Consider the following 144179-nt stretch of genomic DNA (forward strand, 5'->3'; position numbering starts at 1 on the left):
TGACCTTTCAAAAAACTGCTAGTGTAGCTACTTCAGTTGCCATTAAGATTCACAAGACATCATGTAGCTGCTCATCCCAGAAACCAGCATGAAAAATGTATATATTGGAAAATGTTAAGGACTGAAATTGCATGGGAAAATCCCATTAATTTCTTCCAGTCTATGTAATGAAATATTTCATGGGGTATGAGCTTCAGACGCACATACCACCCCATGTTATCTAAATATGTGTAGCCTACCTCAGTTCTTTAGAATCAGGGTTTTTTCACTGCAGGATAATGGGACTTGCACTTGGACATGAATGAAGAAATGGTGACATCCTGTGAATATTCAGTTGCTCAGAGATGCCTAGGGATTTCTTTTGGAACCGTTCTTCTTTATAGCACTAAACTGTATTGTGCTTAGTTAACAGGTTTGATAGCTGACATCTCTAGTTTGCACACATCATTATTTTGTAACTTCCTAGTGCTGAGAACTGTAAATATGGGGCTAATTCTGGATGAAACTATCTGTTCCTTTTAATTACAGCCTATGTTAAAGGGGGGGAGGAAAGGGTTAGTTGGTTGTTTTCCTCCCAAATGACGGCAAGAAACGGGATAGCTCAAAGGACTGGCGATGGGAGGCAGAAACCTTCACTGCTGTTTCCTGAGTCTGATTCAGGTTGGTAGTGAGAGCAGCCATAGTTACTGTCCAGTAACCTGTGTGAAATGGCTGAAGGATATTAGCGCATTTATTAATGGATAATGTCCCCATCACCATCATCAGAACGGTTCCTTTGTTAATTTCAGAAGAGAGGCCATGTAGTGAATGGGTATTTAGGGTATGGATTATGAAGTACCTTTTCTCATGCCTAGAAATGGTCATTTCAGAACAAAGGCAACTCCTCAGGTGGTGCAAATCAGCTTAACCCTATAGCAGTCACTAGCCCTATGGGATTTACACCAGCTGAAGCTCTGGTCCACAGCAGTTAGGGTAGTTGTGGGGCGATGCAGAGACGTTTTAATGGCCTGTATCCAGGCTGGACCTCTTCAATGGATTTTATAGAGGAAATTAAGGTCAGACTTTCAAAGTTAAGTACACCTCTAGCTTGATATAACGCTGTCCTCGGGAGCCAAAAATTCTTACTGTGTTATAGGTGAAAGCATGTTATATTGAACTTGCTTTGATCCACCGGAGTGCACAGCCCCGCCCCGCCCGGAGTATTGCTTTACCGCGTTATATCCAAATTCGTGTTGTATCGGGTCGCGTTATATCGAGGTAGCGGTGTACATGCAATTGCACACATACAGTGTCACCCCCCCCCATGTATGTACCTGCATAGTATACAGAGATGAAGTATTCATGCATACATGTTGGGGAATAGGCACCTACCTGACCAGGTGTGCTCACAAGTACCTTATTTGCACATCAAGTATTTGGCAGAACACAAAGTATTGCACACAACTGTGAGTATCTAACTTTAAAAATCTGGAATTTTCTCTATAATGCTGTCCATCTGGCACCATGGCCCTAACTGGACTTAAAAAGAGACCCCAATAATCACCCCACAAAAGGTTAAAATGTAAGTGTATGTCTATTTTTGTTTGTTTGCTTGGTTGTTAATTGTCCTGCATAAAATTGCTTGTGAATTCAAGGCTCATGATATCATTGATTTGTTTTTCCCTTTAAATGTGTGTTTTTTTGGGGGGGAAAATAGGTAGGGAGCATTGCATTAATGTTTTATGTGAATCAATTAAAAAAGGTAAAATCTGGAGTTCTGCAATAATACCAGCGGCTCACCTCCTTATAACGTCATCACTGCAACATTCTTAGCACAGGTCATAGACAGCAGGATTGTATTAGAGAGGAACACAATTAGGATTCCACCATATAGCCAGTGGAGGATGCAATGGAGACAGGCCTCATGGGGCTATAACTACTTCCAATTATATGGTACAGAAAACAATACGCCAATCAAGAGAGAGCTACACTAACAAGACTATGTTTATTAGGGTCCTGAGCCAAAGCCCAGTGAGGTCAATGAGAATCTTTCACTGAGTGAGTGGGTTTTGGATGAGCTTCCGGTGCTCCAGTTCAGCAAGGTAATTGCAGGACCTGCTTGATTTCAGTGGGACTAACTCACACACTTGCAGTTAGGATAGGCTTACATACCTTGATGTATTTGATCCTAGCTAGATAAGGAAAAAGAAGGATGGGATACAGTGAGGTGTTGAATAGATACATGGAGGGAATTTACAGATGGACTTTCATTTCATGTAGCCCTTTCTCAAGCTAAACTCCCAGTGAGACAAACAATTCCTGTTGAAGTCAATAGGACCTTTGAATGGGTAATGTCTTACCTGGTATCCTTATATAACCTTCATCACTGGAGTATCTACATTCCTGTCTCAGGCCTGCAGGATGTGGCTCCAAATTTTTCATTCACTGTAGATCTTATTCTTCACATTCCGAGATAATTAACATGTTTGGACTATAGCAGAATCAGAATCAAGCTACCGTCCAGTTCTTCTGTCTCACCAGATAGAACAGTGCACAACCTGCACTTTAAAACACATTCAAGACTAGTAATGAATTTTTCCCCATTTCTCCCAATGAGTTCACTAGTTCAAGATCTGTATCCTGTTTAAGGGTATGAGAGAGATACTGATGGTTTTAGGGGTGATCAGCACTCACTTAAAAACAAACTTGAAAGATGATTCTTTAAATCCAACCAAATATACTTTCATTTTTCTTCTTCTTGAATATAGCATCTTTCTTAGCACACACTGTTTGCCTTACATAAGATGCAATTTTAGAATTTACAACCTACCCTTTAAGCATACCCGTTAAACATCTGCAATGGATTTCTGCTTCAAGCAGCATGTTTTGCATGATAACCCTTTCAGCAATTAATGTTAGCACCAGACGTTTTCTGGAAGGTTAAGAATGGTAAGTAAGTAAAACATATATGTGATATACAGAAAGCGGGGAAGAGGGGATTCTCCTTGAAACTGAGAGAAAAAGGAAGTGGCCAGTGAGGAAATAGTGCTAAGATGCAAGAAAATACAACATGATAGTGAAGGAAATGGAGTTGAGATGCCAAAAAAAAAAAAAAAGTGAGAGAGAGACTAGACACAGAGAGAAAGAGAAAATATAAAGAAGGGATTCCAGATACAAAACAAAGATTAAGAAGAAAGAATACTGCTTCAGTATAAAAAGATCAAATGAACCAGACAATTCCCAGTGGGAAAGCCAGGGGCCCGCAACACTTATGCACATCAAGCTAACACCTAGTCACAGAGGGAAGGGAAAGAAATGGTTATAAAACACTGTAGCCTTAAAAATAATTTCCTTTGTTACTAGTAACAGGATATTGCAGCTGTAAAGGGAATATTTATTACCAAACAAGTGCATTATTTTAAGAACGCAGCCTTAAACTTGTATAAAATGAGCTGATTCTTCTGTTACCTGCTAAAGAGAGTGGGCTAATTGTATTTCTTCAGGTGTCTGGGGATAGATTAGGAAGGATGTCATGGTGACTCGTATAAGAAAAGGAGGGAATTCTTAGCCCATCTATCTAGCTGGTTTAACAAAACAATAGTCAAGAAATGCGTATTTCAAACCGCATTGTCAAGTCATTTTAAAATAGTCTCTACCTGTTTTATTGCTTGTTGTATATACTTGAAAGTAAAATTTCTTTTTCTTCTGGCCACTGCATGTAGCTGCCAGCCTAGGATCTTTTCTCAGCCAGCTCTGCTACTGAAGAGAACTAAGAACTTCCTCAAGGCAGAATCTGCTGAGGTGGCAACATGGCCACTCCCCTGTAACGTCTCTCAAGCCCTGGCATCGTTTAGTCAAATTCAGTTCTTATATACCCCTGTGTCTGCCTGCTATAGCGTCACTCAAATCAGTGCAGTTGTGTAAATAAGAACCAAGTTTGTCCATATGGTCATTGGGGCTTATGCAGATGATGTGGAGAGAGGAAGGGCTTCTTTGCATCCAAGCAGGCTGTCTTGGGTTCATCCCTGACTGAGTGATCCCCAAGTGGAACTGGATTACACAGCATAGGTCAAATAGAGCTCCTGTCAGACAGCTCTGAAATGGAGCTGTCAGATAGTGGAGGCCAGGCCAGTAGGTCAAAGGTCCCCATCATGGTGTGGTGTGAAGAGGAGGGGAGAGAAAGACCCCCCCATCATCCTCCAAACTGAAGCCCTTTTCTTGGCTTCTCTGCACCCACTGGCAGGTGAACAGAGTTTGCTCCCATATAGAGAGAAGAGAGATTGGAAAATAGGGAGGGCATTTCGGGGACCAGAGAACTCCTTTCTTTCAACTACTGTCATCCAGCTGCTCTCCTTGCTGCTTCCTGTCCTTCACACTGCATCCATCATGCAGCTGCAGGCCCCCAAGCACAGTGGCAAGACCTTACCTGTGCTCCTTGCTGTACAAGACACACCAGTGGGTGAAAGTAGAGACTAGGAGATCCCCATTCCATTGTCCTCATTCCACAGCGGCACTGGAGCAGGCCAGGTGGATTGCGGGGAGCAGGCTGCACTGTCCAGAAGGGTTTTGGTTTGCATGGATATGTTGGTGGCTTTACATGATTCCATGGTGGGACCTGATCATTGCATCTGAATTATGCTTTGAGGCTTTGGGCTTGATTGAAACTTGGGGCAAAACTCCTGAATGTTGAAGTCAGGGCAGATGCTGATGGAGACTTATGACCTGAAGCTACTTGAAGCTGAAGTAAATGTTCACCTGAAGCACAGCAAATCAAAACAGACAAGTTTTGCAGTTTTCATGAATTAATTATTAATATTTTAAGTAAATCGTTCATCCATGCAGCTCAAAACATCTTAGATCAGATGTGCTGCTGCCTTGCCCCCTGTGATGTCATTTACACCACTGCAAAGTGAGTTGAAATCATTACCCTAACAACACTCGGACACTGATGATATCATAGAATCATACTGCAAGCAGTGGAAATTTCCACTGCTTGCATGCGAAGAAGTGGGTATTCACCCACGAAAGCTCATGCTGCAAAACATCTGTTAGTCTATAAGGTGCCACAGGATTCTTTGCTGCTTCTACAGAACCAGACTAACACGGCTACCCCTCTGATAATAGAATCATAGAATATCAGGGTGGGAAGGGACCTCAGGAGGTCATCTAGTCCAACCCCCTGCTCAAAGCAGGACAAATCCCCAACTAAATCATCCCAGTCAGGGCTTTGTCAAGCCAGGCATTTAAAAACCTCTAAGGACGGCGATTCCACCACCTCCCTAATCATCAAAGAATTATTTACAATAATTCTCTCCCTTGTGCTGATTGGTTGGTTGCTTAAACTCCATCCCACCCTCACTCTGTGTCTTCACCAATATGCCACTCACACACACTTCTTCCTTCCTTCCTTCCCTCTATCTTCTTACTTCTCGGTTCCCCTCACCCTTTCCCTTCCATTTAACTTATCCCCACCTAAATCAACCCACACTCCAAAAACTGTGGAACTATAACATTTGCTGTCAATACATTGTTCATACTACTTGTATCTTATACCTCTTCCCCGGGCTGTCTTGTCTAGTTACACTCTAAACGCCTCAGGGCAGGGACTGCCACGTGCTCTGAGTTTCTACAGTGCCTAACACAATGGAGGCTGGTTCTTAGTTGGTTACTAGCCAGTACTAAAATAAACATGATTCATAAGAAAATAATAATTTTACACCCACTTTGCACTAGTATAAGTGACTAAACAAAGTGCCTGGCACTTGAACAACATCATGCATCCACAACCCTAAACGTGCTGCCAGTGTATTCTGGCTTCACGCAGCACTCTACTGTAAGCCTAGAAGAGACTTGTCGTCTCTGACACTCATTCTCCAGAGAAAAGAACGAGAAACCATTAAGCAGAAATTCCACCTGACTGTATCTGGAGTTAGAACGATGAAAATGAGTGGAACGGTATAACTTAAAAGAAAGCATTATGCTACACTGGTATTGTCTACAGGGTTTCCATTGAGCCTCCTAATTAAGAACCTGTTGTAATACATCTTGTGAATAGGCTTCCGACAGGTTTTTCTATAGAGCTGCTGCTTTGTGGTGAAGAACATTCTATAGTGGAGCTGACAGCTCACAGTATAACAGGCATTCAGCTTGTCTTGCAATTACTTTTACCAAAATGAAGTCACATCATCATACATTTATATTAGACAAAGTTTTTTTTTTTTTAAACATACAATTTTTATCTTGGACCACCATTTAGCCCTGCTTTGATCAGTCAACTGAAATCTTAGGGCTGCAGTGAACCTGGGAAAATTTGCCTTTATTCAAAAGCCTGTGGAGTGATACTATTAATCCTATTTTCCACTGCCTGCATCCGATGAAGTGGGCTGTAGCCCACGAAAGCTTATGCTCAAATAAATTTGTTAGTCTCTAAGGTGCCACAAGAACTCCTGTTCTTTTTGCAGATACAGACTAACAGGGCTGCTACTCTGAAACCTATTAATCCTAAGTGGCCTGGGAGCTACCTACCTCAGAGACTGCCTCTTCCGCCCTAAGATACAGCCACAGTTGTGTTGGGGGAGGTAAACACCATTGGCATAATAGAAAGGGTGCTTCTGGCAGGAGGCTTTCCATTAGGACCCTGTACCTTAGGAACTTACTTCCCCTCTCCTCTCCCCTGGGCCTGCATGCTTCAAGTCATCTCTCTTCTTCCTGGCACGATGAGATGGCGGGAGACTCTGGTCAGGGGCGGCTCTAGAAATGAGGCTGCCCCAGGCAGCGCGGTGTGCTGCGCCGCCCTTACTGGGTCCCGCGGCGGGTCCCCTCTTCCCGCGGCTCCGGTTGAGCTCCCGCGGCAGGTCCACCGGAGCCCCGGGACGAGCGGACCTGCCGCAGGCATGACTGCGGGAGCTCCACCGGAGCCCCGGGATGAGCGGACCTGCCGCAGGCACGGCTGCGGACGGTTCGCTGGTCCGGCGGCTCCGCTTGAGCTGCCGCAGTCATGCCTGCGGGAGGTCCAGCCGAGCCGCGGGACGAGCGCCCCCTCCGCAGTCATGCCTGCGGCAGGTCCGGTCGTCCGCGGCTCCGGTGGACCTCCCGCAGGCATGACTGCGGCAGGTCCACCGGCCCAGCCTGCCGCCCCCTAGATTTGGCCGCCCTAGGCACCAGCTTGGTTTGCTGGTGCCTAGAGCCGCCCCTGACTCTGGTGCTGCTTTTGTTAGTAGGGACGACCATGTTTGTGTTTCTTTCCCTTGTTTCAGGGATAATGAGATTTGTGGGTAAACACTGGAGTGTGTGGGCCTGATTGTCATTTGGGGTCAGTCCGGTCTGGCAGTGTGCAAGGGGGTATTCTGTATGCATCCTTAGCCCACATTCATCACGTAGTATCTAAGCAGTTTCCAATAGACTCCCAGAGTTTGGGATGGATACTCTTTTATGTAGTAGATATTTGGAGCTGAATAAATAAATAGAGCAAATTGCGATGTCTGCAGCTATTACATTACAATACATAAACTTACAGGACTGCCATGGCATGGACAATTTTATTCCTCAGTTGAGATGTTTTCATAAATATTGCCAAAACCAGAACAGAGCTTTCTCCTTCACTTCATAAAATGACTGTTGGCCTTCAGCTTAAAAGATGATCTCTCCTAGCAATCGGCACATTTGTAAACAATCAGCAAAGCTTGTGTCAAGTTACTAATTTGGGGCAAGTTTGCTTTAAAAAAAAAAGTAGTTGCCTAAGTTGGTGTGTGTACTGATTCCTTTGAAATGTGAATCACTTATGCAAAGCCCTGTAGCTTGGCAACTAAATTCTGATTTTCTCCAACCCTTTGGTTCCAGAAAGTGTATTCAATGGTATTCTCCTCATTTACAAGTCTTTTAAAGATCAAATAATTATTTCTATCCTTGAGGTTTGTCACTTTCAAGCCTCCCATTCCCCATTAAAGAATTTTTTGTTGCAGTCTGATTTGATATCATGGTGTTCTAATAAGAGAAAGGCATAGTGTTGGAAGAGACAGAAAAATACACATTTTTTAACTCACAAGAAAAGGAAATATGCAAATCATAAGCAGTTATACTTTTCAGCTACCATGTAGTAAAGATGCAACAGTGTGATAAAAACAGACAGCTTTCAAAAGATCCTTGTTCGAATTCTAAAGGGAGAGTTCAAGGAATGTCCGTGGCTCTGATGAAGATACCCCTTTCTCTGGCTGCTGCTAAATCACCGCTCTCAAAGAGATGACTTATCGTTGTGACTCCTAGACAACAATTTTTTAAATTTTATTTTATTTTAATTTATTTTTGTCTTTGGAATATACCAGATTGCACCATGTATTTTAAAAACCAACCAAACAAAAAAACCCAGTCCTTGGAAAATATCACATGACAATGGTACAGAAGCACAGAATGAGTTGTTTGCATGTAATACTGAACAAGGAACATTATTAGAATAGCTGAATGGTTTGATCCCTAAAGTTGTTTGATCTCTTCTTGATTCACCATAGAATGTCCTGCCAAATATCTTTCCCAGTCCAATTCCTGACTGTTTTCCTGTTACCAATATAAAGATACAGTAAGCTTAGCTTTACGGTAAGCATTTTTGATTACATGGGAAAACAAATAAATAACACCCTCTGTGTCTCACCCCTCCTATTTGCAAGTACACCACCCCCTCGAATACTAAATTTATCACAGGTTAGGGTAGAAAATGTTGGGAATCATTGAGGGTCGAATTCTTCCTTTAATGACTTATCCCATTGGCATCAATGGAAGTTGCATGCATGTAAGTGAGGGCCCTTTGTTTGGAAAGGAGAAGAGTAGGAGGGACTATGATAGCTCTGTATCAACTGAAGAATGCTAAAGTGAAAGCCAGCCATGGCACTCCTATTACCCTGTCCCATAATGCAATTGCAAGAGAAAACTAGGTGTTAATAGTCATATTTATAAGAGATAGAAATGAGAAAAACAGAAGCCCTTTTAAATAGTGTCGAATCAAGCTGAGGAATTCAGTGATGCAAGACATTATTGGAAAAAATGATTTAGCAATATTCACAAAAGAGATAGCCGTTTATACAAATAAAAGAGCAGACTGAATTACACTAGCTAGGTGAACAAAGTGACGAGGCATATAAAGTCTTATGCTCCAGGATATACAACTAATCAGAGGGGTAGCCATGTTAGTCTGGATGTGTAAAAAGTAACAAAGAATCCTGTGGCACCTTATAGACTATGTCTGTTAGTCTATAAGGTACCACAGGACTCTCTGTTGCTTTTAACTAATCTGCAGTAGCTGTTAGGAAGGATCTGTCCTCACAGAAAAGCATGGCCAATTTGACTTCAATTAAATTACTCACATGAGTAACATTAAGCATGTGCATAAGTATTTGCAGAATCCTGAATGGAAATGGCATTGTTTTTCCCACAATCCTGCTAGGTTTTTAATATGTAATACTTTAACATAAGGTCTTTCAGTACTGATATAATGTGGGGGGGGGGTTCAACACCTAAGTGATTTAGGCACACAAGACCCCGATCCTCAAAATTATCTAGCTACCTAACTCCCATTGAATTCATTGATCTGGGTCTTCTGTGCCTATATCATTTAGGAGCTTTTGAAATTCCCATCCTATGACAGCGGTGCCCCTTGCTGATGTTATATTTCAGAATTAAGAATAGACCTTAAAAGCTATCTCCAAATTAGCATTACTTTACACATGATAAATATTAATTTTCTAGGCTGCCTGTGATATAGTCAGCAAATCTGGCTAGGATTAAAAATAAGCAATTTCCCACCTTTGATCCGCCTCAAACCTTTGTAGTTTCTTGCTTGTTTTGAAATTGTCATGGTCCTGTTGAGGGTAAATAGTAGGTAAAAGTGAAATTGCATTTTAAGTCTGTAACAAATATGAAACAGTTTTACATAAACACAATTCTTCATGCAATTATTAAAATATTGTATCTTTTTAAAAACAGCAGACAATTCAAAGAGAGCGAACTCCTGCTGACTTCATTCTCTTAGCTGGGGCATTCTCATTTGAAACTCACATAGCTCAGGCTAAAGTTTCTGCTGGGAGGAAAAGGAAAACAAACAAACCCACAAACAAGATTTTTGAACAAAGTTTTTCAAAAGGTGAAAGATGCACCAGCTGATTGGTGTTCTTCATTTTTGTTAGTTGGCTACATTTTTATACCCCATTCCTCTCAAATTCATTTGGCTTCTCTTTCATATTTATTTCTCTCTCTCTCTCTCTCTCTATATATATATATATCTTGGAAAAAAGAGTTTTTGTATATATGTATACCCATTTCTGCAAATAGTATAATCAGTAGAAGGGAAAGGGATGATTCAAGGAATTGGTAACGGGAATGTAACCTTATGAATAACAATTGCTGGGAAACCAGCCAAGAGCATTAGTTTTTAATGGCCAACTGTGAGAATTGCTATGGGGAATTTGTCCCTGCACCCACACTAAGGATTCACCCTTGGAGCAGGCTAGAAGGATGAAGTACATGAAAGGAAAGGCTTGAGACAATGTCATAGTGGTGTGGACTTGAGGCCCTGTGGTTAGGGGCCCTAGAGAGGACTTTAAGAGAAGTGAGGAGATTTAGTCCACTATATATACAAGGAGAAGACCAAGGCTGACCCTGGAAGTCAGGAAACTGAACCTTGAGAGGGCCTGTTTGTTTTGAGTGAATTCTTGTTTTCTCTGGAAGGAGAGAATTTTTGCTAGTCTGGAGAAAGCCATCTGTGAGGTGAAACAGAGGCCGAAGCTGCATCTCCACACTGCAGAGATAAGATGCCCATCACTTATCACTCCACTGAATCTGGCAAAGGCAGCAGTAGTGAGACAAAGACAGATGACCTGAAATCAAACCAACAGCATAAGGAAAAGAATAGTTTAACAGCTTTATGTTTCTGAATACAATTTGATTTTCAAGTGTTTCATCATTATACATATACTTTAGGTGAACATATCATTAGAGCCCAACCAGAGAGAGAGAAAGAGAGGGAGTGAGTGTGTGAAAAATGGTGTGAGAAACCAAATGAAAACTCCTAGTAGAAGGAAAAAAATCTATAAAGAAACAATTCTGAGGGGATATTATGGCATGTCTCAAAGATAACGACTGTATATCTTATCAGAGGTAGATTGCAATGTGCTGGATCATATTTTTATATTCAACACTTTGTATGATGTATGTTTAGAGAAGACTTTAAGGGCCAACACATTTATCCATTTAGCAAAGGTTTTGCACTTTGTCATCTCAGTTTCCGCAAAATGAGCCTTTTAGCCATAAGCAATGCAGTGCTTCTCATTATAGATAATGAGTTTTCTTCAGTCTCCCAGGCAGACATTAAAATAAAGGAGAATAATGTCTTAAAAGATTCTGTAGGTGTGAAAAACAGATCCTTTGAGAAAACAGTGAATTATTAAATAGGAAGTAAATAGGCAAATTGACATGATTCCTAGATGATCTCTGCAGCAGCCATTACCAGTGAGCTAGGAATGCTTCATCTTAGTCTAGGAAGTTTCTGTCTTGGCTGTAGTTTCTGTACATCTGCTTCTTTTAAGTGGCTGAATTATAGTATTTTATATTACAGTTGTTTCTCTGCTAGTGTATTCTGGCTAAACAATGGGCTGTCTGAGAAAAAGCAACATGACCTCCCAGCTGCATTTGAAATGAGGAAACATTGCCTTGGACTCACATAGTTCAACAAACATGACCTTGGAGGAGCTGCATACAAATAATGCAGCGGGTAGGTTTGGTTAAATATATAGGATGAAATCCTGACTGCACTGAACTCAATGAGAGTTTTGCCATTAATTCCAGTAGGGCCAGGATTTCACTGATTTCACCACTACCTTGCTCCTCTATTCATTTACGCCTGTGAAAAGTGGACATAAAATGCTACAAGATCTGAATGGGACACTAATTTGCACAAGTGTAAATGATTCCATCAGGGACAAGGCTGTGGAGAACAAGGCTCACATGCCCAAGATTTTAGATTTTTGCTAAAATGGGTGAGATTTCACAAGAACTTCAATGCTGGCCTATTTTTACATAATACTTAAGTGAAAATCAATATGAAAAAGAATTTTACCCCATTATTTCTTCTATCTCTGTGTGTGCATGGGCAGAAGGGAAAGGAACAGGATGCCTGAAATACTCCGTGTAGGAAGAACGAAAGCAAAAAGCCTCTATGGGAGTTGGAGACACTTTGATCCCTAACATTCTCTAATACTCCCTTAAAGAGGACTCAAATGTTGCCTAACTCCAGTAAGCATGCAGGTAATGTGGAATAATGGCCACGCTCAATTATCAGGCAGACTTTCCTTGGGTCGATTAATGCCTCTGGACACATCCGCCAGTGGAAAATCTAGTTCTCCAGGTTGAGCCTGGGCTAGATTCTGGCTGACTCTTGTGTGTTTGTATTGAATTTGAGATGGAGCATCTCGAACATGCCCCCCTCACAGAGGCCACTGGACTTTAGCCTCTCTTCACACAATGTACAGCCAACCCGTGGAACTCATTGCCATGGGATGTTGTGAAGGCCAAAAGTATAGCTGTGTTCAGAAAAAGAATTGGACCTATCCTCCATGAATTTACCTATCAATGGCTATTAGCCAAGATGATCAGGGATGCAACCCCATGCTCTGGATTTCCCTGAGCCTCTAACTGCCAGACGCCAGGACTGAACGACAGGGAATGGATAACTGGATAATTTCTCAGTCCTGTTCATTCCCTTTGAAGCATCTGACACTGGCCACTAACAGAAGACAGGATTACTGGGCTAGATGGACAATTGGTCCATCTAGGATTACTGGGCTAGATGGACTCTAGGTCCATTAGGAGGGAGGGATAGCTCAGTGGTTTGAGCATTGGCCTGCTAAACCTAGGGTTGTGAGTTCAATCCTTGAGGAGGCTGCTTAGGGATCTGGGGCAAAAAATTGGTCCTGCTAGTGAAGGCAGGGGCTGGACTTGATGACCTTTCAAGGTCCCTTCCAGTTCTAGGAGATTGGTATTATTACCTTTATGGTCTGACCCAGTATGGCCATTTTCTTATGTTTTTATGTGTATCCAGAATAAGTGAAACCAGATTTTGTTTAGTTTTCTTTTGAAGACCGTGGATCAGCTCCTCAGTTGATGTAAACTGATATATTTCTATTGAAATCAAAGGATCTGGCAATTTACACCATCTGAGGAGCTGGTCTGGATATAATTTGCCAAAGGTTTTGTGATAGATATTGCAATCCCATGCAGTGTCTTTGGGAACCACTGTATTAACTGTTTGAATGGTTTAGGTATGATTGTGTTCTACTCCATCAGGGAGGCTTACCACAGCTCCTCCGGGAACTAAAAACAGTAGGGGGTGATTACACCTGGGATTGTAAACAAGTCCAGAGACATTCCACTCCCTAGGGTGACTTACATATGCTGGTTCACACTCGGTTTTCCAGAGACAAAGGTATAAAAGCCTGAGTTTAAACAGACATCCCCAACCCTTGCTGAGAGGTAAGAAAGATTTTGATCTACTAGGCCCTATAAAACTGATGGGCGATTCCTGGTATGTTTAGTATGTGTTTAAATCAGTTTATTGGTTTTTATGTGTTTTCTCTATAATGCTTTTGCCTTATGAATAAATGTGCTTGCTTAGAAAGAGCTGTTTGGATCACTGGCACATCACGCCTGTGTCATAGCCTTTAGGGAGAAAGCAAAGCCCATGTGCTGGCCTTTAGCTGGACTGGCTTGTTGGGGATTCCACAGGGGTCTGTACAGTTTAAAACCCCTGGTGAGGAGGGAAAGATGTAGATCTCCACCCAAGAGAGGTGGTGACTGGGAGCCTGAAACCTTTAGTGGTGCCATTGAGGGACAATGGACGGAGGTACACAGGTGCAGTTACTCTGAAACTGGGACAGGTTTGACCTCAGATTCTTAAGAAAATATTTCTGAAAACTGACAGACAGAGCTATGGTACTTTTGTATTTTATAACAGAGATGAGTAAATCAGTTTAGGCAAGATCAGTACTAATCTAAAACTTTGCTCCAAACTGGAACCAAAATAAAATCAATCATTTTTTGGGGGAGGTTTGAAAAATGTGGATTAAAATATTAATGGCAAACAAAGCTTGAGCCCTCAACCTTCATTCTGCATTCTACAGAAAAATAAAGGGAATTCTGTGACTCTAAAACCAACCAAACAATAACTCTCTGCATTTCCTGGCTTTTGTGCCAAATATCTGAAATTTAAGATTGCATCCATGCTTCTGTACATAATATGAAATCCTGCCCCACTGAATCCAAGTTCAAAACACCCATGGGCTTCAATAGGAACAGGATTTCATCCAGAGAGCATACAGTAAAATAAAACCATATTCAATGCTGCATTTGGAGAGTGCTCAGATTTTTGCAGGGGTGCATAATCTGAAGCTGGGTCCAGATTTGAATTCCACAGCTTGTATCTCTATCATTAGCCAAATAAAAATATTGGATCCAAACCAACTGGGTATGTAGCTAGATTTAAAAAAAAAAATTCAAATATGCATTTGAATTTTGCATGTTGATCTCATCTGTAGTCAATCCCTCCCACTGTAAACTGCCTACAATTGTCCAAGGCAAGTTCTGCTCTCAGCTGTAACAGTGTAAATCAGGAGCAACTGAATATCAAAGACACTGTACTCAGTTTAGGAGCATAAATCCTTCTGAAAACCAATGGGACCTGTGCTTCTAATGGTCTTACGAGTTTTCGAAAGCCCCATCCCATATGAATATATGACGTAATCACTAAGAGTAAAAAGTATATGTGAAAACCTGTCTCTCTCTCTCCTTTGTCAAATGCTTTGAGATTTGTGGATGAAGAACACTATATAAGAGCTAAGCAACATCATTACAGTTGTTGTTTACTATTATGTTTTCTGCTGTATCTGCTGATATTTGGCTCCTGTAATGAGATGAACATATGGTGAAACAGATGTGTTGAGTCTATGGACACCAAGCACTTTTGGCTGCCTATCTTTGGGAATGAAAAAGTCCCCCTGAAAAGATTATTCTCATTGAGCAAGAGTAATGCTCAACATGCTTTTGCTTTCCATAGCAGATTATCAATTTACATAAACTGATGAAAGCAGAGTGTTTAAACTAGACCTGAATTTTGATGGAGCCCAGCTAGTGGGTGGGATAGACATCTTCAAGTAAGATCAGGATGATCCTATTGTTTTAGTCCGTAATCCTGTATTCTCCCATCGACAAGGCATGGGATACAAAGAATCTCATTTTGATCCAACAATCAGGAATAGCTATAGCTGGAGGATATCAGAGTTGTAAAACAGCCAATTACAGCTGGCTACAGGACAAAATAGTCTAGCCATGTTAGCAAACCTGCTCCAATGTGTATTATACTGTTACAAAACAAAACAAATATCCAGAAGTTTCATCTTATACTCCTCTGATCTATCTTTCCTTCTTGGACTAGCATATTTATTAAAAGCCCTAAGATCTGTAACACTTGCTAAGAATTAAAATACAAAATTGATATTATAAAAGGATTTACATCTAATGCAACTATAGCTACTTTTTTTATTAATCTAGTCATCACTATACATTTTGGTAAAAGATTGGTTTATTAGCTAGCCACAGCAATCAAATTAAATTCAGTTACTGGATTTATTATTGGCTGATGGTTAATATGTTGTTGTCTTGTATATATGATTTAACTACATTCTTCATTATTTCAGCCAAGAAAATCTTTTACTGCTTCCTGTATGGATTGCATTGTGCCTGAGGGAGAAAATTTAATAAACAAAATTACATAGACATTCAGTTAAGATTTTGAAAGCCAAAGATTTCAAACTAGGGTGCTGAGAGTTAACCACCTATGTCCATATCTAGGCACTTAAATAAATGGCTTGATTATCAGGGCAATGCAGTCCCAAATGTTGGACAATGGTAGTTATGGATGTTCAGCACTTTGCAAAATAAGGCCAATTGTCTGCCAAAATATGGATGTAAATCCCTACTTTTAAGCACCCTAGTTTAAAACTTATCTGCGGCTTACTGACCTTCAGCTACATTTTTCCAAGGTGCCATATGCAAGATGCTTTCACATTTTGGGGCTAGAAGATGCTACCATCACTAATATCTCCTTGACTTGTTACTAAGAGTTCATGTGAGTTCTGAAAGCTCAATGAATTCATACTGGAAGTGCACTGCTCATTATTTGCTGTTCATTATTCACTGTCTGCTCTTCTCCTGTGAAAGTTGCAGTCACCCAATCAAAGACAAGAAAAAATACCATGTGACCAATGACTAGAGATTAATAAATAGCCAACATGAACAGTTCTCAATGAGTACCGAGCGGCTCCGATTCTAAAAATGAGCTTGGTGTAAACTTGAGAGCTTGTCTCTTTCATCAACGGAAGTTAGTCCAATAAAAGATTTAACCTCACCCACGTCATGTCTCTAATATCCTGGGACCAACACAGCTATAACACTGCAAAAATATGATTAAGGTGCAGCTTTCTGAGAAATAGCTTTTCTTTGATTTGACTTAATGATAAAATCTCTCAGAAATGTAACACGTACTCCCTGATTCCAACCCAAGTCTTAAACTGCAGAAAGAATGGGGATCAACACTCTCCCTATTAATGTATAGAGGACTTTAAAAAAAAATGCTGAAAGCTTTGTGGCTCAATCTGTAAGTGGCTCATTATTTAAAGTGGTGCATAGAACGCCTGCTCACAAATATCGGATTTTAACGTGGTATGGCTGGAGTTTACTCACTCCGGTGAGATTAAATGAAAATTACCAGAACCTCTGTCCCTTTGGCCTGACATTTACTGTAAGTGGAGGCTGACATTCTATGATAAGTTGACATAATGGGGGAAAGCAAAGGGCACTTTTTGCCAGCTGCTCCAAATCCATCTTACCTTGTCAGGGTGGAGTAAAGCTGCCAGCAAAATAAGCGGGATTAATACACAGATATAGGGGCAGCACTAGGGGGGGAAATTCCAGGGCTTCTGTTTTATAAGTGCTTTTAATTTCCTTGAGTAAACAACAGAAAATACCCCTTTCCACCTTATCTTTTTCTCTTGCTAAAGTGTGTCATTTTAGAGCAGTTAGTCGAGTGTTCCTTATCAACAGCTTCCTTTTGCTTTTCTAATGAGCAGCTGCTTTCATTATGGCCTTTTTCAATCTTTATTGCACTCTTTTTTTCTGACATAGGGTACTTGATTTAGGTCCCTTGCACCTAATCTTTTTTTTTTTTGGTTAATTATTCCTGAACTTTATATTAGAGCGCTTTGGAAGCCCTGTGCAGTGCATTCATTTGAAAACTACACTGACTCATTAAATGCAATTCTATAAGGACTCTCACAGGCCCCAGTTCGGCAAAGCTGTTAAGCACACGCTCAAGTGCTGAGCTGAATAGGGATGGAGTAGGTGAATCAAAGGCAGAACTATTTAAAGTAAATGAAACTTAGTCACTCATTTATCGTGAAATAAAAATCTAGTATCTTGATTTCTCTACCTGCAATACCACCAAAGCTATGTAATCTCTTTTCCCACTTAAAAAACCACTACATTTGAGACACCATCTCAGTATCTGCTACCACAGGTCGGCTGACATCACTCTCTCAGCTAGATTAATGGATAAGACCATGTTACCATCAGCTAGTCTGACCTCCAGTATAACACAGGCCATAGGGCTTCTCTGCCTTATGTTCTAGTTCAAACAGAAATGATCTTTTAGAAAAAACATCCAACCTTAATTGTAAAATTATCAGTGGTGGAGAATCTACCACCACAACACATCATAAATTGTTCCAATTATTAATTATCCACACTGTTACATTGGCTCTTATTATACGTTTGTCTGCTAGACAGAAGAGCCCCCTGTGATGGGTTTGGTCAAAGAGATCCCTTTGGGTCTGTCATCTGACATGCTGAAATTACATCTGAGCCCATTTTCCCTGCAAGTTTGGGAATTCCCGAACCCTGCCTTGTTGAGCCGAACATGCTAGCCTGCTGCAACGCAGATCCAGGGTCTGGGCCATGCCTCCAAAGCTGCAGACTTTAACTAAAAACAGCTCAGCAGGTTACCTCTCCAGCACCCAGACACCCAGCTCCCAATGGGATCCATACCCCAAATAAATCCATTTTACTCTGTATAAAGCTTATAAAGGGTAAAATCATAAATTGTCCACCCTCTATAACACTGATAGAGAGGTATGCACAGCTGTTTGCTCCTCCAGGTATTAATCACATACTCTGGGTTCATTAATAAACACATGTGAATTTATTAAGTATAAAAAGTAGGATTTAAGTGGTTTTAAGTAATAACAGACAGAACAAAGTACGTCACCAAGCAAAATAAAGCAAAAAAACCCAACACAAGTCTAAGCCTAATACATTAAGTATTACAGGTAATATTTCACCTTCCGAGATGGCCCAATAAGCTTTTTTCACAGACTAGATTCCTTCCTAGTCTGGGCCCCATCCTTTCCCCTGGTACAGTCCTTGTTAGTTCCAGCAGATAGGTAAACAGGGGGTTTCTCATGACTGGCCACCCCTTTGTCCGGCTCCACCCCCTTTTATGGCTTTGGCACAAGGCGGGAATCTTTTGTCTCTCTGGGTCCCCACCCCTCCTTCTAAATGGAAAAGTACCAGATTTAAGATGGATTCCAGTATCAGGTGACATGGTCACATGTCCTGTGAGACCACAGCCTCCATTCTTCCTAGGCTGACCCACACGTACACAGGAAGGTGTGCAAGTAAACAGAGCCATGTACAGTTCATTGATTTTGAAGCAGTCTTAATGGCTTCCACTTAGTATGTTTACATCAGTAATACAAGTTTATATCTTATTCTCCTAACTCCAGACATAGAAACAATACATGCAAACAAATAGGATGAACACACTCAGTAGATTATAAGCTTTGTAATGATACCTTACAAGAGACCTTTTGTATAAAGCATATTTCAGTTACATCATATTCATAAAGCATATTTTCATATGGAGGGCAACGTCATGCCCTCTATTAGCAAATTTCTGTTCCCCATGTAGGTATATATACATTGTGATCAAGTCACCCCTTAACCTCCTCTTTGTTAAGTTAAACAGACTGCGCTCTTTGAGCCCATCCCTATAAATCCCAATTTCCAAGCCTTGATTCTTGTGGCTCTTCTCTGAAACCCCTCAAATTGATCAATCTCCTTTTTAATACTGGACACCAGAACTAGACACAGCATTCCAGCAGCAGTCACACCAGTACCAAACGCGCAGGTAAAATAACCTCCCTATTCCTACATTTCCCTTTTTATACATCCAAGGATTGTATTAGCCATTGTGGCCACAGTGTCACACTGGATGCTCATGTTCAACTGATTATCCACCGTGACCTCCAAGTCCTTTTCAGAATCACGGCCTCCCAGGATAGAGTCGCCCATCCTGTAAGCATGGCCTACATTCTTTGTTCCTAGATGTATGACTTTACATTTGGCTGTATTGAATCATAAATTGCTAGCTTACAGCCAGTTTACAAAACAATTCAGATGGCTCTGTATCCGTAACCAATCCTCTTTGTTATTTACCATCACACATTATTTCCAAACTTCAGATAGATAATATAGGGAACCCCTTTGATATTTTTGGAAAAGAGCATTTTAGCTAGAGGTGAGTGAGTGTTTGTAGTCACATGAATCTAACATTTGTTGAATACTTATTAGACCATTAAAAATACTGTTTCATTTTTAAACATTAAAGACATTTTAAATCATCATTAGTTTAGAATCGATCTTTTTTGTTAAAACTAAGAGCAACGTTTTTTTTATAGCTGGCCATTTAAAAGGCTTGAGTTCCCTTACTTCAGACTGAGATGTGTTATCTAAAGGATGGATTAAGCAAAATGTCTAAAGGAAGGACTATGTCTTTATACCAAAGTTTAAAATATATCATTTTATTAGAGAAAGGCCTTCTCAAGCAATAGCCGTATCAAGTTCAATGTCATTTAAAATAATCTTTTGACATAAAAATGACAAAATGAAAAAAAAAGTGGAAAAATAGGCTAAAGAACTTTATATTATTTTGTAAACCACATGGTAGAAGCACAGATTTCTTTTTATCATTGAATAAATAGGACTTAATGGAATTTCAGTTTCTTGCAGAAAGCAAAACAATAGTAATAAATTCAAATACCCATTAACACAGCAGGGAGATTTGTGAGTCAATTAAGAGAGAACTAATGAAAAAATCTTGACGCAGATTAAGTAGAGAAAAAAAAACAGACTTGTAGAGTACTATGAATTCCAGATAGAAATGTATGCATAACAGAAGAACAATGTGTTATCAAGATTATTCATGGGTCCGTCAATTAGTCCTTTAATCAGGGCATAAGGTCAGCAGGACAGGAAATGCTTATTCTGTACCACCATTGAATCATTCCCATCACAACTAATCATATTTGTTGACAGGTACGTTATGAAGCTTAGAAGTTAATTATGTGTGTAACAGTCACCTCCATGTTGCCAAGAAGATACAGTTGGTGTATTTCAGTAGTCACCTTGGAAAACCATAAAGACCATATCCATCTGTATGAACAGGAAAGTGCTGCCTGTTAATGCTTATTGCACAGACAGTCTCATCGATGACAATGACATCTGGATAAACCATCACACTGGAATGAGTCCCACAGAGCCCGCGGGCAAAAAGATATTTGTTGGCATTTGGTACTGAGTTCATAAATACTGAGGCATAAAGCAGTAAAGATTGAAAACTGCTGCTTGCTGCAAACTCCACACTACTACAGTAGCGCACACAGCCCTTTAATTGGGATACACGGTGCTCCCAGTTCCTGTGATAGTATTGAAACCTGCAATGTAAACACAAGCACTAACAAAACCCCAGTGAATGAGCCAAAGTACTGAAGTTCTAGTGAAATAGAAAAAAAAATCCCTTAGCTACCGCTCTGGCAGTATTGATTTTATCCAAGTCTCCACCAAATGGAAAGCAGCATCTGATAAAGAAAGTCTAATTATCTGCTGAGCTGCATTCTCTGTTCTCTCGCCGCTGGATCTTTAACACATGGATCACTCTTATGACACACAAACATAAGGCCTAGAGATGAGAGAAAGTTTTCATCCAGAATTTTGATCGTGATCATCAAAAGCTCTATTTCCCTAGGACCATTCCATAACACTTAGATTACCTTTACATTTTTAGGGAAATTTGGCATAACTTCAGACACAGCAAAGCATTTAAGCACATGTCTAACTTTAAGCATGTGAGTAGTGCCACTGACTTCAGTAGAACTGCTTATATGTTTTAAAGTTAAGCACATACTCAAGTATGCTTTGCTGGATCATGGCCATAATTATTACGGTGGATATCTTTGATAGGTGACTATTAATATAGTTGAATGATAAAACAGTATAATATCCAAGATATTCATTTTGCTGACTTATTTGAATGTAAATATGGGAGATGAGCATCTTGTGGATGTTTTGGAAATTGGAATGGTTACTGCTCCAATAGCATCTAAAAGACATTTTAATTGCCACCGGGTTTGATTGGTAGTCATGAGGGATATTTTAGGAGGTCAGTGGCAAGATGGAAAGCAGAATTAAATGCAGATTATTTGGGGAGAGATTAAGATGTGAGCAGCTAAAATTTGTATATGTATAGAATAATTTAATTATTTAATTTTCAGCCCAGGTTCTATGTCACTCCAAAATGAATGGGCACAGCCTATGATTCCACTCCAGATTTGTGTTATTTATGAAATATAAAACAAAGTGGGAAGATTTTTTGGAATATGGTTTTGAAAAATACAAGTGTAAAATTTTGGTCAAAAGCTTTTAACAGTGTGGCTTTGTCTTCACTACAACAAACAAACCAACTTTTTTTTTTTTTACATCAAGATAGCTAAGTTCAGATATTTTTTTATTTAAAATCCTAATAGAATGATCATTTAAATGCTGCTGGGATCACTTGTAGTAATAATTATGTTAGCAAGCCCAGAGCCTTGGATAGATGTCTTTTTATTGCTATTATTGAAACTGAAATTAAAAAGCATTTTTTGGAAAACCAAAATAGTTAGCTTAGTTTGATATATGCCCCTGATCTCCATATTCTTCCCTCTATCTCTTGTGCATGCACAGAGTAATATATATCAGCAATCAACAGGATGGATGGATGAACAGATCATCTAGCTCAGCAATAACATGAACAGTGAAGAATAAAAACCATGAATGAAACTGTCATTGTGCCACCCTCATTACTATTTATGTATGAATCTATCTGACTAATTAATAAACACATCATACAAAAATGTTTAATTAGTACCAGGGATTTCAAAACCATGTGAGGAAAATCTAGTTTTAAAAAAATTACCAAATGATTCATTTCATTTTGAAAATCTACCCCTAATTATATGTTCCGTGATTGAGCCTCTCCTCCAAGCAATGACTATGATTTTCTGCCAGTGAGTTCAATTTGCATAACGTTTCAGGTACTAATTAGTAAAAGTGGATTAATAATAAGGGTTGTCTATTTTCTGAATACCCCTGGGCTCCTTAATCCCACCACGTGTTTAAAGTATGGCAAGTGCTGTCTTTTATATTGTTACTAATTGCAAACGTGTCTGTTAAAAGAATACCATTGTGGGAGTCACACGCAGTCGCCAATGGATTTTTTTTTTTACTGTTTTAAAAACAAACAAAATTTGGAAAGTGAGAAAATTCAGGAAGTATCACTCCTCTTTAACTGTCACTCACTGGCAAAAGTAGACCAGATAAGTGATCCTCATGAATATTATACTCTTAAGGTGTGTGCCAGTTAGGAACTAAAAGACCCTGCTTGTGAGGACTGCAAATATCTTCATCTAGGGTGTGTCTGTGTGCGCACACGCAACTCCTTTCATTGGACAGACTTTAACCATTGAAGCGGAAATGTTTCATGCTGGGTGACTGCCTGAGGATGAACTTGGGGACGTGGGTGGGGTTTCAGCTAAAATGGCTCAGCCATTTCACAGAATGAAATTGGGGGGGAAATATGTTGTTTTGCCCATGTTTTCCATTCTGAATCAGATATTCAAAAATTCATTTCTACCTCAAGCATTTTGCATCGATAAGGTCAAAATAATTTATTGATAAAACTGAAATGTTTCCTTTTGACTTTGACATATTTTATACTATAGAAATCTAAACATTTTGCCTTGTATTATGTCATGACATATTATAATGTGTCATAACTTAAATGTTTTCACTGTTCGGAATGTAATATAAACATAACTCAAAACAATAAAGTCAAATGAAACATTATGGAATATTTCAACCTTACCACAATCATATTGATTTTTTTGTTAAAAATTTAAACAAAATCAACATGTTCTGATGGAACATTTTGATTTAGTTGAATTAGCATTTTCCAATGGAAAAACCTTCCATTGGAAAAAAATGGACCAACTCTGCTGCTGAGTAACCTCGGGTAAATCAGGTCATCTTTCTGTGCCTGTTTCTCCTCCCACTCTATTTGCCTGTTATAGTTAGGCTACACTCCAGTATGATTTATGCATGTACTTATCTGTGAGTAACCTCGTTGACTTTAATTGGGCTATTCAGAGTACACAGAGTTAAACACATGACAAACTCTTTTGCAGCATCAGGGCCTAAGATTATAAACTCTTCAGGGCAGGATTTGTCTCTCACTATGTGTTCGTACTGTGCCTAGCCAAATGGGGCACCAGTCTTGGTTAGGAATTCTAGGTCTGACTGTAAAATAATAAACAATGTTTCCAGATGCTGGTGATATAGCATCGAGATACATGCTGCTGAAAGTGCAAAGTAACGGAATCGTGTACATAACTCAGGTAAGGTCCTGATTTCACCAGCATGTTAAACCGCATGTCTATCTTTATGACCCTGAATCTCTCTCACGCAACGGGACTGCTCTTTTCATTTCTACAAATCTTCCCCCCCTCCCCCAGTTCTTATTTTTAGTATATAATAGTGGGAAAGCAGAAACCGGATTAGATAATACCTTTCCCTGCAATTTTTGAAGTTTCACTTCTTTCAGTGATGTCTTCCTAGTCATTTTCTAAACATATCAGAGAGAAGTCTGTGGCATTTTTTGGCTTAATGTTAAGTATCTCTTTGCATGAAATATTAGAGATGGGATAATAAATGCAGAACTGCAAAACACTGATAAAATATTAGGGTTGGAAGGGCCCTCAGGACGTCATCTAGTCCCACCCCCTGTTCAAAGTAGGACCAATCCCCAGACAGATATTTGCCCCAGATCCCTAAATGGCCCCCTCAAGGATTGAATTCACAACCCTGGGTTTAGCAGGCAAATGCTCAAATCACTGAGCTATCCCTCCCCTTATAGGGAAAGTTTGTTTTCTTAGATATTTTACCATCCGTGTAGCCATTTAGATGTCAATTTTCACACAACAATATGAACAGTCTGTGAAAAATTTGTTATGATAATCATGAAAACACTAGCTTGTTTTACTGAACTCTATCTTACATTATAATAATATTAGTCTTACATTATTATATTACTACTTTATAGACTAGAGGCCCCAAAGGCACTGTACAAACACATGGCTTCATGCTCTAAATAGATAAGAAAGCATCTTTATTCTCATTTGAGATGGATCACTAAGGCTCAGAGTGATTAAGTGACTTGGTCACACAAGAAGGAGTGGACAAGGTAAGTCTTAGAATCCAGATCTTGTGAGTTCCAGGCCAGTGCTTTAACCACAAGAGCATCCTCACTTCTGTTCTTCAAATTCCATGTTAGTCCATTTGTGTAAGGAAAGGAATTTAAACACCAACTCACTTAAAGCCTGGATTTCAGAGGTTCTGAGGACCTGCCGTTTCCATAGAAATCAATGGTTCTTCTTCGAGTGCTGTCCCTGTGGGTGCACCACTTTAGGTGTTCATGCACCCCTGCACTGGTAATCTGAGATTTTTGGTAGCAGTGCCTGGTTGGGTCACACATGCGCGGTCACCATCTTGGGCTGTTTCAGGCAGTTAACTAGTGCTGTGTGACCAATCTCCACTCAGTTTCTTCTCTACTTCCCTTAGTTACGAGTTGGAATACTTAGAAGCACCTTGCTACTTAGTTCTTTAGTCTATTTACTACTGTTATTAGTTTAGATAGCTCATTAATTTGTTTTTCTTTGTACCCCATCACCTCTTCTTAAATATATATTTCTTATTGTTTAAAGTTAGTTTTCAGTTGGCCCTTTAGGATAGTCAGCTTTCCTGAGGGCAAAGGACTTCCCTGATGGGAATGCCTGGTTCCCCAGCCTTTAAACGTTGCCTCACGTGCCGGGTCTCGATACCCGTTCCGAAGGGACACACTCAGTCTGTTTGCTGCCTAGGCGAAACACACATAACACAGAAGTGTCCTCATTGCCTCAAGTTAACTGCCAGGAGAAGAAAGGCTAGAGACTTGCAACTCAAACTCCTTCTCATGGAGAAGTCTCTCAGACCAGCGTCTTAACCTGAAGCCCAGACTCTGCCCTGGACAAGCCTCGCCAACCAAGGACTCTAAAAGACCCAGCTCAGATTGAGGGCAGGGCCAGCTCCAGGGCACTGAGGGCAGGGCCAGCTCAAGGTTTTCTGCTGCCCCAAGCACAGCCATCAACATCCAGGCAACAAATTTGAAGCCTTAGTTGAGGGCCCGAGAACACCATGTCTGTCTGTGCGGGAGACTTCTGCTCTCTCCTGACTACTCGGAGACCGCCTGGTTCCGTTTTATCCAATCTGGAAAACCATCACATCTGACCAATGGGAGCTAGAAATCGTACGAACTGGTTACTCCATCCCCTTTTTTTTCAGCCCCCCAACCCACCCCACCTCCCCCATCCCTTTTCAGGGACCTCTCTCACAAGCCTCTACTGTGTCAGGAGGTAATCTACCTCATAAATATGAGCAGAAGAACAGGTTTAAACAAAACACAGAGAGAGGGGCTTTTATTCCCACTATTTTCTTACAAAGAAAAAGTCAGGCAGATGGAGACCAATACTCGACCTACATCGACTCAACAAGTTCGTCAAGACACAATGATTCAAGATGGTCAAACTAGGCACCATAATCCCAGCACTAGAAAGAAGGGATTGGTTCTTAGCTCTCAACCTCCAGGATGGGTATTTTCACATAATGATCCTGCCTTCCCATTGGAGGTTTCTCCAATGTACTGTTGGCCAGGAACATTTCCAATACAAGGTTCTTCCTTTCAGCCCCTCGGGTTTTTTTGAAGGCTGCCTGGTTGTAGCCCACCTCTGCAGAAATGGAATCATGATATTCCTGTACTTGGACAACTGCCTGATGAAAGCACCAACATAGTAAGTGGTGTTACAAGCCACCAGATGGTGACCCTTTTCATGAGATTAGGCCTCCAAATAAATGCTCAAAAGTCCAGTCTAACACCAGTGCAAGAGTTGGAATTTATTGGGGCCCATCTCAATTCTCCCTAGGCCATAGCCTCCCTGCTACTATAAGGTTTCCTCTCTCTAACCAATCTCATAGCCATGACACAAAGCAGTCTCCAGGCATCTGCCAGGACTTGCCTACAACTCCTCAGTCACATGGCTTCCACAACTTTTGTTGTCGGACATGTAACATTACACATGCGTTGCCTCCAAGGGTGGCTCTGTATATGTTATGTCGTGCACAAACAGAGCATAAACAAATGCCTCACGATGCTGGACAAAATAAAAGACTCTCTACTCTGGTAGACATACCCAGACAACATCTGCATGGGGCTGCCCTTCCTTCAGAAGATGCCAACACAAACCATCACCACAGATGCTTCTCTCCATGGCTGGGAGTTCCCTCCTGAACTGCATGATCCACAAGATCAGGCACGACAGAGCAAAAGTAATTCTAATAGCCCCCGGCATGGTCCCAACAAACCTGGTATCCTTACCTTCTCAGGATGGTGGTGTGTCACCAATCATACTCCCACTTCTGACTCATCTACTGTCCCAGGACTCAGGTCGCACCCTGCATCCAGATCCGCAACGATTCCATCTCAGAGCGTGGCTCCTACAAGGTTCTGAGATGACCTGCTCAGAAGATGTACAAAACATATTATTGAATAGTCACAGAATAACTACCCATCACACGTACATACTCAAATGGCAGAGATTTGATGCTTTGTGCCAGCAAAAAAACAGATGGCATCTGTTTCAGCCTCCTTACCCTCAATATTAGAATACCTCTTAGAACTTAAAAGGTCAGGCCTCTCCATGAGTTCAATACGAGTTCACCTCTCTGCTATCACAGCTTTTCACCATAAGGTGGATCAAAGCTTTGTCTTTGCTCGACCTCTCACCAAACATTTCCTCACCAACGTCTACCCTGAGCTACATGCTCCTGTTACGCCATGGGACCTCAACCTAGTTCTTCGGGCCCTCACTGGTCCCCCATTTGAACCCATGGCTACATGCTCACTCCTACACCTTTCTATGAAGGTGGTGTTTCTAGTGGCCATTACATCATCCAGACGTGTAGGAGAGCTTAGTGCGCTCATGGCAGACCCCCCTCCCCACCAATACACTGTCTTTTTTAAAGATAAAGTATCCCTGAGACTGCACCCCAAGTTTTTACCTAGAGTCATCTCAGTCTTCCACCTTAATCAACCCATTTACCTACTGACTTTCTACCCTAAACCCCACAAGGATAGAAAGCACACCACACTTCATACTCTCGATGTGCAGAGGGCATTGGCCTTTTATATAGATAGAACAAGACCATTTTGTAAATCACCCAGACTCTTCATCTCCCTCACTGAACACTTCAAAGGGAGTGCCATATCCAAACAAAGGCTCTCCAAAACAAACTCCAGTTGCATAAAATGATGCTACCATCAATGTGACTGGCAACTGCGACTGTGACTGCGGGGATTCACACGCATTCCACCAGAGCCCTCTTGACCTCTATTGCCTTCCTTAACAAGATGCCCATCATGGACATCTGTCAGCTGCAACCTGGGCCTCATTCCATACCTTTATGCAGCATTACATGTTACAACAACAGGCTTACTGTATTGTCTTCTCTTACTACTTCAACTATGAAGCCCCCTCCTTCCATCAGAGGGCACTTTTATGAAGTCACCTAAAGCGGAACACCCATAAGGACAGCATTTGAAGGTTACTCACCTTGTGCAGTAACTGAGCTTCTTCGAGTTGTGTCCCCCTGTGGGTGTTCCACTACCCTCCCTTCTCCCCTCTACTTCAGAGTTTCTGCCTTAGTCGCTGCAGTAGAGAAGGAACGGGGGAGGGGATTGGTCACACAGTGCCAGTTAGCCGTCTGAGGGACCCTGCATGTGCGACCCAACCAGGCACTGCTACGAAAAGTCTTTGATGATGAGCTCAGGGGCACACAAACACCTAAAGTGGAGCACCCACAAGGACACACATCTCGAAGAACCTCAGTTACTGCACAAGGTGAGTAACCTTCTCATGTCGTGCGTTATCATCCTCATCGTACAGCAAATGATTTTAGGATATGCATTTACACTTCAGGTGTAAATCAGAGCATGTCCTGATGATGTGGGAACGTGGTCAGAATGTGTTTTGTGGACTTGTGCTACATAAAAATTGCCACACTGGGTTAGACCAATAGTCCACCTAGTGCAGCATCCTGTCTCTGACAGTGGCCACTGCCAGAGCTTCAGCGGAAGTGTACAGAACAAGCCAAGTTTGGAGAAAGCCATCCTTGTTTTCCACTGCCAGAGTGGTAGTCGGAGGTTTTGGTTCACTCTAAGCATGGGCTCCATCCTTGACCATCTTGGCTAATAGCCATTGATGGACCTATCCCCCATGAACTTATTTAGTTCTTGCTTGAATCCAGTTATACTTTTGGCCATAACAATATTCCCTGGCAATGAGTTCCACAGGTTGATTGTGTGTTGTGTGAAAAAGTATTTCCTCCAGTTTGTATTAAACCTACTGTCCATTAATTTCATCTGGTGACCCCCTGGTTTTTGTATTGTGGGAAAGGGTAAATAAAATTTCTCTATTCACTTTTCCCATACTATTCCTGATTGTATAGGTTTTATCATAACCCCCATTAATTGTCTCTTTCCTAAACTGAACAGCCCTAATCTTTTTAGTCTCTCCTCTTAAACCCTTGATCACCTTTGTTGCCCTCCTCGGAACCGTTTCAGTTCCACTATGTCCTCCTTGAGATGGGATGACCAGAACCAGACACAATATTCAAGGTGTAGTGCACCACAGATTCATATAGTGGCATTATGATATTTTCTGTCTTACATACATTAGATGCAGGTCCTTTGAGTCTACATGAACACTCTGGTGAGGCTGGGGCCATGAGGTTGTTGCAGTTGCAATAACTCTGCGCTGGTACTGATGTACAATTAAAAGTATTTTTAGGTAGTACGCATGTGGCACTGACCTTGGGCAGTTATTCAGCTTTGTAGCCTTCTCCAAAAACTATACTGCACTGTCTTCATGGCTATATTCCATGCTGGCTGGATTCAAGCAAGCTTGGGTAGGCTAATCCAGTTACAGCTATTGCTGTGTAGACATGCCCTCAATACCTGTTGAATGGGAGCTTTGCAAGAGTCAGGACTACAGGCAGAGCCATCCCTTGTGTATGGTGAATTGGGGTGACAGCCCCGGGCCCTGCACTTTGGGAGGGCCCCACACTTTGAGGAGGCAGGCAGGGAGGTGAGGCAGGCAAGTGAGTGGGGTGAGGAGGCAAACTGGTAGGCGAGTGGTGGGCAGGCGGGGCGGTGAGGAGGAGCCAGCCCCACCAGAACCTCCCCCTCCCCTCTGCATCTCCTGCCCCCCGGCGGGCCCCGCCAATCAGCGCCTCTCCATCCCTCTCAGCATTTACCGCCTGCCGTGGATCAGGTGTTTCGTGGCGTCAGGAGGTGAGGGGGGGCAGAGGAGAGGAATGAGGGCACAGCACACTCGGGGGAGGGGTGGAATGGGGTGGAAAGGGGGAGGAACAGCGGTGGAAGAGGCGGGGTGGGGTGGGGTCTTGGGGAAAGGGGTGGAGTGGGAGGAGGGGCCTGGTGGAGCTGGGGTAGAGCACCCCTTCACAGATTTTCTGCCCCTATGTCCTGGGCCCTGCACCCCCGCTAGGGATAGCCCTCGCTAAAGGATTGGGCAACTTTTGTTCTTGTATCTGCTAGGGCTTTTCTACTGGAATAAGCAGACACAAAATTCAGAACCCACATAAGGGCAGAAAACTTTTTTTTTTGGGGGGGGGGTACTCACCATCTTTAAATAATGAAAACAGCACCTCATTTACCATCCCCCTACACTAATTAAAAAAACCTTTTGGCATAAAAGAATGCTTGTTAAGTTGCATATTGAAAATGACTGAAAATTATGGCCACTGCATCTTTTCTAACATATTTTTCCAGGTTTTTCATCTATCAGAAGATTGTCATCCATGCTACACTTGGAAAAAGAAAATCTCTCAATTTAATTCAGAATCACAGATGGGAAAATAATTTTTCCCAAAACAACCAAAAACCCCGCACAACGACAACAAGCACCTCTGCAAATATTTAACCGGATGAAAAAGTAAATTCACTTCACATGTGTTTGCAAGTCTTTTGCATTCCCTTTTCAAGACAATTCTAGCAAACATTCACAGAATGACTATGTTTTCATTAAATATGAGAGACTATTTGCAGAAAAGGAATTTTGAACTTTTATGCACGTCTTTTCAGCAGCATCCAGATTCTAGAGGTACATTCATCCAATAGAGGGGAAAAAATAATGTCAGGTGACTTGCTGGGCCAGATTCTCAGCTGGTGTAAATCAGCATAATTTCATCAACTTCCATAGGTCATGCTGATGTACACTCGCTGGGGATTATGACCTAAAATGACATTCCAAATTAACCAACAGATTGAATCTGAAATAGTGAACATTTGCAGAAAACCGCTTGGGCAAAAAGAAAGACCAAGAATTGTTTGCATCATTTAAGTCCAAATGCAGTGGTTGCTCTGAAACATCATAGAATCATAGAATAGAATCGTAGAATCTCAGGGTTCTATGATTCTATGATGTTTCAGAGCAACCACTGCATTTGGACTTAAATGATGCATCCCAGTTTTGCCTTTGATGGCTAGATAATTTTGTTCCCGAGGCAGTTGTCACAGTATCCCCAGGTCTTTTCTATTCTAAACCTTTAGACCCTGATTGTCCTTTGCCCTGCACCTTGTAGCCATATACACCAGTGCAACGTTATCAGATCATAATGGTCATGTTTTTTTCAGGCATTTTTTCAACTCACTTTGTGCTGGAGGAAATGGCTACACAGCAATGGACACTCAGGGTCCTAGTATAGGAAAGCCTCACTTAGCAAAGGAAAATTGGAAAGTTAAGGGGTCAAGAGTATAATTCTTTATAACTTTGAACGACTGCCAACTGCTACTGGACACTCTGTGACTAGAAACGAGGGTAAATTTGGTCAATAAATTCTTTGCTGGCAATTATTTGCATAGTTCTGCCCAGAACAGCCATTACTTTGTCACTGACAAAGGAACTTGGGATGAGAGGTTGACTGATATCTCCCTTGCGCCCTTCCCTGTTTAATGAAATTAATAGTCTACTACTCATGTCAGGCCGTAATCTGGCTAAAACAGCTTTTATTGACAGCCTTGCTAAGGCTGTGAGTTATGCTTGCAGCTTTATAAATGGACTTGGGTTAGTGCAACTAGAATACACGGTTTTGAATCGAGTTACGTGTACCATTATAGAAGAAAAATTGGATTAAGGTCTGAGACTGGGTGAACTAATGCTGGCATCAGTCTTTTGGAACATTAACAGAAGCAATGTGGGACAATGGCATCTGCAGGGCCATCCTTAAGATTTATGGGGCCCTATGCAGTATTATTAAACTGGTGCCCCTATGCCTGACGGCAGCCCGGGGCGGGGGGGGGGGGGAGGCGCAGGGCCGAGGCAGCAAAAGATACTGAGCCACCCAGCCCACCTCATGGCGGCAGAGGGTCACAGCTCCCCACAGAGACCCCAGTATCCTCTCCCTCATGCAGTATCTGTGGCGCTGATGCATTTGGCTCTGTGAATATGGCCCCTGCCTAAGGACACTGCAGTGCATGCTGGGTGTGCAGGAGCCAACCCGCTCTGACCTGCTGTCATGGGCAGTGGGTGAAGCTGCTGCTTGGGGAGGCCAGCTCCCCAGCCCACCTCTTCTGCCTGCGGTCCTGCCCATACTCCACCCATGCTCTGCCCCAGGTCGTGCCCTCTCTCCTCTGTCCCCTCCCACTTCCTGATCACCTCCTTCCAGCCAAATCCCTGAACCCAAAAGAAGCAAATGACATTTGCAAAAAAAAAAACCCACTCTTCCGTAATTTCTTTCTAAAGAAAATGGAGCGTGTTTTCCACTGCATGCCAGAAGATGCAGAAGACTGGACATGCAGAAGGTACCTAATTAAAAGCACTAAATTTGGGAATAAAAAATGTCAGTCACAGGTTCTTTGATATACCCTGAAGTTTGTCAGAGATTTATTTGAAAAATCTTTGTAGTAAGGAGCAACCAAGAGTCCTGTGGCACCTTATAGACTAACAGACGTATTGGAGCATGAGTTTTTGTAGTAAGGGCATGTCAATTGTCCTGCTGAATACAACATTAAATATTATGGACTACATGATGCAGCTCTTCTCTGTTTTACATTTTCTTAATCAGTATTTCTAAGCTGATTTTATATTTTAAAGGTACTCTTAAGCCTTCATGAAGTAATCATTCCAGATTTATACATATTTAACTCACTTAAGTAGAGACATTTTAAATTAATCCGTCACAGAGGTTTAGTGTGTTCATAACGATGTTCATTGCTTTTAGAAAAAGGGAACACTAATTTACTGTGTGTGATCTCCATAACAACAGACATGTGCATGAAATTTCACCAATTTTAAAAAATATGTTTCCAAAGATTTTAGGCATAACAAAGGATTTTATATCTTACTAAGGTGCTGATTTTGCTGGAGGGTTCTCTTAAAACTAGTTCATCAACTAGTCAGAAGTAAAGAAAGGGAAACTTGTTTGTCCAGCTATCTGGCATGAAAGGGGTGTTGTCCCTTTAAGCTCATGCTAAAATAAATTTGTTAGTCTTTAAGGTGCCACAAGTACTCCTGGGTTTTTTTTGCGGATTCTGACTAACAGGGCTGCTACTCTGAAACCTGTCCCTTTAAGGGCTCTCTTCAATAGGGTGTTGAAGGGAGTAAGGGATGGACAGAAAGGACAGGAAGACTTTGGAAGCAAGTTTTTTGTACTATACTAATTAAAATGTGTATTTTAGAAAAGGGTGGTCCTTTGAAGGATTTATTTAAAAAACTGTATGTCTGAAGATCCAAGCATTTAAGGCTAACAATGAATACTCAGATTGTGCATCTAAAAATCTATGCAAGGATTTTTTAGAGATCTGATTTTTATCATCTTCAGCAACACACTAATGAAATATTTGTAAAGCAAATTTTAAACTAAGGTCCTGTAGACTAATGTGTTCTGAGTAAAGATGACAGTCATGCACAACTGTTTCACTCAGGAAATTCAGAAACTGACAGTATATACATGGAGGTTGGCAAATGCCTGTTAAATGGCTTCATTAGCACTTGAATGACTCTTTAACAGTTTCAATGTTGTGTTAATTGGTCTGGCAGGCTGGAAGGTTTTTTCACTTTTAAGTACTAGATCCCCTCTAGAGGAAGCCTCACCAGGCTGCAGCAGCCAGTTGTGGGAGCCTGCAGAAAGGGTCAGAACAGAGATATGAAGAGGTGGTGGGATGGACACTAAGGGCTTGGCTACACTTACAAATTTGCAGCGCTGCAGCAGGGTGTGAAAACACACCCTCTGCAGCGTTGCAAATTGCGGCGCTACAAAGCGCCAGTGTAGTCAAAGCCCCAGCGCTGGGAGCCGCGCTCCCAGCGCTGTCCGTTATTCCCCACAGGGAGGTGGAGTATGGACAGCGCTGGGAGAGTTTTCTCCCAGCGCTGGCGCTTTGACTACACTTAGCGCTTCAAAGCGCTGCCGTGGCAGCGCTTTGAAGTTTAAGTGTAGCCATAGCCTAAGACCCAGGGGTGCCCCAAATTTTCGGGTGCCCTACACAGCTGTATATGCTGTGGATAGGCCTAAGGTGTCTGGACTTGTGGTATTGCTGATTTGTTTTCTTGGTGATTGTCTTGTGCTTGCCGCCATAATAAAAAAGATGAGGTAGGAAATGCTCCTGGTTAATCTGACCACTAGGCAATAGCATAAAGGCCTCATATGAACTTTTCAGCTGTTTCAGGACAGTGTAAGCAAGGACAATTGAAGTCAATGGAAAGACCGCCCATTGACATTGGATCAGACCCACACACAACTGTTAAGGGAATTCAAATTTATGAAGGACTCAAGTTGATGTGATTCTGTGTATTTTAAACAAAGAATATGCTTGGTGATTCTTCCAAGAACATCTAGGGAGAAAATGAAATATCTGGTAAAGGCAGAGATCTCTAAACTACCTGGGCCAGATCTTCAGCTGGTGTAACCTAGTTCGTGCCAGTTTACAGCAGCTGAGCATATGAACGGTATTTTGAGTATTATGGAATTTGCTGATATTTGACAGGCAGAGATTCCATCTTGACTCTTTTATGTTGCTGTACACGCAAGATGTTTTCTTTTCTCTTTTGACAAATTCTTACAGATTTAGACATGTAATTACCAACAACATATTGGATTTTTGAGTTAAAAAAAACAAAAATAGCAGCGAACTTGAGATTCACTATTAATGCTTTATCTTGCTTTATTGTGTACCCTTCCAATCCAGACACGTCCAACTTCCAGCAGGCATTTACGGTGATAAGAACTACAACTAGGGGGCTTTCGAAACATGGTTTGCCAAGCTCTTCTGTAATTTATACCCTGTACAATCCCATTGCAGTCGGTGAAATTGTACAGGGTTTAAATCAGTGCAGAATTTGTGCCCATGTTACAATATTGTGTGTGTGTGTGAGAGAGAGAGAGTGAAAACATCTCACATCATGGGAAATGGACTATAATGTTTTGAGTGAAGGATTTGGCTGACTCTCCTGAGGCTTGAATTTTACTTATAGGGAATAAGATACACTGGTATTATATGAAAATTAGGATCCTGGTGTAAATCAAGATGACTTTTGTGTATTTCTTTCACTAGTTTTCCTTGTGCCCATCACCTTTATGTCATAAGAACATAAGAACATAAGAACATAAGAAAGGCCGTACCGGGTCAGACCAAAGGTCCATCTAGCCCAGTATCTGTCTACCGACAGTGGCCAATGCCAGGTGCCCCTGAGGACCAAACAGGCATCAAATGATGATCTCTCCTCTCTCTCCATCCATCTCATCCCCTCCAGACTGACAGACAGGACATAGGGACACCATTCATACCCATCCCATTTATATGGACTTAGCTTAGCCACAAAGCATTCCAGTCCTTTTTTTTGTATTGTTATAGTCATAGCCTCCTCACTCTCTCCTTCCACAAAGTTGACTGTGCTGAAGACTGTGCGAACTGAAAGAAAACTTTTTTTTATTTGTTTTAAACCTGCTGCTTTTTTTTAATTTTTTTTGGACCCCCCTTCTATTATTATAATAATAAGTAATAACTTTTTCCTTATCCACTTTCTCAACATCACTTTTATATTATATACCTCTATCCCTTCTCCCCTTCTCTTCTTCTCTTTCCCTGAGCTCTCCTTCTTTTTTCTTTTCTTTCCTCTTTCCTCCTTCTCTAAACCTTAGTTTTTCTTTTTTTTCTTTTTTTTTTTTTTCTGAACTTTTTTTTCTTTTTTAAGTTGAGAGACCACATCAGTATTCGAGATCTTAGATCAGTATGGATTTATATAATATATAATATATATATATATTATATATCTCTCTCTATCTTTTTTTATTTCCCTTTTTTCCCTTGCTTTTTTTTTTGCCATCTCTTGCACATTTGATGCACATCTTCTACTAATCTCCACTCAGAACTTTTTCTTTTTTTGTACTCCCATTATTTTTTTAGCTGTTGTATGTATATGTAGGTATGTTTTTTATTTGTTTTTTTTTTTGTGCATTACTTTACATTTATTTTTTATTTTTTTTGTTGCATTTTGTTTTAGTTTTGTGAGATCTTTTGTGAGATCTTTTTGAAGTTCTTCAATCTCTGCTTTTGTTTTCTTTCTTCTCTTAGTTTAGCATCATCTGCCTTAGTTTGATCCCTTTTACTTTTCAGATCATCTATTTATAAATTGATGAATATATTTTTCCTAGGACCCTTGGACTGACCACCACTAGGAACCCCCCTCCTACCCTCCCCATTATTTAATTTTTCCCTATTTCTCCTCTGTCCTTTAACCAGTTCTTCATCCATTTCCTTTTTTTTTCTTTCCTTTTCCCAGCTTACAATTTAATTTTTTTTACCTTTTTTTATCCCATGAGGAAATTTTTTTCATCTAAGTACACTATGTCCACTCTGTCCCTTCCTTCCACATGTGTGTTCCACCCTTGAAGAATAGATTGAATGTACACGATTTAGTTTGACACACAAAACCATGTTGACTATTTATTGAGAGTTTATTGTTTTGTTTGTGTCTTTTTTGTTTATTATTATTTTTTATTGTTTCACTATTGTTTCAACTAATTTTGGTAGACCGGTACTTACGTTAGTCTTACCGTGTAGATAATTGCATTAGACCCCCTTTTAACCATTTAGCTAATTGGGCTAATTGGCTTTAATTTGAGTAAGAGTTACTAAGCTTATTTAAACCTTATTTAATAGACATTTAACAAACAGGTTATCAACCTTTTTTCTTGTTGATTTGTGTCTGAGTTCTGTTGACTTGAGTATGTTGTCCTTGTCTGACACTTCAATCTCCTCTCTTTCTCCTCTTCAGACTCTTCACAACTCACTCCAGCAAAGCACTGTCAGGCTCTCATCCTCAGCCGTTTCAACATCCCTCAAGAATCCCTTTTAAGCAAATCCATTTGACTTTATCTTACTTCTTTTTTATTTTTTTTATCTTTTAGCCTTTCATCGTTTTTTCTTTATGTTGTTTTTTCATCTTTTGTATACTTTTTCTTCCTGCAAAAAAACATTTTGTTATTACCTTTTTTATTTTGTTTTCTTTTTTGGCTCAAACTCCTCTTTTTTTCTTTTTTTACTTTCTTTTCTTTAAGTTGTTCTGGCTGCCTTTCTTTTTTTTTCTTGCACTTTCCTTTTAACTTTTTTTTTTCTTTTCTTTTTTTCTCTCACTTTTTCTTTTACATTTTTTTTTTTCTTTGTTTTTACTTTTTTGGTTTTTTTTTTTTTTTTTTTTTTTTTCTTTTTTTGGGTTTGGGGTGAATTATGGTGTCTTATTCTAGCCACTTTAAAACTTTGGGCACTTTACCTTTGTTTTTTTAACTTTACCTTTTTTTTTCTTTTTTTTCCCTTTTTTTATTTTGTTTTGTTGAGTTTGTAGTGTTTGGGTTCTTCCCAGTGTTGGTTGGTTTTGTTGGGTTGTTGGATGTCCCATGTTGGGCTATATTGATGTATGGTATACTTGCTATTTGCTCCTGCTCCTGCTATACTTTCCACCTCTAGGATCAGCTCCTGCCTCACTCTAAATCTAACCCGCCTCGCCTCTCTTCCTTGTGGTCCCCTTAATCCCGAAAAAATTTATTCTAAATTTCGTCCTGTTTTGAAATTTTCCCCCTCATTTAGTCCATGAAATAAATCCCCCCCATAATATGGGGGGATAATTGAAATCCCCCACTATTATTTCTTTTCATAATTTCTCTAATCTCTTTAGCCTTTCATCATCCCATCACTTAGATCGTCAATCTTATCAGTTTACTGAATCTTAATAAAATATTATTTTACTATTTTTACTAGAGCAATGTCTATTTAGATTTCTATGGAACCTGTACCTTTTTTTTTTTTTTTTTTTATCTGGGACTATTGCGTTGTTAAAAGTAGACAAATGTTCCTAGCAATTGGCAACATGCTGAGGGGAAAATAGCATGAGTGGAGGGATTCTTTCCCCGTTGACAATCTCCACAATTCCCCACTCCTACCTGCTGCATTCGATAAATATGACATGTAACATGCCTCCATTTTAGATTGCTGTTCCTCCAGCCCCCAAGGGCCTTGAGTCTGCCAGGACTGTCTCTTCTATAGTCTGACTTCTGAGCTGCAGGACTGGTGGGAGGGTTTGAGGTAGCCATATCCAGAGCTATGAATCTCCTACTCTACTGCCATGTTCATTGCGGGGGCAGGCAGAAATGATGTCTATAATACACAAGAGGGAAAGGCTGGGCATGTGGTTAAGGCACTGAACTGGGCCTCAAGCCAGGAGACCGGTTCTACCCCAGATTTCCTGTGTTATCTAAGCCTTGCGATATGTGGAGTTTTACTTAAAGCCCTAGATCATGGAGACAAGTATATACCTAAGAATCTCAAATTTCATTACAAAAATTCTAGCGCTCATAATTGCAGAGAAAAGCGTGAAAAATGTGGCCTGAGTGCACACTAAAGGCTCAAAAAATCAGAAGGCAGGGCCGCCCTGAGGGGGGGGGGCAAGTGGGGCAATTTGCCCCAGGCTCCGGGCCCCGCAGGGGCCCCCACGAGAGTTTTTTGGGGCCCCTGGAGTGGGGTCCTTCACTCACTCCAGTGGCCCCGGAAAACTCTTGCGGGGCCCGGGCCCCCAGAGCTTCTTCTCCTCTGGGTCTTCGCCAGCGGGGGTCCTTCCGCTCTGGGGCGGAAGGACCCCCCACTGTCAAATTACCACCGAAGCAGGACCCGCCGCCGAAGTGCAGCCCGGTCTTCGGCGGTAATTCGGCGGCGGGGAGTCCTTCCGATCCGGGACCCGCCACCGAAGTGCCCCGAAGACCCACTGCAGGGGCCCCCTGCCGCTGAATTACCGCCGAGGACCCGGCTGCACTTCAGCGGTGGGGGTTCCCCGCCGCAGGTCTCTGGGGCACTTCGGCAGCGGGTCCCGGAGCAGAAGGACCCCCTGCCGCCGAATTACCGTCGAAGCGGGGGCCCCCCCGCCACCGAAGACCCCAAGCCCCCGGAATCCTCTGTGCAGCCCTGTCAGAAGGTGCCTACAAAGAACCACATATCTTTAAAAACAAATGCATGGTTTTGTAGGGGGTGGGGTCTGGACTCATGATTTTTTTTTTTTTAATGATTGGAGTTGGCACTCATTCCCTATTTTTACAATTAAAATAATAGCACTTCCTTTCTTCTACCTTTTGTCTGTCTTAGCGTGTAGAGTTGTGGTAGGGGCTGTCTCTTAATAGACATAGATTTTTAAAGCCAGAAGGTACCATTTGCTCATCTAGTCTGACCACCTGCACAGCACAGACCAGAGACTGCCACCCAGCTGCCTGTGCATTGCGCCCAGTAATATGGATGATTATATTTGTACAGTCTCTAGCATAATGGAGCAGCTACTAAAAGTGCCTCAGTACTGTAAGTCACTGGTTCTCAAACGGTGGTTTTGGACCACCAGTAGTCTGGACGAGTTTACTTTTGAGAACTGAGCAGAGAGGGACAGAGATTTTGGGATGGGTGGTAGGTTTAGTACAGAATCTGTTTTATGAAGTGAGCCCATTTCTGAGAAAGTTGGAAGATCAATGCCCTAATATTTTATGCCTAACACTTATTAGACTTTTCTCAACTCTTTTTTTTTGGTCTACTAAAAACACCTGTAAAAGCTCAACATTTTTGATGAACAACAACATAATAGGATATTTGGCTATTGTTTTTTCAGCAGCGCCATCAATATTTCTAAGAGAACATGAACCTACCAGTGATTGGGTTTTAGTGGGGTATTTTGTTTTGTTTTATGGGGCTGGGTTTTTATTTTTCTTAAACAGAAGTATTGCTCTCACTCTTGTGCATGGCATAACTGCATTTTTTTTGCTCCTATGGCCCAGCATACATATGAAAAAATTATCACAATATCTATGAATGGAGAAAGTTATGATTGACATACTTTTTATATTGTCAGCTCTATGAAAGCAAGAGCGAGAGATAAGGTCACACTGACAGCATTTTCACTCTCGAATTCCTCTGAGTTATTATTTGCAATGATGGAAATAACCAGAAGTCCTTTTGATGTCAAAAATCAAGCTATCCTGCTAGGGGTTGTTTTTCATTATCTATATCTAGACAGACAGACACACCCATACCCACATATTGATAGAGATATGCTGGGTCACTAAAATTATGAATCCACTGAAAATTAAATTGATTTCCCAGGGTTCTCAATGGTGTTAGCATTCTTCTGTTGACATCTCTCTTATGCCAGTGGCAAATAAACATTTACATAAAACAGGTCTTTTCTGCCTGGAGACCCTCTCCTCCTCCCTGCTGAAGCTGAACTTTGGGACAGCCACCTCCAGTGTGCTGCTGGATCTGTTGGCCTCTGCGATGATGCATGAAAGTTAGTGAGCCTGCGTGCATTTGTGTAGGAGTGTAAGGCACTGATGAAAGAGAACAAGCGGGGCAGAGACTGGAAGTTGGCATGTTACAGTCTACCGGGGGCTTGCAGTGAGGATGGGATTGCTTGCTAAGTAAACTGGATTAAGCCTTAGGAACAATAGGCCCATGCCTGATTTGAGGACGCTCGTGAGCATGTAATGACATGGTTGTGGCTTCCTCATGCACAGAAGCAGATTGCTGGGGTGAGGGTCTTGCTACTCCACCACTAACCCAGAGGCCCACAAGTGTTTGCATCCTCTACCCTTCCTTCTTGAGTTAAGCTGAGGGAACAAGGAAGGCCTGCAATGGGTCCCTCCAACCTGCACCGCAGTAGAAGGACACTGTGCCTTCTGCCAGCGCTAGAGGTGCCATCTTTGTAATATTTAAAAAACAGACATCCCAGTAGGAGTGCTGGAACCTCCCCTGAGGCCCTCCCTCTCCACCACCCCCCTTGAGGCCTTGCCCCCCCATCCACTCCTCTTCCCCCCTCATTCACTGCTCCCTCCCTCCCGGGTTAGGAGGAACTCTCCTGCAGAGTCAGAGCTGGGAGCTGCAGCCACCCAATGCATGTAGGAGGTGGCTCCAGCTTAGTAGGAGCTACCACGGGTGAAGACCCGGTACCTCCCTTTCCCACAGTAACCAGGCTTTGGGTGTCCTGTCAGCAAATCTGGCAGCGTCAGGTCCTCTTTTCGACTGGACTTTCTTATCTGCCACCTAAGCAAAGGACTCTGAGGGAGGCTCCCTCAGAGATCCCTGGGATGGGGCTGATCCACAAATCCCTCAAACATAGCTCTCCGGGGGACCATCACCACCACCTCCTACAGAGAAGGCTCTGTGGGCTCTCCTCACCTGGGAGGAGAAGGGACACTGTGCCTATCATAACCCACTCCAGCGAAAGGCTCTTCGGGGTGGGGACCTTGCCACCACCAAACTAAGTATGGGGATACAATGGGGACAGGGATGCAATGAGGTGAGGGCTGGGCCGGGCCAGGCCAGAGCTCGGGGGCAGGGGGAGTGGGAGAAGGGAAGTTTGCAGGGGCCTCATATGAGGTTGTGCATAGGATCCATAACAGAGTTCAGAAAAGAACTAGATCAGTTCATGGAGGACAGGTCCATCAATGGCTATTAGCCAGGATGGTGTGGAAGCAGGGAAATAATTAACAAGGATTTGAAGGGGATTTTAATGTATGTCAGTCAGTTAGCAAGAGTCAGGCCATACTGTAACCCTAATGACGTGAGACTTGTAGAAGCAAGGATAGTGCGAGGCGAGAGGACAAGAACTGTGTAAAAAGTTATTACGACCTTGCAAATATGCAGGCTTGCTTTTCTTAGGAGTGAGACAAATAAGATAGCAGAAAGGCTTATGTATAAACAAAATGTATTTGTTGCTTTTTACCGTCTGTATTATTGCTAGAAAATGTCTGTAACAAAGGTATAAAGGCTTGCTGTAATTGTTTACCAGTTGAGAGACCTGTCCAGGACTGGGGTGACCCTGTGTCCTATGGCACTCTCTCCCTCCATTGTAATTACTGGAGAAATAATAAAGTATTTGATTTTGCTGCACCCAAACAAAAAGAGAGAACTGAGTTTTTCTCCGACAATGGGCAGGGATCATGTCCCTAGTCTCTGTTTGTCAGAAGCTGGGAATGGGCGACAGGGGATGGGTCACTTGATGATTCCCTGTTCTGTTCATTCCCTCTGGGGCACCTGGCATTGGCCACTGTTGGAAGACAGGATACTGGGCTAGATGGACCCTTGGTCTGACCCAGTAGGGCCGTTCTTATGTTCTTATTCTAGATTCACTTCAGTTAGTCCTGACTCTTGGGTGTGGGGAACTTTGAATGAGGGACGGAAACAGACTCTGGCACCAGGAAGAGGCCCTGACTTTTTTTTTAGTAGCTTTAAACATTTCTGGAGAGGTCCAAGCTGCAGCTTGGATCTTATATTAAAGAGAACTAATTTGTCCATCTTCAGCACCAATCCTCCATGCAGAGATGGCCTGACAGGAGTCTGTTGTTTTAGGGAGGCAGTGTTTCCTAGTGAATCGAGCACTGGCCTGGGACTTAACAAATATGTACTTTGCATTGTTTTCGTGTATTGGCTTTATCTTTGTGTTCTCCTCTACACATTGTCCCCTTGGGTGGGAATGAAAACACTGGTGTAAATAAATCGAATAATAGGATTATGTTTCCCTGTGGGAGGGTAGCTTGCAAGCAAAGGGAGCATAGCTGAATTTGGTCTACTTTCCAGTCATTCTACCTTAATATAAAAAGTACAGGAAGGATATCAAGAACTTCCACTCTGCCCCGAAGAGATAATACAGATTGATTGGTGGCAGTGGAAGTACATAAATCAGTAAAGAAAACCCTCCAAAACCTGTCTGCAATGGACAAATCCAAACTGGGCAGATGAAATCCATGACAAGTACTATTAAAACACTTTGTGCTTGATCTGATTAAGCCTAAAGCACAGTTAAACTTTGCCATTTTTGAAGTTGCTCAACATCATCATCATCCTCCAGTTCATAAAAAATTATGTTAATAAATTTACCCCCTGAAGAACACTTATAACTGTTGTGTGTCACTCTCTTATATATTAGGCGTTGAAAAGGCACCAATATGTCTAAAGCATTTATCTGGTTCCCATCATATAGGAACATGGGGTCTAGGTGTTGATTTATAGAAGTGCAGGGATTTCATCATTGTTGGTGTGTAGTTGTGAGAAATGTGTACTTTTTGTAAGACCATGGACACCTTCCTTGAAAAGGCTATAGACACTATTGGTACAGTAACAAACTAGCTGTGTGTTACAGCATCTGGTGCATCTTGATGGAGGTGAAAGTTACTTTAGCAAGTCATTTACTTTTGTTTCGGTGGCTGACCCAGGAGGAAAAAGTTCCAAAACAAAACTGAATTATTTTGATTTTTCTTGCCAAAAAAATGGAAAGGTATTGTTCAGGTCAAAACAGAACATTTCAAATGTGGACTCAACTTATTTTTTTGAAATATCAATTCAAAACAGCTCGTTTCATTTTTTTCCTAATTGAAACATTTTGATAATTCTGAATTCTTCCCCCTTTCTGTTTTTTTCAGCTGAAATTATTTGTCAAATTTGACAAAGATTTGATGCCCCCAAAATGCGTTTTGAGGTGAATTTACTATTCATCAAAATTTTTTTGCCCAGCTCCAGTGACAAGCTTCATTCAAGAAGTCTTTTGTTCCCTGTTATTTTAATTAGCATATTACAACTGAAAGTGACATGAATTCTCCTCATAGACATAACTGAGCTATTTATTTTGGGGCTCCAGCTTCTGTAGGTGCACATGGTGCTAGGCTCCATTGGAGTCATTGCAGTTCCACTGTATGTGTGGAAAAGGAAAGATCATGATGCATGAGATCTGTGCAGAGAGGGTTGGTGCAAATATTTTTTAATCAGCTGCAAACTTCCCTGACATGCTGTTCATTCCCCCTGCTTAATCATTAGTGAGTGACATCAATGGGGTTTCATAGATCTCAGCACCTTTCCCTTTATGCTAAATATGCAAGTGGTACGGCCATGTAATAAGATCATCTACCCTATCCAAGATCATCCTCCAAGTGACAGTACCCGGGAAGAGAAGAAGAGGAGGTAGACAGAGGAAGAGATGGATTGACAACATGAAAGAGTGGACAGGAATGGACTTCGCGGAGACTCAAGCACTGACACACAATCATCAGGGGTGGAGACAATTGGTTGATTGCTCATCAATGATGGTGCCCCAATGACCAATGCAGTTATGGGAATGATGATGATGATGATGATGATGAAATATGCAAGACCCTTTTGTTGCTGAAATCCAAGTAGCAAGGCAAATGATTCTATCTGAAAAAGAAACCATGTTAGGTTTGGCTTGGCTTTGCTCTTTATTTCAAGTGTGTTTCTTGTGCTTTATGGCCCAGTTAATCATTAGTATCTGTAATATTTCTAAGAGTAGTTCACAAGAATGATTTGCTCCATTGCAGAAGCTTATAAATTAGAAAAAAGTTAAGATGTGTTTGACACATTGCATCTCAGCAACCAAGGCAGTTGATTTGAAACAATTGCAGGGGTACCTGCAAACCTTTAAGGTAGCTCTATATTTTTCTTGTAGCTGGAACTGTGTATTTTGTGTCAAAGATGCACCATATTTCTTGGTGGTGTTGAAATATGACGAGGCAACACAAGAAATAATTCTTACCAGAAGGGTTGAGATGTGGGCAGGTTGTAATGAAAAATGGATACAGTCATGTGCTGCTGCTGCTCCTGCATAAAGAGCTGGTGTTTTGCTTCAAGCAGTTCACCAAGAAAAGGATAAAGTATAAAAAGAAAACTCCCCCCACCACCACCATTGTGTTTGCATGGCTGGCAGTTGCATGCCACCTAAATGTACTTGACAGAAGCAGCTCTTTGTCACACAGACATCAAATCTCCATGTTGTCGTCTACCCATCACAGGTAATTATACAGACTCCCATTATTGTAGTAGCTGAGCACCTAAATTGTTTACTGTATCACTCCTCACAACACCCTTGTGAGGTAGGGATGTGCTGTTGTCTCCATCATACAGATGGGGAACAGCGGTACTATGGGTAAAATTTTCAACAGCGCCGTAAGTGACTTCAAAGCTTAAGTCCCATTTTCAAAAGTGACAGTCACTTAGGAGCTGAAGTCCCATTGGCCTTCAAGGAAAATATATTTAAGGCTCTTACGTCATTTAGAATCAGATACTTCAAGGTATGTAAGTTTAACTCCCATTGAAATAAACTGAAAACTCTTCTGAAAATTTTACTCTAGGTGATAGGCCCAAAGTCACACAGGAAATCTGTGAGGGAGCAGGGAATTGAACCCTTGATTCCCAAAGCTAATACTAAGCTCCTAAGCAACTAGATCACACATCCTCGCTGATGCTCTGACAGCCCAGTGGGGCAGCAAGGTATTCAGAGGAAACTGTTCACAACCTGGTACTCTCCCACAGAGCAGAGGACTCCTCAGGGAGGGCTCCCTGGTTGCATCATAGTTCCACTCCTATTCAATGACCACCTGATTTTTCCATAAGAAGCTGGTTGGAGAGTCAGGGAAACCTACATTACACACTATATTGAATTTTAATTTTGCAAAAGCGTGTAGTTTTGCCTTAGTTTGTATTTTCATGGCCTTTTTGTGTAATTTAAATTCCAGATTCTTTGGCACAGGTGCTGTCTTCTCATGTGTGTTTGCACAATGTCCAGCACTATGGGGCCGCACTGCTAATGATACATATCAATGACAGGCATTGGTCCACAGATTGGGCATGCTTTCTGTCTTACACTGAGCAGGCCAGCTGGACTGGATCATGTCATGCTGGGTTTAAAGAGTAGTTAAAATGAAAACCTGGGTTCCCATCCTTACAGAGGCTGCAGTAAGTTTAATTAATGTGTGGACAATGCTTTGAGACGTTCTGCCAGAAGGCCCTATTCAAGAGCTAAGTAGCCTACTATCTCTGACCATCATTATTAAATCCTTACTGACACAATATAACCTCTTAAAGCAGCAAAGAGTCCTGGGGCACCTTATAGACTAACAGACATATTGGAGCATGAGCTTTCGTGGGTGAATACCCACTTCGTCAGATGCATGTCATCCAATGAAGTGGGTATTCACCCACGAAATGCTCCAATACATCTGTTAGTCTATAAGGTGCCACAGGACTCTCTGCTGCTTTTACAGATCCAGACTAACACAGCTATCCCTCTGATACAGTATAACCTCTTGTGGCCCAGATCCATCATCTTTGATGTGAATGGGATGTTGGCAATGAAAAAAACATTGCCAACTATCAGCACACAGAGATACTGACGGCATTCTGTAGGAAAGAGGTGAAATGAAGTCACTTAAAACTATCTCAAGTGCCTTGTTTCTTACACAGTTGGGGCAATGCATAGGCACACCATACCATAAGTGGCACAGGGAAGGAATCATAACTACAGAGAAGTATAATTCCTTGCTTACTTCACTGGTCCATTGCATCAACAAATCACTACCTTCCCAGCCTGCTCTTCTGTATTGGCTGCCCTGTTGGAAGACCCCTTGGCTTCACCCATTCCTACTCACACAGCTGTAAGGATGTGGAGGAATACAAGGCCTGCATCACCTGTTTACTCCTGCACGTCTGAACCGAAGGTCTGGGTAATCTGCTCAGGAGAATAAGGAAGGGTGTCGTTCTCCCTTGTATGCCCCCATGCAGTGATGTAGTCCACACGACAATTAAGCCTTTAAATATCAGTCACCAATGATGCATCAAAATTCATCTCAACGAACCGCCCACCATTTTCACAGTATCACTGCTTTGTTTTTATCTTTTGCATTATTAAGGAGTGGGACCATCCCCCTCCCCCATCTTTCTCCAGTTAGTCTGCTCCTGTGACGAATCAGGATTCCTTTACTCTTCTAATGAGACCACAAGAGGACTGAGGCAGAGAGGGACTCAATTAGTGCCACAACTGCTCATTGATACACCTCTGAGGAAGCAAAAGACACACCAATGTCATTGAATAGAAGGGAGGACTTTGTGTGCTTTTTTTGCAATACAGAGAGAAGACCCAGTAGGAAGAGACAGCTAATCAGGTGGAATGGAAGAGCCAGGTGGATTAGTTGCTGCCTTAACAGGATGAGGAAGAGAAGAGAAGTGAGAAGGCTACTACAACTCCCTTTGCACTTGTTCCCCATCCTCCTTGCTATCATCTTTGTTCCTGTTGCTACCACACATGTCTGACTGTAGCTGGGCTTTCCTGGGAAGGAGGATGCACAAGGAGCTGCTTCTGCCTTTGCAAAACTGAATGAAACTGCAGGGGAGAGGGGCTCTGCTGCGAGTGCTGGAAAAAAAACAAAAAAACATCCCCTGCTCCTGCTTATTTGTCTGATTTTTCACTCTCAACTTTATCATTGTCAGCTGAACACTCAGCTCCCTGCTTGCTGTGTTTTCACAAGGTAGATACCTTCTGCTGAGCAAGATACCGTAGGGGAAGGGAAAGGAGTTGGAAAGGAAAATAAATGAATTGATCAGAAATTCTGGTTAGTTGGGTCAGCAGCTGGTTCCTATGTCAACAGACTTTATGGAGTCCGGAAAGGGGAAAGACCATGTACTGATTTTAATATTTAAGGAAAACAAGCGTCCTGATTCTTACTGCAGGTGTTTTGGGAACTCCGCCGCTGATATCCAATTCAGCAATGGACTCCATTCCCCCTCCACTCAACCCTGCCAACCCAATTTGTCCCCCTTGCCACAAAAAATATCTCCCAGCCCCCATCAGCTCCCTTCAACCCCAGCTTCAGCAGCCAGAAACCACCTCCACACACACCTGCAAACACATTAATGCCACCGCCTGCTCAAGTTCTTTCCTTCTAATACATTGCTCATAACGTTCAGCTCCCTGCCACCCAGCACTTCCCGGCTCAGAACAGTCTCTGCTCCTTCTTCCCAGAGAGGCTCCAATACCATCTGCAAGGCCAAACAATTTTCAGTGGCAAATGGTTCTTCAACTCTACCACAAAGTTCACTAAACACTGTTTCTGTCAAAAAATAGGGTTTTCATAAAAAAAAGTTTTCATTAGAATCTCTTCAGTTTTCCCAACAAAAACCTGACAATTTTGCTTAAAGCAGCAACGTATTCAGGAGTAAGGTACTCCCTTCTCAACCAGCTCAAATCAGAACTATTCCCTCTTCTATCTGACAACCATCATGGTCTCAGAAGTCCTTCCACCAGCTAAACTCCTCCTCCCTGTCCGCTGTGTGCAGCCTATGTGCTACAGGGACAGGGGGACGTAATGGCATGGATAGGCAGCCCTGTACTCTGTCTCGGTAGGTCTAGCCTCACGGAAGCCTGCATTCCCTCTTTATGTGCTGTCTTCCTATGTTCCAGGACCAGAAGCGTCTCCCCATACTGGCAGTAGGTGGTACTGCACCCTGTGAGACAATACATAGTCCTGAGAAATTTATTGTTAGAGCTTGACCTCGTTAGCCCCTAATGACCAGCCAGCCTGATTGTTCTCATCTGTGTTTTTGAGACAAGTCGTTTACTTGCTCAGATAGCTACAGAAATGATAAAATATGGGTGATTTCTTAAATCTATTTATCAATGAAAGTTTAATGAAACACTAATAAGGTTAATGGGCTTAGGAACATATGGATTGCCATCCCATAATAGATTAGACCAGAGGTGCATAGAGTTCAGTATCCTGTCTATGGCAGTGGCCAGGTTCAGCTGCTTCAAAGGAAGCTGCAAGAAACCTGTAGAGGGCAATTCTGGGATAAGAAATCTTGAGGATTCATAAACTTCCAAAACCTCTTAATTTAAAACCTTTACTATTATAATGCTGGATAAACTGTTAATTTAATTTGTCTGAGCATGTTCCATCTGCCTATGGCTTGCTCATTGCCCTAGTTTGAGGAATTTCAAAGGGATCTAACTAAACCATTTTGGGCCTGCTGTAAATTTTGCCATCTCACTGCTCCCTCCATATTATTAGCTTACCACCAAAGAAGCTAAAAGCCATTCTGCTTTCTCTTTACTGATGTACAAAGCTGCAGTTTAATTCAGTGCTGTGTTACTCAAGATCTTCACTAATACGAGCATAAAAGCAGTTCACTTAAGTGTCCCATGCAAATTCAGAACCTCAGAACCCATGAAGGATAAACGTTCTAGGTTGCTTGCTAATAAAATGCAAGAATGATATAAAACCAAAGGAATCGTTCATATGGCCAAAATAAGAAATATCTACTTCAAGCACAGACTGAGAAGAATAAAGCCAATTTGTTTTCAGTTGCCTCAAAAATCTTTTTCAGTCCAGGCCACGGGTGCTGGAACTAGGAATGCTGGAGAGGCAGCAGCACCCTCTGATGACGTGGTTTCCATCATATACAGGGTTTACAGTTTTGTTCAACAACTTTCAGCATCCTTCTACCTCCCCCTCCAACCCCCAACTATAAAGACTGTTCCAACACCACTGATCCAGGCTGAATATTGGTTCACATCATTTTCCCCTAGGTATTTTGTAGACATCCTTTGATAGACTTTCTACATCACCAGGAAACATTGGCTGGTATTTTACAACATTTCTTACATTTAAGAGAAGCTACACCCCAGGGAAATATATTTTGAATTATATTCTTCACTGCTTGAGAATGCAGATAGTTGGTGTTTGATCACTCTTTTCTGATCAGACATTAAGTGCATGGGAAGCCACTTCTCCTTGCCAGGCTGTATCGCGCCTATTAATTAAAAAAAAGAACGTGATGGCTCCAAGAGAGTGAAAGAAAAAGTAAAACTGTGAGTTTTCAGATTGCCAGCACTTCAGACTATTTGTAGTAATTAATCAGTTCCAAGGAATGTAAGATAATACATTAAGCTGTTGCTAAAGCATATGCCACCTATTCAATAATGGAAATTCAGATTTCTGTTTCATCTGAAAAAAGCCCCCACAAAAAACATTGGTTCCTATACTTACATGGTCCTAACAAAGGCCCTGAGTCAGTTAGGCACTTTGATGGGACTTGAAGTCAATGGAACAGCTCACATAGTTAACAGGCAAATATTTAGGCCCTGACTCTACAATGTACATAAAGTCAGATTAATACTACCATACTATGCCATACCATATTGACCATTCATTGTAACCGCATTTGCATACACTGTGTTCGCACCGTTTTCTGTATTTTCTTTGCCGTGAGTTTTCCAAATTTACCAGGGTGAATAATTGTGCAAGGTGAATTTCAGACTGGATAACTAACCAGCGATGAGACAAAGTTCAGAAGTAACATTTAAGCATTCAACTTCAAATTCATGCTCTTGTTGGTGAGTTGCATAAGTCATCCAACCAGGAAACTAAAATGGTACCACACTATATCTACACCAGGGGTAGGCAACCTATGGCACGCGTGACGCCTTCGGCACGCAAGCTGATTTTCAGTGGCACTCACACCACCCAGGTCCTGGCCACCGGTCCGGGGGGCTTTGCATTTTAATTTAATTTTTCATGAAGCTTCTTAAACATTTTAAAAACATTATTTACTTTACATACAACAATAGTTTAATTATATATTATAGACTTATAGAAAGAGACCTTCTAAAAATGTTAAAATGTATTACCGGCACGCAAAACCTTAATTGGAGTGAATAAATGAAGACTCGGCACACCACTTCTGAAAGGTTGCCGACCCCTGATCTACACCATCCACTGCTATTTCAAAAGATATACAGAGCCCAATTCTGCTACTTTTACTCATGTTCAACATTACCTCACACCACAAATGGTCCCACTGAAGCTAATGAGTGATTAGCAACCAGGAAAATAGTGAAATGCATTGAATACATTGTTCATAATTAATTATTTTGTCCTAACTCAAGACGTCTCATGTGGATTCAGTGTTATAACATTTATCTTGTGGTCATGTAGGCGTATACACAGTGGGTTGAGAGGGACTTAGGCAGGGGTAGGCCTGGAAGGATCCATTTTGCAGGGAAGGGAATGGTAGAGGATTAACAGATTATGAAGGAGGAGATTGCAGTGGAAAGATTTTTTACCCAGGAAATGTTACCTTTTTTAGGGCTCTATTATAATTTTACCAGCACATCTCTGTTTGAAAGGTTAATCATATTATTCAATAGCAGCAACAGAAATGTAACAACGGGAAAATAGTTAGGATTTATGAGAAAAGCAATAGCATATATATATGCTTATACATAAGAGAGAGAGCTCGAGCTTTAAAAGCCTTTTCTTTCTACTCTATGTATCCTTTTTAAAAGTCCTTTGTTGTTTCCTTTTCAATGTACACATTACAAAATATGGAACAAGGATATATGTGCGTTCCTGTAGGTCATAAAATAATACCTGAGTTATGATAAAGGGATAGCAGCGGTGGAGAACTGGAGTGCGGCCTTCATCAGATATGATGCTTTAACTTTGATTTATACCTTTGCGACTTGGTCCCTTTTGCGCTGACATGACCGCCTGCTTTGCTTCTCTGTAAACAACAAGTCAGAGTCCATCAATCTCCCACAAAACGGACAATTTTTACAAACTCGTGATAGATTTCTGCAAGCTGACAAATGGGGCTTCCGATACTTTTCATTTAAAGTGCATGTTAAGGGGTTAAGAAATTAGGCAATAAAACAGTAATCAGTGGCTTTGCATACTGAAATCCATGACCGTGAGAGGCTAGAATATTTATGCAAAATGCCTCATGAAAAACCTGAAATAAAAACAATTTAGAAACACCTTTGCTCACATATTTCCTATATTTCTCTTTTCTTTCTCTCTCTTTTTAAAAAAAAAATTACTAGGACATTTGTCTGGAAAAACAATCTGAAGAGTTTCACGGGTCAGATCCCTGGCTGGTGTAACTTGTTATAGCCCCACTGGCTTCAACGGAATGACTCTGATTTACAGCAATTGAGTATCTGGTCCTAATAATTTTTTCTGCTCCTGATGCACATTCCTCAATTGGGCCTTGGCTTTTCTAAGAAAAAAGACATTAGAACATGATCAAATGCTAGTATGGACAAGGCAGTTCTAGTTTTAACCTGTGTTAGCAAGTCTACTTGCCTTCAGCATTTCATTTTTCTCACAAGCCTTACACCATTTAAAGAACCAGAGTCATGAATTTCACCCTCAGGGTGAGTGACAGAAGACTTCTCTGAATTTGCTCAAATTCCCCACCGTTGCTACTACTCATGTAGCAGTTGTGTTGCCAACACTGAGATCCCCGGTGAAGACAGGGTTCCTCAGCTGCAGGTGGCCTGAGGGAACCAGTCAAAGCAGCATTCTGCCTGGCTGAGGTGAGACACCTCATGCCTCTTTCTCAGTTAGCCACGGAACGGGAAGCCCAGTAAGGTTCTTGGAACCGGAGATAAGAAGCACTATGGAGAAGAGAGAAAGAATCACATCTCTTTTCCCTGGGACCAGAAGTATTTGAATGTTTATGCTTTGGGTCTTTCCCTACCCCCAGTAGAAGAAAAGAGTGGAGACAAGAGTCAAAAATGGGACCAAATTGGGTTTGGTCTCTTCTTTTCTACCTTGCTTTGCTCCTCTTCTGAAAGTCTGGCCACTGGCAGATATCTCAAGGGGGACACCCAAAAAATGATGGCACCCAAAAATCACTAATCACTTTTGGAATTGTTGGCTGAAAAAAATGAGGAACATGAACTTTCATCAGTACTCTAAATGTTAACAACAAAACTTGTTTTAGATTTAAGACATCATTTCCCTCTCAATGAGAATTTTCTCTCAATTTTTCTGCTACCTTGGATTTGATCTTTGGCAGTTTGAAAGAAAATCAGGTTATAACTTGGCTAATAATATCACATGTTGCCTGGAAGATAACTATAGTGCTGGTCCTGCAGCCAGTGTCAATGGAACTACTCTTCCACCTACATTATTTTCTTTAAGGCCCTGATCCAGCAAAACACGTGCACCAGATGTGTTTATCCATGAGGAAAAAGAAACAATGTCATGTGACTTATGACTAACCCTGATGAAACAGCACATTACCCATAGTAATGTTGAATATGCTTCAAACCTTATAATCAATTCATGAACATTTAAAAATGCATCAACATTATCTAATGCTTTCCAGTAATGACTTAATCTGGTGGGATTGTGAACTGCTTACAGATCCAACATGATCAGAAAAACAGACTAAAGCTATTGGATAGATTTTTTGACTGCAAATCACTTGCTCAGCTCTAGCATTTAGTTCTACTGAATTATAAACACATACATAGAGATTTGTTTTAAAAGTGCCAAACTAAAAGCCACAGCGTATGCCAATGTTGGTGCAAACAGCTATTGGGTGTATTCAAACAGACATTGATACATGCATAATTTACAGTAGGATATTGTGAATCTTAGACCCTATCTAATAGTCTACATAAGAAATTAATGATTGTACTACACTTATCTGATAAGGGAGTTGGGCCTTTAGCTGAAGCAAAAGAGGCTTATGTTGAAAGTTCCTGGTTCAAACTCACGTTTGGCCCAAACACAGTCAGTTACGCATGGAAATCAAGTACTGCAACTGTGCCCCTGCATACATGATTAGAATTTTTGTGGGCATAATTTAGCTGACCATTTAAAAATAATTGGCTCACAGTCAGATCTGAAAGTACAGCAGACAGCAGGGTAGTGACTGATAATATTTTGCACTTTCATCCCAGGATCTCAAAACACTTTACAAATATTTACAATTGTTGCCTTTAATTTTGCTGATTTTCCCTCAGATAAGATTACCCTGGTATTTGTAACTCAACAGTTGAATGATTGTAAAAAGTACAGATGAGGTAGGATATATAATTTTGGGGATAAGTCCTGCCCTTTTCTGGTCCATGATCCAGTGTAGTCATTAGGAATCTTTTCATGGACTTTGGTGAGAGTTTGTGCACAATGGAAGAGGGGAGAGAAGAGAGAGAAATAGGGAACCTCTTTCCCCTTTTGTTAGAGTCAGGAAAGACACCTCCCTATTACAGTGGCCCTCAGCTTCTATAATAATAATTGGAGATATACCAATCTCCTAGAACTGGAAGGGACCTTGAAAGGTCATCTAGTCCAGCCCCCTGCCTTCACTAGCAGGACCAAGTACTGATTTTTGCCCCAGATCCCTAAGTGGCCCCTTCAAGGATTAAACTCACAAGCCTGGGTTTAGCAGGCTAATGCTCAAACCACTGAGCTATCCCTCCCTAATTTCTGTTTCTTACATATTGAGGATTGCAAGCTATCACTTAATAGCAAGGAGGTTTCTGGGTCCCACTTGCAGGATAAGGAGCTCTGTACAAATGCATGCAAATCTGTAGACAGCCAGGCTATAAAAAGGTGGAGCGAGTTGTGCCTCTGTTTTAGGGAGCAGTCTGCTTTGTCACTCTCTGTCTTTGGGGTCTTTTTTATTGCATTATGATGCAACCTTCCTACAAGGTTATTTTATGTTTTTACATAATTTCTGTGTGTATGCCATGAATGTAGCACTATTCACTGGCAGGTGCAGTTGGTTAAAGCACCAGTCTGCACCTGTGTCTCCAAGGGTATGTCCATACTACCTGCCGGTAGCGATAGATCTATCGGGGATTGATTTATCATGTCTCAACTAGACTTGATAAATCGATCCCCGAACGCGCTCCCGTTGACTCCAGAACTCCACCAGGGCGAGAGGTGGAAGCGGAGTTGACGGGGAAGTCGTGGCTATCGATCCCGCGCCGTGAGGATGGGAGGTAAGTCAAAATAAGATGCGTCGACTTCAGCTACGCTATACCCCTAGCTGAAGTTCCATATCTTACATTGACCCCCCCCCCAGTTTAGACCAGCCCCAAGTGAACATCTTCTGTTTGTTAGGTGGGGCTATAGCCAGCTGGGTTATATACTACCATCAGCAGCACATGCTAGCCATTCAGAAGTGCACCACCCGGTCCACTGCACCAGGCCACAAAGTGGACTATTTCCATACTCTGGCAGGGTTCATGGAGCAGACCATACTGCTTCTCTGCTCTCCATCTCTGTACTGGCCAGGAGAGGATTTGTCATGTTAAAATATTTGTTATGAGACCATATACATATGAGGCAGAAACTGGAATGTCAGGTACTGAAAAGCCACAGAATGGGCGTAGCTGTCATCGGTATAGCATCAGCACAGATTAAACTCACTGTAAGTGTGTAGTGAGAAAGCTAAAACAGGATTTACATGCTTTTTTGGGGAGTGGGGGGGGAAGGAAGAGATGGAACTAGTAAGATAAGTGATGGAATAAAGGCTTGCTTACCATATATTCAGAATGATATGCTCTGTGTCTGATTTATGGAGACACAATATACTAACCTTGAAAAGAAGGCAAGGAGTAAATTGAAGCACTAGGTGATCTGTATTCAAGCACATTTAAGATCAAGAATTTCTTGAAACTGTATTTTGTCTTGTGGTGAATCGGACATCTAGTAAGAATCTCTGAGAGAATATCACATGATTTGATTGTCTCCAATGAATAATATAGATACAAAACTAACAGATTCCAGGCCCAAAGAAGCCCTTTCATGATCGTATCCCACCAATGCTATGAGAAATGATATAGCTTTTTACAAAGTACTGGATATGAGCAAACAGTCATCAATGTCATAGAATCACAGAAATGTAGGATAGAAAGGACCTCAATAGGTCATCTAATCCAGTCCCCTGCACTGAGGCAGGACTACGTATAATTTAGAACTTCCCTGAAAGGTGTTTGTCTAGTATGTTCTTAAACACCTCCGATGACAGATTCCACAAACTCCCTAGGTAATTTATTTCAGTGCTTAACTACCCATACAGTTAGGAAGTTTTTCCTAATGGCCAACCTAAATCTTCCTTGCAGCATTTTAAGCCCATTATTTCTTGTCCTGTCTTCACTGGATAAGGAGAACAATTTATCACAACAATTTATCATAACAACCTTTATGTACTTGAAGACTTATGTCCCCACTCAGTCTTCTTTCTCCAGACTAAAACCCATTTTTTTCCAATCTTTCCTCATAGCTCATGTTTTCTAGACCTTTTATCATTTTTGTTGCTTTCCTCTGGACTTTCTCCAATTTGTTTACCTCTTTCCTGAAGTGTGATGCCCAGAACTGGACACACTACGCATTTATTTGAATAATTGCCTGGACATTGTTCTGAATCAGAATTCTACCCCGAGCTCCAAAAGGATGGTGCAGAGTCACCCGCCCCTTTCTTTAGGCTGTATGCCCTTTGCACAATTGAAGTCCTCGGGATTTATTCACTCCTTTCTCTGGCATATCTCCTATTGAAGACAATGGGAGTTTTTGCCTGAGTCTGAATAACTTAAAAAACCGAGTAAGGCTTTCAAATTTTGGTCCAACATTTGTAGTTATGCAAGTAAATACAATGTAATCAAACACAAGATTAGAAGGGGTCAGGATGAATTCCCTGTATCCTACTCCCAGGTACAGTGCTGGAGAATTAAACAGGTTTTGTTGTTGTTGTTGCTTTTTAATTGACCTTTGAAGCATAAGGGATTGGCAATTGCTAAAGGCAGATGCTGGACCTGAGTTGCTGGTAAGATTCACAGCCACATATCCTGTTCCTGAGTGCAGCTGTGGCAATCACCCCAGGACTCAGACCCAAGGTTGGAAGAAGCCTAATATGGCTGTGGACGGGGGACTCAGAGCTTGGTCCCAGTCAAGTCAATGGAAAAATTCCCCACTGGTCTGAATAGTACATGATCAAGCCTTTACTCTCTTGTGGGGCAGTGTGCAAGCTAGTCACAATGAGGTTTAAATCTTTTTTCCTGTTTATGTGAAATATTCTTAAACTAAACTACCTCTTGCACAATCAAAATGGTTCCAGCCACTTCACTCATTAGCACTCTAGCAAAATGCCTCTAACTAACGAGGGTGCTAATATTTATTATATCACAGTAATTAATTTAAAAGTAACACACAACTCTGCTTATCCCTTTGGTCCACATTGATATTTGACAATTTTCTTTTAAATCTATCAACTGTATACCCAACTGAAATCCAATTACATATGGTCATATTATTGCACATAATGAATTCAGTAAGTAACTTTAAAATTAAAAGCACTGAAAAATAAAGCAAAACAAGAATGTTATAGAGATAAACCAATATGATTCAGTGAAGTTTGGGTACTGTTGGCTTTTGGAGGCTGGTTGGCATTTTTGTTACTCGTACGATGAGTTGACTAATATGAAATAACACCCCAAACCTGTCTTGGAAGAATAAGGACAAGAGGGAATCTAAGCAGTTGCAGCCTACTTATTTTTACTGAATAATTCAGAGAGCTCCATTTCCTTATATCATGGTCCTCATATTCATATATATATATATAATCAAATGAAAGCATCAAAAACAATAACCCCTTCCAAATAAATAAATAAATAGATGTCCAGTTAAAATTTAAACTACTGAACAATCTCAGACAGAGGGCTTTTCCCTGATAGAGTATTTCACTAGGAGACCTGGTCTGCTTTTATGCATTTATTTTTTCAATTAGTGAAATGTTTGCTTCCCCTTATCTTTCTTATACACGTCTCCCAAATACGATTAGTCCCATGAGCAACCTAGGAAACATTTTTCTTCCATTAACCTGCTGCTCCTAGTCTCATGAAATATTTATGAGACATAATGATCATATTTATTTGTATTACAATAATGCTTTAAGTGAGATAGGTACCTCACTGTGCTGGGTTCTACACAAATATGTTGAGAGAGAATCTCTGCTCCAAGGAGCTTACAATTTAAATGGACAAGATGTGAGAGAAAGGAAGTGCTATTATTCCAATTTTACAGATAGGAAACTGAGGCACAGAAGGCCAAGGTCATACAAAAAGAGTCTATAATAGAGGCAAGAACAGAACCCAGATTTCAGTTCTTTCATTACAAGACCAGTCTTCCTGTTCATGAGGACACAGAAACAAAATGGTGGAGAGTTTTCACCTTTAATATTCATTATTATTTGTAGTACCCCAAAAGGTAATAGATATTTAACAGATAGTTAAGATGACAAGGACCGGACCCCAACAACATTTCTATTATAATAGTGCTAGCCAGAAGCTTGTTGGTAACAGATATTAGTGGCAGATTTTTGGAACAGAGATCTACATGGCAGTAGTTACATGATAGTAGAATGCTATCATTGCAATAAATTCTCAGTGGAGATGGATCCAAATTAAAACCATTGAAACCCTCCTGAACTTTGGGGAGGGGAAGAGGGTGGTGTTGAAATCCATACCTAGATCCAGACCCAAATTTTGCAAATATATCTTCTTATGGATAAAGCTAACCTCTTATAACGGGTAAAACCACGTTGTGGATCCGACAACCCTGATGTTTGGGGTGATTGAAATATGGATTTTTGGGGGGTGGGGGTTGGGAGCAGCATGAGCAGACTTTCAATTCCCACTAAAAATCTACACACAGTAAAATTTAGGAGCCGATTTTGCATTTCTTGCACAGTCAAAAATCTGAAGACAGTTGTTATTTAAAGGTGCATAAGGAATGAAAGACCGAGCTCTTAATTCTCATATTCCTTACACTACTACTACCCTAACTCTCAAAGTTGACGTGGGTTTAGTGTTATGGATTAAATCAATAACTGCATTTACAGTAACAAAATGAAATTCAGAAGTGGCATCTGAGAGCAAGGTAAAAGGAAAAAATAAATCTGTTGTAGAACTGATATGGAAGATTATTTTAAATCTTAAAAAAGTGCAAACTCATAGGGAAATAATCTAAAAATTGAGAAGCCAAGAGGAAGAGTTTTCATCAAAGCATCTGCAACACGAAATAATAAAAATGTAAAGGTTCTTTTTAGCTGAATAACAGCTGTTGCCTCTTGATCCGGCGGAGATCATCAGTTTCTTAATGTGGTTAAAGATTTTGACTTAAGTATTCAAGAGGCCATATTTAACCACATTGCTGGTCTTGAAATATTAATGCTGGGGATAATTAACAGGGAGCCACTTCGGAAAGAAAATCCAGCATTAATATTGATGCTTATTAATATTTATTGATATACAGAGTTAAAGGGCAATACTGCTTGAAAAAATATGGTATCATGGAGTTCAGGTTTACTGTCGCACAGTGACTTCTTGAACAAATTTGCTTAGTGTACGAGTAAAAGGATGGAGTCCCCTGACCCACTCCAAGAGCCAGTCCTGTAAACTGAACCTGAGTTCTGAAGGTAAAACTGGGTTCTCTCATACATCATCATCAGCAAGAGAAATGAGGAACTCAGCTACACCTGTTCAACTTGGTAGTCTTTGCAGGTGCTATATTCAAAATTGCCTACAGGTGTAAAGCACTCGATTCCCACTCAAAGGCAATGGGAGTTAGGCCTCTAAACACCAATCTCTGCATTCAAAAATCCTCTGCCAAGTAAATTTGATTAGAAGCCACTGATGGATTTTAAATATCAATCCCCACAGAGCTGTAATTGCACTTCAAAGAACTCGCAGAGGAGAACTTCACTTTTCCATTTAACATTAAAGAAACCCAAATATTTAAAAGAATGAAAATGCACATTTAAGGCACCCACACAATCTTTACCATGTACATCCTAGTATAACACCCCATCAGCCTCTCTTCTTCCTTCCTTTCATAGCTACTTTATGTTGTGCTTCCATACACAAAGAGGAAAAACATGATTTTTCCAGCCTAAAATGTTAATTAAGAGGAAAACAGCAAGAAAGAAAAGTAGTCTCCGTAAGTGAACACAGTGTATTTAGGACAGACTGCTGCAATTCTATGAACAGTGGATGCCAAATTCCACATGTAGACACAGTTCTAACAAATGTTATATATGCAATACACAAATGAGAAAGCACTGCAATTTTGCAGCTATATACACAACTTTTTTTAAAAAAAATCAAGAATCTTTTGTTTAACATGTGCCTCTTTTAGCATTTGATTGTGTTTCATGGACTTTTTTTTCTGGGCACTTAAATCCACAACATATAGCGGGAGACATTTTAATTCGAGAAAAAACACTGCACGATACAGCGATCGTATCACCACCATTCTCCCATCTTTCCTTTGTCATCTCCCAGCCTCCCTTTACATCTGGGCAGGCTTTAAGAAATCTGCTTTCTTTTGCTGTTGACATGACAAATTTGAAGACACCACTTCAGTAGTATAACTTGTAGGTGGAATGCCAAATTGTGCACAATACATTGATTGCACATATACCCGGTGATTATACTTAGGATGATTAGTAATCTGTTCATTCGTCTCCTAGAAATGCTGTATTTTCATTGGCTGGGCCTAGACAGTTTATCTATGTAGGTATGCTAGTTTAGTGTCAGATTATACTTGTATAATTGTTGGAACGTGAAATCTTAATGAGTAGGGAAAGATGGTCTACAGCTTGCTCTTTATCTCACCCAAAAGATGTGTTCTGTGTAGGGTGAGAAAGACATCAGGAGTTGGTATAATGTTGGTCCAGTTAAGAGTAAGGCATTTTAGATTTGATGGTCATAGGAGAGGCTGAATGGTTAGTTGTGGATGGACTGAGCAGTCTCAGAACTTCTGTTTATTGTCAAGGCTCAGCAGAGCTAAAGTAGTTTGGGTGTTTAAACTGATCATTTCCATATTTCCAAATATACTTATAAGTTTCACCTTCATTCTGATTTGTCTGCATTTCTTGAGGTATTTTTATAGCCACATTATTGTTTCAATTCTCTCTCTTTTTAACACTGGAAATGACTCACTCAACTTTTAGCCTTGAGTACATTTTAACTAGATGTTTGTCCAGGCATTATTCTGTATTCTGGACTGTAAACATTGTCCATATCTGATGTAATATACTCACAATCATTTGAAACCAGCAAATACAGGCTGGTCAGATTTATAAATAGATTTTTTTTCCCTACTGACAATATTAGTTTAAGTATTTACAATTAATTTAATTATACTTCCTGTATTATAGATGGTGAATTGAGTATAAACTAGTTAACAGTTTCAGGCTAAGGGATTTGAGGTTTGGAGTCACTTCTCATTTACACTGAGTTACACTGGTTTAAAACTGGTTCAATTGAGAGGAGACTCAGGACCATATCCAGCAAGTGGCTGAAAGAAAGCTTCTCTCAGACATGAAGGAATCTCACCCTTCGTTATCCTGCTGTTCAAGAATTCTGGCATAACATTAAACATCACCAAACTTTAGGGGAAAATTAAAACAAGAATCCCTGTGTTTGGCCATTGGTGCATCTTGGGGAAGGAGAGGCTGTGCACTATCTTAGCGACTCCCTTCTACCAGTGGGGGCTGGCCTGGCCCTGAGGAATAACTTAGAGCAATTTTTAGACTGCTTTAAGTTGAATGACAGCAATGGCTCCTTAATCAGCCATTCTGGTAGCTGAGGATTGCCGGAGCAAATCTACAAAGTGGCCACAGCTCAGCTGCCACCAGCAGGGTGGTGTGTGCTGGGAGAAAATGGCTATGATGGGTCTACACTATCGTCTATAGCATACACTACACTAGGTCAGCGGAAACTCTAGGTAATCTATTAAAAGTAATTTAAGGGTGCTTTGTATTGTTGGATGAGCATTAAACAGTCTTAATCAAGGGAAGGAACTGGTCACTGTCTACAAAATACTCTGCTGAGACTTAAAAGTAGGACAGCCAAACAAAGCTATTTTAACATTTGTTCTCCTTACATTTTATATCCTTACGTGTGCTACATAAGGAAGCACAGACTGTTCCAAACCATACAAAGTGCAGCTTTTCAATAAATGGACTGGGTCAAAACAGAGAGATGCTGATTTACAACCACTGAGGATCTGGTCCACTGTGTTCTCTCTCTCGCTCGGTCTCGTTGACCTATTGCCTTGCTCCACAACTGGAGACATCTCCTGGGAGTTCTAGCCATTCGTGCTTTCTGCCCTCGTTCATAGACATTGGGAAAAAAAGACATTTTCCATATTTACTAGAGCCTCTCTGCTTGCACCAGTGAAACAGCGGTAACTGTTTAGCTGGACTAGGGATGAGTGGAACTGATATAACTTTAATCAAAGTAGGCGAGAAATATGACTGGAGATTAGCTGGTCTATAGCCCTGTAGACCAAGAGATTCCTGTGACAATGCATGCAGTATGGTTTAAGACAGTGGGATCAAGTGAATTTGGATAACTACATAGTTAGACTACATAGCTATACATAAGGTAGGCCAAATTTATCTGTGATGTAATTAAGTCAATAGTGTTATGCCAGGAGTTCATTTCATCAGCTCTATTTTCTTCTTTTCGGTCCACTTGGTAATCGGCAAGCCATCACCATGACTTGTAGGAAGTGTCAGCAGAGAGGACTGACTGAGCATGGAGCTTCAACTACCCTCACACTTTGTGTCAGCACTGACCCACCAATGGTACTTAGTGATACCAAGGTGAGTAGCAGGCATTCAGATACAATGGCATTTGGTGATATCAAGGTGAGCAGCAGGCATTCAGATACAACAGTAATGGGCAACCATGTAGAAAACTAGACAAATGCAAAGAACAGGACAAATCCTCAGTTGGTGTTAATGGATGTAGCTCCATTGACTTCATTTATGCCATCTAAGCATCAGGTCTGCGGTGTAGAGAAGTTTATATATGTCGTACATGTTATGTGATTAAACAGAGGATCTCTGCCTAAGGAGCTATCAATCCAATACTACGCTCACGTTTTCCTATAGGAAGAAAAAAAATCCAAACCTACGCTACACTTGTGACCAGAAATCCCCATACACAGCAATTCCTCTCAACTGAAGGGAAAAGAATTATTTATGCAGATTCCCACTATAAAAAACAGAAATGCATTCTTTGTCATGCAAAATGTTTGGCAACAACATTCATTAGAGAGAACCACAATCTAATTTTGTACTATCAAGTATTTTTTCCCCATAGTCACTATGGTATGTCTACACTACAAAATTATGTCAACCTAAATTACATTGACATACAGACACTGCAGTAATTAAATTGCTTTTGCATGTCCACAGTATACTTCATGTGTCAGCGGCGCGCATCCTCATTACCAATACTTGACTTGTGTATGTTGCATGTATCAGTAAGAAGTATTGTTTGCGTATATTGAACTGGCTATTTGCCTATCAATTTTGTGTTTGAGTTGCTACTGTTCTCCCAGTAAGGATGGTGATGAGGCACTGGATATGTTTCTTCCAGAATAAATGAGCATTTTAAGCATGAAATGTCTAAGTAGAAATAATCTCCATGTAAAATCTGAAATTCGCCTAACAATTAGGAAATTAATTAGAGAAACAAGGATGAAAAATATCCTGGTTAGCAATTTAAGACTGTTAAAATGGTAGATGGTAAATAAAAATGCCAAACAGAAAAAAATGTAGATTTAAATAAAAAAGATTATTGTTGAAAAAAAAAACAATGATTTTTATCCACCCTGCTCTTAAGTCATGCAGGCATATTTGAAAATGTTACCCATGGTGCCCACACATGAGTATTTACATTGGAAATTAGCCTAAAAGTTCCCTATAGTGATGTATGTAACATACCAGGTGATTTATATTTACAATCAAACCATCTGCACCGAGATTCACCAGCCTGAAGCACCCCCCTCATAGCAAGACCCAGTGATACGGCACTTCTGCCTCAGTTTCTGCACAAGGATCTTTGGCCTGCTCCTGTGACAGAGGTGATTCGATTCATTGACCAAACCATTTTAAAGCATACAGGCCCTTCTGGGGTAACAGAGTCCCTTAGTGCAAATCTAAAACCAACATCAAAACAGAAGAGCTTTCCTCACAGGTGGGCTCTCAGAACTGTCTAGCCACCAGCTTCTAGCTGTAATCAACCCAAACCTCTGGGTCAGGTCCACCCTCTTACCAGGGTCCTCTGATAGGCCTCAGCCTAGCTTCTTGCCTCCACATCAGAGCCTGTCAGCTCTTCTTCCCAGCCAGCCCTAAGTTTCTGGCCTTTCCTCTTTTTAAGTCCCAAACACTGCACAGGCATAGTGGGGTGGAGCTAACCAAACTGGGGTGACTATCCCAAGGTCTCCTGACCCTTAAAGGAGCAGACTGACCTTTTATGTGATTCATTATGGCTCAAAAGCAAAGTAAACAAGAAGGAAAAATGAGCTACTGGAGATCAGGAATGGAGAGTCCATAACACATCACAGTCAGTCCTTCCAGTGGTTGTACTATTGTTTCTCCAACTCTTATGATTTGATCACAAATACCACAATATTTGATGTTTTACCCAAAGCCCCAGCTTCTGGAAACATTGATTTTGTGATCATCTCAGCTTCCATTAAAAAAAATGCAAGTTTTCAGCCCATGATAGGGGTTAGAAAACATGAACCTGAGCGCATGCTAAGGGCTCACAATTCAGAAGAAAAATAAAAAGAACCCCACACTGATTTTTTTTGAAAAATCTCATTATTTTTAAACCTGTTTCGTAATGTTTGAATGTTTGAAGTTAGCAAAACTAGAGCTCCCATACGGGACATCTTTATTTCTAACATGTGCCGGGTGGAACAAGCTATTCCACCAGGCCAGGAACGTGTATTCTAGCCACACCTCTTCTTACTTCCAGCATACTCACTATGTGAGAGGGAGAGGGTCCAGCAGCCAATGGCATAGAGCCTGCTGCGTAAGGTTTATGCTACATGGATTCCCCTGCAAAGGGTTCCCCAGCTGGCTCTTTATGTCAGCTCTCCATCTCCTTTGTGTCACTGGAATAGCTACAAAGAGTAAACTGGTGACCAAGGTCTGGCCCTTTCTGTTTAAGGCCTGGTCTACACTAGAACAGTGGCTCTCAAAGCCGATCCACTGCTTGTTCAGGGAAAGCCCCTGGCGGGCCGGGCTGGTTTGTTTACCTGCCGCGTCCGCAGGTTCGGCCGATTGCGGCTCCCACTGGCCGCGGTTCGCCGCTCCAGGCCAACAGGGGCTGTGGGAAGGGCGGCCAGCATATTCCTCGACCCTCGCTGCTTCCCACAGCCCCCATTGGCCTGGAGCGGCGAACTGCAGCCAGTGGGAGCCGCCATCAGCTGAACCTGCAGACGCGGCAGGTAAACAAACTGGCCTGGCCCGCCAGGGACTTTCCCTGAACAAGCGGCGGCCCGACTTTGAGAACCACTGCACTAGAACATTAGGTTGGTTTAATTATGCTGGTCAGTGGTGTGAAGCCAACCTAAGTCCCAAAGTAGACAGCACTTGGTTGATGGAAAAATTCTTCTCTCGAGGAGGTGGATTACCTACGCTGACAAGAGAACCCCTCCTGTCAGTATAGGTAGCGTCTACACTGATGCCCTACAGTGGTGCAGCTGCAGTGGTGTGGCTGTCCACCATAGCACTTTAAGTGTAGACAAGTCCTAACATTCCAGTTGAATTGAGTTCCAGTCGAAATTTTTTTGTCGGTAACAAATGTCCAGCTTCATTCCAAATTAGTATTTCAACAAAGCAAAACCTCTGCAACATTTGGAAGGGACAAATAATCTCCTGATGTAGTAAATAAAATCTTGGCAGCACTATTTTTGAAAATAAATATTTTCTTTTTTAACTAAGCCTACACCATCTGTTTAGCCTTCTAATTACAAATGCATGAGCATGTAATTCACAAACATGTCATATAAAGTAAAATAAAAATTATTTAGATCTTTGCTTCTGTATTTCCAGGTCTTAATTCAACTCAGCAAGCATCTGCTTTATGTTTCTCTCATGTTTCAGACAGTGGGAGAAATTGTTCCCCTGATGCAGGGAATTCTCTGCCATAGTTAACAGAAATCCACCAAGATGTATTGCAGATGCAGAAATAAAGTTTCCAAACGCCATTAATCATTGCTTCTTGGAGCAGCTAGGCCTGGAACCCACAAGGGGAGAGGCAAGTCTTGATTCAGTCCTAAGTGGAGCTCAGAATCTGGTCCAAGAGGTGATTGTAGCTGAGCTGCTCAGTAATAACGACCATAATATAAGTAAATTTAACATCCTCGGGTGGGGAGATACCAAAGAAGCCCACCACAGTAGTACTTAATTTCAGAAAGGGGAACTACACAAAAATGAGGAAGCTAGTTAAATGGAAATTAAAAGGAACAGTCACAAGAGTGAAATGCCTGCAAATTGCACAGAGACTATTTAAAAACACCATAATAGAGGCTCAAACTAAATGTATACGCCAAATAAAAAAAAAAGAATAGTAAGAGAACCAAAAAAAATGCCTCACTGGTTAAACAGTGTAAAAGTAGTAGTTAGAGGGGAAAAAATACATTCTTTAAAAACTGGAAGTCAAATCCTACTGAGAAAAATAGAATGAAGCATAAATTCTGGCAAGTCCAGTGTAACAGTATAATTAGGCAAAAAAGAATTTGAAGAGCAACTAACAAAGACTCAAAAACTAACAGATAAAAAGGACATCAGAAGCCAGAAGCTTGCCAAACAATCAGTGGGGTCCCTAGATGATCGAGGTGCTAAAAGAGCACTCAAGGAAGATAAGGCCACTGTGGAGAAGCTAAATGAATTCTTTGCATTTGTCTTCACTGCAGAGAATGGGAGGGAGATTCCCACCCCTGAGCCATTCTTATTAGGTGACAAATCTGAGGAACTGTCCCTGATTGAGGCATCAACAGAGGAGGTTTTGGAACAAATTAAACAGTAATAAGTAATAAGTCACCAGAACCAGATAATGTTCACCCATGTGTTCTGAAGGAACTCAAATATGAAATTGCAGAACTACTGTGTGTGGAATGTCACATCTTTAAATCATCTTCTCTACCAGATGACTGGAGAATAGCTAATGTGATACCAATTTAAAAAAAAGACTCCAGAGGCAATCCTGTCAATTATAGCCAGTAAACCTAACTGCAGTACCAGGTAAATTGGTTGAAACTATAATAAAGAACAGAATTAACAGACACAGAGATGAACAGAATTTATTGGGGAAGACTCAACATGGCTTTTGTAAAAGGAAATCGTGACTTGCCAAATAATTAAACTTCTTTGAGGGGGGTCAACAAACATGTGGACAAGGGTGATGGAGTGGATATAATGCACTCAAACTTTCAGAAAACCTTTGACAGTGTCCCTCTCCAAAAGCAAAGTAAGCAGTAATGGGATAAGAAGGAATGTCTTCTCATGGATCAGTAACTAGTTAAAAGACAGGAAACAAAGGGTAGGAAAATATGGTCAGTTTTCAGAATGGAGAGAGAGGTAAATAGCAGTGTATCCCAGGGATCTGTACTGGGACCAGTGTTGTTCAACATATTCATAAATTATTCCTGGGGGAATTTTGTGTCACTGCATGTGCACAGAATTCATGTTCCCTGCAGATGGTTTTGCTTCCTTGCAGAAAAATGATGTCTGATGGGGAAGCAAAAGGAAGCTGCAAGAGCAGTCACGCATTCCTCCCTGGCAGCACAGGCAGGTTGGTTTGGGTGCCCAGAGCAGCCAATAGAGATGTAAATCACCACCAGGGGTGTGTGAAGGGGTGGGCAGTTGTGTATGAGAGTGAGAGACACTGTCCCTCTCGCTGACTATGCAGCACATTTGGCATGGAGGGGCAGGGCTTCAGGATGTGTCTGAGGAGGTAGGGGTGGTGCAGGCTGCCCCTCAGCTAAAGCAGAACCTAGCAGCCTGCCTGCTTAATGAATTGTTCCCATTGTATTTGTGTATTCCCCCAGGGGCATAAAACAGGTGGAAAAGTTTTAAAGCTCCTTTATATGGCCAGAGTGGTGTAAAGGACAGTATGGCCTTATAAATGCTAATGGTCCTTTAATGATTAGAACTGGTCTAAATTTTTGGACTGAAAAAAATTCTCATCAAAATGTACTCCATGAACTGTTTGCTACTGATCTGTCTGGAAATGGTCAGTAGCCAATATAAATTGTGAGTTTGATCCCCCAGCCCTCACTTGCTCTTCAGTTGCCTATGGTGTAACACTGTGCATATGGCTGCATATATTTGTTGACTAATAACTAGAAATAAAGGGTCAAACCTAGCTACATTACTATTAGTCAAGGGGGCTTGGGGATTTCCTCCAGTGCTCCCCACTCCCATTCTTCATCCATTATAGAGTAGTTTAAATAAATTACCTAAAGAATTGAAACTAGTATGATTATATTGTGTTATTTTGACAAAATATGCAGAATTTTAAAATATTGTGTGCAGAATTTTTTAATTTTTTGGTGCAATTTTTTAAATTTTTTGGCACAGAATTCCCACTGGAGTAATAAACGATCTGGAAAAAGGAGTAAACAATGAGGTGGCAAAGTTTGCAGATGATACAAAATTTCTCAATATAATTAAAAAAAGACTGCAAAGAGTTACAGAGGGATCTCACAAAACTGGTTGATCTCGCAACAAAAAAATAGATGAAATTCAATGTTGAGAAATGCACACTGGGAAAAAATGTCGAGTATACAGACACACTAAGGGTGTCTAAATTAGCTGCTGCCACTCAAGAAAGAGATCTTGGATAATTATCCTGGATAGTTATCTGAAAACATCTGCTCAATGTGCAGCAGCAGTAAGAAAAGCTAATAGAATGTTAGGAACCATTAGGAAAGGGACAGAGAATAAGACAGAAAATAACATAATATCAGAAGTATATAAATCCATGATACACCCACACCTTAAATACTGCTTGCAGTTCTGGTCACCCCATCTCACGAAAGAGATATACAAATGGAAAAGGTACAGAGAAGGACAACAAAAATGATTAAGGGGATGTGGAACAGATTCTCTATGAGGAGATGTCATGGGTCTACCCTCACTTGAAGCTGGGGGGTTTCAAAGTGAAGACCAGCATGTCTTCCCCCACCCCAAAATCCTAGGGTAGGTCTCCCCTTTGCTGCCACCACCGCGGTCAATTACGTGGGCCGGGACACCTCTGGTTTCCCCCTGTCTCCCTTCTTTCCAGAGACGTTCCCTGGGGAAATACAGATCCACTCATCGGAGGGAAACCTCCCCCCCTCTCTCTCTCCTAGCCACTGGAAAGAGATACCTGATTCAAACTGTTTGAATCAAACCCAGGAGGAACTCTCTTCCCCCTCCCTGCTCTGCCCGGAGATAAGCCTGTCTCACCACCGAGAGAGTGTCTTCGCCCCTCCCCCTATCCACAGTAGAAGGGATTTAATCAAGTCTTTATAGAAAGAATTTATTAAAAGAAAAACAAGAAAATACAGAATCTCTATGAGCCCAAGCTGGACACTCATAGGGTATAACCTTGCTAAGTTCTGGAGAGAATCCTCTCTCTTTCTCAGTACAACAAAACAGCAGAATTAAGAATAATCAATAACAAACACACAGAATTGCAAGCATAGGATTATTAGGTGAGGACACAAAGTATCTTTCTAATACTCACTATCTTGACTAGAAGAAATTAGTTCAGAAAGGTGGAAACTTGTAGACTTGATTAAAACATCTGGACTCTTGTAACTCCAGACGGCTAAAGACAAAGACCCCCCCAAACAGAGGGAAAAGTTCCCTCCTAGGAGTTTCAAATTCTCTTCCCTGATTGGTCCTCAGGTCAGGTGCCCACCAGGTACTATGCTTTAACCCTTTACTAACTATTCATGACAGGAGATATTAAAAAGACTAGGACTATTCATCATGGAAAAGAGGCAACTAAGGGAGGCTATGATAGCAGTTTATAAAATCACGGAGAAAAGGTGTTATTTGCCTCTTCACATAACACAAGACCCATGGGTCACCCAATAATTAACAGGCAGCAGGTTTAAAACAAACAAAAGGAAGTACTTCTTCATACAACACACAATCTGTGGAACTCATTGCCAGGGGATGTTGTGAAGGCTGAAGGTATAACTGGATTAAAAAAAAAGAATTAGATAGATTCATTAAGGATAGGTCCTTCAATGGCTGTTAGCCAACATGGTCAGGGATACAACCCCATATTCCGGGTGTCCCTAAGACTCTAACTACCAGAAGCTGGGACTGGACAACAGAGGATGGATACCTTAATGATTGCCATGTTCTGTTCATTGCCTTTGAAGCATCTGGTACTGGTCACTGTCAGAACCAAGGATACTGGGCTAGAGGGACCATTGGTCTGACCCAGTGTGGCCAGTCTTAGGTTTTTATTGTTCTTATGCTATGTTTCAGTTCTCAGGGATCACACCTTGGCACCTTACATGAGCATTTATATCTACTGAATATATGCTATATATTTTCCTGTAATATTGGCTGACATACAGATTATTTTAAAGCCAACTATAGGAATTAAATGCCCTTAAGAAAATTTTTACTCAGGCAAAAATGTTTAAAGGACAGAAGTTAAACAAGCTGAGGTTCTATGGTGCCTAATCACTAACTCTTCTCAGTAGGGGAAGGAAGTAATCATGCCATTTTTCAATAAACTGCCCGTAATGCCTTAGCACAGGTAAATGTTGAACTGAGATAATAAATATCCCTTTAACTCATATAGATGTGTCACATCATAGTTACAAAATGTCAGTGAAGATGAAAAAATGGCATAACCCCTGCCGTGCCCTGTTCTGAGGCTCCATCTCCATTACCTCTGTTAGCGGGAGAGAGGGGCACATAATTGATTTTTTTGGTTCAGCCAGTGTGATGCTGGCAGGCCAGATGCCAGCTCTCACCCAGGCTTCAGGCATTGGGCTAAGAACTAACAGCCTCTTAGCTGGAAACCAGACTCTATGTTAGTTTTGCTCAAAATAGGTATTAGTCTTATAAGAATATAGTTAGCGTTTAGACTCTGTGAATGCTTGTGTGTTGCTGTATGCATTAATCTCACTTATAATATCTATAACCCACATTATAAGGTAATATTTAAGTGTTTGCTCTGAAACTGTAAACCCCCCTAGTCAGGTAAGGAACTACCAAGGCTGAAATACTAGTTTGCCAGGAAAGGTGTTATCTCCTGCCCAACAAAAGAAGGACCATAGACACCAGACAAATTCTGGTGTTCCACAATGGGACAAAATACTTTGTTGGTTGCTCCCTCCACACCCATGAAGAGGAGACTTACATTTGAACTCCTCCCATCATCTTGAGATCTGCGGGAAGGGAATAAGAACAAACTGCATCTTTTGACTGTTTGAAATCTAAAGGCACAGAGACTCTAAACAGAAGCAGAGATCCCCAATGGCTGCCTCCTAGGGCTGCTCTGAAAGACACTTTGGATAGACAGATGACTACAACTCTGTCACTCTTAGGCTTTAGATGGTAACTCATTTGTTCGTATGTTTGCTTGCTTTAATCTGTAAATAACCTGTATCCTTTTTTTCCCCCTAGTTAAAAAATCTTTGGATAGTTTATTACAGGATTGGCTAGGGATAGAGTCCAGAATGCCCTGCAACTGGCTAAGCGGCAGTTCTCCAGAAAAGGGCCTGGGGATTACAGTGGACGAGAAGCTGGATATGAGTCAGCAGTGTGTCCTTGTTGCCAAGAAGGCTAACGGCATATTGGGCTGTATTAGTAGAAGCATTGCCAGCAGGGAAGTGAGGCCACATCTGGAGTATTGTGTCCAGTTTTGGGCCCCCCACTACAGAAAGGATGTGGACAAATTGGAGAGAGTCCAGCGAAGGGCAACGGGAATAATTAGGGGGGCTGGGACACATGACTTATGATGCAATGCTGAGGGAACTGGGCTTATTTAGTCTGCAGAAGAGAAGAGTAAGGGGGGATTTGAAAGCAGCCTTCAACTACCTGAAGGGGGGCTCCAAGTACGATGGAGTTCAGCTGTTCTCAGTGGTGGCAGATGACAGAACAAGGAGCAATGGTCTCAAGTTGCAGTGGGGGAGGTCTAGGTTGGAAAAATTATTCCCCTAGGAGGGTGGTGAAGCACTGGAATGGGTTACCTAGGAAGGTGGTGGAATATCCACCCCTAGAGGTTTTTAAGGCCCGGCTTGATAAAGCCCTGGCTGGGATGATTTAGTTGGGGTCGGTCCTGCTTTGACCAGGAGATTGGACTAGATGACCTCCTGAGGTCTCTTCCAACCCTACTCTTCTATGATTCTATGAGTCATTGTCTTTGGTGTAGGATCTAGACTACCAATTGATCTGGGATAAGTGTCTGGTCTCTTGGAACTGAAAACAACCTAAATGTGGTGCGATTTTTGGCGTAAGTGACCATTATTACTAACTCCAGTTTGGCTGGGTGGCAAGGTAGACTGGAGAGTCTAAGGGAACTCTCTGTGACTCCATGGTAAAAACTACTATAGTAATCTACTTGTCACTGGCTTGGTGAAATCTAATTATAGAACATAATACCAGATAGGGGTGTCTACCCTGTTTGTGACAGTCTGCCCTGAGGTTAGTCACAGTTGTGAGCCACTCCAGACAGCACGTCAGCCAGCAAACGGGGATCCAGGTGGGAGAGAAATCAGAAAAAAATATTTGGTTCTGTTCCAGCAAATCAGAAAGGTCTGTTTCATTCTGGTCAGCTTCAGAAAAAATGTGTGTGTTTATCCCACATGCCTGGGATATGGGAGACCCAGGTTTGAATTCCCATACTGGAGCAAGTACTTGAACTCAACTCTGCCCTCTGCAAGGTGAGTGCTCTAATCACTGGGCTATTCTGCTCTCAATTGCTCTTGTTGAGAGGTTTGTGTGTTAAATACAAAAATATTCATTGGGTCACACAGAAAGTGAAAATGACTCCATAGCCTGGTGATTAAGGCACTCACTTGAGAGATGTGGATTCAGATCTTCTCTCTGCCTGAATCAGAGGCAACTGCATTTTTCTGCAAATAAACTATTGGTCCAATAAATTTTGCTCAGCTTTAGTTAGCAGTTCTTTGATAGCTTCCCTTGTACTATTCTTGGGCCAGACACAGTCAGAATGGAGGTCTTTAATCTGCACGAATCTGGTTCTTGCTCCAACAGTAGCCTCTTATTCAATGAAAGCTTTTTAGCAGTTCTTTCAAGTAAAGAAGGGACTGTTGTCTGCGCATACAAGTCACTGCTTGCATAAGATCAAACCAAATATTACCAGCAGCCTTGTGGTTAATTTCAGCTGGAATTGGAAGTAGGAGAAAATGAAAAGCTGCAGCAGCCAAGGTTTGCTTCTTGCCCTTGCCTTTAGCAGACCAGAGAATTTTTTCCTTAAAAATAAAAAGATCCAGAGAACCCTCAGGGCTTGTAGTTGTTTTCAATACTCTCTAGCTACCACTGACCTGTGATGCAGCATCTCATTAAAACAGTCTGAGGTGCTCTCTGAAATACCACCATTTTCTATGCTTCATCAGTATACATCAGGCTACAAGTTAACAAAACGGCAGACGTTACAAAACAACCAGTAAAGAAACAAACTTGACTCAAGCCCAAGACATCGATTTAAGAGCAGGTGCTTTCTTTTACTATGTTTTACTGAGAGGATGTAGGCAGATAGAGAGATGTGCCACATAATGATATTATTCATGAGACTCTTGAAAGACAGGTCATATACACTTCTGTCCCGGCTCCTACAACTGAATCTATCCAAGTGGACCCTTGAGCATTGACACAGCTCCATGCAACTTAATAGGGCTCTGAGAAGGTGCAAAACTCCACCCATAAGATATTAACTGTAGCCCAAGGTCCCGTGTGCTTGAACAGCAGCCCCGGGAACTACAAGATGTGGCCTACAAACTGCGGCATGTTGGGAGAACTTCCTGGTTCCCGCCAAGGTCAGCGGGAGGTCTCAGAGAGCACTGACTGAGCTGGGAGCACACAGTAGGCAAGAGGTGGCTGGACTGGTAACCCCGTTCTATGTTCTCTACAGAATAAAGCTCTCTTCCTGGTGGTTCGTCTGAGTGGGTCTGGTCTGAGGTGAACACACACTGACACAGAGCACACAAAGGAACCTCGGGCCCAGTCTCCCAAAGTTGTGTAAAGTCACAAGGCAGGCTTCCCCTACCTTGCATAACCTCATACCGGGCCAGTGAACGGAAGGGGTGGGCGGGTGGGTGACATAACGACTAAAATTTCATCAGTCTATAGGAAGAATCACCCTGCCGCATACCTGGTGCTGTATAATAAAACTGAACTCGGCAGCAGATGATTGTTTTAATGCACAAGGCTTTGTAGTCATCACCAGCCCACACAGAGTGTTTTAGGTTGTTCTGAAGGCTGTTGCAATACAGAACACAGTAAATCATTGTCTCTAGAAGTATTCTTTCTGCATACCAGCTATTACTCTCTAAAGATGATGATGTAATTCAGAGTCAACAGCAGGTTTGTTTTCTTCTTCCATTTATTTGGTGGCAGAGAGTAAATAGGCCATTCAATTAAGGCAGTATTCAAAGCCGTTTCCATTACTGAAACCCTCCTCATGAACATGGATAACCTTGCTGAGTCTATTCTCTGTCATGATCTATAAAGGTTTGATGGCTGAAGATAGCAAAAAAAAGCTTTTCTGGTACTTGCAAAACATATCTTACTGTGTGGTCTGGGGCTAATGGAACTTTGAAGAATGTTGAGGACATTGCTGCCGGGCCAGGATCCATTAGGAGATGAAAGAAGGTTTGAAATGAAAGATAGTGGGAGTTAGTCAAAGGGATTCCCACTCATCAGGTGTATATTGGTAATGTGTGTCTTTTCAACTTCCTTCACAGCCTGAATAAACATTTTTCAATATAGGTGAAAACATTTAGCAAGTGAACATTGTGTCTTTCGTGTGGCTGATCTGAAACTGATCTCTTTTTTCCTGAAGAAAATTCCAACACACATTTAAAAAAAAAATGATGAAAATGGAAATTTTCTTTAAATTTGGGTTTTTGATGAAACCCCAGAGACTTTCCGTGAAAATAGGATTTTCACAAACATTTCCATTTCATGCAAAAGCTAATTTTACTAATCATAAAAATGTTTCAGTGGAAAAAAATTCAGCCAGCTCTAATCTTTGACAAGTTGCTCTTCAAAAATGCCTCTTATACATCGAAAATTCCATCTTCCATCTCTTGCCAGAGTTTATGCTCCTTTTCATTGGCTTCAGAAAGGCTGTACCGCATTTCCATTTATCAGAAGGATACGTATTTGGCTTTAGGGTGACTAGATGTCCCGATTTTATAGGGACAGTCCTGATATTTGGGGCTTTTTCTTATATAGGCGCCTATTACCCCCCACCCTCTGTCCCGATTTTTCACATCTGCTATCTGGTCACTCGATTTGGCTTAAACAACCTTTGTATCCTTTGCATTTAACCATTTTTTGCTCACTCCTACTTCCTTTGTTTTTAGATTAGGCGTATGCATGTCTCCCCTCTGTGCGGAAACAACTGTCACACAGTGTCTAAGGATTTTAATTTTCAGGAATAACTTATCTGTACTTGTCTGGCTTGGCAAAACACAGCACCTTACAGTAGCACTGTGTTTTAGGCCACCCCACTTGTCTTTTTATACACTGAGAAAACTTGAATATTTTCCAGAGTGAAAAATGAAATTGCTTTCTTATGAGGTTCTGATGACAAAGATGATAACATTCAATATTTATAGATTCATTCCGAGGCTTAGAGAAGAGTTCAAAACAGTTCGAAAGCAGTGGTGCAATAGAAAACCTAAGAAATAAAATTCTAAATCCTGTTTAACTTCACGCTTTCCTCAGTCACGTAGCTCCGAAGTTTTCTTTCAAGCCCAGTTACAGTTGCTTCTCTTATTGTACAGTGCTAAAAATCACTTTACCTGAAAGGCTAGTTGTGCTTCCATTGGAGTGAATGAGAATTTTGCTATTGTCTTCAACAGCAGCAAGCGCAGATCAATATATATATTTTTTGATGGACTATTGTGCTGTTCCTGTAAACACATCGAAGAATGAGGCTTGTGTTTTCAATAAGAAGTTATAAAATTGAGTTCTGAACGTTTGCATGTCACACAGGGAAGGTCTTCCACACTCCAGAAACACACCGGTGGACTATTCCCTATACTGCAAAACTCTTTAATCAAACTCTATAATCAGGCACCCCATTCTTCTCTTACAGGGTCAAAGTCAATGCAAAGTGAGTGCAAAATGCTACCAGTATGACTAATAGCCCTTTTACTCATTGAGCGCAAATCCAAGTGACAATACAAGATGCAAGAACATGGAGAATCAGCTCCCCCAACCTTTACATTTTCTGAGTTTCATTATTTTCATTATGCAGTCTCAATAGTTCTTATGTGCTTTTTTTTTTTTTTTTTTTGCATTTAGTCAGGGAGACATGATTGTTCCTAAAGAAAATATTTGTCAAGGTTTTTCTTAACGTCAGGGTCTTTTTTAATTGTGCTCTCCAAACAGCAAAGGTGAATCAAAACAGAAAACAATGGCACAGCCGCCTTTTATACCGAAGTAAGTATGTAGCTTAGAGCAGTTACTTGGAAAAGGATTCTGTGCCATTGTTTTCTGTTTTGATTCGCCTTCACTGTTTGGAGAGCACAATTAACTCACACCCCTGTAGATGGCGCTTCTCCAGCCGACATAGATACTGCCTCTCCCAGAGATGGAGGTATTAAGCTCTCTCCCTGTCGGATTAGAGCATCTTCACCAGACGCAGTGCAGCTGTGCTGATAATCTTGTAGTGTAGACCTGTGCTTCCATTAATACAACAACAGAATTGGGAGTGTCATTCATCTGAAACAACAGCTGTTAACACAACCTCTAGTCTTGAAAAACTCTGCAGAATACAGACCCCACCCCTCCAAGAAGCCGAGAAGTCACTCTACAAGAGATTTTGTCCTTTATGGATTTACATAACTTGCTTTCTCTAATACAAACACAGAGCAGCATGTGCATATATATATATTTTTAAACCCTATCCAAACATCAACCACTACGTTGTCTACACAATTCACCCTGTGAGGATGAGAAAAAGAACAAACCACACATGACAGATGTTTGTCAGGTCACTTGACCCACTACTGATAGGTGCCAAGATTGGTATAAGAACATATAAAGAACAGAATAGATTTTGACACGCTCAAGCACTTTGAGTAGTCCCATGGAGTAAAATACTCCCCAGAAGGTATACGGGTGTTAGAATCTGGCCCGTCGTCAACTTAAAATAAAGTAAGTATACAGCATAACATTTGCAGCACGGCCGCTCAATAGATTTTAATTGCAACTTCTAGTACAAGATTAAATATGTCTGATTTACATCATTCTCCAAAGGCCAATTTTTAATTCACCTTGTCTAGCAGGCAGAGGAGCCAAGTGAGAGTTTTCTACATCAGCCAATGTCCTCATTAGTAAGAACATATCACTTACTATCCTATAATCTCAAGTGCTGCACCTGCAGGGCTGCTAGTTAAGGAGGTAGAGTCCAGTGGCATCCAGTATAGTGTATTTGCTGGTTAATGTGTGTTCTCTATTAATGTGAGGATGTGGAATTCTGACTGAAACTATGTGTCAACTCCTGACTCTTTGGTATGTGGCATCAACAGGAAAAATAAATTGTTCATCTGTACAGTAACTGATGTGTGGTCCTTACAGGTGTTCTACTGTTGATGGGCTCCAGCGCACTGGGAGTGCACCCACTCACAGTGGACTATGTATAAGAACTACCACGAAGAACATGCTGTATCTGCACTGAGATTCAGATCTCTCAGGTATGCCGTCTCTGAGCCTGAGGAGTATTAGAGCTGCACAGAAGGGGACAGAGGCAGTGCAGTAGATCTAATCTATTTAAGTTTCAGTAAGATATTCGACACAGTTCCACATGGGAAATTATTACATTGGAAAAGATAGGGATAAATATGAGATGGGAAAGGTGAATAAGGAACTGGATAAAGGGGACACTACAACAGATCATTCTGCACGGTGAACTGTCAGGATGGAGGGAGGTTACTAGTGGAGTTCCTCAGGGATCAGTCTTGGGACCAATTTTATCTAGCGCTTTCTCAAAAAGTGGGAGTGTACTAATAAAATTTGCATAAGACACAAAGGTGGGAGGTATTGGCAATACAGAGGAGGACTGGAATATCATACAAGAAGATATGGAGGACCTTGAAAACTGGAGTGATAGAAATGGGATGAAATCTAGGACAGATCTACAAAACCGACTCATATCGGTATAACTAAGCCACTCAGGGGTGTGAATGATGGATAGTATGATGAGATTGCCTATAGTGGCCCATCTGTGACTGCTAGTAGCAAATATCCCCAATGGCCAGAGATGGGGCACTAGATGGGGCAGGCTCTGAGTCATTACAGAAAATTCTTTCCCAGGTGTCTGGCTGGTGAGTCTTGCTGGCATGCTCAGGGACCAGCTGATTGCCTTATTTAGGGTTGAGAAAGAATTTCCCCCCAGGTCAGATTAGCAGAGACCCAGGGTTTTTTTTTGCCTGCCTCTGTAGCGTGGGGCACAGGTCACTTGCTGGTTTAAACTAGTGTAAATGGTGGATTCTCTGTAACTTGAAGTCATTACACCATTATTTGAGGACTTCACTAACTCAGCCAGAGGTAATGAGTCTATTACAGGAGTGGGTGGGTGAGGTTCTGTGGCTTGCAGTGCGCAGGAGGTCAGAGTAAATGATCATGATGGTTCCTTCTGTCCTGAATGTCTATCACTCTGTAAGCATGGGGATTGTGCCTGTTCTGCAGTGGAGGTGCTCAGGAAGCAGTGATGGATGAACCTTTTCAAAGCTTGGGTGGTTAGTGTGAGAGTGAAAATGAGCCTCAGGTCCAGATAATATATAAACCATTTTTGCATCCACTTTACCCATCTGCCTTACATTACCACTCACTCTGTCGTGCTTGAACAGCAGAGGATACCTGGAAAGAGTTCACTGGGGGGACAAAGATATATGGGTAGCTTTGAACCTAGAACTTGCCAGCATTGGAAAGAAGTGAATTTCAAAAAAAGCTATAGCTGTCTAGATCTGGGACCCGTGGTGAAATCCCGGCCCTATGGAAGTCTATGGCAAAACTCCCACTGACTTCAGCACAGCCAGGATTTCATCCCAGAACTGAATGGAGGAGAGCTAGACCCAGATTTTTGGGCAGCAACAGGTCAGTTTGAATAAAAAGTCACTAGTAGCATGCAAATGTGCTAAAATGTAGCAGGGCTCAGGAAAGACTCCTCCGCCTCTGGTGTGCTTTAGCCACAGAATACAGAGGCAGTCATTACACAGATGTTTTGTGGGTTGTGGGGAAAGAGTGATGGGTGCGGATTAAAGCTTCCTCCGATGTGGGGATCTAGGTTCTGCACTGACCTACCACCATTCCTCAGTCTGTGCCTGATATGCAGACTTCCATCCCCAATTTATTTCTTTCCTCGTGAAGACCCACAGCGGATGTACTACTGAAGACGACGTGTTATTCCCCTGCAGGGGATCCTCTCTGATTGGGCACTCAGTGTAATGGTGAACATATTTCCACTGCAGCAGGCCCTAACGCACCTATGGGAACCTCATCGGACTTCCAAGTTGGGTCCTAAGTTTTTCCTCCCCACCCCAAATAGTATTTAATAGCCCACTTGCTCTCCTATGACAGCAGTTGCACTGCAATAGAATAAATTTCCACTGCTGTTACTATGAGTCAGATCACTCGGAGGAATAGTTAAACTGCAGCAATTCCCTCTAGAGACCCAACACCTCAAAGAGAGAAAGGAAAGCTCCTGACGACGTGGAGATATGTGGACTCTACTGCTCTGACAGCTCTGCTTATTGGCTTGCCGAGATTTTCCCACAGAGCATGATGCATACTGACTCTGCCGCCTTCTTTCTAGGGACGGTGCATGCAGAGCCTGGCCCTGCACATTTCTAATTCCCTGAACAGTCTCCAAGTGACGGTGACAGGGAGTAAAGTATGTTTCTAGAGGAAAAGTCCCAAGAAATATCAGATTTTACCAAAACTCTATTAAACTGTCATGCACTTTAAAGTAAAAAATCCATTGCTTTCCCGGTTGATTCATAAACCCTTTGCTTATATATAGAAGCCTTTTCCCTGGCTAATCGGGCTCATCTTTTCTTCTTCCTTAAGGGAGGTGATTGCGCAGTTCAGGGCTTTTGGCATTACAGCTCTTTACCACAGGCTCTGTTGTACTCAGGGTTTCCATTACACAGAACAATCAGAGCTACCTCCTGTGGCTAATTTAACACCTGTAAATTGCCATGTGCATTAATGAACAACAGTGGCACATTCAAGTGGCCGACTTTTCTCCAACAGGGATATTTTTATAGATGTCACCTATTTATATGTCAGTGACCATTCCCCCACCACCACCCCCAATTTGGGCTATTTTTACATGTGAAATCAAGTACAGTAACTCCTCACTTAAAGCCGTCCCGGTTAACGTTGTTTCGTTGTTACATTGCTGATCAATTATCGTTTGGCAGCCTCCTGCTTTGTCTACTGCTTGCAGGAAGAGCAGCCCATTGCAGCTAGCTGGTGGGGGCTTGGAACCAGGGTGGACCGGCAGCCCCCCCATCAGCTCCCTGCTCCTCTAAGTTCCCTGTGCAGCTGCTGCCTGCAGTTCAGCTGTGTCCCTTCCCTCACTGCTATGTGCTGCTCCTGGCCTCTGCCTTGGAGCTGCTCTCCGAGACTCCTGCTTGTTGTGCCGGGGGGGGGGGGGAGGAGGAGGGGGGCTAATGTCAGGGTGTCCCCCTCCCCCCACACCCCGCTTACCCCATCTTCCATAGGGCAGGGGGGACACACCAGGGCTTAGGACCCAGGGAGCTTGCAGCAGCTGAGGTCTCAGCAAGCTGATCTAATTAACAAGGCAGTTAAAGGGGAAATGTGCATATCTCCCTCCATTCCTGCTGCCTTGCAGAGTGAGAGTGTTAACCCTTGAGGGCTCAGCCAATTGCTAGTTCATCATTTAGCAGTAAGGGAAATATCCCACCCTCTGACTCCTCCACCTCAACCAAGCTTCACAGTCATCATCACTGTGTACCAGTATTACATTGTTTGTTTAAAACATATACTCTGTGTGTGTGTATATATATATAAAAATATGGTCTTTTGTCTGGTGAAAAAAAATTCCTGGAACCTAACCCCCTCAGTTACATTAATTCTTACAGGGAAATTGGATTTGCTTAACATATTTTCGCTTAAAGTCACATTTTTCAGGAACATAACTACAACATTAAGTGAGGAGTTACTGTACCAAATAGCCCCAATCCAGTCCAGTTAAGCTGAAGAAAGATGCACAAGATCTAAAAGACTTGTCATAAATGAAACGTTGATAAAGAACATAATTCCAGAGCAATCTGACAACAGCATTACGTAAAATGTACATTTACATTTCCCAGAAGGAGCAGATCACCCACACCCTTCTAAAAAGAGGAGTTTTGAAATGAAGACTAGCTTCTGTGGGTCTGCCACCGCTGCATTTTGGAATGAGCTTTCCAGCATGGGTGAACAGATTCAGGCTAGTAGGGCTCACACTACTGAGTCACAACTTCAAAGAACTCTCAATACAGCTATGTTCAGAGCATCAGCGCATGCCCGGCTAGCCCTTGTCTGTCAATCTGGTCTGTGACGCTTGCTCCCACTGGCTCCAGAATGCTGGGCAGACATACCCATTTAGCCTCTGTCATCACTGCGACAAGAAAAGAGTGTGTGTTTACACCAATATAGCTAACGTCAGATTGCTACTGATGCAGAATCCTAGCAGAGACAAGACGCTGTAGTTCTCCCCTCCAAGTAGCTAGCTGAGGTCAACTCTAGACTGCCACCTGGAGTTCAGCTCCAGTTTTCACCTCAATGGAGCTAGTCAAGGGGCTCATACACTACGGCAGTGGTTCTCAAACTTTAGTTTTCGCGGACCACGTGAAAATTGCTGAGGGTCTCGGCAGACCATTTAATGAGCTTTCCAAATGTTGTTTGTACCGTTAGCTAACTATTGTAAAGTGCTTTGAATAAAAGCTCTATATACAAAACCCCTTAATAATAAACAATAGTTTTTGTTCTACAAATAAAAGCATACCACTCATATTTTAATATCAGTAGGCTTACTTTTCTAATGCGATGGATGTGCCCTCTCTTCCCTGCTGTGGCAGCCCCCGAGCTGGGGCTGGGAAGGACGAGGGGGGGGAGTCTCTCCTTCTCTCCCCCACCGCAGCAGCCCCTGATCTGGGGCTAGGAAGGAGTGCTGTCTCTCCTCAGCCCTGGAGCTGGGGAAAGTCACCTCTTTCTCTGGCCACCGCAGCCCTGCACACCCCCGATTCCCCACACCCCCTCTTCTCAGGGCCACCACCTCACCTTACATGTGCATCTTCTCCAGGGTCCAGGCACCTAAGCTCCACTGATTAGGTGGGCAGCCCTTCATTCTCTCATGTGCGACCGCCCAGACACACACCTTAGAGGGAATTATCCATGGACCACCTGAATGGAGCTTGCGGGCGATTGGTGGTCTGTGGACCACAGTTTGAGAACCTCTTCACTATGGGTATATCTACATTTGATTCCCAGCTCACATAGGTGCACCTTTGCTAAGGGCCAGCTCCAGGTTTTCTGCTGCCCCAAGTGGCAAAAAAATAATAAAAAAAAATAAAAAAGCCGCGGCAGCGCAATCACACCGCTTCACTCTTCAGCGGCAATTCAGCGGCGCGTTCTTCGCTCCAAGAGGGACTGAGGGACCCACCGCTGAATTCCCGGACGTGCCGCCCTTTGGTATTGGCTGCCCCAGCACCTGCTTCTTTAGCTGGTGCCTGGAGCCAGCCCTGCCTTTGCTATCTGCTTGAGCTAGCATACTAAAAATAGCAGTTTGGCTGGAATAGCATGGACAGCAGCTTGGGCTAGTCACCTGAGTATCTCCCCAGGGGGTCCAGGTGGGTTTGTACTCAGGTAACAAGCCCAAGCTACCCCAGGTACATTGCTATTTTTAGCACACTAGCTCAAACAGAGCTAGCATTGGTACATCAAAGCGAGCTGGGAATCACACCTACCAGCTCAAACTGACATATTCATAGCATGTGACACTGACACGCATGCACTTCTGTGAAAATATTTTGGTCTTGTTCCAATGCAGAATAAAAGAAATGTCAAAACCTTGAAAAAACAACAAGGAGTCCTTGTGGCACCTTAGAGACTAACAAATTTATTTGGGCATAAGCTTTTGTGGGCTACAGTCCACCTTGAAAATGGCAACGGAATTGTCACCCTCCAGGCAGTTCTAGTAAAAACTGTGCTTTGTCCTGCATCTCAGTGTAAAAACGCACATCTTTTTACAGTGAAGACAAAGCCTTAGTTAGTCCTGGTTTTAGCTTTGCAGAAACAAGTGCTGAGTGCTACAGTGAATGGTTGTCAAGAGAGGTAAACTTCTTAGCAGGGGCGGCTCCAGGCCCCAGCATGCCAAGCGCGTGCCTGGGGTGGCAAGCCACGGGGGGCGCTTTGCCAGTCGCCGTGAGGGCGGCAGGCAGGCTGCCTTCGGCTGCATGCCTGCGGAGGATCCGCTGGTCCCGCGGCTTCAGCGGACTTGCCGCAGGCAGCCTGCGGGAGGTCCGCCGAAACCACGGGACCAGCAGACCCTCCGCAGGCAAGCCGCCGAAGGCAGCCTGCCTGCCGTGCTTGGGGCAGCAAAATGCCTACAGCTGCCCCTGCTTCTTATCAAAGTTTCCCTTCCAGCAGCCTTCTTATAGTGAGGGATCTCCCACTTTTTGAATTGACTATTGAGAAGGATGGGATGCAGAGCACACCACTTGAAAAACTACGCTAGGTTACAACCTAGGAGATGATGCACAGGACACAAGGGATCTGGTTTTGCTCTCATTTACCGATTTATGTCGTGATCGGGACAGGAGCGGTCAGACCTAGTAGCCAGAGTGGGAGTCAGGGTGTTAGAGTTTTCAAAACCCAAAGCAGTGGAAACTTAACTCTTTTACTCCAGGCGGCGTCAGGAATGAATCAATGGGAACACAGCAATTCTGTCCAATGAAAGATTAATACAAGTAACCACGTTCTAATCTAAAACTACAGTTCATTAGATTTAAGCACACACAAACATAAGCAATAGGTTTACGACATCCCAAATAATTACCTAGAATCTGAGTTGGTATTGAGTAATTAACAGCGGATCCACAATGACTGGTCGCTTCCCCACCAGGGAAAAAGTCTCTCAGGATAGCTTCAGAGGCCTGCTCCAAAGTACACTCTATTATCCAGTCTTTTTATAACTAACTTTTACAAAACACACAGCTCATAATGTCCCCTAATGGGTCATCACCTATCCTAACTTCAATAAACTATTTATCAACAAATATTCCTAGCAATCTTAATCACAATAAGGTTCTATAGTAAAGAGGCTCAAAACTCAAGGTTTCCATTCACTCAGTTGTCTTTCAGTCTCAAAATGTCGATACTTTTTCCTCCCTCCTCCCATTGTGATTAGCAGAAACTGCAAATCTGCAAATCCGTTTGATTTTGCCTCCAAAATCCCTTCTCATTCAAATTAACCCTTAACTAGGCAGTGTTCTATTTTATTAAAACATGGTGGCTACATACACACAATATGGTTGCAATTAGCTTGATAAAAATCTGGTGGTACACATACCCCTCAAATCCAGGGCAACAAGGGTACCAGAAGGCTAGAGTCCAATACAGGCCAGATGGCAAACCAAGAGGCAGGCAGGGTCAGGTTACTGGGAGGTCCGAGTCTGAGATGGGTCAAATGGCAAACGAAGAGTCAAGCATCAGGAGACAAGAAGAGTCATACGCTGGAATCTGGGTTCTCTTATACATGGTCTCTGAAAGAGTCAGGCAGTCTGTGTTGATGCTGAGACAGCCCTCTGTCATGGCTTCCTGTACTGGTGCCAGACAATCCGTGGACTGTGAGGAACTGCCATTCAGGTCCTGCTGGGCAGTAGTTTCTGCTGAGCCCAGCCTCGTGCAGCCCTCCTACAACAACCCAACCTAAGCCTTCTGTGGTGATGTGGATGCATCAGCACCCTAGAACCATGTTGATCCCTGGTTCTAGCCCCACAGGTTCTTACAATTTAACTCTATTGACATCCGTTGAGTTACTCCTAATTTACATCAGTGTAAGTAAGCAAGTTCAGAATCAGGACCTGTAAGCCAGTAGGCCAACTCACCAGCCTAGGCACAAAACATACTCTCCAAACACAGGATTTCAGTCCCTTTTTTCTTCAGGGCTTTGGTTGCATTCCTTCAAAATAAAACTGTTCAATACAAATTCAACATCTCAAGCACATCCTTTTCCCTGACCCAAGGTTGTCTGCAGGAGCATATTGTGATGATCTATACCATTATGTTCACCACTTTTACAAGATTATAATAAATTTTGTACAAAGTATGCTTTGTGCGGTATTATTTGAAAACTCATAATTTGCTGAACATTATTGTTCTGGTAAAATACATGTAGCAACATTGTATGTAAAGTTAAGATTTTACCATACAACATTGCTGTAACATGTTTCAAAGTTGGAAAGGCAGGCCCAAGCCAGTTTTTCAGAGACAAAGACACACTGCCACCTCAGACAGGTGTCAACAAAGTCAAATGGACTATCATTTAGTTAAGCAGTCATTCTCTGGCAGAGGGAAGGTGTGAACAAGAAATCTGCATGTCATCACAAGGATGGTTCAAACCTCATGTCCACCAGAGACCGTTTGTCACCATGACTGAGTTAGGATATTTCTAGCATAAGGAATTGAATTATAAAGAGGGGAGAAAAAAGCTTGACCTCACTTCCTCCTTCATCTCTGCTCCTGACATCAACAACTCTTAAAAAAATGAACTTGGTGACAGAGAGAGGAGAGCCCTGGCTGGGGGGGTTCTTCAGCCAGTACAGACTGGTGTAAACTTATGGTGAGAGAAACCTTTTTGTTTTTAAGTTCACTTAGGCATTTAAGTTAGGCATTTAGTTTGTATTTTATCTTTTTATTTCTTTTACAACCAATCCTGACTTTTATGCCTCATTACTTTTAGTCACTTAAGATCTTTTTTCTCCCTGTGGTTAATAAACTTGTTTCACTGTTTTATCTACCCAGTGTGCTTGGATTAAAGTGTGTGGGAAACTCCATTTGAAATAACAAAGCTGGTGCATATAATTTTCCTTTGATGAAATGATGGACTTTCTATGAGCTTGAATTGTTCGGCAAGGTGCTGGGCAATGCAAGATGCACATTTCTGGGGGAACATCTGCAATTAGAATATTTGCTGGTGTTCTTCTGCAGTATAATTCGTGAGTGGCTAGCTAGTAGCACTCAATGCTGTGCAGCAGGGAGCAAGTTACATGCCGGAGGCTGTGTGTTAACTGGCCAGGAGTGTTGGTCACCATTAAAGAAGTGTAAAAGGAAGCCCCGGTTGGAGAACTGAGGAAACACAGCTATTCACCTGTCTAGCCTTGGGAATGTCACACTTATATATGCCCCGCACCTCTGACATTCTATGGGGTGTCTGCCTGATAGTCAAGGGTAGCCTTCCTGCTCCCTTCTCATACCCATTCTGCTCCTGGCAGATTGCCTTCTGTGATGAGATAACTGGCTCTGTCAGTATGGGGAAAGTGGTGGATGTGATATCTTAACTTTAGCAAAGCTTTTGATATGGTCTCCCACAGTATTCTTGCCAGCAAGGTGAAAAAGTATGTATTGGATGAATGGAACAGAAAGGAGGATAGAAAGCTGGCTATATCGTCGGGTTCAATGGGTAGTGGATTGATGTTTAGTTGGCAGCCAGTATCAAGCGGAGTGCCACAGGGGTCGTTTTTGTTCAACATCTTCATTAATTATCTAATGATGGGAAGTATTGCACGCTCAGCAAGTTCATGTATGACACTAAGCTGTGGGGAGAGGTAGATATGCTGGAGGGTAGGGATAGGGTCCTGAGTGACCTATGCAAATTGGAGGATTGGGCCAAAAGAAATCTGATGAGGTTCAACAGAGTCCTGCCCTTAGGATGGAAGAATCCCATGCACTGCAACAGGCTGGGAACCGGCTCGCTAAACGGCAGTTCTGCAGAAAAGGACCTGGGGATTACACTGGATGAGAAGCTGGATATGAGTCAACAGCCTTGTTGCCAAGAAGGCCAATGGCATATTGGGCTGCATTAGTAGGAGCGTTGCCAGCAGATCGAGGAAGGTGATTGTTCCCTCTATTCGGCACTGGTGAGGCCACATCTGGAGTACTGCATCCAGTTTTGGGCCCCCCATTACAGAAAGGATGTGGACAAATTGGAGAGTCAAGCGGAGGGCAACGAAAATGATTAGGGGGTCTCAGGCACATGACTTATGAGGAGAGGCTGAGGGAACTGTGCTTATTTAGTCTGCAGAAGAGAAGAGTGAGGGGGGATTTGATAGCAGCCTGAAGTGGGGTTCCAAAGAGGATGGATCTAGACTGTTCTCAGTGGTGGCAGATGACAGAACAAGGAGTAATGGTCTCAAGTTGCAATGGGGGAGGTCTAGGTTGGATATTAGGAAAAACTATTTCACTAGGAGGGTTGTGAAGCACTGGAATGGGTTCCCTAGGGAGGTGGTGGAATCTCCATCCTTAGAGGTTTTTAAGGCCCGGCTTGACAAAGCCCTGGCTGGGATGATTTAGTTGGGGTTGGTCCTGCTTTGAGGAGGGGGTTGGACTAGATGACCTCCTGAGGTCTCTTCCCAACCTAATCTATGATTCTATGAATAAAGCGCATCTGAGATGCAATTGAAAAGTGAGAGAAGATTTAGATCTGAGTTTTCCTAATTCAACAGGGTTTAAAATTGCAATTCTGGTTTTATCCCTTCTCTATTAGTAATATTTTGCATAGATATTAAAAACTTCCATCTAGAGCTGGAAACTGAAAATTCATACTGCTTGCAGGAAATTTCAACAGTTCAGCATTAGTTTCCATTGGAATAGGAATGGAAAATTGAAGTCTTTTGCAAATGAAAAACTCCCCCCCCCCACCATGACATTTTTGCATTTTTAATTTTTATTTGAAAATGACATTTTTGCTTTGGTTTCCCCGACAGAAAAAAAAAAACTAATGAAAATTGAAATTTTTCTGCGGAAAATTTTTATTTGGGCAAAACCACATTTTCCACTGGGAAAAATTTTCATGTGAAAACATTCAACCAGGTCTGTTGGGGCAGGAAACATGTTTTTGTTCTGTGTTTGTACAGTGCCTTGTCCTGGACTGGGGCTCCAAGGTGTTATGAGAATACAAATTAATAATAATATTTTCACCCAATGATACAAGTGCTTGACAAACACGGGCCTTGATTCTGTAATGGGATCTGTTAATTCACTGATTCTAGTTGGACTCTAGCCATGCCATCATAACTCACTGCAGAAGAGACACCATTGGTAAGTAATATCATCACTGTTTCTCAGGCTGAGGAAACTGAAGCACAAAAAAGTTAAGTGACATGACTGAGGCCACAAACCAAGCAGTGGCAAAGGTAGGAATATAATCCAAATCTCCTGACTCCCAATCCCTCCGCTCCAGCCATCTATTCCTCATCTTCGGAAGGATCATGAGGGCAACCGACAGGACAGACCAGTGATCTGCTCATATGTGTCATGTTCTGTGTTCTTATTTGAAGGCATCATGTTTATTTCCTTCTCTTTGTTTTACAAGAGAGAAAATTACTATGTAGAATCTGATTAGTGTTTTATTTCAGTCATTTTCAATTTTCTTGATCAATTTTCATGTCTTTGTAAAATACTAATTAATTCGTTAATGACTTGTATCTGTGTGTAATGACATAGCAACACAATTATTTTAATTGAAGCATGAATATTGGAAAAAGGTATGTGCCCAGGCTACAGCAACAGAAACATTCCCCATGGATTTGAGGAGTGTTTCATGACTCTATTTCCTTGCAATACATTAATAAAATAGTCACTATGAGAACCCCAGGAGAGGCACACTCTTATTATGCCGGGAGTCCCAGTAGACAGGTACAGCTCTAAATGTTAGAACAGGCTCGCTGAAAGAAACCAGTATGTCAGTTACAGCTGTAATTAAACACCCTTCAATGTAGCATTGAGGCATAGCTGGAAAATTATTCCAGTCACCTGGAGCCAACCAGGCAAAAAAAGTTTCCAGAGTTTCTTTTAACCATTGGAAGCCTAAAATGAGGAGAGTGGAGGAGGGCCTGATTCTCATTCATACTCAGGCCTCTTTATACCACTCCAATAGCATAAAAGGGCCTTCCTATAAATGAGAATCAGGCCCAAAGTACCAACTCTTAATTAATTCAAAATTATATGGAAACTATCTGGTGCACACTAAATACATTTACAACTGGATTGTGCATCCCTTACTTACTATGACCAAGACTCAGGGCTTGTCTCTGCAGTGGGGTAATGCACTCTGATGGGGTCTGATTTCTAAAGCTCACTATCCCAAAATGCATTAGCTGGTCTGGGGAGCTCCTGCTGGTGTGCTTTAATATAGTGATGTTTGAAACAGTACTACATAGAAGAACACTAGGGAACTTTCAGTGCACACTAGCTGGGTCTACACAGACCAATTAATGCACAACACAATACCCTACCATGTAGACAAGCCCTTTCTCACATGTTAGACACAATGAAGTCACTAGGATTTCTCATGTCAATAATCACTCATCAATTTGAGTAGAGGATGCACAGTCTAACCTTTATATTACATACTGTAGGAGAGAAATCAGTTACATTGTCCATGGACTGCTGAATTTAATTAAAGCACCATCCTGCCCTAGAAAAGGAATATTGAAAAGCGAGAGCTACTTATTCATCAGACCACCTCTCTGTATATTCCAACTACAGCTGGTCAGGAATTTTTCAATTGCCTTCCCTGCCCCACATCAGAAAATGCTAATGTATTGAAACCAAAACTTTACATGGGAATGGGTCAGTTTTGATGAGTTTTATCTCTTTAAAAAAAAAAAGTTCAGAAATTACCAAAACATTTTATGTTGAATTTTTTAACATGAAATATGCTGGTTTCCTGGTTTGAAATGATTTTTGTTTAAAAATGTAAGCTAATTATAGTAAAAGTTTAGAACTATTAAAACAGAACATTTCAATTGACCAGAAGCATTTTATTTTCTGGATTTTCACCTCACAAGTTTGTTTTAGATCTTAAGGATTTATCCCGATTCTGGATGGAAAAATTGTTAAGATCTCAAAATTTTTCACAGGCCAGGAAGACCATTTTCTGTTCAGCCTTCATTCACACTCATCATTGCTTGCTCTCTTGGCTTACATATTTTTTCCTACTTTGTATTTCTTGAAGGGTCAGCTATGGAAAGTGCTCAGTTCTGTTGTGTCACGTACATCACCTGTGTTCTAACAGAAGCATAATTTCTGCCCTTGGTTATGCCAGTGTTACCCTCTTAAAGCCAAAGGGTAACTAAGGTCATAGTCTGAAGATAATGCGGTTGCACGGGTGTAATTCAGGACAGAAGTTGACCTTTTTCAGTTCAGCTTTAACCCCTTCCCAAGAGATATAAGCTAAACCAAAAAGAGCCACTTATACCAGAAAAAGGGTGTCTACATGGAGGGTTAGGTGGTGTAACAATGTCTGTTTAAATTCAGACCTTAGTTCACCAGTGTAACTTTCCCTAGTAGACAAGGTCTTAGACACTTAAATAAATGTCCTGATTTTCAGAAGTGCTGAGCACTTATGAGTCCACACTTATTTCAAAGGAAGCTGCTGGGTATTTGAAAATCAGTGCATCAGTATGAATGCCTCAGTATAAATTTAGGGGCCTAATGTGGATAAGCATATTTTAAATTTTGGCCCAGATCTTTTGATTCCAAAATCTGTGCCTTAACCACTCAAGAAAACCACCACCGAGACCAAAAGTCTTCGGGGGGGGGGGAATGAAAATAATTGAATAGCAGCATCTGTACCTTAGTCAAGATTTTTTGCAACTTTTAGAAGACCAGGAGGGTTCATAGAACATAAGGCAGAGACCTGCAAGCTGCAGCAGTGTGCTAACTTTCCATCAAGCCAGTAAATCTAAAGCTTAAATTTACATCATAACATTTAGATGAATTAGGCAAAACTGAAATGGATACTGATTTAGCTTCATTTTACTTCCACCTTTTGGCAAGGATGCTACATTAGCACATTTCCAGGTTGACGGTAGTTTGCCAGTTAATGACCGAAGGAATAAATCTTAACTTACTTGGTAATGGATAGGGAGGGTGCAGCAAATCTACAAAATATCAGGAGCAGCTCGTCAACACTAAACAAACGTGAGAAAGTGTCACTAATCTTGAGCTGAAGAAAGCAAGTGGGAGACAAGAGAGGAATTGTCCTAGATAGAAAGTAAAGGATCTAAAAGAAATAGTACATATCTTCAGTCAATAGCGAAGCAAAAGTGATGATAAATAGCCTTAGTATCCCTTAGTATCCTTCTTTCAACAGATACAGATCTTCAGACAGAGCTTAAAACTTATTCATTCATATGCATCAAAAAGTTTACTCAGTCCACAGAGGAGCAGGTAATGAACAATAAAAAATGAATACCAACGGTGAGAGCATAAACTCAACCATCTAATAAGCTGGCAACATATTTATGGATGATAAAGTGCTATGAGGCCTTGAATACATTAGTCTTTAACTTGTATGACAGAATGCAATATATTCAACTGGGTAACTACATGCTATTTGTACACCAATTCCAAGTGGATAGTCTGAAATATTTCCTTAAACACAAATTCTATTTAGTGTCAGATTATTGTGGTATCCTAATAAAAAGCTTTCCTAAAATTTACTAGATCTAGGCTAAAATATGAAAGCATTCTTTTTGTTCAAGAATGGCTGTTCTCTCAGCTAGCTGTTTTGTTCATTACAGTTAGATGAGTGCATAATAGACATTCATGGAGTTGTAAATCATAATGTAGTAGAAGTTTACGATAGGACGAGGCCTGTGACATACACCTTTAGACAGTAAAGCAGCATTCAATTTCAGTTTCCTTTTTTACAGGTATAATTAAATCCTGCAAAATTCTGCCTCTGCTCTAAATTGCCTGTGGCCGTGACTGTTGGCAAAGGAATGGCTAACTAACTACCTGGTTTGCAAGTGTACAAATTAGTTAGTTAGTCATTTAGCTACTAATATAAGTTCTTGTAATTAGTTGTGGGCAGTAACAACACAGGTATAAACTCCACCAGCAAAGAAGGATTTTGAAACTGTAGTTATACATCGCTCAGTGGTTTGAGCATTGGCCTGCTAAACCCAGGGGTGTGAGTTCAATCCTTGAGGGGGCCATTTAGGGATCTGGGACAAAAGTCTGTCTGGGGACTAGTCCTGCTTGGAGCAGGGGGTTGGACTACATGACCTCCCGAGGTCCCTTCCATCCCTGACATACTATGAAAAACCTACTTCCTGCCATTTTGATGCATACCCTCTAGTGGGTAATGTAGGCATGTTACCCTCTAGTGGGTAAATATTACTACAGCAACATCTCTAAAATGCATGGGGCTGTCACCCTCTAGTGGCTGCAGTTTAATTCATCAAGATTAACTTGTGAAATAGCAATAGACCTCTGAGTCTTTACCCTTCCTATTTCAGTATTGTGCCAAAGGTAATACAGTTTAAGGACTTATATGAATCTGTAACATTTAATAAAAGTAGCAGAGAGCACCTGTCCCAAAAGAGAGCCTGGCAAAGAATACATACTTTAAACAACAACCTCTGCTTTCTACACTAACCAATTCTTTAAAGTATTGTCTATGACCAGACCTAATGTGGATAGATGTCATGCAAAATTATTACAGAAGCATCTTTAGGCACCATACTGTACAAGTACATAATATAAAAGGCAATCCTGTCTACTTATAGTTTGCATTCTAAATAGACTAGGAGGAGGAGGAGTAATAGGCACAGTGAACTAAAGAAACTGACCTTGTAATCACACAACAGGTCAGTGGTTGAACTAGGAACAGAACCCAAGGGATTTGATTCTTAGTGCCAGTAGAGCACACTGCTTCTCACAAGATTCTGCATAAAGATCTATTTATGTACCCAAATCCTGACCTACAAGAAATTCAGTATTCAAGTTCTTAGGCTTCATCACTGAATAATTAGGTACTCCGACAACATGATGTAAATTAAATGCTTTGAAGAATGACAGGCATCTGATGGGTCAAATCCAAAAACCTTGTATGCTACACTGTAGACACAGTATATTAATTGAAACCCAGATTAATACCCTGAATAGCATCTATTTGCTGATAACATATTTTTACAATTTATTTAGCTCTCTACTGCTGTGTTATGTGCAAATTACCCTAAATGCATCAACTCACATTTTTATAGGTGTGTCATACACACTATACACTCATCTTGTATAACACTGTGAACAAATCTGTAACCTCAGATAATTCATCATGTTCAGACTCTTCCTGAGATTCAAACTCTTCCTCAGGTCATTTCTTTCTTAGCTGTTTCTCTTTGTGCGGGTGTCAAAGAAAAGAGTGCTTGCTTACAGTGCACTCAAATGATAGATGTGAATCCCTAATCAGCTTAAAGGTGAAGCAGTGATATTAGTACAGATGCAAAGTGGTTTCATGCAGAATTACCCTAGTGAGTATCAAAATCTGCCTCTAAAATGCATTGTGATCACTTTGGCCACATTTTGCACAAAGTGCAATCTCACAATAATCTATGGGACTTCATAGGGGTGCCAATCAGTGCAGAATTTGGCCCTTTCTTTTTAATGCTGGCACCAGATCATAAAGCTTTTCTGTCACCCTATGGGTACTCAAGCATTTAATTCTATTTGCATCTGCTGTGCAATCAGTTACTGGGTCCCTAGTACTCTAAGGGCTAATTTCTGGCTTCATCTCATAGGGTGCAGCTCACATTGAAGTCAGTTTTGAAGTTGCAATGTGGACTTAAGATAGCACACAAAGATAAATAGCAAGCAGGTAGAGATCTCTCTAGAACTAAACATGACATTTATAAAGCATGTGTTGCAACCCCTTAGAGTGACTAACCCACATAGACTTTTATCTTCCACTTATGCTGCCCTGTAATAGTTTGTTCTTTAGCTCAAGTGGTAGAGGCCAGTGCTTTGTTGACAATTCAAACCATGCTAGCAACCTGTAGTGTGGATTATTTCATAAACACACCAGTTGCTATAATACAAATATAAGAATAAATAATAACTGTATCTGTAAAACAAAGGCTGTTAATATACACAAAATACATGGATTTATTTCATTTGCATTTTGGAAGGGAAAAAAGTCTTTAGAACCAGCCTCTAATTATCTTTAATAGTTTATTGTGTAATGTGCTATATGTCTCCCTCATGGAAGTCTGAAGGAATAGGATTGGCTAGAACATAAGAATGGCCATATTGGGTCAGACCAATAGACTGTAGAGCCAAGTATCCTGTTTTCCAACCGTAGCCAGTGTCAGATGCTTCAGAGCGATTAACAGAACAGGCAATCATTGAGTGATCCATCCCCGTCACCAGTCCCAGCTTCAGGCAGTCAGAGTCTAGGCACACCCAGAGCGTGGGGTTGCATCCATGACCATCTTGGCTAATAGTCATTGATGTACCTGTCCTCCATGAACTTATCTAGTTCTTTTTAGAATCTCTTTATAGATTTGAACTTCACAATGCCCCATGGCAACAAATTCCACAGATTGACTGTGCACTGTGTGAAGAAGTATTTCCTTTTGTTTGTTTTAAACATGCTGCCTATTAATTTCATTGGGTGACCCTTGGTTCTTTTGTTATGTAACATGGCTTTTATAAAGAGAAATCATGCCTCACCAATCTATTTGAATTCTTTGAGGGGATCAACCAATATGTGGACAAGGGTGATCCAGGGGATAAATTGTACTTAGATTTTCAGAAAGCCTTTGACAAGGTCCCTCACCAAAGGCTCTTAAGCAAAGTAAGCTGCCATGGGATAAGAGGGAAGGTCCTCTCATGGATTGATAACTGGTTAAAAGATAGGAAACAAAGGGTAGGAATAAATGCTCAGTTTTCAGAATGGAGAGAGGTAAATAGCAGTGTCCCTCAGGGGTCTGTTCTGGGACCAATCCTATTCACCATGTTCATAAATAATCTGGAAAAAGGGATAAAGAGTAAGGTTGCAAAATTTGCAGATGATACAAAACTACTGAAGATAGTTAAGTCCCAGGCAGACTGCGAAGAGCTACAAAAGGACCTCTCAAAACTGATGACTGGGCAACAAAATAGCAGATGAAAGTCAATGTTAAGTGAACACTGGGAAAACAATCTCGACTATACATACAAACTGATGGTGTCTACACCAGCTGTTACCATTCAAGAAAGATCTTGGAGTCATTGCCGATAATTTTTCGAAAATATCTGCTCAATGTGCAGTAAAAAAAAGCTACTAGAATGTTAGAATCCATTAGGAAAGGGATAGACAATAAGACAGAAAATATCACAATGCCTGTATATAAATCCATGGTACGTGCACATTTTGAATACTGCATGTAGATCTGGTTACTCCATCTTAGAAAAAGACAGATTAGAATTGGAAATGATAGCGAAAAGGGTAACAAAATGATTAAGAATATGGAACAGCTTCGGTGTGAGGAGAGATTAAAATGACTGGGACTTTTCAGCTTGGAAAAGAGATTATTATATCCCCTTTTAGTAGAGAGCTATAAAATCTTGACTGGTGTGGAGAAAGTGAATAAGGAAATGTTATTTACTCCTTCACATAATACAAGAACCAAAGGTCACCCAATGAAATTAATATATAGCAGGTTTAAAATAAACAAAAGGAACTATTTCTTCACACAGTGCACAGTCAACCTGTGGAACTCCTTGCCAGGGGATGTTGTGAAGGCCAAATTTATAAAGGGGTTAAAAAAAGGACTAGATAAGTTTATGAAGGATAGGTCCCTCATGGCTATTACCCAGGATGGGCAGGGATGCAACCTCATTCTCTGAGTGTCCCTAGTCTCTATTTGCCAGAAGCTGGGAATGGATGACAGGGGATGGACCACTGGATGATTACCTGTTCTGTTCATTCCCTCTGAAGCATCTGAAGCTGGCCACTGCTGGAAGACAGGATACTGGGATAGATGGACTATTGGTCTAACCCAGTACTGCCATTCTTATGTGCTTAATTGTTCTTGGACAGAGAATGGAGCCCCATTATTTTCTTTCACTGAGAGGAGTGGTGGTTGTACCACAGTATGTGTGTGCGTGTGTTGCTGTTACTGTCACACTCAATATTTCCTCTGTTTCCTTGTCACACTGACTTATAATACCAGTCTTTTTTTGTGTTTTATCTCTCTCTGATGCCTAGTCCTGTCTGTAGACTTTTCTATCACAAACAATATCCACAGTTCCTCTTCTCATGAAAAACATTCCATTTTCATAGAAAATATTTGGATTTCTCTGAGAAACAAAGAACTGGTGTTTGTTTTAATTGTTTGCTTTGGCTTGCTTTTCAAGTTGGTTGGTGGACAACCAAAAACTGAACATTTACAATTTGTGGTTTTCAGTGAAGAACCAAAAAATATCAGCATTTCAGTGATATACTCAGTTTTCACTTCCAGTGATAAAGTATATCCATTGTCAGCTGTATGTAAGACACAGTTAGTACTGACTGAAAACACAGAAATATTTGAAGCCTGATACTTTTTATGAAACACCAAAGATAGGTCCTATCTGGAACACTGGGTGGAAACACACCTGAACTTTGGGAGAGTTTCAATCTAGATCCAAGCTTTATGGCTGTGGCCGCTATCAGAAATGGTCTAGATAAACCTTTGAATTGGAACATAACCCTGAATGTTGGGAAAGCTTGTATTTGAAGATCACTGTAGATCCTGTCTTTACAAACTGGAGCCATCTCTGGTATATAATAATGTTAAAAACCAAAACAATAGAGTTGGAAAAAATAACAGGAAAACATTTTTCAGAACACTATGTGGGAAAAAATGTATTCAATGTTTTTAAATGTTGATGAAAAAATTCATGGAAAAACTGAAATTAAAATAATTTAGTGAAGCTCTACTAAGTAGTTTTTTTAAAGCAGCGAAGAAAGTTCCCTGTGGTTCCTCAAAGGAGAATGAAAAAGCTCTTTCTTATCCAACACCACCACCATTAAGTTTAACTGACAGTTATGTATAGAACAGACTCTTCAACCCACATTGATGATAACCTGCTGTGAGTCTATCAAATTCTGCTGTTGATTGGGAGAAAAAGCACAATTAAGAAACCCAAGGACATGCTTCAGACAAATGTATTTTATTGTACAATAAAACTGCACTTTGAATACGGAGCTGGAGTATTATCCAATAACACAATTAGTGGAGTTCTTTTGTCTAGTTGGATCAGCATTAGAAACATTAAGACTGATGGATCAAGCAATGGGAGAAGATTTTGTTTCAAAAAGTCCTTGAGTGTTTACATGTACTGATGACATCTGACCTTGAAAAGTCTGGCTATTCTGTTGTTTGCCAAAAGCTTTACTCCTTGCATGTAAATCTCTGAAAACCCAAGGGTATTTTGAAATGTAGCAAACTACTCTGGGTAGCCCATTCACGGCCCCATGGAATTCCTTGCTTTCTCTGGGCCTGATTCAAAGGTCATTGAAAACAATGGAAAGATTCCCATTGAGTCCAATGGACTTTGGATCAGAACCTCTGCGCTCTTAATTGGTTCTCAAATAGGAATTTCTTTGGATGCTTTTGCTTAGATTGTGTGTATGCAGCCATATTCCCCTGCTGAGAACTTAATCCTCTTCTCATTCTGAACACTCAACACACTAGCATCAGTGTAAACAAATTTCCAAAACTCTGCTTTGTCCTTTTGGTAAGTCCACATTCACATGAGCACAACTGCAATGTGCCACAGACACGGTCCTCTACCAGATCAAGCTTTTGTTGCAGGGTATAACCCCCCCACCCCAACCCATTTATTTTTCCTTTTGATATGTTACAGAAAGAAGAACCAGGCATGGATAGTGTTTTCCCATTTATATTTAGAAATGTTCTCCTTTCTCTAATCTTGCCCTTCGCTTTCCTTTTTTATTTCCTGTCGGGCTCTCCACCCCGGGCCCTTCATTTGTTTGGTCTCTTCTGGTACTTGGTTTGGCAGGTTTGTTAAAAGATAGTGATTTAAATGTTATTGTGCCTAATAACACGGGGGAAGGTGTCAGACCTCCATAATGGTCAATTATGAATAAGCATTTCTATTGATTATAAAAAAGGGTAAATGTTAATTTGGAACTAGACTAAAAAATACCAATGAGAAAGAAGGGTAGTAAGTGAGAGAAGAGAGAGGCCAAGATTTTCAAACCCAGCTGCCTAAAGTTAGGCTCCTAAATCCATACCCACTGAGATGTTCCTTTGAAGGTTATTGAGGTCAGTGGGAGCTCAGCACTTTTGCTGAGGTGCCTAAATATGAATTTAGGAGCCTAACTTTAGGCAGGTGAGTATCAGGCCTATTGTGGGCTGTATATACTATGGCTAAGCACTTGCTGAGGTGACACACATTTCTATTCAGCTACATCTATAGCAAATACACAAATTTAATCTCATTTCGCCCACAAAAAGCATACTCTCCATGCCCTGTGCATTGTACTTTCGATATTAAAAACACATTACCATATTAAGAATATTACTATGTTAAAAAAAGCTGAGATTAGTACATATTTCTAAGCACTTATTTTAACCAACGTTCTAAAATACAGAACTAATAATATTTCCCTGCTCTGTTTTTAACTGTTTCAGAGACCTCCATGCAATTTCTGTGAAGGTGACACATCAGCACAACACCCTCTCTACCAGTGTCTCACTAGCACAACAACCCTTCCTACAATGTCACATCAGCACAACACCCTGTCTCATAGCTTCACATCAATGCATGCACCCTGGACAGGTGCTGACGCACACACTGGAAGAAATCCTCTTAAATCAAAGAACTAAAAGTCAGCATCTCAGAAGCCACCAAAGTGGCTGTACAGGATGATGTTTGGGGTCTATCCTCAGCTGGTGTGATTCTGCATATCTCCTTTGGCTTCCGTGAGGATTTGGCCTATGGTTTTAAAATTTGTGCTAAATACTTTCCAGGATGGAAAGGGTTCCTTTGATTTCAATTATAAACCATTTTTACCAAAGGCCTAGCATAATCTTAAAACAGAAACATGCCTCTCTCAACTACAGGGTACGACACGCTTAAAAATGAAGATCTTGCCATGAGTGTGTGTGTGTATTTCTGCATCATTTAAGAGGCAAGCAGAAGGGTGGAAATAGTCCATGAAAGTCTGTGTGGCAGTGGAATTGTCTTTTGATTTTAAGACAGGAATAGTCTATGTAGGGTAGCCTATTTAGGCCAGCCCACCTAGCCTTCCACTCTCCCTATTAACTCTTATAGTCCACTACAGACACAGAGATCTACCCCCACACACCCCGTTCTCCCATTCCACCAACAATGCTGGCTCTAATTGTCATACTTTCTTTCATACTGCCTCTTATGTGTGGAAGCACCTCCCTGTAAAAAAGTATGTAAAACCATTACATTTTAACACCACTTTTACATCAACGTATGCCATTGATGTCTACAAAACACTTGACAGTGGCTGGGCAGGTGGTATGCTGGGACTGCTAATAATCAGACAGCTGGTTACAACTATCTCACGATTATCTAGTGATCTCCATCTGTTTGTCGTATCCACCTGTTGTCTCCAGTCTTAAATTTAGACTAAGCTTTTCAGGGCATATTGAAAACAGACCAGCAGGTCAATTGGCATATTTAAACAGACTGGCATAAATGTATTTTTGTTCTATGTTACTACAGTGCCTAACATAATGAGGACCTGGCTCTAGGCACTAACAAACCAAATAAATAAAAATGGTGATGATCTCATATACTAAAACAGACCATAGCATGTGGACATCTCCCAAGAAAGCTTATGCTGAAATAAATTTGTTAGTCTCTAAGGTGCCACAAGTACTCCTGTTCTTTTGGCGGATACAGACTAACACACAGGGCCGGCTCCAGACCCCAGCGCACCAAACGCGCGCGTGGGGCGGTGTGCAGGCGGCTCCGGTGGACCTCCCGCAGGCGTGCTTGTGGAGGGTCTGCTGGTCCCGCGGCTTCGGTGGAGCATCCGCAGGTGTGCCTGCGGGAGGTCCACCGGAGCCGCGGGACCAGCAGACCCTCCGCAGGCACGTCTGCAGGAGGTCCACCGGAGCCGCGGGACCGGCAACCGCCAGAGCGCCCCCCCGCGGCATGCCGCCCTGCTTGGGGCGGCGCAATTCCTAGAGCCGCCCCTGCTAACACAGCTGCTACTCTGAAAACTCCCAAGAGTAAGAAACTTTTATGCGGTAAGAGGTGGACTAGATATAGGGGTTTATTTGTATTACTGTATATAAAAGTGTTAGTGGTGGAATAAGTAAGGTACTCTTGTGGGGATACTTTGGCAAGGAAGTGGGTTTTCCAGTTAGCACAGAATATGTTGTTGATTGCAAGTTATGGGCTTGACACAGGAACCATTTAGTGAAACAATAGCTGGTGACAGCCTCATGGTCAGATTAGATTAGATTAACATAATGATCCCTTCTGGTCTTCTATGAATCTCTTTCTGACTGTTTCTTTGTTTCAGGTGAACAGCACCAAATAGAGGTGAAACAAGTGATATTTGGGAGGCCTGAGCCTGCCAGCTTTGGTCCTTATAAAATACCTTATTCTAGGAGTGTTTTGGAAATGTCAATGGAATCATTCAATGGTTCTCTGTAGATGCCTACTGGAAGACATCACCCCAGAAATCAATAATAGAACTGGTCACGAATTTTTCAACTGTTCTATCATTGAAAGAAGCTGATTTGTCAAAACCTAAATTAGTCATGAAGCAGATCCAGTTTCAATGAACCTCCTTACTCTCAACATTTTTGGAAAAGAAGGTTTCAGTTTTCCAAGTCAAAACAACTTTTCATTTAAAAATATATTTGTAAATTCAGATTAAAACAGGTTAAAAAAAGAAAGAAAGGTGAAATCAAAAGGATCTGTTTTGATTGACCCAAAACCAAATTTTCAGTTTGTAAAAATCTGAGATTCAACCTTTCATTCCAATTAAAGCCTGATTGCCTATTAGAACCAAGTGAATTCTGGCAACTAGATTGCAGGGATTGGCATAACAACCATATGGTTATTTCTCAATGGCTATAGTGAGAATATGCAAATCTCTTTTCTCTGACTGGTTCCTCCTTTCAGAATTTTCAAGCCATTTGACAAACTCACCAGCTCACATTCTCACTCCCTACAGCTGTAACAGAACTCCATGCTACTAGCCCCAAATTGAGTGAAAAGGGAAGAAAATACCAAGAGTCAGAAAAAATGGACATCTGAAATTCTTTTACAAAGTTTTAGACAACTTTTTTTATTTTGGTAGTACCTGGAGGCCCCAGCCAAGATTAAGTTTCCATTGTGTTAGGCTTCATATAAACACATGAGAGATAGTCCCTACCCTAAATGGTGGATTGGAAAGGAAGCAAAGTGATTTTCCCATGGTCACACAGCAAGTCTGTGGCTGAAGTACAGAAGCCAGGTCTCTTAACTCTAGGTCTAGTGCCATATCCGTCAAATCAGATCCACTCCCATATAATGTGACCAATTTCCCTCCCCCAGGCTTGCTCTCGCTCCCATCAAGGCAAATGAGGGTCTATTGGGTCACCCCACTCTGTCTCCACCTACGTTAATCGGATCAGAAAAAAAGATGGTCCTCTTCCCCAGAGCCTACAAATCTTGTGTCTTCACAGTACTACGCTAAGTACTTGTTTGTGTGCAGCTTTGTTTATTTGATTCAGTTCAGAAATGCACAACACAGTTTGAAGATAAGTGCCTTCACCTTCAGGAGTGGGGAAAGGAAATAAGGTGGAAAATAAGCGATTCTGACTAATAGTGCTAAAATTATGGACTTTAGATGAATTAGAGCAGTGTTTCTCAACCTTTTTGATACCAGGAACTGGCTTGTTGCCTTCCTAAACGATGTCAGGGAAATGTCCGGGACCAGTGCCAATCATTGAGAAACACTGAACTAAAGCATATTACTTCACAGGTGAAAGAGCGTCACTCTTCCATTGTCCCAAAGTACTGAGCATTCAACAGCTTCCATTGACCTCAATGGCCTCAGAAAGAAACAGATGGGAGACGGGGATGTGAGGATTCTAGAGGGATGGGCAAGAAAGAGATTCTGCATTTTCTGTTTAAAACAATTCACCATTCAACAGTTCCATGGCCTTTTGTTGATAGTGTCTTCCCTTTAATTTAAAATGGGAATACTCAAACATTTCAGTATCACAGCTGGAGGGTACTTTCGGTTAACACGGTAATAACCATATCCTGAGCCAATAAACTCAGACGCTTTCACTCTCAGGGTTTATTCACCCCAGGATAAGGTTACTTCCTCATAAACAAGCAGCAGCCTCAAGTTATCATTCTAATAAACTGAATAGGTCAAGGTAATTGTAACTAATGCCAAGGTAATCTTCTACGGCAGTAAGCATTGAGGAAGTGCTAGTAAAGCCATTCACATTTGCTACTGTCTCATTTCAGGCCATCTCTACTAACAATCTCTCTTTTTCTGACACTGTAAATGCTGGAGTTAAAATATGTGCATTGATTACTGATCTCTGGTTACTTCTAAACTATCTGCGTCTTGAAGCCAACCAATCCCAATACTGTATTACCACAACAGTTTTATATCCAAATGCCGTACTGTCCTCTATGCTCTTCTTATTCTAAAGAGCTTATCATACAATTTTAGACAGCATTTCATAATTTTGACTCAGATTGGGAGAAGACTGCAAACAGGGATTGTGAGCCTGACAGAAAAACCCCTCTGAAGCATTTTTAGCTGCAGTGTATGATTTTTCCTTACTGTAAGCTCCTCTAAAATTCTCAATGTCACAGAAGTCATGGAAAGTGTGAAATTAGTGTGCTGCAATGAAAATCTGAAGGTAAATATATTTTTGTATGTTGTTGGGGCCGTGTCCTGAATGTTAGATACCTATAGTTTGGGTAATCAAAAAATGCCTAGAGATGTATGAGGTTACATACTGTAACTGGAGGTTCTTCAAGATCAGGGCCGGCTCCAGACGCCAGTGCGCCAAGCGCGCGCTTGGGGCAGCGTCCTGCGGGAGGGCGGCAGGCGGCTCCGGTGGACCTCCTGCAGGCACGCCTGCGGAGGGTCCGCTGGTCCCGGGGCTCTGGTGGACCTCCTGCAGATGTGCCTGCGGAGGGTCCGCTGATCCCGCGGCTTCGGTGGAGCATCCGCAGGCTCGTCTGCAGGAGGTCCACTGGAGCCATGGGACCGGCGACTGCCAGAGCGCCCCCCGTGGCGGGCGGCACAAATCCTAGAGCCGCCCCTGTTCAAGATATGTGGTCCCTGTCTGTATTCCACACGTGGGTATGCATGTATGCCACACACCTGAATATGGATTTTTTCCAAGCAGTGTCCGTTAACCCACACATGCACAGTATCTTCCCTGATGGTCCCAATTGAAGGTACAAGGGACGGTGCAGGTTGTCGCCACTGCAGTTCCTCCGCTTACTCCAATGCAATTTAATTTGAAGCAGAGAAGTGGGGCAGGAAGTGGAATACACATAGGGACCACACATCTCAAAGAACCTCCAGTTACAGTAAGAAACCTCCTCTTCTTCGAGTGCTGCTCCTTAGGTATGTTCCACATGTGGGTGACTTGCAAGCAGTGATTAGTATGGAGGTGGGTGCGAGGAAGTGGTAACAGAGCTGTGTAACATCTGCAGCTACTGCTTGAGTCAGGGTGTAAAGATTTGGACAGATCGCCAAGCTGTGGCTTTCCAAATGTTCTGCAACTCAAAAAAACATACACTGGCATTAGAAAAGGTTTAGAGAAGGGCAACTAAAATGAGTAGGGGTTTGGAACGGGTCCCATATGAGGAGAGATTAAAGATGCTACGACTTTTCAGCTTGGAAAACAGGAGACTAAGTGGGGTTATGATAGAGGTATATAAAATCATGAGTGGTGTGGAGAAAGTGAATAAGGAAAAGTTATTTACTTGTTCTCATAATACAAAAACTAGGGACCACCAAATGAAATTAATGGGTAGCAGGTTTAACACAAATAAAAGGAAGTTCTTCTTCACTCAGCACACAGTCAGCTTGTGGAACTCCTTGCCTGAGGAGGTTGTGGAGGCTAGGACTATAAAAGGGTTTAAAAGAGAACTAGATAAATTCATGGAGATTAAGTCCATTAATGGCTATTAGCCAGGATGGGTAAGGAATGGTGTCCCTAGCCTCTGTTTGTCAGAGGGTGGATGGCAGGAGAGAGATCACTTGATCATTACCTGTTAGGTTCACTCCCTCTGGGACACCCGGCATTGGTCACTGTTGGTTGACAGGATACTGGGCTGGATGGACCTTTGTTCTGATCCAGGATGGCCATTCTTATGCTAACAGGACATGTGGTATGGAGGCTGCTTGTGCTCACATGGAGTGAGCTGTAAGACCCTAAGGAGGGTGAAAGTTGGCTATTTTATAGCATTCTAATATGCATCCAGAGACCCAATTAGAAATTCTCTGTGACGATATGACTTGGCTCATTGACCTTTCCGCTATGGCAATGGAGTGTCTCAGAGATTTTTCTAATGGGTTTGGTTCTCTTCAGGTAAAAACCACTAAGGCGCATCTGACATCGAGGGAGAACAGTTTCCTGTCCCCAGGAAAATCATGAGGTTTTGGAAAAAATACAGGTAAGTGTACTGATTGGTTGATATGGAATTTGGATGTAATATTAGGGAGGAATTTGGGGTGTACCCAGAGGAAGTCTCTCTCTTTATGGAATACTATGTAACACAGGTGTGCCATCATGGCTACGAGTTCACTGAACCTTCTGGACAAGGAGATGGCTACTAGGAACTCCACTTTCATGGACAGGTGGGTCATGGCACATTGTTCAAAGGGTGGGCCTGTGAGCATTGACAGGATGAGGTTAAGGTCCCATTTGGGTGTGGGTTTGATCACTGGTGGGAAGGTCCTAATCAAATCCTTCATAAAGCATACTGTAGTCAGGTGCATGAAGATGGAATATTCTTCCACCAGGGAGAGAGGATACTACTCACTGCTAGGTATATACAAAGTGAGCTGATGTTTTTAGGTCAAGGAGATAGTCAAGGATAACCGGAATGCACAGTGTGGTGAGGGAATGGTGGTGTTGACGCACTCAAGCCAAGAAGCGATATCTGGTTGAATCTTTTCCGCTTTGGTTAAGGATCTTGCGGACTGAGGCAGAGCATGAGCATTCTATTTTTGATGCCTATCGAAACACCAGGCCATGAGGTAGAGTGAGCTTAGGTTTGGATGCCTCAGCCTCCCATGGTCTTGGGTTAGGAGATCCAGGAATGGGAGGGCATGTGGACATGCTTAGGAGATCCACAAACCAGAACTGACTGGGCCAATAAGGTGCTAGGAGGAAGATGGGGGCTGTGTCTCAGTGAACCTTCCAGAGAAGATACGGCATGAGGGGGAAGAGGGAAAGGCGAATCTGAGGTTGCCATCCAAGGGAGCAGGAGAGCATTGCCCTGTGACTCGCTGCCTATGGCTCCCCTGGAGCAATACATGGAAAGCTTTCTGTTCACCTGGGACGGAAAGAGGTGCAGTAGAAGAATACCCCGCTGTGTAAAGATGTGGGTCAGAACTGTGTCGTGTATTTCCCATTCCTGGTCTGTGGAGAGACTTCTGCTTGTCTGCTAGTGAGCTCTGAGCGCCTGAGAGGTATAGTAATCTGATTTCTGACACACCAGTTCCACAATCTGACTGCCCCCAGACAGTGGTGACAAAATCTTGCTCTTTCGTTTGTTATAGGTCTCTCCGTGGTGATATTGTTTGATAGGATTTGCATGCCGAGTGAGCATATGAGGGGAAGAAAGGCCTTGCAGGCTAGGCTGACAGGTTTGAGTTCCAGTAAGTTTGCAGTCTGGCTTCCCATGGCATCCGTGTACCCTGGGCTGTGTAACAGTCTAATTGAGTGCCCCATTCTGCAATGGAGGCTTCCGTCAAAATGGTGCTTCTGAGCATGGGAGGCCTGAAGGGGATCCCCACCCTAACCCTGTTCAGGTTGGACCACCAAGCAAGAGAGGTCCAAACTCCTGAGGAAACAGTGACTCTGAAGTCGATATAGTCCCTGGTTGACTGGTAGGTCAAGTGGAGTCAAGCTTGAGGGCACCTCAAGTGGAGCCTGGTGGAAGGTGTCACATAGGTGCATGTAGCCACGTAGCCCAAGAGGGAACGGTACTGACGCACCGTAATTCGGGGCTTGCAGGCAATTCAAGAGATCAGGCTGCTCATCATGTAAAACCTTTCCACTAGAAAGAAAGCTCATGCCAATATCACGTCCAGCCTTGCTTCAATTAAATTGATTACCAATGTGGGTTACAAAACGGAATTGTTTTCATTTATGCAGGCACCTAAGGTGGCAAGGAGGCACCAAAGAGACTAATAAGAAGACAACTTCTTGTCAGGATTGTCCCACCAGAAGCCAATCATCCAGTTATGGGAACATCATGCGTCCCTAGCGCGGCATCTGGGCTGCTACTACCACAAACCCTTTCATGAAGAACCTGGGTGCTGTTGCAAGACCAAAGGAGAGGATGTGGAACTAGTAGTGCTGCTGGCCAGTCCTGAACTGTATGAATTTCTGGTACGATGGGTGAATGTCCACATAGAAATGTGTCTTTTTCATCAAGAACCGCGAATCACACTCTCTCCTGAAGGGAGGGGATTATAGATGCCAGTGTAAATCATCCTGAATTTCAGCTTCCAGATAAAGATATTTGCACTGTTGAAGTTCCAACACATTGCCATTTCATCAACAATAAGCAAAAAAAACCAAAACAAAAACTGGACAATGTTAGGCAACTGGTGTGCTGTGACCAGTGTTCATCATACTGAACAGTATTGTCTCATCATTACTTTCCATTCCCCCCATTTGATGGATCCGACTGTTGTCTCTTATTTTATACTTAGGTTGTAAGTTTTGTGAGGCAGACACCAGATTATAGGGCCCTAATTCCTCACTGGGGCTCATAGGCACTACTGCAATACAAATAACAATAATGAAACAGTTGTGCTGAGCACCATATAAACACGTAAGATGACACTGTCCCATTTGTCACATAGCATTTCCCCTGCCCTATTCCACAAGACTCTCATCCGGTAGTTTCATACCCTGGCTCCAAGCATTTTTAGCCTTATATTCTTTCTTTGTAGAATTCCTCCTCCTCCGTGTACGTCTTTTTCTCCTTCTCAAATGTCCTTGAAATCACAAAATGTTATAGTTCACTATTTTAGGTAATGCCTGGTCATGGTAGAAAATGTTCTGTTGTAAAACCAACTTTTATTATTGAGTTACAAGAGATTGAATAGAAGGGGAAATGATAGGGATTGCTGCTGTCAGGGAAACAAATCATGGCTTTTTGTGTGTGTTAAGAATATGGTCTGGGAATGAATTTCAAAACACTGCCAACAGCACCGGACAAATATACATGCTACTAGGAAAACAGAGATTTCATTAATTTTGACTGCACACCTTATGCTATCATGATAATTCTTGGGACTTTTCTTACAATAAAATAAAAATAAGAAATTGATTGTAAAGGCAAAGCCAGTAGATTAGTAAATGTTTATTATTTTAGTGGTGCTTCTTTAAATGCAGACTTGCATCCACTTGAAATATATTAAGCCTCACCACGCTCTTGTGTGGTAGACAAGTATTGTAATAAACATTATACCCATAGGAAAACCAAAGCACATGAAGGTGAAGTACTCTAACTCGCTCAAACCTAAACTGGAAGACAGGAGAGTTTGGAACAGAATGGAAGTGTCCACTTCACTTGGAATTCCATTGTCTAACCCATAGACAGCACACATTCCCCCCAAGCAGATAAGTAGAACTATAGTACTATAATAATACTTTGATGTGAATATCTTCTTGTGATTTCTTTGTATCTAGCAATGAGTCTGAGAAGCAAGATTTTTACCTAGAACTTAACTTTCCTAAAGTTTATTGATGTTTGAATCTCAGGATGGGGTTCAGAATCTTCTATTTACAATTTTCATATTTCTAACTACTCTACAACATCCACTCTGGGCATCAGCCTAACATGTAGAGCTGTGTAGGATAATCTGCAATTCTGAAATTTGTTTTCATTCCTAATCTGAATGAAATTTCAAGTTTCCCACAAAAAATTTTTTTTTAATTTTCAAAATTTTTTTGTTTTAGATCTAATGTTTCATTAGGTAAATTCAAAGAGGTTTTGTTTTGATTTAAAACATTTTTATAATATAAAAATTTCTACACAAGTTATTTCAAGGCAAAAACTGAAGTGTTTCATTCCAAAAATAGGGGGGAAAACATTTTTAAAAATCAGAATGGTTCATTTAATTTTTTCCCCTTACGCAAAATTCAATCAAAATAAACACATTGTCATTTTAATCAAAATCAAAATTTTCTATGGGACTGAGAAAAATGTTCTGTCAGAAATTTTTTGATCAGCTCTAACAATATATATGACTAACAAGTTTGTACCACTGATGTCAATGTGAGCTTTGGATTTCACCCCCACTGCCAATGTTACAAGAAGGTTAGCTAGATCAAAAATAGGTTGAGTTAAACCAGGGGAAACCCTTAAAAGACAACATCTTCCCATCAAAACAGAGGGCAACGCAGTCTTTCAAAGCTGAAACTATTCCAGTCAGTCCAGGGTAACTGAGGAAGTCCATCCGTCATTTGAGAATACCTGAAATAGGGTGTTCTTGTTAAAAGCCCATATCTAATTTCAATCAATCAATCTATTAAGAAAAAAAAGGTATAGGGGAATAACATGGCTACATCTGATAAAAGAATTGTGTAAACACAATGCAACCTTTGGTCAAGTTACCAGTGCAGCCCTTGGTGTTGCAGTCTATGTTCCTGATGAAGAACTTTGGTATCTTGCATATATTTCCCTAATCACTGTTCTCACAGGAAACATGGTTATTTTCAAACCTACAAGACATAGAATAAGACAGAGGTACTGAAGGGCCGTCTTTATTGTATGTCTCATCAAGGGGGAAAAAAAACCCCACTGTATTTACCAATAAGAAAAACATCTGTACATTTGGTTTGCTCCCAAGTGTAAATGAGTTTTTCAATAACACTTATATAAATTAGCTTAAAGGTTGGGGCCTGGAGAATGGCTGCATGCCAAATACTGATATTTTTAAACCTCTCTTTTGCTTTGAAGCAAATGTATGTTATTGTAAGTCAATACATGTGTTACCTTTGGGAATCATAAAATTATATTGACCACCCTCTACCCTGTCAGTTTTGTTTAACTTAAAATACAAAATATGTATCCAGATAAGTACTTTCCTCCTCTTTTCTAGTTTCATCTGAAATTTGAGGTAAATCTGCTAATTTAGGATCTGATTCTGCAGCCCTTACACCTGCTGAGTAATACCTTACTCCACTAGTGGTCTTGATTCTGCCAGCCTTACCCAACATGACTAAAGATGGCAGGATCAGGACTGAACACATTAGGGTTAAACTCAGGTGCTGTAAATGATGAAATACCATTCAATTCCACAGAACTATGCTGGATATACACCTGGTGAGGATCTGACCCAACTGGCTCAAATTCTCAGCCATTCTGCAGACACTTGATACAACTCCATCAGCACAAAGTGGCAGTGATCCATGCAGTGAAAAATTCCTCCTGCTTAGGGGAGACCTTTGCTGGCACAGAGTCATGGTAATGGATCCTAAACGACATCATTCCAGGCCACCAGCTGGGGAAAAGCAGGCATGGCAAGGGTGTCCCTACACCCTTGTGATCCCTTACTGCTGGAATGCCCTCTTGGTGGCCATTGGTAGGCAGCGTAAATTAGAGCAGCTCTGCTTTATGCTGGAGATCAGGCAGTGGCTAGATGTCCGCAGGATCACTGGCTTAAATCCACCTTTGCAGCCCAACACTCACAGAGGTGTCAAGAACAGCTTGGCACAATCTGGGACCCGAGAGGAAAAATGGTCCGGTGGTGAGAGTGCTAGTTTGGGAGACCAGGGTTTAATTCCTCACTCCACCATAAGCTTCCTGTGCTCACTTTGGGCAAGATGCTTATTTTCTCTATGCCTCAGCTCCCCAGGAGCCTTATGAGGATAACAGAATTAAAAATAGAGAGGTGCTCACATACTAGAATAACGGGGCCCATGCACGTTCCTAAGGAAGACAGACCTGGTCTAAGTTTGAAATTTCAGATTATATTAAAAGGTTGTTCCCTCCACCCTTTTCTTTAGCTCCCCAGGCAGGCATTCCATTGTAGCTCCTGTTTATTACAGTTTGTCTGACTGATTCAACTCCACAAACAGATCACCAGGCAGTTGATAGCAGTAGTTGCTTCGAGAAGATTTTACATCACCATAAAGATATTCAGTTATCTGCCCTATGGGAGTAAGCTTTAGAAAGCTTTTGCTGTACTTTTAATCTCTCTGTAACCGTCCATGGACAAGAATGCAGTTAAAGTGTTTAATTGGCATTAATACAGAATTCTTTGAGAAAGACCTTATTTTTGTGCACAAGATTTCAAAGCACAAGTGCTTACAATTCTGCTACGTCTCTTCTGCTTTGCACTTTGATTGAAAGTTGATACTAGAATAGATATTCAAGATAGATTAGAAGGAAAATGGGAGATATCTACGGAGAAAATATTCTCAGTAGAAGTAGGGAACCATATATTTTGATTCTGTAATTTTGAATAATGGTAGGAAAATAACCCCACAAAGGGACAAGAGGAAGGGATCCCTTACACAGAGAGCAACTGTTTCCTATTTTTCAAGTGGTTACTTCCCTTATGGTTTGTCTACACAGGGAGTTATTCCTGATTAACACCAGGTATGGATGCTCTTATTCCATCATAAAAGTGCCTAATTCCAAAGTAGTTTAACCCACTTTAGAACTACTTTTTTTCATTTTGAAAGTAGACTAAGCCAATTTGGAACAGACACTCTTGTACTCATTACACAGTGCCAGAAACATCCTTTGGTGGGGGCAACATAGTTACAATACTAAGAAAGCTGGTCCTGGAGTTGCGAACCAGCAAAGATAGTGTTATTTGAGTAAATTCTGGCATCCTGTGTGGATTACAATGATGAGGATTAAAAAGTCTCTGTTTTGCTACAAAATAGGAGGAATTGGTGTGACTGAAGTAGGAAAAACTTTAATCTGATAATCTTTTGAAACATAAAAGGGTTATAGAGAACAAAAGGGCTGCGAATACGACCTATGGAGCAAACCCAGCATGTGCAGGAAGCCAATCTATCTTCTTGCCATACAAATTAACACCCATCATGGCTCTTTTTCGAAAGACATGCTGCTTTTGCCTGGCTGTGCAGCGGGGGACTCAGGGCAGCGGGGGATTCAGCCTAGCTGTTAGTACTGCATGAGATTTCCTATATAAAAGAAATAAACAGAGACGAGAAGGATGTTGTCTCCCTTTACTGCCAGCCCTCTGACCCCCCACGGAATGTAACCAGATAAAAGGCAAACCCACATGGTGTAAAAAGTGAACCTGAAGACCCCTGTTAAGGATTAACAGAAATGAGTAATGGAACGTTACAAAGAGAGTGATAGTTGTGCTTATGATCTTAAGCATCAAGCCCTGCATAATAACTGAAACTGAACGGCAGCTGCCATCAGGAGCTTTGGCTACTTTTCAACATGATGACCCCTCGCTGTCAAGTCATCTCCAGACTGTTCAAGCACTTCCAAAGAACCACGCCATGACTGGTTTTGCCATTCGCATCTACAGTATCGGAAACGTGAAAGCCAAACATATACAGTCACTAGTGAAACTAAATCAATGATAACACCTTGGTTCTCTTTAGTAACTGCCATGTACGGGACACCCATTTGATAGGTAGGGAAATGCAGGCATAGGGTGGTTAAGTGACTCTCAGTGACAAGTCAGGAAAATAACTCAAGATTCCTTCCTGAGTTCCCCAGCTCTGCTTGGTACACTGCATCCTTACAGTATGTGTGCCTATATTTAACTTCTACTATAGCTTTCTTTTAGACGTATACTCTGCCCACTTCATAACACTGTTTCCAGAAATATTTCTATTGTGATGAGAGCCATGATAAGAACATAGTAGACAGATGGATCTGCATAAGATCCCCAGCTGGTGGAAGCTGGTATAACTCCAGCTGCCAGAATGGAGCTGTGCTGATACACACCAGCTTAGGATCTGGCCTACAGCTGTGAGCGCTAACTTTGAAGTGATGTCACAAGAAGTGTTGGGGGGACTTTTTCCTCTGGATAGAGGGTGTACTCCCTCACCTGAAGATCAGTGGAAGTCTCCATGTTTGACATTGACATGGGAAACTAACAATTTCAATATTTACTATAACCAAACAATACTACAGATACAGTACTAGACACACAGCATAAAATCATCTGCCTTTAATCTTCTGCCTTGAATACCGTATGTTCAGAGTACAAAGCTTTCCAGTGTATAGAGAAAATTTCATCAACGGATTAACTTTATCTACTCAATTTTAGGAGAAAATCAGACTTACAAAAATACCAAGAGTTAATTTCAAAGACATGGCACCAACACAAACATTCCTGTAAGAAAGTAGAATTTAGAATCTTTTTTCTTAACAAATCTATTACCGTCTAGAGGAGGATTCTGAACATCTTATGTGATAATACAAATGAGGCCTGTAAAATCACTAGCACAAGATGTGTTCCATTTCTGTTGTACATACCTCTCACTAGCTATTTTTGTTAATGGCACTAGCATTATATAGGGCTTTTAATCAGTCACAATGTTCTCTACAAAGGAAGGTGAATATCAATATCCCCATTTAATGGCTGGGAAAGCTGAAGCACAGAGATGTTGAGTGATATGATTAAGATCACAAAAAAAACCCCTAGAACTGGAATCCAGGTCTATAGAAATCCCAACCCTTTGCCACATGTACTGGCCCAAACTCCCCTTCGGAGATGCCTGTTGCCACAGGCCAGTCATTATTTGACAAAGGTGCTAGGTGCTATCCAGACACAAAATATAGGCCCTTATCTGGCAAAAAATTCCACTTGAATCCCTGTGTCACCATTGATTTCAGTGGGCTCTTCACGGGAACAAGAGGTCACCCACACATTGCAGGACCGGAGCCTTCGCTTGCAAGCTCTTCAGTGAAGAGTTTTTCTCTTCAGATGTGTTTCTAAAGCACCAGGAAATGGGGCCCCGGACCTTGGGGCTTGTGTGGGTGGTTAGAGCAATAAAATTAAAAGTCTTAAAATAGTAAATTTTTAATTTTCTGTTGACATTTTCCATGTAGCGTTTGTTTAAGTTAAGGCTGCTTTGAAGTTAACTCATAAGAAAATAGCAAAAACATTGCATGCTATAAATATTTACAGTATACAACTTATGGCCATGTTGCTGTTGTAGACTCAAGATATTAAAATCAGATTCTGTCAAAGTCAGTATAAAAGTCCTGTATCTGCAAAGGCTTCAGGGCTGCTACTCCATCACTATCTTAGCAGTACAAACAGCAGGCCTCTGGCTTCTTAATATGCATAAGGAACAAAATCTGCTCAAGTTCAGCAAGTAATTAGAAGGCTAGTACACATTGGGATGTGGCTCCTACTCTCACTCTGCCACACAAAATCATATCAAGAAGCTGCGCTCTGGTGTGTTACATACCAGATCCTCACTGTTAGATTCTAGATCAGTTCATGTGGAATCAGGGGCGGCTCCGGGCCCCAGCACGCCAAGTGTGTGCTTGGGGTGGCATGCCGCGGAGGGCACCAAAACCACGGGGCCAGCAGACCCTCCGCAGGCACGCCTGCGGGAGGTCCACTGGAGCTGCCTGCTGCCCTCCTGGCGACCAGCAGAGCGCCCCCCGTGGCATGCCGCCCAGCTTGGGGCGGCGAAATGTCTACAGCCGCCCCTGTGTGGAATTATGGGCCTGAGATCCTGAAAACTCTTGAGTCAATAGGTGCTCTGCGAAATCAACAGGAAGCCTATCCCTTCTGGTGGAGGTAGACCAGGATTATGGTTAAGAACTGGAAGTAGAACTCAAGAGATCTGCGCTCAGTTCCCAACTCTGCCACAGACTTCTTGGGTGACCTTGAGTAATCACAATCTCTCAGCAATGTGGAGATAGCACTCTTCCATATCTATTTGGGTCCTGACAATGGGCTGCAAACATGGAGGTAGACCCCTGTGCCTAGGTAGTGCCACACTGAATGGATGCAGAGATCTATTTGTGCAAACCCTGTGCAGGACCAGGGTCTTATATGCAAGCCTCAGAAGAGGAATATGCTCTTACTGAGTGTGTGTACAGTGCAATAGGGCCCTAATCTCAGCTGGGGCCACCAGCTACTATCGCAATACATCTGAATAATAAAAGGACTGAGCCCGACATGATCAATGTGCAAAGAAAATTGGAAAGTTAGAACATCTTAGATATGTGCTTGTTTGTCAAGCCTTCCTCCTTTTCCTCCTAAGCTTTACTGATATAACCTGGAATAATACTCTATTTTTATCTGCCTTTTTTCCAATTTAAACTCTCCTTACTTCCTTTGCGTCTTCCCAAATGTCGGTACAATTCATTGAAAAATGGAGAAAGGGAAAATTCGTGTGTGACGTTCCCTTGGTGTTAGCTGGACCGGTGATCTGCTGGACTCTGGGAGCCAGCCTTACCCTGCTCTGCTGTGAGAACCCCCACTCCTGGGCTGTTCACGCACAGCCTCTGGCATGTAAGCTGCTCCTTGGATTGTGCAACCAAATGACACTAGCCAATATCTCCAGTCCCAGACACAACACATCCGTGACTGACCAAGGGAAGGGGGGGTGACTCACTCGAGAGTCCAACAGATCCTTTGTTGCTGCCTAGGCCAGTGTCCTTTGTTCTTGTGAGGCTGGGCTGGGTTTGTCCCATACCTGCCCTGATGAGGTGTGAACTGCCTCTTCTGTTCTTGGAGAGTTTTGCCCGGGCTTGTTTTAAGCCATGAGGACACATTTTCAGCCTTGTAACTATATACATGAAACTACAACCTAGAACATCACTATAAGAATAATGCTCAGTGCATCATGAACCTTCCGAAGACACCCGACATGACAAACTTTGCATTGGATACCACACAGTCATATTATAAGGATGAACATGGGGATGCTGGGTGTTCCCCCAGGTACAGAGTGTCACATCATGGCTACTTAATTTTTTTCCTGATTTCTTTTAAATGTGATTGAAATTTGAAAAATGTCGACCAGCTCTAGTGCTGGGAATTCTCGGCTTCTGCTGACTTTTGTGAAATGTGGCTTTTCAGCGTCTCAGCATCAGACACCTCCTCCAGATGAAGCAGTATTGAAATGAAGGCCTTGCATAGACAAACATCTAGACTGCAGAAAGCTGGCATGTAAATCTACCCCACACTAACCTGCTGCACTGGATCCTGCTGCCAACAACTAAAAGTTCCCTTGTGCACTTTAATCTACTCCTGTTTCAGTGCGGGGTAGCTTAAAGTGCAGTGAATGATGGGCTAGCGCAGGGTAGATCTACACAGTGTTGAGCTCCCAAAATCCTAAGAACTGGTTCCCTACCAGGTCCTCGGCGGCGGTGTCTTTGCTCGCTCTGGGTGAAGGACCTGCCGCCGAAAACCCAGAGCGAGTGAAGACCTCCCCTGCCACTGAAGTGCGGCCAAAGAGCCGGTAGGGAACTGTGTGGTGAGTACAGTACAAGCCCCACGTGCCTGTCTCCCCTACCCATCTGGCCCCAACCCACATCCTGCCTTCAACTGCCTCCCTCAGAACCCGCAAGTTTCTCTTTTCAGCCTCCCTCACTGGAGTAGCAGCAGCAGCCCAGGGCTCCGGGGGCTATTTAAAGGGTCCAGGGCTCCCCTGCTTGTATCGCTCCAGCCCTTTAAATAGCTGCCAGAGCCCTGGGGAAGCGGCAGGGCTCCAGTGGCTATTTAAAGGACTGGGGTGGCAGAGACAGCTGGAGCCCCGGCCCTTTAAATAGTCCCTGGAGTCCCCCACTATCCCTGGGTTCTGGGGGCTATTTAAATGGCACAAGGCTCCCCAGTTTCTACTGACCCGGCCCTTTAAATAGCTACCGGAGCCTTGGAGTAGTAGCAGGGCTCTGGCAGCTATTTAAAGGGCCAGGGCGGTAGAAGCAGCGGGAGCCCCAGACTTTTTAAATAGCCCCCAGAGCCCCCACAGCCCTACCCCAGGGCTCCAGCAGTGGGACTCTGGTGGCAATTTAAAGGGCCTAGGGCTCCAGCCCCTGCTGGGAGCCCCAGCCCCTTTAAATTACCCCTGGGGAAGCCAGGCCACCCCTTTAGCAACTAGTTCTACACCGGCTTCTAAATTTAACAACTGGTTCTTGGGAACCAGCTCCAGCTCAACACTGGATCTTCACCTCAGCTTGCTGTGAACTGTGTACATGGACACACACAGTGTGGTTTAATAGTATTTGTATCAACAGGTCTCTGATTTTATTTCTGCACTGAGTGCTTCCTGAGGATACTCCCGCTTTACACAAACTGAGCACATTTCTATGAGATGATATAGGACAGATTATGCCACCTCTTGCTTCTTAGGATTAGTACCTCACTCTGCCATTAATTTTAATAACACTACTTTTCAGTGTTGCCAACTCTCGCAAGTTTTGTGGTGTTTTTCTTAAAGCCCACCTCCTCCTGGAGTCACGTTAAGTGAAAATATCAGCTTTCATTTAAAAAAATAATAAGTTGTTTCTTGGTCCCATGGTTGTGAAGAAAAACTGAAAAGCACAAATCATAAAGGCTCAAAATCCAGAAGACAATGAAAAGAACCCCGAATTCATTTTTAATATAAATATATCATGATCATTAATCTAATCCCATGATTTTGGGGGGCCTGACTCCCGATTTCTGAATGCATGGGGATGACCATACTGAGAGTAGCAGACTATCACAGAAACAGTACTGAGTTCTTCTTTTGTGATCCCCTTCCCCCCACACGTAACCATTATGTTGTTTTATTTTTCATGCCACAGGGCATGTTCAAAGTCATTTGATTCTATGAAATGTTACCTCTTAATTCTTCTTGAAATGTTATTTTTAAACTTGTTCGTTTGCTGTCTAATTTACTGAAGTTGCTGAAGTTTGCTTTTTTTTTAAATGAAGAGAAAAAAAAACATGCTAGAACCTGGAAACTTCATCCTGATTTTAACTGCACTTTTAACTCTGTGCAGGGGTAAAAGTAACTTACAGGACTTACCGGTACTGCCGGAGTCCTGAGGGGGGCGTGGCCTCATCCAGAAGAGGCATGGCCTCATCCGGAAGAGGCGTGGCCTCACGATTTAAAGGCCCTGGGGCTCCGGCTGTGGCTGGGAGACCTAGGGCCTTTAAATCAACCAGGGGCTCCCAGCTGAAGAGGTGGCTGGGAACCTCCTGGGGCTCAGGGGCAAATTAAAGGGCCCGAGGCTCGGCTGCCAGGGGAAACACCGAGCTTTGCGGGGCTGGGGCAGGGATTTAAAAGGCCCAGAGCTCCTGCCCCTGAGGGGAGCCCCGAGCCCTTTAAAGCCTGGGCCCAGCCCAGCCGCCAGAGCCGTGACAGGATTCAAAGGGCTCTGGGCTGCCCGCAGCCCCAGGGAGCTCTGAGCCCTTTAAATCTCAGCCGCTGCCGGGATTTAAAGGGCTCTGGACTGCCCGCAGCCGCGGGGAGCTCTGAGCCCTTTAAATCCTGGCCCCTGCCCAGCCACCGGAGCTGCGGCCGGGATTGAAAGGGCTCTGGGCTGCCCGCAGCCACGGGCAGCCCAGAGCCCTTTCAATCCCCGCCATGGAAGCTGGTGCTGTCCAGCACTGCACACTGGCTCTTGCCGGTACGCCGGACTGGACCGGACCGGCTTACTGTCACCTCTGAAAATCTGTGCAAAATTGTATTGTTTTTACCATCTCTCTCCTCTCTATCCGAGCCAACCCACCAACACCCTACATTTTCAAAAGCGACTAGTGATCTTGGACACCTTATTTTTGGAAGTTCATTTTGAGACAACTTAAAGAAAATGATTTTCAGAAAGTGTTGAGCACACCGCTGTTGACAACCAGGCCCCTTTAGGGTGTCTTTGGATGAACCCCCAAAATTGGTTAACCAAGAGTTTCCCACAAAAATTAAAAGTCCATGACTAATAATCCAGGACGCTTCAGACCTAATAATGTCAATGTTGCTACTATACCTTTCAATCTATGTTTGACATTAATATAACTAAGTCAAACAAATGCTCAACATTACTGCATCATTCTAGGTTTACCCTACCCTGGGAAAATAACACAGCAGGGTACAAATTATCCAACAAGTTCTTGGAATGTATTGGAGACAATTTTTTGTATTTTATTTCAGAAGGTGGAGAAAGCTACTGGGGGGAGGCTGTTCTAGATTTGATTTTGACAAATAGGGAGGAACTGGTTGAGAATTTGAAAGTGGAAGGCAACTGGGGTGAAGGTGATCATGAAATGGTAGAGTTCATAATTGTAAGGAATGGTAGGAGGGTGAACAGCACAAAAAAGACAATGGATTTCAAGAAGGCAGGCCTTAGGAAACTCAGGGAGTCGGTAGGTAAAATCCGATGGGAAGCAAGTCTAAGGGGAAAAACAATTGAAGACAGTTGGCAGTTTTTCAAAGAGACATTATTAAGGGCACAAGAGCAAATTATCCCACTGCATAGGAAAGATAGGCAGTATGGCAAGAGACCACCCCGGCTTAACCAGGAGATCTTCAATGATCTAAAACTCAAATAAGAGTCCTACAAAAAATGGAAACTCGGGCAAATTAAAAAGGATGAATAAAAACAAACAACACAAGTATGTAGAGAGAAAATTAGAAAAGCCAACACACAGAACCAGATCAAACTAGCGAGGGACAGAAAAGGAAACAAGAAAACATTCTACAAATATATTAGAAGCAAGATGAAGACTAAGGACAGAGTAAGTCCACTACTTAAGGAGAGGTGGGGAGAGGCCATTAAAAGAAAATGTGGAAATGGCAGAGGTGCTTAATGACTTCTTTGTTTCAGTTTTCACCAAGAAGGTTGGTGGTGACTAGACATCTAACATAGTGAATGCCAGTGAAAATGAGGTAGGATTAGAGTTTAAAATAGGGAAAGAACAAGTCAAAAATTACTTAGACAATTTAGAGATCTTCAAATCACCAGGGCCTGATTAAATGCATCCTAGAATGCTCAAGGAGCTGACTGAGGAGATATCTGAGCCATAAGCAATTATTTTTGAAAAGTCATGGAAGACGGGAGACATTCCAGAAGACTGGAAAAGAACAAATATAGTGCTAATCTATAAAAGGGGAAATAAGGACAACCTGGAGAATTGCAGAACAATCAGTTTAACTTCTGTACCTGGAAAGATAATGGAGCAAATAATTAAGCCATCAATTTGCAGACACCTAGAAGATAATAAGGTGATAAATAACAGTCAGCATGGATTTGTCAAGAACAAATTTTGTCAAACCAACCTGATAGCTTTCTTTGACAAGTAACGAGGCTTGTAGATAGAGGGGAAGTGGTAGATGTGGTATATCTTGACTTTAGTAAGGCTTTTGATTCTGTCTCGCATGACCTCATAAACAAACTAGAGAAATACAACCTAGATGGAGCTACTATAAGATGGGTGCCTAAGTGGTTGGAAAATTGTTCCCAGAGAGTAGTTATCAGTGGTTCACAGTCATGCTGAAAGGGCATAATGAGTGGGGTCCGGAGGAATCGGTTCTGGGTCCAGTTCTGTTCAATATCTTCATCAATGATTTAGATAATGGCATAGAGAGTACACTTATAAAGTTTGCGGATGATTCCAAACTCGGAGGAGTTTCAAGTGATTTGGAGGATAGGATTAAAATTCAAAATGATCTGGACAAACTGGAGAAATGGCCTGAAGTAAATACGATGAAATTCAATAAAGGACAAATGCAAAGTACTCCACTTAGGAAGGAACAATCAGTTGCACACATACAAAATGGGAAATGACTGCCGACAAAGGAGTACTGCGGAAAGGGATCTGGGGGTCACAGTGGATTACAAGTTAATATGAGTCAACAGTGTAATGCTGTTGCAAAAAAAGCAGACATCATTCTGAGATGTATTAACAAGAGTATTGTAATCAACACACAAGAAGTAATTCTTCCGCTCTACTCCATGCTGATTAGTCCTCAACTGGAGCACTGTCCAGTTCTGGGCACCCCGTTTCAGGAAAGATGTGGACAAATTGGAGAAAGTCCAGAGAAAAGCAACAAAAATGATTAAAGGTCTAGAAAACATGACCTAGGAGGGAAGATTGAAAAAAATTAGGTTTGTTTAGTCTGGAGAAAAGAAGACTGAGAAGGGGACATGATAACAGTTTTCAAGTATATAAAAGGTTGTTACAAGGAGGAGGGAGAAAATTTGTCCTTCTTAACCTCTGAGGATAGGACAAGAAGCAGTAGGCTTAAATTGCAGCAAGGGTGGTTTAGGTTGGACATTAGGGAAAACTTTCTATCTGTCAGGGTGATTAAGCACTGGAATAAATTGCCTAGGGAGGTTGCGGAATCTCCATCATTGGCGATTTTTAAGAGAAGTTTGGACAATACCTGTCAGGGATGGTCTAGATACTACTTAGTCCTGCCTTGAGTGCAGGGGACTGGACTAGATGATCTCTCAAGGTCCCTTCCAGTTGTATGATTCTATGATTCTACAGTTTCTATCATCTCTTTTTCTGTCTTCCATAGCTTTTTTAAATTCAAAACAGGACTTATTTTTTCTAATAATTGTTTCTGTTTCTTCTCTACATCTTCAGCACAGCATGCCCCATTGCTAAATGCCCCATGAATGGCATCCAGAAAATTCCATCAAATTGAATCCAAGCTATTCAAATGTGAGAACAACTTTGGTTTCCTTTCCTCCTCTCATTGGGACCAGAACACTCAATTAAAACCACCTACAGTATAGTACCATGATTTCTAGCACTGTCAATCATCTGACTCCATAAGTCTGTAATAAACAGGGGGACAATTACATAGTTATTCCAAGAACTTGTAATAAAATATTTCAGGAAAGTTTCATATGTCTATACATATTACTCGTCTACTCCTGAGGTCAGTTGTTATTTGTAACAATGACCCATTGTGCTAGGCACTGTACACACAAATAATTCAAGGCAACCACTGCCCTGGAGAGCTCACACTTTAAAAAGACAAGAGAGATGAATGGTGGTTGTTGAGTATCATCATCATCATCATCATCCCTATTTTACAGAGCGGGAACTGAAATATTAAGAAACTTGCCCAAGGACACACAATTAGTCTGTGGCAGAGCTCCCAGTCTGAATCCCAATCCAATGCGTCTTAACTACAAGAACGTCTTCCACCTACTACTACTACTTGTATTAATGTAATTAAATATAACATTTTCCATTAGATTGCTATAACGCGAGGTTCCACAGGTGACCATTTTTTCAATGTGCATATAGAGCCATTCAGTGTGTATGGTACCACTCATCCAGCAGTGAGACTAGAGGGCTTTGAAGCAAACTCACAGAACAAATTCCTTCCCTAGCTGCAGGGACCACATGAGGAACACACCCAATTACCACCATACCAGCAGAAGGAAAGGGGCCTGGCTCACACCACCCAATTACCTCTGAGGGATCACAAACTTTAACGCCAATCCTGCCTATAGATGAACTACCTCCAGCTGTACATCAGCAAGATTCACTATAAGGGCTTGGCTACACTTACAAGTTGCAGCGCTGGTGGAGGCTTTCCAGCGCTGCAACCAGCGCTGCAACTCCTGGTTGCAGCGCTGGCTGAAAACCCATCCCGGCAAGTGCAGCGCTGGTGACACCAGCGCTGCTCAGCAGGTGTGGACACTCACCAGCGCTTTACCTGTCCTCCAGGGAATAAGGAGCTATCCCAGAATTCCTGTTCAGCCACTCTGCACATCAGTTTGCACTCTACTGCTCTTGCCTCAGGTGACCCGCCCTTTAAATGCCCCGGGAAATTTAAAAATCTCCTTCCTGTTTGCTGCAGCCAGGTGTGGAGTGCAATCAGTTAATCAGTTACAGGTTACAGGTAACCATGGCATGGAGCACAGGTGAATTGCAGGACCTCATCAGTGTTTGGGGTGAGGCATCTGTTCAATCTTTGAGCAGATAGCAAGGGACATGCTGGATAGGGGCCATCAACGGACGCACTACAATGCAGGGTGAAAGTTAAAGAGCTGCGGAGTGCCTATTACAAAGCCGAGATGGACAAGATACAATCCCAGGGTAACGATGGACACTTCTGAGCAGGCTGGGGACAGGAGGAGGAGGAGGCTGCGTGAAGCTCCTGGGATGGGGAAGAAACCGCAGATTCCTGGAGGCATGCAGCCAGGAGCTCTTCTCAAGCCAGGAGGAAAGTACCCAATCGCAGCAGCCAGCAGTTGCAGAAGGACAAGCAGAGGTTTTATTTTCTGGGTGGAAATGTTTCTGGAGAGGAAGGGGGTTATGGATGCATGCATGGCAGCGTCTAGATGTGGAATAGCCCGTTGATGTGGTCTATCACGAATCTGCTTCAGTTATCTCAGCAAAGCTTCATCCAGAGCGTGGGCAATATGCCTGCGCAGGTTTATAGGCAGAGCCACTGTGTCCCTTGTCCCAGTGACCACTCTTCGGCCAGTGGGGACCATTTCTGAACACAGGCACGAAGAGCCCCGCTGTTCCCTAGTGACTGAAACATCTTCCAGGATTAAGTCCTGTGAAAATGTTGGGAGACTCTTTAGTGAAGAGATAGGAGATAAGATCACCCCTGCATCTGCATCTTCACTCAACCTCTTCTCCCTATATAAGTAAACACTCCTCACTCACCATTTCGTGGCTTCTGTTGTGTTTTCCTTTTGGGATAAAGAATGCAAGTGAGAACTTGCAAGTGAGAACTCCTCAGTGTAACAATTCATGTCTGGAGATAGTGGATACAATGCTGCCCGTGTTAAATGTTGTCATTTCTGTGTCTACAGTGACCTTGACTGGACTGCCCAGATGTTCAACATCACAGAGGCTTCAAAATTTGAGAAAAATAAAGAGCAAAGAGGACATGCTGAAAACTGTTCTTCAGCACTCTGCTACAGAGAGAAAAGAATTGAAGGAGTGGCGAGAGAAAGAAAGCAGGACCATGCAAGCAGAGCACTACCGTGCTACTCCCCACCCGCCCCGCTTTGTGCCTTGTGCCCCAATGTCAGCTCAAACCACCTTTCCCCAGCATCCAGGCTCTTACCACCACCAGCTGCCTCCAACACCTGTACGTTCCCCAACTAGCCCTGATACCTACCACCACCCTTACCCTCTGCATTCAACCCCCATCACCATGCAGTATATGAACCCTGAAGTGCAGGATTCATTAAACAGCAATCCAGACATGGCATATGCAAACCACCATTGCCCTCTTGTGTTAATGAAATGTTGTGTGTCTGTCTGTCTGTCAAGGAAGTTTTTTCTTTCAATAAAACAATTCTTGGCTTTGAAAACAGTCTTTATTATAGCAGATAGTGAAAGATACCTTAGCCCAGTAAAGAAAGAGGCACTGCAAATCATATTATTATTATGGATAATAGAATAACAGTGTAAGCAGTGCAATTCACTCCCATGCAAGGCAGCAAACATTACTGTTGGCTTTCAGCCTCAAATTCTTCCCTCAAGGCATCCCTAATCCTTGAAGCCCTGTGCTGGGCCTCTATTAGCCCTGCTCTCTGGCTGTTCATATTCAGCCTCCAGGACTTGAACCTCGGTGGTCCATGCCTCACTGAATGTTTCACCCTTCCCTTCACAAATATTATGGAGGGTACAGCAAGCGCCAAGTCTAGCTTCCCATACAAACATCTTCAGCGAGCCTTTAAACGCCCAAAAGCACACACAGTCATTCTGCACCGGCTCAGCCTGTAGTTGAACCGGTCCTTGCTCCTGTCAAGCTTCCCTGTATAGGTTTCATAGAGCAAGGCAGGTACGGGGTATGCGGGTCAAGGATCACAGTGGGCATTTCGACATCCCCTACTGTGATCTTCCTGTCTGGGAAAAAGTCCCTGCCTGCATCTTCCTGAACAGGCCACTGTTATCATGCACCTTTCCAGGCCAGCCTGTGTAAATGTCAATGGAGAACCATAGAGAAATACCCTTTACGATTAACGCTCTGATGCCAGGTGGGGCAGAATAGGAATATGCGTCCCATCTATCGCCCTCCACAGTTAGAAACCCATTTGTGCAAAGCCATCCACAATGTCCTGCACGCTCCCGAGTCACGGTCTTTCTTAGCAGGATGCGATTAATTGCCTTGCAAACTTGCATCAAAACGATTCCCACGGTCGACTTTCCCAGACCAAACTGGTTCCCGACCGACCGTAGCTGTCTGGATTTGCCATCTTCCAGATTGCAATAGCCACCCGCTTTTCACCGTCAGGGCAGCTCTCAATCTTGTGTCCTTGCGCCGCAGAGTGGGGCGAGCTCAGCACACAGTCCCATGAAAGTGGCTTTTCTCATACGAAAGTTCTGCAGCCACTGCTCATCATCCCAGACTTCCATGACGATGTGATCCCACCACTCAGTGCTTGTTTCCCGAGCCCAAAGTTCAACGGTGCTGAGCATTTCCGTGATGCCGCAAGCACTGTAGTGTCCAGACAAATCCATATTGATATCATCGTCGGACTCCTCACTGTCACTTTGGAGCTGAAGGAATAGCTCGACTGCCAAACGTGTTGTGCTGGTGACACTCATCAGCAGAGTCCTCAGCAGATCGGGCTCCATTTGCCACAGAAATCGCGATTCACAGAGAGTAACAGAAAGACACTCACAATGGCGCCAAACGCTGCCGGAAAGAGTGAATGCTGGGATGTGAAGCGATGCACCACGGGGCGCTGGCAAACAGGAAGCGGAATGACCCGCACACTTCCTTCCCCTTCCCACAATACTCAGCGCCAAAATGGGACGAGGTGCTCTGTGGGATAGCTGCCCACAATGCACCTCTCAATACAGCGCTGGAACGTGTGGCCACACTGCAGCGCTGGTAGCTGTCTGTGTGGCCACACTCCAGCGCTGGCCCTTACACAGCTGCATGAGCAGCGCTGTAACTCCCAGCGCTGCAACTTGTAAGTGTAGCCAAGCCCTAAAGGTTTCCCCTGACCATCAGGTTCAACTATCCAGTCTTTGTATCTCTTAGGCCATAGCTTATGCATCAAGACTTGCCTATGAGAGCATCAGATGACAGCTTTTGAAGTTCAATTATTTTGCATACTCCCCCTCAGCAAGATCTGTTTGCATATAATGTGCATTACTGGTATGCTCTTTGATCAAAGAGACATTAATCAGTCCTCTATTAGAGCAGGGCAAGACCAATTCAAGTGTTACGCTTATGAAATAAATAGATGGTTTCCAGTGGATCTGTAATCACTTCATTCTGTCCTTGGGGAATCTCCTGGAGGGCATTAAGATGATTTACAATATTTGTGAGAGGAGCTTGATCCATTATCTTTTGCATATGGGTAAATAATGCTATTTGTTTCATGAGCTCCGCAAGGCTCTTCAGAGTCCTAAACTCTTCCTGTGTCATGGAACATAATAGAACTGCAAATTCTCCTAGTTCATAAACCAAGATAGTGGCAAAAGAAATATGGCAGAACCTCACAAATATTCACTTGATTAGTCCACATATCCCACAATTTGTTTACAGAAGTATCAGTCTTTCCCTACTCCTCAGAGTAGATTAAACAGTACTATGGTGTAGTGAGGCCTTGTCATAATATGACTTAAAAGGCCTGATTCGCCACTGCCTTTGTATCTTGTGCCTCCACTTACCTCTGAGCAAAGTGGATGTAAGATGCCACCAAATCAGAAGCAGAGCCTTTTACAATTACCTGAGATTCATTGTTCACCAGTCTAAATTATTGGCTCCATGGAGCAAAAGGTAGCAAAGAATCAGACTCAAAATGGGGGAGGGATAGCTCAGTGGTTTGAGCATTGGCCTGCTAAACCAGGTTGTAAATCTGTCTGGGGATTGGTCCTGCTTTGAGCAGGGGGTTGGACTAGATGACCTTCTGAGGTCCCTTCCAACCTTAATCTTCTATGATTCTATGAAAATGCTCCTCCACTCCAAATCATGACTTTGAAAATAGCATAGCAGGGTGTTTATTGCATTTCAATTATTTCCAAATCTAATATTTTCAGATGACAAGTCTTTCTTCCATCAGGATTCTGTAAACCCTGGGTTTTGAAAGTCAAACTGTGTTCTTACACCTTTGCAAGTCACCAGCAATAGTAATAATTCTGTTGACAAATCCTGCCCCAAGTTACCTGTGGTTTGGGTTGAATTTTGCTGAATACTGATCTGATACCCCCACCCCAAAAAAACACAACCCCCCAACAAAACAATAAGCATGCTGGTGTCAGTACAGACTCAAAAGTGACATTTTTCTTGAAGTGAAGTGTAGACGTGCGGACTCACCCCTGCGGCCCCTCCTGCTGGTGACTCCTGGGAATTAGCTCACTTCCAGCCAGGAGCGCCCTCTACAGGCCGGTGATCCACCTGTCCTCTTGGCCTCCGTGTCCCTCCCTGGACCCCAGTACCCCACCAATCTGGGTCTCCCCTCCCTGGGGAACCCCCAACCCACTACCCCCACTTCGCCTCAGAATTGGCTACTGCCCAGTCTCCATCTAGCCCCCGTTCACAGGGGCAGACTGCAGTATCAGCCACTCATCATAGGCAAAGGAGTTTGGACCTGCTGCCTTTGCCTACCCCTGGGCTGCCCCTTTGCAACCCCAGTACCCAGTTGGCCTTACACTAGGCCTGCAGCGTGAGGAGTTTCCAGGCTGGAGTTCCCCAGCTCCTCTTGCCTTCCCCCAGCCCTGCTCCACCTTGGGCACCCAGGTACACACCCCAGCAGCCAGCCCCTTCTCCCTCTAAAGGCAGAGAAGGACTGTTTGGGCTCCTGGCTCCAACCCTCTTTATACAGGCCAGCTGTGGCCTGACTGGGGCATGGCCCAGCTGTGGCTGCTTCCCCAGTCAGCCCAGCTTTTAGAGCTGCAGCCCTCTCTGGGGCTGCTTTTAAACCCCTCAGGGCAGGAGCAGGTAACCAACCCGCTACATGGAGGATTTTTTCCCCCAGGAATTTAGTTTCTTCAATATGATCAAACACTGAACAAGTATTGTTAACATTCACTTTGTGATGATACCGGAACATAGGGGAAAAACCAGGACTGTTCCAGTAAAACTAAGACAAAGGGTCACTTTCCCTATGAAGTATCATTGTAATCAATTAAAATGTAACTACACATCCCAGATGAGTACATTAACTCTCACTTCAGTGAGCCTTTACATGGAGTAAGGTACTTCTCAGATAGACGAGATCTGAATCTGACCCTACACAAACAACATTTTGTGTTGCAAGATCTTTCCTATTAGTTTTTTTCCCCTACTGGGGCAATTCCTATTGCATTTTCTAGTCCTACTCCATGGGCAGAGAAGCCCTGACCGCAGCAGAGCCAATGCAGTTCTATTGTGTACGGGAAGAGGCAGGATACGGTGGGCCATCACATGGGCTCTTACCCCATAAATCATGAACATCTCCTCAGAAGAGGCTCGGGGGATCAGTGTACAGAGTGTACAAATCCACCTGGATTTCAACAATTTCCACCCCACCATCAACCTCAGCCTGGACCAGTCCACACAAGAGATCCACTTCGTGGACACTACAGTGCTAATAAGCGATGGCCACATAAACACCATCCTATGCCAGAAACCTACTGACCGCTATACTTACCTACATGCCTCCAGCTTCCATCCAGGACACATCACATGATCCATTGTCTACAGCAAAGGCCTAAGATACAAGCGAATTTGCTCCAATCCCTAAGGCAGAGACAAACACCTATAAGATCTTTATCAAGCATTCCTAAAACTACAATACCCACCTGGGGAAGGGAGGAAACAGATTGACAGAGCGAGATGGGTACCCTGAAACCGCCTACTACAGGACAGGCCCAACAAGAAATATAACAGAACACCACTGGCCATCATGTACGGCCCCCAGCTAAAACCTCTCCAGCACATTAGCAATGATCTACAACCTATCCTGGAAAACAATTCCTCACTCTCACAGACCTTGGGAGGCAGGCCAGTCCTCACGTACAGACAACCTCCCAACCTGAAGCAAATACTCATCAGCAACTACACACCACACCACAGAAACACCAACCCAGGAACCAATCTCTGTAGCAAATCTCGTTGCCTACTCTGTCCCCATATCTACTCCAGCGACACCATCAGAGGACCCAACCACACCATCAGGGGATCATTCACCTGCACATCTACTAATGTGATATATGCCATCATGTGCCAGCAATGTCCCTCTGCCACGTACATTGGCTAAACCGGACAGTCCCTACGAAAAAGAATAAATGGACACAAATCAGACATCAGGAACGGTAACATACTAAAGCCAGTAGGTGAACACTTCAATCTCCCTGGACATTCTATAACAGATTTTAAAGTAACTATTCTTGAACAAAAAAACCTTTAGAAACAGACTTCAAAGAGAAACAGCAGAACTAAAATTCATTTGCAAATGTAACACCATTAATTTGAGCTTGAATAGGGACTGGGAGTGGCTGGCTCATTACAAAAGCAGCTTTGTCTCTCCTGGAATTGACACCTCCTCATCTGTTATTGGGAGTGGACTACATCCATCCTGATTGAATTGATCCTGTCAACACTGGTTTTCCACTTGTGAGGTAACTCCCTTCTCTTCATGTGTCACTATATAATGCCTACATCTGTAACTTTCACTCCATGCATCTGAAGAAGTGAGGTTTTTTACCCTTGAAAGCTTATGCCCAAATAAATCGGTTAGTCTTTAAGGTGCCACCGGATTCCTTGTTGTTTTTGTGGATACAGACTAACACGGCTACCCCTGATACTAGTGTACAGAGTGGGGACTGGGCCAGTGGAGCCACAGCTATGAAGTTCCACCAATTAAATACTCCCTGTTTCACAGACTGCATGCTGGATATGAGAGAACACCATGTTCCTAAAATGAAACGGACTCTTTAAGAGAACTCTTTACAAAAGGTGCTGCAGCGAACATTCCAGCCATGTGCACACGGACTTACTTCCTGGGGCCTCCTCCAAATTCTTCACTACTGCACCCTGTGCTCCTCCCTGCAAGTAGGATGCTATACTCCCCCCGTGGAGGGGCATGTGTTGTAAGTAACCAAACTCAGCCAGAAATGTAAAGTTGCCACACATCTAGCACAACACTATGCAATGCAGTGCTTCCTGATAACTCTCACGGATTCTCTTATACACAAGAAGACAAGTAGATTCCTGGCACAGTCATTTCCCCACAGCCAGGCTGCAAGGTAGAGTAAAAACAGTGATGTCTTATTTATTGTTTCTTGTTGCTAGTTAAAGGTTACCCTAAAATCAATCATTCTCAGTCCTTACTGTGCTGACTGAATGGATAAGCAGAGTGAGGACTTGTCTTCACTACGGGGGTAAGTCGACCTAAGTTACGCTACTCCACCTACGTGAACAACATAGTTGGAGTCAGTGTAGATCAGGTCAACTTGCCCTGGTGTCTACACGGCACTGAGTCAACAGGAGACAGTCTCTGGTCTTCACTAAAGCTACTAAATCGATCCCTGCTTCATCGATTGCAGCAGCGTCGATCTCCCTGTAATGGAGATCGGCCTCAGTGACTATTGTAGCCTTGAGATTGCACAGCAGCTCCACTAGCTGAGGGTGGAGAGCATCTCTGGGTCCCATATCAGTGTCTATTTACTTTAACTGTGTTCTGGAATGAAGATGTAGCCCTTTCCTCTCTAGTTAATAATCACTCCATTTCAAACTATGCTTTAGCTCCAATGGCTCACCGTCTATCCGGCTTAATTAAAAGCTGTGCAAGCCTAGCCTCTGATCTGGCTTGCAGGCACAAATGAACCTAGATGACTTATTTGGTGGTAACTTCAGTGCCATCAATCAATTTTACAACACCCAATGCTTAAGAGTCAGTGTTCCACCTCACTGACGACCCTGAGTACATTTGATTTCAACAACTCAGCTCCTTCAAAGAGATGACAAAGAGAATCATTTCAAATTCACAGAGTGCTTTGTTTTTTAATATCTTGTTTTCTAGCAGTCTGTCATCTTCTGCAATCATATGTTCCTCAGTCTTATCTGAGCCTAAAAATACTTTCTTTTTTCAGTAGCTAGGAAGTTGCAAAGTGATGTGTTTGTAGCCATTGCCTCCTACTGAGTTCTACTACCCCTTGAAAACATCAGCCCTGAACTTAATAGTGGGACATCATTAAAACTATTTTATTAGTATGGTGTTTTTGATCTTTGAGGGCATGTTGCAGAGAAATCAGCATGTACTGTTTAATTTTAATGCACTAATTGGCTCCTCTGTGTTTACTCTTATGTCTGGCATGCCGTTCTTCTCTGTGATTTTTTTACACCATCACCTTGTTAATAAGTGAGTGAATAATAATATGTCTAATCTATCAACTTCTATTACTGTTTTTCTCTCACATCTGCTAATATCTGAGGAGATAAAATACTCAAAGAGAGCCTGCCTTCCAGATCTTTCACTTCATTTCCAGGATAGATCAGCATATGGGAGTTGTAAACTTAAAAATGTTGACCCTAATTACCCATTGGGATGGTCTGCTAGGTCACTCCAATCCTTGACTCTGGGAGCCAGCCTTACCCTGCTCTGCTGTGAGAACCCCCACTCCTGGGGTGTTCACGCACAGCCTCTAACATGTAAGCTGCTCCCAGCTATGTGAGTGAGCACTTTTGGCCAGCTGCTGCCTAGATCGTGCAATAGAATGACACTAGCCAATATCTCCGGTCCCAGACACAACCCTAGGAACCTCCATCTTGCAGTGTCCAGTTTATGCCCACTGAATGCTGCAAGCTTATATAAATTCATCAGTTTAACAAAGAAATTGATATGCACCAGGCTTGTTATCCCAAGGGGAGTCTCTGATACACTTCAAACCAAACACACTGCTTCAGGTAGAACAGACAAATGTATTAACTAAAAAAAGATAGATTTTAAGTGATTATCAGTCAAGCACAAGTCAGATTTGGTCAAATGAAATACAAGCAAAACGCCTTCCAAGCTGATCTTAACACTGGTCAGTGTCTTTACTAACTCAGATGCTTCTCACCACAGGCTGGCTGGTTGCCCTTCAGCCAGGCTCTCCCCTTTGATCAGCGCTTCAGTCGCTTGGTGGAGGTGTCTGTAGATGGATGTGGAAGAGAGAGGAAAAGCTTGGCAAATGTCTCTCCCTTTTATCATGTTCTTTCTTCCCACTTGGCTTCCCCCCCCCCCTTCAGAGTCAGGTGAGCATTATCTCATCATAGTCCCAATTCTGACCATGGGAAGGGGGGGGTGACTCACTCGAGAGTCCACCAGATCCTTTGTTGCTGCCTAGGCCAGTGTCCTTTGCTCCTGTGAGTTTAGGCTGGTTTTGTCCCATACATGCCCTGATGAGGTGTGAACTGCTCCTCTGCTCCTGGAGCGTTTTGCCTGGGCTTGTTTTAAGACATGAGGACACATTTTCAGCCTTATAACTATACACATGAAATTACAACCTATATCATTACTATAACAACAATGCTCAGTGCATCATGAGCCTTCCGAAGACACCCGACATGACAAACTTTGCATTGGATACCACACAGTCTTATTATAAGGCTCAACATGGGGGTGCAGGATGTTCCCCTGAGGTACAGGGTGTCACACCCATTTCTTAGTCAGACCACAAAAAAACAGAAAAGCGAGAAATGCAATAATGATAGATGGACAAAAGAATTGCTATACAGCATCAAATCAATGTGTTATTTAGTCCAGTATCCTATCTCCAGAAGTGGCCAGTACCAGGTGCTACAGGTGGAAGCTATAAAACCTTCACAATGGACAATTATGCACCCGCATGACTGTGGAGGCAATTTCTTCCTAACCAGGAGTTGGCCAATGTCAAAAAGCATGAAGGTTGTTGTCACTTATACAGCTAATGGAAAAATAGTTCTCACACAAAGTGTTGATGAATATGAGAAAAAAATGTTTACATCTAAAATTTCCATGGAACATTTCAATTATTAGCAGAAATTCAAGTACTGAAATATTTTGGGTGAAAACCTAAATTGTTTTTTATATGGAAATGCTACCAGGATGCCTTATCAGAGTTCTAGTTTGTGTACTTCAAGCCCTTACTCTCCTCTGTAGACCACAACCCAGAGTCCAATTACATCCACCTTGGTGCACCAGTTCCCCCCAGTTGGAAAGTGGAGGTAGTGCATCATGGGAGATGAACTTCAGCTGGGGATTCCAGGCCATACTGTAGCCTTTTATTTTATTTAAAGTGAATTTAGTAATGTTGTATTACACGTTCGGCTCTGGTGTCTACAGTTTCAAGCTCAGAGTGAAAGTTGCTACTTGCTTCAGATTTAGAGCCTCTAGGAACACAAAAAGGCCAAGGATAGTGACCACACATATATTTACAAGTACAAGGTCTAGTCTGTTTTACAAGTTTCATTAAAGTTACAATTAAGGTTATGATTACCCAAGCATAAAGAAATTCTATCAAGACATATGCACAAGTTACAAATATAGCCATATTCACGTCCTTAACTATATTCTTAGGGTTTGATGGATGCCTTGCCAATCGATCATCAGTAGAGGAATGGTTCCTGCTGGAGTCTTCCCATAGGGAACTCCTTTTACCCAATCCAGGATCTCTCTTTTACCTTGCGATTCTGACTATACTTAACACTTTGTGCATGTGTGTGAAGGTGTCAACACTCTTTTTCCTTTTTTTGTATTGTGTCCCCCAAGAATAATGGTTTTTCATAGGTTGGTTGTAGTTCCTTTTATTCTCATTAGCATTAATTCACAATGTATACCCAGTGATTAGGGCACTTGTTATAACAATGTAGCTACAGGGTGTCTTCTACTCAAATTATTCTTATGGTTATTTTTTCACAATACTACTCATTGGCAACATCTTTTTCCCATAATCTTGTAACATCGGTTATTCTTTGGTCACTTACATCAAGCATTTCTTAAGCCTAAGGCCTAGTATGGCTAAGCTGACATCTTACAGGCCTCAGCCTGTAGGCCTTGCGTTTCAGCCCTGCTTGACTTAGATATCTAATGTGTACTTATCACTTCCGATTACTGATCAATTTTATACTTCTATAATCCCAGCATTTAAGTCTATTCAGCATACAATGATTATCTATAACATGATACATTAGGTCATCATAATACACAATTAATGAATGATAAAATGAACTAATTGGCTACAATACAAAAAAAATGCGGACATGAAGTAATTGAAGTACTCCCGTGAGGCAATATGGAAGAATTTCCAAATTGAAATATTTTGGATTTTGGGTTACGCTTTTTTGCTAGCTATCGTAACTGGGGACACTATTCCTTTAACAAATGAGAAAAGCAGAAATGGAACCACCATTCTTTTAGTTTACTCTACCCATATTCTCCTTCTGGTTTTCTTTCTGTCCCCTAATCAAACTGTTTATACACTACAGAATCTGTCTGGGTCTAAATTACTTTGGGGAAGGATTGTAAAAGGGGTTCTATTAAGATAGTGTTTCTAAATGTCCACTATAAACTCCCATGTTCAAATTCGAATATGGACAGAGATCTTTTAAATATTATTATAAAGAAAAATACTTTGGGGAATTATGCTATAATGGGAGACTAACTTTCCAGATATAGATTGGAGAATAAATGCTACTAATACTGGTAGGGCCCAGATATTCCTGGGTGTGACAGACAGTCTTCATCAAATTGTCACTGAATCAACAAGAGCTGATGTAATTTTAAACTTGGGTTTGGTAGGTAGTGAGGACATCATAGAACTGCTGGACATAGAAAGTAACCTTGGATCGAGCAATCACAAATTGATTTAGTTTAAATTAAATGGAAGGATAATAAAAACTGGGTTGTCAGCTATGATCTTTTATTTCAAAAGGGTAGGCTCTGGGAAATTAAGGGAAAAGTTAAATAAGTCAACCAAACTGAAGAGCTCAGACTTAAATGTGAAAGATGCATGAAATTTCTTCAAATCAACAATACAAAAAGCTAGCTGCAATTTGCATCCTACACAAGGGGGAAAAAGACTTGTAAAGAAAGGCTTGAGATCCAGATGGATTAATAACCAACTCAAAAAAGTGTTATGAGGAGTAAGCAGACAGCCTATAGGGAATGGGAAAAGAGGTTGATAGCAAAGCGAGCTACATCATGGATGTTAGAAAATGTAGGAATAAAGTGAGAATTGCTAAATGTTAATCTGAATTAGTCATCATCAAGGAAATTAAAATAAGAGGTTTTTTAGATACGTAAATTAAAGAAAAATAAGGATTATGCACCAGCCTTTGTTAACCTGAGTAGAGATTCCCCAAACACTTCAATCAAAACACACTGCTTTAGATTAAAAAAAAAAGTTTATTAACTAAAGAAAGATAGATTTTATGTGATTATAAGTGGTAAAGGCATAAAAGCCAGAATCAGTTACAAAATAAAAGATAAACATGCAAGCTATTTCCTAAACTTTATCAAGCTAAGTAAGAGTTGGAAGCAAAACAATTTCTCTCACTTAAAACTTTCAGCAGTACATGCTAATTGGAAAGCCTTCTACACTTGCGAGTTACAGCGTAATAAAGGAACCTCCCTGTCCAACTGGCTGGTACTCTGCCTCGGTGAGTGGAATAATGTTTTCTGAGCTCCCGCTGGAGTGCTGCGATGCCAGTGTAGATGAGGTGTTGCATTACTGCGCTCTGATCAGCCTCCGGAAACATCCCATAATCCCCTTAAGTCAAGTGGCCACTCTTCTCATTGTTTTTAACTCACTGCAGGAATGCGGATATGCCGTTTGAAAGCTCCGTTTCTGACAGCCGGCTGTTTATCTGCTCGGAGACAGAGAAGTGTGCTCTGAGACAGATTACTGTGGAATTCTGTGTATGTGAGAAAGAGGCGGGGGGAGGGAGGGTCTGCTGGTGTCTGAACTTATAAGTCAGCATGCTGACATGCTCTCAGCCCCCCAGAAACCCACTCTCTTCCCCCCCACATACACACAACACACTCCGCCCCGCCCCACCCCCATTTGAAAAGCACGTTGCAGTCACTTGCATGCTGGGATAGCGGCCCATAATGCACCGCTCCCAATGCCACTGCAAGTGCTGCGAATGTGGCCACGCCAGTGCGCAAGCAGCTGTCAGTGTGGACAGACTGCAGCGCTTTCCCTACTGCGCTCTCCAAAGGTGGGTTTAACTCACAGCGCTCTACATCTGCAAGCATAGCCATGCCCTTAGAACCATCATTTAACTGGGTGGGGTGGAGTGGTCCTTTGTCCATGATCTTGCTGCCATGAATAGAAATGAGGGAGGAGATGCAACGTGTAGGTCATGGTCTCCTATTTTATTCCCTCCTCTTCTCCTCAAGGAATACCCCCTTCCAGGGTGCAGACAAAGCAGTCCCCTGTGTATGTGAGATTCAAAGCATCTTTCAGGTGAATTGTAAATTTCTTGTTCACACCTTCTGCCTATGTGAAGTTCTAGACATCTTCAAGGATGACATGCAAATCTTTTGTTTATAGTCCCCCTTCAGGGGGGATAGTTCCTTCACTAACTAACAGCTTTCTATCACCTGTGGTCAGTCCTTTGTTGACACTGAGGAGTTAATCTGTGGACATTTCCCAGAACTACAACAGATTTCAGTAACAATCATGTAGCAGACTCTAGTAACCTCATACACAGTGTCGCTACACACATTTCAACAGGACCATAACAGGAGGACAGGGCATACTTAAAACAAAAGAGATCATAACAGATAAAAGTGGTGAACATGGGGTACAGGGTTTCACACCCACACACCCATGTGACTGCAAGAGTGTCAGCCACTGGCAGGTGCGTAGGCAGTGTATCAGGGCCTTCTTTCTTAGACAGGGCATCTGCTACCATAGTCTCTTTTTCCTTTATGTGCTCAATTTCCATGTCAAACTCTTGCAGGATCAGGCTCCAGCGCATAAGTTTGGAATTTGAACCTTTAGTCCTGTTCAACCATATTAATGGTGAATAATCGGTTAAAATCATATACTTCCTATTGAAGAGGTAGGGCTTTAGCTGCTTAATTGCCCACATCATAGCATAGCATTCCTTTTCTATGACAGTAATCACGTGCCGCCTGAGGGACGATGTGCATATGCTAAGACGACAACAGTAATTTTGCTCCACTGCCTTCTAAAGCAAAAATCTGTCACCAGTTGGGTGCTTTTAGATGCTTTGTCCCGTTTGCATCAGTACAGCACCTAAACCAATGCCAGATGCATCTGCACACAGTTCAAACATTGCTAAAATCAGGGCTAGCTAGAACAGGCTCTTCAGCTACAATTTTTTTTTTCCATCTTATCAAAACCTTTCTGGCACGCTTTTGACCAAATGACGTAATGGGCTAGTTCTTTTTACATAGATCCATGACTGGGGATACAATGTCGCTGAACCCAGGCGCAAACCTGTAATAGTTTGTTAGGCCTATGAAAAATTTGACCTGTTTGGTTTGGCTTACAAGCCAACTTACAATGGCTTCTCCCTCAAGAGGATCAGGGGATATCTGCCCCGCTCCAACCCCATGTCCTAGATAAGGCACTTTGACTGCTCCAGTTTTGCACTTAGAGGCTTTTATGTTTCGACCAGCTTCCTTGAGTCTTGTCAGCACAATTCCCAAGTGTTTTTATGATCAGTCCATGTGTCACTGAACACTGCTATGTCATCTATATATGCTCTTGCAAAATTCTGTCAAACACTTAACGCTTTGTTAACCAGTCTCTGCAAGGTTGCGCCAGCGTTAATTAAACTGAACGGTAACATTGTAAATTTATAGAGTCCTACATCAATGATAAAAAAGCAGATTTCTTCTGTGCCTCCTCCTCCAGAGGAATTTGCCAATAAACATCGAGTTAAATCAAAAGTGCTGAGGTATTAATCTTTCCTTTAAATATCCAGCATATCATCAATTCAAGGCATGGGGTACACATCCAACACAGGAACAGCATTCAGAGTGTTCTATAGTCAACACAAAATCTTTCAGTGTCCTCTTTTTTAGGGACCAAGACCACAGTGGATGCCCCAGGAGCTGTCAGATTCTTTAATTACTCCCAAGTCTAACATGGCTTGTATTTCTGTACGAATCTGCTGTTGTACCTTGCCAGTGGCCCTGTAAGGCCTGGATGGAGGTGGCTGTGTCCCTTTTGTAATGAGCTGGTGCGTTAGTAGGTATGTCTTTCCTCTCATTAGAAAACGCCTCTTTTCATTTTTGAACCTTTCTACCAAACCGTTTAGTTTTGGGATGATATGGGGCAGTCTATAGCTGCTACCCACAACTCCAAAGATGTATTTATTCCCTCAGTGGGTAGGACAAGGCATAGAGTCCACAATGTCCATTGCTATCATTAGAAACGCCTCTTGAATCACAAGCAAGCAATGTAAAGGAACTTTCTAGGTTCCTGTAAGCCTCTTCCTCCTTTGACACAAGTCACAAGATTTACAATAATCCCTCAAATCATTCTGTATTCCTGGCCAGTAGAAATTTTTCTTTAGTTGTCATAGGTTCTCTGTACTCCCATGTGACCATCAAAGGGACAGTCATGTGCTAACAACATCGATTCCCCACAATATTGGGCAGGGACAATTGGTTGCTTATAAGGTTGCAGGGCTTTTGTTTTTCCCCACAGAAGTTTCCCTATATAATTTCCCATCCTCTTAAAAAAAAAATCTTTCCCCATTCTCTCTTCCATCTAGAACACATCAATTCATGCTCTCCAGAGTGGGCTCTGTCCTTTGTCCAGCTGCAAAGTGCTGGCAGCGAACAGCTCTCTCAGCAATAGGCATTTCCTCCCCATCCCTGGGCTCTGAGGGCATGTTGCCTTTTGCTGTGGTGTAGGAAGTCATCTCAGTCTCACCCATACCTGGAAGCACACTGCTTCTCTCTGCTGCAGAGGAGTTGAGAAAGCCTTTACATTCTCCCTCAGCAGATTCTAAAATTTTAATATCCTTCTCTGGGATCTCAGCCTGATATTCCCTTTTGCTACAGCTTACCACACTAACAGCCTTAGCTATGTGGAAAAAAATAATTCCCAACAAGCATATCAAGGGAGATATCACTTTCACAGCCAAATCCCTTTCCAAACCTTCCTACTCCACAAGAATTGTAACTAGAGGCATGGGAACCGCACCACCACAATCTCTGCTATTTGTTCAAGTTACATGTCCATCTCTAGGATCATAATCTGTTTAACCAGAGAAATCTGTGCCCCTGTGTTCTTCCACTCTAGGCATTCTTTGCCATTAATTCTGACAAACTTTAATGTGCTCCATATCTGGTTCTGTGGGGCCAGTTCCCACAAAACTCACCAAGTAAATCATGGGTGCTTCTGAGATTCCTGCATTAGCAGTTTCGTTGTCAATGGTAGCAACACTAATAGGAATTGGCTGAGGTTGGGTTGTTTTTAGTTTAAGGCATAGATCTCAGATGATCTGTAGAATTAAGCTGATAGCACCTTCTGGGCTCCTCACTTTTCACGAGGTGCAGGTGGGAGAGGTTGGAGTAGTGTCATGGATGGATATAAAATGTTCAGGAAGGACAGGCAGGGTAGAAAAGATGGGAGAGTTGCATTTTATGTAAGAGAACAGTATGACTGCTCAGAACTCTGGTATGAAACTGCAGAAAAAACGGAGAATCCCTGGATTAAGTTTAGAAGTGTGTGCAACAAGGGTGATGTCGTGGTGGAAAACTGCTATAGACCACCAGACCAGGGGGGATGAGGTGGAGAAGGCTTTCTTCAGGCAACTAACATAAGTTAATAGATCACGGGCCCTGGGTCTCATGGAAGACTTCAATCACCCTGTTATCTGCTGGGAGAGAAATACAGCAGTGCACAGACAATCCAGGAATTTTTTGGAAAGTGTAGGGGACAATTTCCTGGTGCAAATGCTGGAGGAACCAACTAGGGGCTCTTCTCGACCTGCTGCTCCCAAACAGGGAAGAATTAGTAGGGGAAACAAAAGTGGATGGGAACCTGGGAGGCAGTGACCATGAGATGGTCGAGTTCATGATCCTGACACAAGGATGAAAGGAGAGCAGCAGAACATGGACCTTGGACTTCAGAAAAGCAGACTTTGACTCCCTCAGGGAACTGATGGGCAGGATCCCCTGGGAGAATAACAGGAGGGGGAAAGGCGTCCAGGAGAGCTGGCTGTATTTTAAAGAATCCTTATTGAGGTTGCAGGAACAAACCATCCCGATGTGTAGAAAGAATAGTAAATATTGCAGGCGACTAACTTGGCTTAACAGTGAAATTCTTGCTGATTTTAAACACAAAAAAGAAGCTTACAAAAAGTGAAAGCTTGGACAAATGACCAGAGAGAAGCATAAAAATATTGCTCAGGCATGCAGGAGTGAAATCAAGAAGGCCAAGTCACACTTGGAATTGCAGCTAGCAAGATATGTTAAGAGTAACAAGAAGGGTTTCTACAGGTATGTTAGCAACAAAAAGGTGGTCAGGAAAAGTGTGGGCCTCTTACTGAACGGGGGAGGCAACCTAGTAACAGAGAATGTGGAAAAAGCTAATGTACTCAATGCTTTTTTTGCCTCTGTCTTCATGAACATGGTCAGCTCCCAGACTACTGCACTGGGCAGCACAGCATGGTGAGGTGACGACCAGCCCTCTGTGGAGAAAGAAGTGGTTCATGACTAATTAGAAAATCTGAATGAGCACAAGTCCATGGGGATGGATGTACTGCATCAGAGGGTGCTAAAGGAGTTGGCAGATGTGATTGCAGAGCCATTGGCCATTATCTTTGAAAACTCATGGCAATCGGGGGAGGTCCCGGATGACTGGAAAATGCCGATCTTTTAAAGAGGGAAGGAGGAGGATCCAGGGAACTACAGGCCAGTCAGCCTCACCTCAGTCCCTGGAAAAATCATGGAGCAGGTCCTCAAGGAATCAATTTTGAAGCACTTCGAGGAGGGGAAAGTGATCAGAAATAGTCAGCATGGATTCACCAAGGGCAAGTCATGCCTGACTAACCTAATTGCCTGCTATGATGAGATAACTGGCTCTGTGGATGAGGGGAAAGCAGTGGACATGTTATTCCTTCACTTTAGCAAAGCTTTTGATACAGTCTCCCACAGTAGTCTTGCCAGCAAGTTAAAGAAGTATGGGCTGGATGAATGGACTATAAGGTGGATAGAAAGGACCTAGATGAATTAGAGGATTGGGCTAAAAGAAACCTGATGAGGTTCAACAAGGACAAGTGCAGAGTCCTGCACTTAGGACGGAAGAATCCCATGCACTGCTATAGACTAGGGACCGAGTGGTCTAGTCTGCAGAAAAGGACCTAGGGGTTACAGTGGATGAGAAGCTGGATATAAGTCAAAAGTGTGCCCTTGTTTCCAAGAAGGCTAATGGCAGTAGGAGCATTGCCAGCAGATCGAGGGACGTGATCATTCCCCCAGTTTTGGGACCCACACTATAAGAAGGATGTGGAAAAAATTGGAGTCCAGCAGCGGAGGGCAAAAAAAATGATCAGGGGCTGGCACGGTGACTTGAGGAGAGAGGAGGGAACTGGAATTGTTTAGTCTGCAAGAGAAGAGAAGAAATAGGGGATTTTGATAGCTGCTTCCTACAACTACCTAGACTGACTCTTCTCAGTGGTGGTGACAGAGACAAGAAGAAAAGAAATGAAGTTGTGTGTGGAGGTTTAGGTTGATATAGGGAAAAAAAATTTTTTTAGGGGGGGAAGTACTGGGTGGGGTACCTAGGGGAGTGGTGGGAATCTCTTTCCTTTCCTTTTTAAGGTCAGGCTTAACAGGATGGGCTTAACATGGATGGAGTTGGGGATTAGTTAGGGGTTGAGGTGGGGTGGGGGTGTGACTAGATGAGCTCCTGAGCCCCTTCCTCCCCTTCCATATTGAGGAGAGGGAATTGAAGGGAGGGGATAGATGGGGATGTTTAGTGTTGGGCTTCCCTCCCACCCTCCTTCTTTTTCTGGCAAAGGCAAAACCTCCCTTTCCTTTTCTGTTTAACTTTTCTCTTTTTTTGGCTCTGCATGCTATGTCTATTTCTTGTGTTAAGGCATCTACTAGAGTGGGTATTTCTTCTACAGGCTTATTGTTTTTACATTTCCTTACATCATTACATATATACATACATACACTCAATATGTGTAAATGGCTGTATACATGGCCCTTAAACCTTTCCTTTCTTTCTTGAGATTACTTAGGCTACAACTGCAACTTTTCAATATACATTTCTGTTTTTTTCCATTTTTTTTATGTAGTTATATAAAGTTTAGGCCTTTATTTTGCTCTTAATATTCTTACTTAAACTTAACTACTAACTTCTCCCCCATCCAGAATTTTATTATATTTTCTGCTGGCCTGTGTTGTGCTGCTGACATTTAAATAAAAGAGCTGTATTCTAATAGCACTCAGCCATGGAATGATTTATGTTAGTAGGTAACTGGCCCATTTTTCTGGCAATTAAAGCATTTGGCTTTGTTCCTCAAAATGCACCAATAACCTCACCAATGCACATCCTATTGTGACTTAATACTGCATAATTACATAAGAACAGTCATACGGAGTCAGACCAAACCAACACTCCACCATCCCCAGCTCCCCCAGTTCCAACAGTGACCACAGCCCAGCCAGGTACCCCAGATGAACATGAAATGAACATTCCCCATTCCCCCATCTCCTCTCTCCTCTCACAGGCAAAGGCTAGCAGAGAGCCTATTCCTGGCCCAGCCTGCCTATTGATCTCCTTGATCTATCCTCCTTCTATTTCTTTTAACTAGTTTTTGAGGCTTTATTATACATACTTCTTCACAACATCTTTCTACAAATTGACTGTGCATTGTGTGAAAAGACTGTGCTTTGTTTTGTTTTTTTGTTTTTTTTTTTTTGCCTTTTAATTTCATTTTTAATTTCCTGTGGTGAGAGGAGTGTAAATGAAATCACACTTCACTGCTTTCCACACACCACACGATTTAATAGACAGTCATACTGGAGTCCCAGTCCTATTATTCTCTCCTTATACAGAACCCATTTCATACCCCTAATCATTTTTTTTGTTGCCTTTTCCTTTTTTTTTCCAATAATATATTTTTTTTGAGATGACATGACCACATCACATTTGTATATTGGATGTGGTGTATCATGATTTTATATAGATATAATAAGATATTTTCTATCTTATTATATACCAACGATGGTTTCTGAGAACTATCCACAATGACTCCAAGCTCTTTTTCTTGAGTGGTAACAGCTAATTTATTTTATATGTATAGTTGGGATTATGCTTTCCAATGTGCATTACTTTGCATTTATCAACATTGAATTTCATCTGCCATTTTGTTGCCCAATCCCCCATTTTTGAGAGATCCTTTTGGAGCTCTTCAAAGTCTGCCTGGGACTTAACTATGTTGAGCAGTTTTGTATCATCTGCAAATTTTGCCACCGTTTACCGTTTTTTCCCCAAGATGATTAATGAATACGTTGAATAGGACTGGTCCCAGTACAGACCCATGGGGAACACCACTATTTACCTCTCTCCATTCTGAAAACTGACAATTCATTCCTACCCTTTGTTTCCTATCTTTTAACCATTTACCAATCCATGAGAGAACCTTCCCTCTTAACCCATGTCTGTTTTTTTTTTTTTTTAAGAGCCTTTGAGGGACCTTGTGGGTTCTGGAAAATGATTTGTTGACTCTTTCCCAACAAATTATGTTCATCTCTGTGTGTCTGAATTTTTTGTTCTATTGAAGTCATTATGGCCTGTAATTGCTTGGATCACATCCTCTGGAGCCTTTTTTAAAAAATGTTGTCACATATCCTATCCCCCTCCAGTATTTGGAGAAACTGGTTTATTGATTTATTACAGTAGTTAGTTAGTAGTTAGTTCTTTCACATTTTTCCTTCCTTCAGAAGAAACGTGAATATCATTTTGATCCTGTGCCTTATTACTGTTTAGTTTTTATCAATTTGTTCCAAAAAAAATCTCCTAATGATCCCTCAATGTGGGACAGTTTGTTTGATTTGTATAGATATATATATGGTTCAGGAATCTCCCTCTCATCTCACATCCTCAGCCTCTTTTATGCTTTATTTTTTTTTTTTTTTTTGACATGGTACAAGAAACAAGAGAGAGAAGATGATAGAATTCAATTCTTTCATTTTTCAAAACAAATTAAACATTTTTAACTTGTATAGTTGCTGCTACTGTAAGTCATTTGATATTGATTGAATTTTGTAGTTTTTGTTTATACATTTTTAATGATAGTAAATATATAGAAATATAAGAAAATATATAAAAAATATCATATAGACCTTTCTTTCTTTTCCTCTCACACAACCTAACTACAATCTGTGTTTTCCAGTAGTAGTAATATTTTCACGAATTCACTGGCAATTAGAGACATTTTGTAAGAATTAATTTTCCATTAAATCTCTAGCAAGTGGCTAAAGCCTGGTCTACACTATAAAGTTAAGTGAATGCAAAGCAGCTTACATCAATCTAGTTGTGCATGTGTCTACACTTACATGCATCTCCCACTGATATAAGTGCCTCGTTATGACAACTTAGTAACACCACCTCCCCAAGTGGTGTAGAGCCATGGGCGATATACATAGGTTGATGCAGAGCAGGTGTAGATTCTGTGCTACTTATGTCAACCCTAACTGTCCTCCAGCAGCTGTCCAACAATGGCCAACACTGACCGCTCTGGTCACCATTGTGGTGGTTGGGGCTCATGCAGAGCAGTTTTTTTTATGTACACAGCAATATCCTTTGATTTCTCGTGAGAGATCTCCATGAAACATTCATGCAGGTACCCTGTAATCCTTTCCTGAAGTACCTCCACAGTAAGACCCTTTCCCATGCCACTCAGTGGTATCTTGAGCAGGCACCACTGAAGTACACAAGCTAGCTGCCTATGGGCCCAGGCAGCCTCTGGACCCCAGCAGCTGTGCTTTGTGCCTTTATTACCCTCAGGAATGAGGTATCAGCTAAAATCACCACCACACGTTGAAAACGGTGCCAGCATTCAGTGTCATTGTCCTATACTACTAGATTAATTCAACCTAGCAATTCTTTCCTCGTTTCTCAACCCCAAGGCTGGTGCTATGACTGGCCCCGTGCACAAGCAAACCCAAGCACAAGTGAGATGGCAGTACCTAAAACTCATAGGGAGTGAGTTCAGCATGTTAAAATTTCACTTTCTATAGTGAATCAACTGAGAGTGGTAACTGTGCGTGTTTTATC

General features: G+C 42.1%; 1 long non-coding RNA gene across 2 annotated transcripts; it reads right to left on the minus strand.

Moving 5' to 3' along the window:
* Window positions 1–8313: 8313 nt before the first annotated feature.
* On the minus strand, window positions 8314–84629 carry LOC120408542. Of its 2 annotated transcripts, XR_005600770.1 has the most exons (6): window positions 84369–84629; window positions 52524–52630; window positions 51340–51472; window positions 26909–27047; window positions 9772–9827; window positions 8314–8529 (listed from the first exon to the last, which is right to left on the minus strand). It is a non-coding gene; the product is annotated as an uncharacterized LOC120408542 (long non-coding RNA). The 2 variants fall into 2 exon arrangements; XR_005600771.1 differs by lacking the exon at window positions 52524–52630.
* Between the last annotated feature and the right edge of the window lie 59550 nt (window positions 84630–144179).

The sequence above is a fragment of the Mauremys reevesii genome, linkage group 6, assembly GCF_016161935.1.
Source record: "Mauremys reevesii isolate NIE-2019 linkage group 6, ASM1616193v1, whole genome shotgun sequence".
In the NCBI taxonomy this organism is placed as follows: domain Eukaryota; kingdom Metazoa; phylum Chordata; order Testudines; family Geoemydidae; genus Mauremys; species Mauremys reevesii.